Source organism: Natator depressus, chromosome 7 (genome assembly GCF_965152275.1).
Source record: "Natator depressus isolate rNatDep1 chromosome 7, rNatDep2.hap1, whole genome shotgun sequence".
Taxonomy (NCBI): domain Eukaryota; kingdom Metazoa; phylum Chordata; order Testudines; family Cheloniidae; genus Natator; species Natator depressus.
Window position 1 is genome coordinate 10,798,104 of NC_134240.1, and position 144,179 is coordinate 10,942,282.

At 43.7% G+C, this 144,179-nt stretch overlaps 1 protein-coding gene across 1 annotated transcript; it reads right to left on the reverse strand.

Annotated features, from left to right (window-relative positions):
• Window positions 1–39,958: 39,958 nt before the first annotated feature.
• On the reverse strand, window positions 39,959–105,768 carry RYBP (RING1 and YY1 binding protein). The gene is made up of 5 exons (XM_074957497.1): window positions 105,559–105,768; window positions 104,340–104,465; window positions 43,885–44,061; window positions 43,643–43,741; window positions 39,959–40,579 (listed from the first exon to the last, which is right to left on the reverse strand). The coding sequence occupies exons 1-5, from the start codon at window positions 105,588–105,590 to the stop codon at window positions 40,327–40,329; spliced, it is 687 nt and encodes a 228-aa protein (XP_074813598.1). The 5' UTR covers window positions 105,591–105,768; the 3' UTR covers window positions 39,959–40,326.
• Window positions 105,769–144,179: the final 38,411 nt, after the last annotated feature.

The window sequence follows — 144,179 nt, forward strand, 5'->3', positions numbered from 1 at the left end:
GAGCCGAGCCATGAGGAGCCCTGAACCCCAGCACCCCCATGGGCTGAAGCCAGGAATGGAGCTGTGGGGATGAAGCCCTGAGCCCTGGCACTGAAGCCCTGAACCCCAGTGCTTCCCCCAGGTCTAAAGTGGTGAGTCCTGGTGCTCCCGCAGGGCAGAAGCCCTGAGCCCCCCCGCCCAGAGCCCTGGCGCCTCAAGAGTCAGAAGCCCCAACTCCTCCTGGAGCCCTGACCCCCCTACCCTGTGGCTGCAGCCCCAACCCCCTGTGTGGCTGAACTCCATAACCTCTTCTTCAGAGTTACAGAACATTTCCATTTCTGAGGTGTCTGTAACTCTGCAGTTCTACTGTATTCTCAGAAGCAAACTAGGGAAATGCAGTTTAGATGAAATTACTATAAGGTGGGTACACAACTGGTTGAAAGTCTGTACTCAAACAGTAGTTATCAATGGGTTGCTGTCAAATTGGGAGGACCTTGTCTCGTGGGGGTCCCGCAGGGGTCAGTCTTGGGTCCAGAACTTTTCAGTATTTTCATTAAGGACTTGGATAATGGAGTGGAGAATATGGTTATAAAACTTGCAGATAATACCAAGCTGGGAGGGGTCGCAGACATTTTGGAGAACAGAATTAAAATTCAGAATGACCTTGACAAACTGAAGAACTAGTCTGAATTCAATCAGATGAAATTCAATAAAGGTAAGTGCAAAACACTTCACTTAGGAAGGAAAAATCAAATGCATAACTACAATATGGGGAATAACTGGCTACGCAGTATTACTGCTGAAAAGGATCTGGGGGTTATAATAAATCACAAAATGAATGTGAGTCAACAGTGTGCATGTAACACACGGGAGGTAACTGTCTTGCTCTACTCAGCACTGGTGAGGCCTCAGCTGGCATACTATGTCCAGTTCTGGGTGCCACACTTCAGGAAAGATGTGAACAAATTGGAGAGTCCAGAGGAGATCAACAAAAATTATGACCTGTGAGGGAAGGTTTAAAACCCTGGGCCTGTTTCGTCTTGAGAAAAAAAGACTTAGAAGGGACCTGATAACAGTCTTCAACTAAGTTATGGGCTGTTATAAAGAGGATGGTGATCAGTTTTTCTCTATGTCCACTGAAGGTAGGACAAGAAGAAATGGGATTAATTTGTAGCAAGGGAGATTTAGGTTTGATATTAGGAAAAACTTTCTAACTATAAGGGTGGTGAAGTTCTGGAACAGGCTTCCAAGGAAGGTTGTAGAATCCCCATCACTGGAGGTTTTTAAGAACAGGTTGGACAAACACCTGTGTCAGGGACGGTCTAGGTTTATTTGCTCCTGCCTCAGTGCAGGAGGCTGGATTTGCTGACTTTTCGAGGTCCCTACCAGCCCTACAACTCTGTGAATATTATTTATATTACAGCAGTGCCTGCAGGCCCCAGTTTAAGATCCGGGCCCCATTGTGCTAGGCACAGTAAAAGACAACCCTTTCCCCAAAGAGCTTACAGTGAGCTGTAGCTCACGAAAGCTTATGCTCTAATAAATTGGTTAGTCTCTAAGGTGCCACAAGTCCTCCTTTTCTTTTTAGTCTGAATACTGAAGACAGACAAAGCCTGGGAGGAAAAACAGAGGCACGGGCAGGGGAAGTGACTTGCCCAAGCGCACATGCTAGACAAGTGGCAGAGCTAGGACTAGAACCCAGGTCTCCTAGGCCAGTGGCATAGGCAGCTACAGGCCACGCTGCTTCCCATCAATCCCATTCTTTCACGCTTTTGTGGTGCTCACTTGTGTGTTGCAGGTCAGTGCAATCAGGCAGCTTCTCAGGTTCAAAGCTAGCCTCGGACCTTTGTTCTAGCACGCGAGTTTTTCACCTGGCGTCAGTGCCCTCTTTCACAGTGTTTCGTTTGCGATGCTGCAGTACAAATTGCCTGAGCGTGTCCATTATAATTTCCTGGTGGTTGTTCTTTTTAATGAGTTGTAAGCGGAGCTGTGAAAAACCTGCCTGTTCCAGTTCACACCGGCTTCTACAAGCTGTTTTTGGTCAGTTGCAGTTCATGTGGTTTTAGGCCCTTCACTTTACCTTTAAAGGCCAAATTCAAAGGACAAAAATAGAGGAAAAAGGTGGTTTGCTCTTTCCTGCTTCTTTGGATTCAGCACACCAGGTATCCCCTCTGCTAGCCCCCAAGCACCTCTGCATTCAGCTTCTCCTCACTCGGGGGATCCTGATCAGTGGCACCCAAGGAGCATTTGGGCCTAAGGCTGGCATAAAGCAGTACCTGGGGAATGGAAAAGCAGCTGCCAGACCTGAAGGATCCTGAAAGGCAGGAAATCCTAAGGAGCGAGTTGAGGATCTGTCTCATGTGGGAGAGAGGAGGACACATTTAATTTTGGAAAGGTCAGGATGGGATTCAGTGAGCAAACGGGACTGAGGTTCAAGCTGCTTCTCACATTCTTAATATTCAGGTTGTATAAGAAGCCCCTAATTCAGGACAACTCTATGGGATTGTATGCCTGCTAATACCGATTGACAGTTGTGTGTGTTAAAATCTCGAGCTCTTGGACTGCTGGGTCCCGATTCAGCCAATTAATTAAGCCTGCGCCTAACTAAGTATGCAAATATATTTATTGACGCCATCGGGACTGATCAGAGGTTTAAAATTAGGCCTGTACATAACTACCTTGCTGAATTGGGCCTGGAAGAGAGGAAGACAAGAGGATTCTGGGTACTGCACATGGGCTTGCTAACTAGATTATAGTCAGCAGGTGCCTGGGAAGTGGACGTAAGACTATATTCAGTATGCCCCAGGCACTCTATGTGAGCAAAATGCAATTGCTGAAAAAGTCAGCTGTGGACCAGGCTGAACACAATGGAGTCAAAGCCCAGGAAGACTGATTTGTCTGATCCACAAATGCTGGACCGGGAAGGAGGAATGAGGACTGGAAAGTCCTTGGAAATATGCCATCCAAAGCCAAGCAACACCATTTCCAGGAAAGCTGCTGCTCTTTCATCACGTGGCATATTGAATTGGAGACAAGAAAGCTTCAGCAAAAGAGGAACTGATGAGTCCCAAGGCTACCCCATGGCAAGGAGAATGTAGACGGACCCAATGGCAACGTTTCAGAAACAATCATCGAAGCACTAAAGCTTAGTCCCCAGTGGCTAAGTCCCATGGTGGACTGTAAGTCACTGAACACATGCAGCTCTCTGAAGCCAGGGCACACATGCACAGATAGTTTACAGGCGTGTCAGGATCATGTAACACTTACATTTTCAATCTATACTATTTATTATTACAATCATTCTGAAATTTCAAGCTTTAGGGCCAAACTCTGAACTCAGTTAGCTGGAGTTAGGGAGTTCCTAGCAGCACGTGCTCCAAAGATATGATGAAGTCTGGCAACACGGACCACATAGCAGTACATTCAACGGATGGCCTCTGGTATGCTCCAGTGCCTCTTTGCAGAGATGTTTTGCTCTTAGCATTTTTCAGTATTCCTTAAATGTTCCGCAAGATAGTCCTCGTCTTTCTCTTCTGAACACAGACTCTTGCAGTGCCTGGAACAAACAGGGGTGCACGTAACATTTTCACAAAGATGGGTTTCAGGGTAGCAGCCGTGTTAGTCTGTATTCGCAAAAAGAAAAGGAGGACTTGTGGCACCTTAGAGACTAACCAGTTTATTTGAGCATAAGCTTTCGGTGAGCTGTAACTCACGAAAGCTTATGCTCAGATAAATTGGCTAGTCTCTAAGGTGCCACAAGTATTCCTTTTCTTTTCACAAAGATGACGCTTCACAGACCAAAAATGGTTGACTTTGGCTGAAATCACATCCCAGCTCCCCTTGCCTTGACCCTGCAGCTGTCCTCTCTACAGTCTCTCCAACTCTTGAGGCTCTCAGGTACACAGCATGCTGTTGCCTGCCTTCCTACGCACACAAGGAAGCATGATCGAATAAGCCTGATCCCTGTTGTGTTTCCAGCCACAAAGCGCTAAGCACACTCTGTCTGTTTTAACTGACTCTAAGGGGACAGAAGCAAAGTCAAGCCTGCTTGAGAGAGCAGCGTGTGTGTGAGCCCCCACTAGAACAGCTCTGAGAGCAACACGGCTGCTGAAGCTGCCTGCAGGCAGGAGTCTCAGAAACTTGAAAGTGCGGCGCACAGAAAGCAAAGGCAAAATGGTTGCACAGCGACATAGGCCACAAACCTCAAGCAGCTCCATCAGATCCCTGTTGGTTTCAGGAGAGCATTAGAAATGGCGTTTGGTTCACATTCAGAACGGCCGGGGTGGACGGACATAGATTGAAATTGGACAAGGTTTCTGACACCACCAAAGTCTGGAAAAGTTGGCTTTGAATCCAGGCCTCAACGACTGGCCCCTGCCTCTAATTCTCCCCTCCCTGGCACCAGTTTTGCACTGGGCTAGCACCACTGACTTCTACAAAGTCACTCCTGATATACGCTGGTGGAAATGAGAGCAGAATCAACCCCTCCTAGGTGTGATTCTCTACCATCTTGCACCCTGTGCTGTCACTTCCTCTGGTGCAAAATGAGCGTGTGACGCTGCTAGTGATCTGGTAGAACTGTACACTCCTTTGTACTGGTGTAAACGACAAGACAAGGGGCAGGGCAAGGGAGCATTAGGCCTCTCTTCACTAACATGTGGCAAACCAAGGTGAGGCATGCTGACCCCTGCTATTTGAATCATTTTGTGCAGCTCTGTTAAAGAATAAAGACTGAAATTCTGTGCTGAGGTACAGCCAGGGGGCGGGGGCAAAGGTAGCTTTAAGAATTCCTCACCCCCTACCCCCTGGCATCCACCGTGCTTCACCTGTGGTGCCCTCTTGCACCAGGGCTTGGGCGGAGCACACACCCATAGGTTCACCTACGGCTGCTTCCTCTCCTATCTGCACCATGAGAATGCTTGCAGACTGTTTACAGCTCCTCTGCACCAGTACACCCTCCCTAAAGAGCCTGCTAAATTTGCATTTCTGCTGTAAGATACACTAGGGGACTTTCACAGCCTCGATGGGTGGATCCAGTTGCAAAACACAAAACATTTTAGAACACTTCTCTGTTTGGAGAGTGGAAGGTAAAAGTAAACAAGGAAACATCCAGCTGGTTAACCCCAGTGGTTCTTGCATTATTTCGACCGAGTGCTGAGACTTGGTCATTTGCTTTCATAATAGGCTGGCCTGTGTAATGAAAATCCCTAAAATAAACATGCCCATTTCATTACTTTTTGGTGTGTTTTTAAAGCCCTTATCCCTGCAGTTGTGTTTGCGGAGCTAAAAACAGGCAGCAGAGTCACACGGAAACCTCCGGCTGTGAGAATTCACATAAAAGATACGAGCGTGAGTCCTTGTTCCCTTGGAAATAACACTAGTAGTAATTCTTGAATGTGAGGGCGTAATGGCGAGAGCTAAAAATGGCCTATTGTTCTCTGAAACGCTCCAGGAATATCCAGGGACAGCATAAAAACGGGCTACAAAGAGAATAAACTGCTCTAGTTCTTCGTGCTGAGTGGTGCTTCGCAATTGTAGCAATGCCACATACATTATTCAAAACTCAGAGGCAGAGATCAGTACATTCCTGTTACACAGCGAGACAATCCTCCCCCTGCAGCCCTCTGGAAACCTGCTATAGGCCTGATTCTGGGAAGCAATTCATACATGTGGAAGACTTTCCCGACTGATCCAGCGATAGCCAATAATTACAGATAGTGGGAGAGGGCACTCCAGCTCTCTAGCACTGGTTGGTTGAAATTTTGCTTGAAGATTTGGATTAGGGATTAAAATTGGGCCTTGGATTGGATTAGAGATGGGCCTAACCCCAGTGGCAGATTACGGCATGGGCCCCCAAGGCCCATGCCCAGACGCCCTGGCCAATTTGGGGCCCCCAGAAAAATCTCTCCCCCCACACTGCGGCCCCAGGGCTGGAAGAGACACGGAGCTTCTCCAGTCTCAAGGCCACAGCAAGGGTGGGAGGCAGAAAGGAGTGAGCGGGGGCCAAGGCTGCCGGGGAAGGGACGGAACAGGGTGGTGCTGTGGGTGGAATGGGGGCAGGGCCCCAGGGAAGGGGCATAACAGGGCAGGGCCTTGGCCAGAACAAGGGCTGGGCCATGGGGAAAGGGGCAGAACAGAATGGGGCTGTGGGCCTGGCTACAGGCGGAAGGAGTGGAAAGGGGCCGGGTCGCAGGCAGAAGGGATAGGGCAGGGCCATGGCTCCATCTGGGGACCTCTCACTTGCTCCAGCCCAGGGCCCAAGAAGACCTTAACCTGTCTCTGCATGAACTCAAACCTTGTCTCCCCACACTCCCAATGTTTGGCTCTGAATACAGGTTTGGAACTTAGTTTTGCAGCCAGTGATGAATGGGAGAGTTGAACCAAAAACCTGGACCTGGAGAGTTTGGGGAAAGTTCAGCTCTGAATCTGAACTCTGTAGCTCAGGCCCACCCCTGGCAGGAAGCTGTTAGCCATATGATAACATAGCAGCTTTCACCCTTTTATTTAGCAATTCCTTTATACTTTAATTGTCATGACCTGAGCCTGTGAGGTTCTGAGTACCTCTTGCGAGATGCTTCGTATCCTCAACTTCCATTCAGTGGGCATGGTGGTCATTCCGCATCATATAAGGAAGCACATGGCAATTTACAGGATAAGAAACACCCAGGGGCTGAGATTTCCAAAGTGGTCTAGGGGATTCAGACGCACAGCTCCTTCACACTTCAACGGGAATCATGAGGCTAAATCGCAGCTTGGACAAACGCAGCCAACAGTTCTAAATTCGTTCATTCCTTTTGAAGTGGAATCTGTTTTCTTTCCACTCAAAGGTTTTCAATTTCTGCATTGTCAAGATGAATTATGTGCTGGCTCTTACAAATCCTTTCTAAAGGAACATCAGTATTTACTTTCTTTCCAAAAAGTTTATTGCTCTCTCTATAGATTTATTACATTAAAAACACCTCCACGAAAAGAACATTAAGGTTGCAAAGTCAAGCATTCAGAAGTTAGGAAATGCCAGAATTAAGGCGCTGTGGGGGGATGGAGCATGCTTAGTGAAGACAGAATCTTAAGAGAATTTAGTTGCCGAACTCTAACAAGTCTCTACTGAGCACTTGCAAAATGAGATTTTTCAGAGACTCATAACTAAGGCTCCATGTTTGTCGCGGAGGTCGCGGATGTCATGAATTCCATGACTTCCCTTACTTCCGCAGCATCTAGTATGGCTGGCCCTGGGGACAGCCACACTGGGTGCAGCTGGAGCAGCTCTTCAGCCAGTCGCTTGGATGGCCATGCAGCCAGCTGCACCAGCCATTGCTCTGGTGGCCCTGGGGACCACCTGAGCAGCACTCCTGGGGGTGGCGGGAGCAGATACAGCTCAGGAGCTCCCAGCAGTGATCCCGGGGTGGTTGGAGCAGCAACTGGTCCCAGGGCTCCCCCTGGCGGTGGCTGGAGTAGCAGTGGCCCCTCTGCTCTCCACCCTGCCAGCCACGGAAGCAGCCACTGGCTGCCCAGGGCTTCCCCCCACACCCCGCCAGCAGGCCCCCCGGGGCTCCGCTCCCACCGCAGCTGGAGCAGCAGTGAGCCCCCCCCCCCCCCGGGACTCACCCCCACAAATGGGGCCATAGGACCCCCGGGGCTCCCCCCCAACAGCTGGTGCCTCAGGCTCTCTTTCCCCACAGCACCCCCCGTTAAGATTCAATCAGGGATATTTATAGTATAAGTCCTGGACAAGTCACAGACTGTGACTTTTTTATTTTTGCCCGTGACCTGTCCATGACTTTTACTAAAAATACCCATGACTAACTCTTAGCCTTACTCATAACTAGGCTGTATTTGGGCAGATTCTCACAGGGAGGGCAAAAGACATACCCCCGACCACAGGGCAACACTCCTGCCAAATTTAAAGCCCTTAATCCAAAGCTTGGAGGCGCTAAAGCTTCTCGATGGAATGGTTGGAAGAATTTTTTTAACCTGGGCAAAACAAGGTCTTTTGCCCTAATCTTGCTTTCAGAAGCGATTGAATCATTTTAGCGGAAACTTCCCCCAAAACGTCAGCCTGAGGCAGATACCCCACCGGGGACATTTTAGCCCAGATAGTTAAGGTTGGGAAAATTATAAGCAACTGAAAACAAGGTGTTATAATGGAAAGTTATAGGACAGTGGAAAGTCCGGCAACTGTAACTAAATAGGCAATGCTACTGGCTCCACCTAAATAAGTAGTAGTTACTCTTCGCTCTGCTATAGTGCTTTACAGCAGTAGATCCTAAAGCACTTTACAGAGGAGGAACGTGAAGCACGGGGCAGTTAAGTGTGTTGCCCAAGGTCACCCACAGGCCAGTGGTAGAAACAGAGCCCAGGTCTCCTGTGTCCCAGCCTAGTGCACTATCCACGAGGCCACACTGCCTCCATATTTGCCCCCCAGCACATCCTCCTTTAACAAGCGGAGGGAGAAGAGAAGACGACTCCTTGATGGCCGCTAGTTATTTGACTGCGCTGTTCTCACAGCCCTAGGAAGCGCTTAGATGCTACAGTGATGAGCATGGAAAACCCTAAGAGACAGATGTATTAGCAGAATATTGCTGGTGGTATCCAGTGCTATTCTCTGGCTAACAGACTGCTGCTGTTCTCCAGCGCCTGCCTATTTAGAGCTGCAGAAGGAACTCCCATGCCACCCTCATTAGCAAATTGATTTTAAAATAACAACACTATTATCCCTTCCCTCGTCACCTATTAGCTACCTAATCCCACCCCCAGTGCTATTTCAAGTTGATCTCCTGATGATAATACAGGGGCAAGCATTTATGAGCCATCAGGCAAACACTACCGCCTGAGTTAGGTTTATGTTCATTGCATTGTATTTGTTTTGTGTATTTGATTTCTTTTCTCTTGGACACTATTTTCCCCGCTACATTGATGGTGTCTGTTGTAAATCCACCATGGCAATAACACCATACATATAAAAATCCTTTCGCCGTTGAGAGTGTAAAGAAGTCTGCTAGAGCTGGGCAGCGTTTTTCAAATTTGGGGAGATTCTGATGAAATTCCAACCACGTTTTTAAATAAAAAAAAGCAAAGAGAAAAGAAAAATGATGATCTTTTTCAGGAACGCCTGGCATTTTTTAACCAGCTGGAGAGCGGGTGACGTTTCGCAGATTCCGAAATTGCAAATTTCAAAATTGTAACTGTATAGAATGGATCCCACCCCACTTTTTAATACCAGCTCCGGAGCTCCTGGGGGGTAACTTCCATCTCTAACTTTCCTGTAAGGGATCCATTTTGTGATTATTCTTCCGCGGTCTCTGTTTCATGTTCTACAATTTGGGAACATTCTGTAGTTTAAGACAAAGGCTCAGATCCTGTGCTGAGCCGCTGAGAGAGACAGCACAGAACTCTCAGCTTGTGGGTGGCACAGGCCCAAGGCGACTTTAACCGTCTTTGTGCCCTCCCATACCTGAGCTGCTGTGAATATCAGCAGCCTCTCCTGGCCGTCCTAGGGACTGCAGTGCTGCTGGGAATCTCCATAGCCCCCAGTGTACCCCCTCTGCCCGGGCTCTCAAGAGGGTCCCCACTTACATCTGGCTTCCACTGATCTCGCTCCAGAGGAATCCACCCCTGCCTACATACAGGGCTTTGAGAGTCCCTTTACTCTGCTCCTGTCCATGAAAGGCCCAGAGTCGGGGGTTAGGATATCACCCAAAGACTTGGAAAAGGCCCAGCCTGATTCTGTACCCCAGGAAGCCAAGTGGAATTATTTCCATTAGCGTCAATGAGAGCAGGACTGGACCTGAGTTTGTATTATGAGTCAGCCCTCCCCTTTCCTGTAATGAATGTAGGGTGCTCCACTGCCCCATGGAGAGGGGATACGGCTCAGGATTGTTCCAGGCATTGCAGCCACTTCTCCCAATCTCTATATCAATCAGTGTGTCCTGTTTCTAGGGTTGCCAACCCTCCAGGGTTGCCCTGGAGTCTCCAGGAATTAAAAATTAATCTTTCATTAAAGATAATGTTGTGATGAAACCTCCAGGAATACGTCCAACCTAAATTGGCAAACCTGCCAGTTTCATGTATTTTGATTTCGTTTCTTTTGGTTACTGACCTTTTATTGCTCATGGCTTTTAGTGTAAGTCCTCAATGGCTGGATAAAAAATATGCACAAATCTTACCTTCTCATTATATCTGTTGGTGTTGCCACTGCTGGGCATATTCTGGGGTCCTGCTGCTGCTACTGGAGATAATTTTGCCTGAATAACAACTTTCTTCCTGCCCCACGTTTTCTGCAGGATCCTGAGACTGCAGCAATCAATCTGATGTAATGAGAGTCATAACAGAGAGTGCAAAACCCTGCTGCCGATTTCACTGCAAGAAGTGAAAGGGGAGTTTGAGCTGCAAGGGAAAAACCCAAGGAGTGAAAGAGAAAGGGCTGGAAAGAGCAAAAATATCAAAACAGTACAGAAAAATAAAAAGGGTCTGAGAGTCAAGGGGCTTTGTTCTGTATCATTTGTATTGATATAGAGCATACAGGCCACTCCCCCATTGTGTGAGACACTGTACAAACACAGAACAAAGAGCCAGTCCCTGCCCAAAGTCCTCACAGACGAGGGCTATCTCTGCCCTGCACAGGGGTGTGAGTAGCAGCGCACTCCAAAGTGCTGCACTGTTAGTCCCTTGTGTGGATGCTGTGTGCACCAACTAAAAGATTCCTAGTTTGCATTAATGGGATCCTGTTTGAAGAGGACTTCGTTAATGCGAACTGGGAACCTTTTAGCTCGCGCCCGCAGCATCCACACGGGAGAGATACAGCGCCGCACTTTGCTGGGCACCGCTATTCACGTCCCCGGATGGCAGGGTGGTGTAACTGACCAAGTGATTAAATGCTTCTGAGCGGAGTTGCAGCAGATCAAACTGGGAGGGACTCCAATGAAGCAAATGGGGCTACATTAGTGTAAAAGAGGGGTCAGTGAGATCAGAATCAGATCCAAGTTGTGCATGTTCACCATAAAAACACCTCAAAGTTGCCTAGTTTGGGGGGTTTTGTTGTTGGTTGGTTGTTTTTTTTAAATACACCCTCACTCAAAAGGTTCGCAAACTTTTCAAATAAACTTGAGTCTTGTGGTCTTGCATTAAAATCATGTGGAGTTTGTGGTTCCTGTGCAAAACCAGTCTCCCAGCCAACTACCTTCAAACCCAATGCTCAATGTGAGATTGCAGTGGAGGGGGTATAGTTAGAAGCCCAGAGGAAATATTCACATGGACCCCTGCAGGGCATATTGGCTGAGTGTTGTACAGCTCTGCCTTGTAGTAGGTTTAAGTAATGGTATCTTTTAAACTTGGCACCTGTCTGATGACCCTCCTTGAATAGTGTTATCATGTTTGAAAACACTTCGCTTCACTGATGGCTGTTCTGCTTTGATCAGTGTAGAACTTCCCCTAGTTTGACATGTTTCTGGGGCTTGCAGCTTTGCTTCAGAATTTCACCCATTTTAGTCTTCAGCAGATAACAGCTAGATAAGGCTCAGCAAGGGGGGATGGATGAGATGGCCTCTTGAGGTCCCTTCCAGCCCTACATTTCTATGATTCTATAATTGAGGCTTGGTCTATGCACATGAGCAGGGTAGCAAGAATCCCAGGTACACTCCTATGAAAGCTACCTGGACCTTGGGTCTGGATACATGCGGGTAAGGGGATGTTGCATGCCCCCTTCGTCCTTTGACCAAGTTGAGTAAGACCTTGGTTCTGCTCTCTTTACTCATTGGCTCAAGGGGTGTAGTAATTTTGCTGGTATAGGCCAGCAACAAATTGCTACTCCTCCTGCTGGAGCAAGGAGAAGGAGAGAGTAAGAATTGAAATTCTAGGGCTTCTCCTTGTGTTATGCAACATGCACGACGCTGTGCTCAGGGAGTGTCTCTAAAGGTGCAGCCTAACCCACAGTGAGCTTGAATTTCATATCCATCCATTGAAGAAATGCATCCACTGCTCTAGCAACATGCCTGCGTAACCCACACACATGGAACTTGGAGGGAGGAGCCCAAGTTGCAGGAGGGAAGAGTTTGGAGGAGGTATCACGAAGCCAATCTGTTTGCACCTGGCTGGAACGCGAGCTGTAATTACAACACCTCTGTAAGTAGGTCACATAATAAAGAGCACATTTCGTTTTAGAAGCCTGGAGTGCTCTCCTGCTATTACCCAGGGCATGGTACATGAAACAACTGCAGGCTCCGGCAGCACCGCTGACTGAGCCATTAAAAATCTGGTCGACGGAGCAGCAGGGCTGGTAGGCTCCCTGCCTGCCCTGGCTCCGCGCGGCTCCCGGAAGCAGCCAACATGTCCCTGCAGCCCCTAGGCGCAGGGGTGGCCAGGGAGGCTTCGCGTGCTGTCTATGCAGCGAGCGCCAGCTCCACAGCTCCCATTGGCCAGGAACCACAGCCAATGGGAGCTGCAGGGCGGCGCCTGCGGGTGAGGGCAGTGCGCAGAGCCCCCAGACCACCCCTGAACCTAGGGGCCGCAGGGACATGCTGGCCACTTCCAGGAGCCGCCTGAGGTAAGCGTTGCCCAGAGCCCGTGCCCCTCACCCCCTTCCGCAACCCCCTGCCCCAGCCCTGAGCCCCCTCCCTCAGCCAAACTGCCTCCTGGAGCCCACACCCCTCACCTCCTCCCACGCCCCAACCCCCTGCCCCAGCTCCCTCCTGCACCCAAACTCCCTCCTGGAGCCTGTACCCCTCACCCCCTCCTGCACCGCAACCCCATACCCCAGCCCTGAGCCCATCCTGCACTCCAAACCCCTCGGCCCCTGGTGGCTGTGGCATGTTTGTGATGGGCTTTGGCTCACAAGCAATTCCCTTCAATAAACACTTTCCATGCAAGCCGGGATCTGACAATGGAGAACTATATGGCCACTTGGTATTGCTGCCACCCTACCATCATCCTCTCGTGTAAATTCCATATACCCTGGATAAGGTAGACATGCTACTTCTTCTGGCCAAAGGATCTTCTTTCTCTTCCCCCATGCCTTCTCCCCTTTCCTATTGTTCCCTTTCCCCTCATCCACCCTCTTTTTCCTTCCTTTTTACCAAGAAATAGTGCAGGGGCCAACAGGGGCACAGGATGGAGAGATATGATAAAGAAGGGAGGACTGTAGACTCTCAGGAGCAGGGATCATCTTTGTGTTCAGTGTTTGTACAGCACCTAGCACAATGGTATGAGGTCCATGACTGTGCTATGTGCCACTAGGTGCTATGGTAACACAAGTCAATAATAAATAATAAGAGCAACATGCCATGTGGTGGGAACAAGTCATGGGCAGTATTGTGGCTGGAGCTTACATGAGTACCAGCATCTGTTCTACTCCTATTTGACCTGTGGGAAAGTTCAGTGGGTTTATAACTCTGTATGTCAGTGGTTGGGGTTTATTTTGGAAGCATAAGGGTAAATTTCTGAATGCTCCTTGATCCCCATGCGTACTCCAGTGTGATTCAAGACCCGTTCTAATCAACCTATGTACTGGGGCAGGAGGACAGACTGCTACAAGACTAACCAATAAGAATTTTATAGCCAGGCTCTTCACCAACATCTGAAATACTGTTTGTCTGAGAGCACAGATTTTGCTAAAATTATCGGCTTTGGCTAGCACTCCAGCCCTTTTCCATGGGCTGGGGCTTGTCTGTCTCTTGCTTCGCCAGATGCCTTTATGAGGCTTTGTTATGGATGACCAGAAACTGAATTAGGTCGCATCCAGAGAGACAGAGCCATGTTGCTGGGCAATTGTGCCTGGCTGAAAGAAACTGACAGTCATACAGAGAAACTGATTTGTACAGGGTGCAGTCACAAGGCTGTAGCTCACGAAAGCTTATGCTCAAATAGATTGGTTAGTCTCTAAGGTGCCACTAGTACTCCTTTTCTTTTTGCTAATTCTGAATGTGACCTGTATATATTTGTGTATGTTTTAACTGACAGTGAGCTGAGCCTTGAAGGTCAAGGCTTGTTAGGTGCTTCGGAGCTAACTAAAGAATAGGCTGCTTAAATAGGAGTTGCACAGAAAACAGAGCAGAAAGCAGGCCATTCAGTTAGAATCATAGAAGATTAGGGTTAAAAGAGACCTCAGGTGGTCATCTAGTCCAACCCCCTGCTCAAAGCAGGACCAACCCCAACTAAATCATCTCAGCCAGGGCTTTATCAAACCGGGCCTTAAAAACCTCTACGGATGGAGATTCCACCACCTCCCTAGGTAACCCATTCCAGTGCCTCACCACCCTCCTAGTGAAATTGTTTTTCCTAATATCCAACCTAGACCTCCCCCACTGCAACCTGAGACCATTGCTTCTTGTTCTGCCATCTGCCACCACTGAGAACAGCCTAGCTCCATCCTCTTTGGAACCCCCCTCCAGGTAGTTGAAGGCTGCTCTCAAATCCCCCCTCACTCTTCTCTTCTGCAGACTAAATAACCTCAGTTCCCCCAGCCTTTCCTCATAAGTCTCCCCTAATCATTTTCATTGCCCTCCGCTGGACTCTCTCCAATTTGTCCACATCCTTTCTGTAGTGGGGGGCCCAAAACTGGACACAATACTCCAGATGAGGCCTCACCAGTGTCGAATAGAGGGGAACGATCACGTCCCTCAATCTGCTGGCAATGCTCCTACTAATACAGCCCAATATGCCGTTGGCCTTCTTGGCAACAAGGGCGCACTACTGACTCATATCCAGCTTCTCGTCCACTGTAATCCCTGGGTCCTTTTCAGTGTGTTTGGGTCACTCTCTGGGACGTAGAGCAGGTTCCTCCATAGCAAAACTGCAGTCGGGATGTATGGAGAAATAAGTTATGAAGCAAAACAGAGTGGGTTGTGAGTTCAGCAAGGTTCTGAATCCAATCCTACTCCAATGTTAAAAAGCACATTTCCATCTTCAGTGTGACATGAACTGCTTTTACCCCAGAGAAAGTGCCCCCCTTTCCCCCATCAAGGTGTTCTTATTGAACAGAATCGTTGTTTCTATCTAATACAGGCTGTGAGCTGGTATGAATTTCTGACATACCTGTCTTCAAAATGGCAGGATAGTCTCAATGTTGGAACATCCGTTCAGCAACCAGGGAGCAGGATTTTTTCCAGGCCGCCCCGTTAGCTGCTGGTGGCATCCTGTTGGCTGCTGCTGCAGGTTAATTCCTGCTGATGCACTGGGGCAGGAGTGGCTCATTAAACTCCACCCTGAATGCAAGGTTTGCTGCTGGGGCAGTGAGTTACGGGGGAAGGAGCTCAATCAGCCAAAGCTAAGAAGAGTTACACTGGTTCATGGTGTGTTTATTTTGGAATTACCTTTTTGGAATTACCTATTAGTTTGTCAATAAAAACTAGACCCCCAGGAAGAGGGACTTTTGGACTCTGTGTAATAGAGCTCATCAGGAATTTTCCAACACAACCTTTTTATTGTCTGAAAATGCTGATTCATCAAAACTGAAACGGTTTGCCTGAATGGGTCAGTTTCAGTTGATCTCCCAATTTGAAAATTTGGGGGGGGGGGAGAACAGTTTCAAACTTATCAAAAAAATCCCATTTGCACATGTTTTGAAGTGAAACGTGCTTTCCAGTCTGAAACGCTCCTTCATTTCAAAATGGTAGTTTATTTACACTAAAAATATTTCAAAAATAAAAACACCACGATGAAAACAAAATATTGCAAAATTACCTACATGAAATATTTTACTTGCCCCAATTCAATTTTTTTTTAAATGATCAGTTCATGAAAGTTTTCAAAATTTTTACTTTTTGTCCTTATTCAGAGGCTCTCATTTGCAGCTTTTATCTGGAGCTGGCAGGGACTACACCAGCGTCCACTCCTGATTCCCTCTGCTAGAGGGTACAAAAAAGAAGGAAAAGAAGAGAGCTCTTCCAGTAGTGTCAGCTAGTTTGTAATCAGCAATGTCCAAAGGAATCTGAAACCTGTTAAGTTCCTCTCCAAGAAGCCAGTGAGCTGAAAGGAAGACACTGACTAGAATGAACAACTCTGAAGGCTGGTGATAGGGACACAGTGCAGTAAAACCCTCCTTTAGGACCAGATTCAACACGGTCCTAAGCATGTGCCTAACTTCAAAGTGTGCAATGGTTCCACTGGTTTCAATGAAAATCCTGGATCATTTCATGGCACTGTGCAAATTACAGCTGTTATTTGAGTGACTTTCTAGTGGTTCAGTGGAAAAGATGCAGGGTTCACTAAGGCCCTGAATGATTCAGCAAGTTACTTAAGCACTTGCCTAACTTTGTGCAGGAGAGCCATGCCAGGAAGTCACTTTGTCATGCTCCTGATTTACATACACACCAGGGCAATGCATGCACTCTAGCCAGGGGCATGTGAAGGAGGAGTGTCCTTTAGATCAATTGAGACTGTGCTGGTTACAGTGACATCAACTGCAAGTCCCAAGTCACTTCATTACAATACATTTGTGAGTCTCTAAGGTGCCACAAGTACGCCTCCTTTTTGTGTGTGCACATAATAGCGGTGTGAGTACCCCCCACCAAAGGGGGGGGGGGATTTTCCTGGGTTTGCAAACGTAAGCTACATCGCCTGAGATTTTTGTAGCTGCTTTAATTTCCTCTCTAAGAATCTAAAACTCCTCCCTTTAACAAGCTAGCGCCCCCGCTAGCAAACCAGGGGCACCAGCTCATTCAGCGCTGATAGTATTTTGGTGCTCTGCAGCACATTGCTTTTCACTGCAAACCACAGCCCCTGAACGGCCCGGGGCCACAGCCTCTGACTAAGGCTGTATTGTTTGCTGCGGAGCAGCCTCTTGGCTCATAACAGCAGTCAGCGCCTTATCAGCTAGCACATTAATCTTAATTAACAGATCGACAGCTGCAGTGCCTCCCTCCAGCTCCCCAGAGCATTCACAAGCTCGGCCCGTGCACAGTGCTGTACGGCGGCTCAGATATCACCATTGTTTCCACTACAGGGAGGGCCAAATTCTGCTCTTGGCACAAATGTGGAGTCACTTCACTGACTTCAGCACTTCGATACTATCCCATGACAGGAGCGTTGTAAATACCTGACTGGCACCAGGGGGATTGCACGCAGAATCCAGGCCCCAGCTCATGTCCCCTCATGGTAAAGCCCAGGGGAGTAGGGCCCAGCAGCAAGAACATTCTGTGAGGTGCCTGCAGTGAAGTTTCCACAAAATTCTCCTGTTCAGGAGGTGGGTTTGACCCATTCTCCCACCCCGGCAAGATGCAGTAGATCTGGGCCCCATACTTCATGGATCACCCAAGGTCTGCCAGCAGCCCGTGTCTCCTGCATATAGCCCTCAGACCTTTGCTTTGGCTGCAAAGTTCTTCACCCTTCTCCCGGCCTCCCTGCGAATCATGGCTTCAAGCCCAGGCTTCCTTGGCCAGTTTCCGCTCCCAAGAAAGGTGGGGGAGGTCCCTGGATGGCCCAGAGATGTAGAATTGGCAATACAGCCTGGAGCTCTACTACCTAGTATCATTGGTTGCTGAGGGGATTCATGCACCTGGACCTACTTGCAGTCCACTCCTCATGCACAGGGTGCTGGTTCCAGACAGGGAGCTCTACAAGGTCAAGGGAAGATGGGAGGGTCCATGCCACAGAGGCTGCTGACCCTCCTCCCCTGCTCCATGAGGGAGGGGTGAGATCCGCATGTCGGGGAGACCCTCTAAGCCAGAGATTCTCAAACTGTGGGTCAGGACCCCAAAGTGCCTGGCTGACTTGGGCTTGTTGGGGCCCCAGACCGAGACCCACTGCCCAGGGCTGAAGCAGAAGCCTGAGAGCTTCAGCCCTGGGCAGAAGGGCTCAGGTTACAGGCCGCCTGCCAGGGGCTGGAGCCTTTGGGCTTTGGCCCCCTCGCCTTGGGCAGCAGGATTTGGGTGGGCTCAGGCTTCGGTCCCCCCTCCTGGGTTGTAATTTTTGTTGTCAGAAGAACAATGAAGTTCTCAGCGAAACAATTCCCCTTCCCTGCATTCTATACAATGGTAGCTCAGTAGAGGCTTACACCTGATTGGTCAGTTGCTCTTGTGATCAAGGTGGTTACCTGTTGGGTATTTTAAGTAACTGTCCATTTCCCCTTCTCCTCACATTACTCCTGGTTCAGGTTAAGAGTCTGTCACGGGTATTTTTATTAAAAGTCAGGGACGGGTCGTGGGCAATAAACAAAAATTCACAGAAGCCCACGACCTGTCCCTGACTTTTACTAAAAATAACCTGGGGTGAGGTGACAAACAGAGCTCTGCTGGGGCTTGCAGCTGCTCCAGCCCTGGTACTGCTCCTGTGGCCGGGCTGACTGCTGCTGCATCAGCCCCAGGGGGCTCACCCAACCTGGCGGACCAGGGCTAGCCATTGGTCAGCTGTTCGGTCAACGCCCCCTCCCCCCGACCACTGCTCTGGTGGCCCCAGGGCTGGCTGCTGGTCAGCTGCTCCGGCAGCTGCTGAGAGCTGCCCCAGAAGAAATCACAGAGGTCCTGGCAGGGCTGGGGGGGGGAAGGAATTAAAAAAAAAAAATCACAGAATCCATGACCTCTGTGACAGAATCATATTCTTACTAATGGTCCCTGATTCAGACAAACATTGATGGCCGGATTTATATTGCCGAACTCTGTCTTAGCACCCCTTCCTTTGCAAGCACTTTGGGCTTGGTTGATAGATTGTGAATTCTCCCAACTCTTCCAAGAACAGTTGGGAGAATTCACAATATACCAGCCAACAGCAGCCCCAAACGTGATGCTCTGTCCCCTGCCCACTGCTTTCAACTCCCTGTTATTACAGCCTTTCCCTTTGGCAGCAGAATGCAGGGCTGAGCTACTAGGAGACAAAAGAATATTGGAAGAGTCTGACACATTTCACTCTAGCTGGTCTCATTGCTTTACAGTAGTTTGCTCTAGTTTCAATATTGTTCCAAAACAATAAATAGTTAATCGGAGTCTGCTACACCAAAGAGGTAATAGATGCTATGAATAATAGCATGTTACAACAACGTGGGCTGCTAGGTCAAAACTTCCACTTGGCTAGAACTTGGTATATAAAGACTTAGCTAGGGAAGCCATTTCCTACTTTGTCTATTCCCAAACTCATGCTGGTTTTTCACTGAAAAGAATAGAAATTCAAGAGTTTGAGACCATTTTTATAACTTAAAATGGCAAGAATTTGTGTTACAGGTAAATTGATAATATGATAAAGTTGAGGCCAAAATTTTCAAAAACAGGAGCCTAATTCTACATCCACAGCAATTAGATTCCTAAATAAGTGTCCTGATTTTCAAAAGTAAATGTCAGTGGAAGCGACTGGGAGCTCAGTAGTTCTGAAAATAGACCACGGAGCCATGCTTTAGACATCTACTTCTTAGTCTAAATGTTTTTCCAACTTAGGAAAAAAGAAATGTAGCTGAAATACTGAGGCTTTAAATAGGAGTTGCTGCCCATGTGCAGTAGCTCTTGTCATTAAAAAGATCATAAAGGTTTTTACTATGCTGACTTAGGGAGTATGTTAAGCATCTAACTTGCCTTGACAGACCATAAAGGAACTTTTGTGACCTATTGGGCCAATGATGTGCGAGGAAGTGTTTACACCATAGTCTATAGCTGGGATGTATTATCAGTGTTAGTATGTTTTGTACCAAAATAATGCTTCAGCCTGACAGATGGAGCTGCTAGGCTCTGATGTGTAAATAATGCGTATATTCAACATAAAAATTTGGATCAACCAACCTGCTTAATTGCTCTGTAGATTGTATTTATTCAGAAGTACCCAGGATGGTATATTAACATTAGTACACATAACTGGATGTATTTAGCCGATTGTCTTTTATGATCTTTTGAGTCACAAATATGGCTTTATAAAAGATCCTGAAAAGCTCACAGAAGGAAGCCCATTATATCAATTCTCACACAGGGATAGGAGTCAGGAAATCTAAGTTCCAGTCCCAGCTCTGATACTGGTGTGTGTGATCTCAGGAAAGTCACTTAACTTCTGTAGGCCAGGTTTTGATCTCATTTACATCAGCATAAATCTGGAGTAACTCTGCAAAATCAGATTCTGCTCTCATTTACATCAGTGTTAGTCTGGAATGACTTTAGTGAAGTCATGGAGTTACTTGAGATTTACAGTGGTGGAACTGAGCACTAAAGTGGAATCTTAGTTTTCCATCAGTACCTAGGAAAAATGGCAATGCTGCTCACCCACCTTTATAATGCATGTGACGCAGCCTTCATGGCTAGATGGCCTAGTGGCTAGGTTGTTGGTTAGTCACCAAAGGGAGCGGTAGGGGAACTTGAGTCCTCCTTCTCCACCAGGTCCCAGGGCCATGTGTAGTTCAACCTCTAAGCAGAGGGTTGGGTCTCCCTCCCAGCAGCAGATGGACAGGGAACAGGGAGCTGGGGGGCAGGGTCAACAGTGGTTTCTCTGGGCTACTTCCTACAAGTCTTTTTAGTTTGGGGCATGGACCCACAGTCCAGCTGCCCTGCAGTTGAGGCTTATCCACAGGCTCCCTTTGGCAGGGGAAGGCTTACTTGCTTTCTGTGGCCACACTGGCTGTCAGATCACTGGTCCATCCCTTTGGGCGGGCAGGCAAACAGAGAGCTCCTACCTCTTCACCAGTCAGCCCCCAACTGAGCCAGCCTCCCTTCTTTTCTTCCCCCTCCAGGCCTGGCATTGGCTGCAGGTACAGCGGGGCGGGGCTAGCTAAGCCCACAGGTTTTCTTTAACCCCTGCTCTGCCAGGCAGCAGTTTCTCTGCTCCTTCATAATGCACTTTGAGCTCTACGGATGTGTAGTGTGTAGCTCAGTGTGTCACACAGAAGCACAGACACGTGAACGATTTAATCCTGCATTCCAGTGAAATCCAAATAGATGGCTCGCAGATAGAAAATTTGGCAGGTGTCTTTATAAATTGAAGCAGTAGCCCCAATCCCATCTCTTTAATCGTCTGACTAAAAGTGCTCAGGAATTCATATCCCCAGTGAAAAGAAATTCCCTCAGCAGCAATCTTTGAATGCCTTGCTGAGACTGCCTAGATGGGCACCAACTGGGGGGGGGGGGGAGGGATTGTAACCAGGACACCGATTTACTAAGAACTGGACTTAATTGACAGTTTATTTCACTTTGTCCTGGTTTCCAGTCCCACCCACCCACCCAAACCTGTCCGAGCAAGGGAACATCTTCATAACCCATCACCAGTCTCTGGCACCAGCCAGTCCCCCTTTTAGTGATGAAAAACAAACATATACCAAACCCCGCCCCAAAGATTTCTCTTGGAGACATTGACATGCCAAATTTTCTCTTTCATGGGGCCAAATTCTGCCCACCATGAGGGCAGAATGCACAAAATGAATATTTTCCCTATTATCCTCAACTGCAGATGATTGGGATAGGGCAGTGCTGGGCAGGACATAACCTGTTAGCTGTGTGCCTATTGTCTCCTCTCGGAACAAATCGGTTGAGTGAGGGTAGCGCTCCGGAGCTGGGCACCTGTGGGAGGCAGAAGCAGACTGACAATCAAACACGGCAGAAGTTTCTCTCCAAAGTGACAGTGTGGGCTGAAAAGAGGAGACCAAAGCATTTCAAGTGCTAGGGGTTGAAGGGCTCTTTCAGATGTATGCTCACTGCCATCTCTTTCCATCTGGATAAACCTTCTGAAATGTTTCCCAGCCGAGGAGCAGCCCTGTGTAGACCGTGAGGCTCTAGGAGTGTGCCACAAGTTCCACCTCTGGTTTTTACATTCTTAGAAAGGTCCTGTCCCTTCGGTGAAGCTGCTGGCTAGAGACGCCCCCCAGACTCCTCTCCGTGTGTGCACTCAACCCCGCCTAACAGAGATCCTCCAGAGCACTGCCCCACTTTAATAGATCCATCCACACAGTATTATTTCATGACGCTGGTTTCCTTTGCCTGCCTTCTTCCCCAGCATTAGCCCCACGCTTTGCCCCTGGGGATGCAGCCACAAATCGAATAGGGGCTGCTGAACACGTGGAATGGTTTCTTTGGCAACGATAGTAAAAGCTCGCTGCAATTTTCTTGCTCTCACTCACATGACTTTAGCTGCCCAGGTAATGGGGACTGTGGAAGCAAAGAAACTGTAAGCATCTGGTTTACATTACGGCTGCTGATAGGAATCAGCCACACACTCCAGCCTGCCTGCTGCATATTTATTCATTTGTTTGGCGTCTGATTGATTGATGGAGTCCCTGTCGCCCAGGCAAGCCTGGCACAATAATTCACTCACTCTCATGCTGTAACAAAGCAGGGTGCTTTTGCCCTGCTCAGCACTAGGCTGGAGGAGTCAATGGCGATGTAGTGCACCCTAGGGCAAGCATTAGGGTCCTGATCCTGCAGTCTAATCCGTGTGCGCGGAGCCCTGCGCCTGTGCTGAAGGCCCTTGGGCAGCAGGGTTTCCTGTGCGGATCCAATCGTAGGTTAAGGGCCTTAGTTTCCTTCTGTCCCCTGCAACTTAATAGCTCAAATGACGCCAGAGAAGAGACGCACCAGCCCCTCCCCCGTACAACGTGTGTCGTATGTTACTGCCTCTGCCCCATGCCCTCTGACTCTTCAGGCAGGTGCAACGTGTGACTGGAGCACCCACTCCTGCTGCTGCCTCAGCCCATTCAGCCCCAGCCACTCTCACTCTCACGCCAGTGGGGCCCGGGCCTCCCCTCAGGTGGGCTCTCCCGTGGGAGTGGAAGGGCTGCTCAGGGCTTGGTGAGTTTTCCCCAGTGGCAGAGGAGGCAGGAAGGGGAAACACAGGACTCAGGGATACCTGGTGCCTGCTAAATGGAAGGGATCGAGACCTGCGAGGTGCCTGCCTGAATGAGGCATCTCTGGGCACGCAATACCCCTGGACAGCTGCGGGAATGAGCCGGAGGCACAAGTCAAAAATTGCCCCTGCCCCGCCCCCGGAATACATCCCAGTTTGTTTCAAGGCCCAGCTTGGTTTGGTTTCCTTGTTACGTTTGCACTGGGGGCCTGTGTGTGTATTTCCTGTATGTGCCGGAGGAAGGTGAATGTCTCTGCCCCCTTGGAGGTTTCTCTGCTCTGATGCTTACCCAGTGCTTGCCAATGGCCAGGCCGCTGTTTAGGACACTCATGCTGTTACCTTGTGTGCCCACCTCTGGTTGTTGCACCCACCTGCAGTCCAGTACTTCAACTGTTGCTCTTTGGCGGGGGCAGGGCAGTGTACCCCACCTAGCACAATGGGGCCTACCTCCCTGCTTTAGCCAGGCCTCTAGTCTCTGCCACAGGTCAAATAATATTGGGGCTATAACCCCATTTATAACACCAGCAACATTGTTTTACTTATTCAGTGCACAGAATCCCAGGGCTTACAGGCATAAGGCCCTGACGGTGTAAAATGTGCGATTGCCCTGATGGTACCTGGTGGAGCAGCCCTAAGATCAATCCTTGCTGTCAGTGTCACGACGACACCAGGCCCTTAACACCTGGGCTTGGCTGTTTCGCTATGGATGAGAAAGCCCGGAGATGTTGGCTCATTACTAGCTGGCTTGGGGATCAGCAGCATCCATCAGTATGACATTAGAACAAGCTGCAGCAGGGAGCCAGGGTCAACATAGCAGTAATTAGACTATCCCCTGCTGTTTGCTTCCATGCTTGTGGGTTTAAGACAGACTATTAATGTGCCTTAATCATTGTATTATTTTTAGGGGCTTTTTAAATGAGAGCAATGTAAAAAGGATACAGGGATGTTGGAGCTTTTTTATAGGCTCCCAAGAAGCACAATTATTAGGGTGCAAGAAGGAAATTTGTAGGGAAATCATACTTGGCTAGCTCCTTTCTCCAGCATTTTAGAACGTTTGTTTTGTTCAGGGACCTTGGTTTTTAGGCAATTCTTTGTTAGCAACACTACTAGGAAGGAGAAGGAGGATGGCCCAGTGGTCAGGGGCTAACCAGGGACTCGGCCGACCTGGATTCAATTGCATGCCAGGCCCAGAGACTGGCTATAGGACCTCTGGTAAATAATAGAGTGAAATCCTGGCCGCACGGACAAGCCAGGATTTTACCCAATTCCCCTTTCTGTGCCTCAGTTCCCCATCTGTAAAATGGGGATGAAAGTACTTCCTGGCCTTGTGGGAGTGTTGTGAGGAGAAATACATTAAAGATTGTGAGGTGCTTGGATGCTATGCTAGCAGGTGCCACGTAAGTATCTAAAAGTAGATAGAGCGTGGGGCTATTTGCTAGAGCTTGAGTTTCATACGTTTCTTTCCCTTTCGCCTTTGTACTACTAATTGTATTGAACAATGTTAAGCTCTGCTATTCACTGGGCTGCTTCCCACATGGAAATAGCCTATAGAGTTTAAGAGGGATAAAAACAATAGCGTTCTGCTGAATGCTGCTTCCCGCATGGAAATGTCGTAGCAAGGTTAATAGGAAAAAAAAACAGTAGCCTTCTTTGGAAATGTAAGAGGGTTCTTCTAAAGTTACCCTAATCACGTTGGGCCAGAGGCTGAGATCTTTACTCTCACTGAGTTCTCTGAGGAGCCCCATTGATTTCAGTGGACTTGCTTGTGGAATAAAGTACGATTTAATAATAACAAAGAAAGCAGAATATGGTCCTTATAGAACTTCAGAGGCTTAAGTCCTTGGTTGGGGGGAGGGGATTTAGCCATCATATATAATTTGATTTCTAATTCATATTCTTAGTCTAAATTGTATAGGACGGTGCAGTAGAATGGTTATGTTCCATTCAACTCTAGAGGACTTTTGCCATATGAACTCTTATTTGGATTTGAACAAGAGGTTAATAAAGAGACTTTACAGTTTTTGCTGGATTAAACCCCATTGCTAATGAGAAGGCCTGAAGCTAAAGGAACACCGGTGGTTTAAAAAAAAAATTTTTTTAGTTAATAGCCCAGTATCCCTTGTTCCATGAACGTGTAGCTGCCAAGCTCGGTTCAGGCAGTCTGTTAGGAGGTGTTTGAAAATACTGAATGGTGTCTCTTGCACTGATCTGAGTCACTCACGGCGAGTTTGTGGGTAAGAAAGGGTTTGGGGAGCGTGGCGATGGCTTCTGTTGAATGTGGCAATTCGACACTCATGCGTCCCTGGTTTGAAAGCATTTTGCTCCTCTGATCAGTGCACTAGTGTCGTACATTGGCTCTTGTTGCTCTTGTGTGGGTAGCACCAGGGCACTTGTGCATGCTGTGACTGCACAATAGCGTGGGTTTCCCTGAAGCCTCGCCATGGGAGCAGTAATACGATGAGCACAATTATTTGCAGCAGCTTTCATCTACTAGCTTTACTGGGCATAAATACACTGGAAGTGGTGTCAAAGGGATACCATTCTAAGTGACCCACAAGATACGAATCATTCCCGCTGATTCACATATACCATGGGAGACAGTGCTTGAGACTGGCCAAGATCCATTTGGCCAAACAAGCTCTTCTGCCCCCTCCAGGATCCCGCTCCTCAGTCTACAAGCCCACAGCCAAAATCTCTGGATCCTACACACACACACACACACACACACACACACACACGCATGCGACCTTTCTCGCTTTAACCGTGTCTTCTTCAGCTCAGAAGCTAAAGACGGGGGTCACATCTCCCCACTTCTTCCAGCTCTCTAGCTCAGTGGGTGCCCAAACTTTTCCTCTCGCACCCCCTTACCAGTAATGGAACGTGTCCACCCTCCCAGAGGCCAGGAGTGGAGCTGCAACTGTGGCTGGGACCGGAGCAGAGCTGGGGGGCAGGGTGGGGTTGGATAGTGCTCCCTCCCTGCCTACTGTGGGGGCTGGCCTGGGTCCAACCACCTCCCCCCTGGACATTCCTCCATGCCCCCCTGAACGGGGGTGCCGCACAGTTTAGGGGCCAGTGGTCTAGCTGGAAGCCAAAAAAAAAATCGGTGGAATAATATGATATAAACCCAGTGATCCTAGTTAACTTGCCCTTGCTCATTAAAAGCAGGTTGTGCCAAAGCCCTGTGAGAGCTGCTGCGGGAATCATCCCGGTGACCTACGTCTACCTGCTCACGGTGCTGCTATTCTTGATGACATCAGTGGGTATTAAAGGTGCTGTTTCTCTCTTAGGACTCGGCTCCTCGTTACTAGCAGGCAGAAAAGCCCCTGATTGATGCCTGCTTAGCTTCTGTTTCAGAGTCCGCATGAGAGGGCAATGTGCCACTGGCAGTCGAGATCAATGAATTGTTGCCCAGCTGGGAGCATTTGGAATTTCTGAGAGTGAGCTGGAAAGAGATGGGGAGTTAGGACTGTCCTTTTATGAATGTCCTTTTATTCTACAGAATGTCATTGGCTGCTGGAGATGGTGAAACACCCCAGGCAGCATATGCTGGTTTTAAAGGATTTCATAGCCGTACTTGAGCTGGGTTTGTCAGACCTGGTACTGCTGGAGAGCTGCATTTTACATTGGCATAGGCAAGACAGACCATTACAATAGACTGGACAGTAATAGAGAGCCAGAGCATTGAGTGGCTCGACAGAATCTCCCTTAGTCAATGTCAGGGCTAGGGAGATTCTAGCCAGAGGACACTTCCCTCCAGGCTCCACCTCTCTCAAGTTGTGGTCATTAAAGACCACAGCACTTGTGACACAAAGTGTTGTTAAACCCCATGTCATCCCATAGTTTCAATAGAATGTATGGTATTTGCTTCGTTTGCTTGCGACGGAGAGCAATGCAGTGAGATTAAATTCAGTTTCTTTTGCCCTCCTCCAGCGTTTTCAGTGTGCCACAGATCTCTGTACTGACAACACAAAACTACAGAGTAGCTGTTGTTGGGACAGAAGCTGGAAGTTTTGGGAGCTGGGTTTGTAAATTCTGGACAGCTGGGATTTTAGTGTGGGAGGCAATCTGCAGTTGTAGAGTAAGCACTGTTATGCTGGAAGGTGTTAATGTCTGCCATCAATCACAGACCTGCTTAAAGCTAATGGGTGTGCTAATCACCTTTCATTCAGGCTAAATGGAAGGCGCAATTAGGCCCCCTTTACATAGTGAAAACTGAAAACCATAGAAGCCACCACCCGAGGCAGTGGGAGTATGGCAACCTGAGAGCAAGATCTAACTCTGGTAGAGACAGAGGGGTTTCTCTGGGACTGATTGAAATCAAAGGGGCTAAGGGATAGTTTTGCGACCTGTGTGTGTGCAAGAGGTAGAAAGCCAGAACTATCTAGTAGACAGCAAGAGAAGTAGTCATGAGTATGGCCCTGGGAGGAAGCAGGGGGATGATGCTTGTTGGGCACGGGACTGGCAAGAAAGGGAGGCTTGGAAATTGTGAGCAAGGAAACTGCCTGGTACTGTTTGTTCCTTTTGTGTCCAGGGAACACAGGACATTGTGTACATGCTTTGTAAATAAATAGAAATACCTTGCTTGGATCATCAGTTCCTCCTCCTAACAACCAACCAATCAAGGCCCTGCACACTGGCTAACAACTCGGGCCCAAAGGGGCAAAAGTACAGCAGCTGAATGTCTCTGCTAAAGCAGTCAGCTGTGAATCATTAACAATGGTGACATTTACCTTATCATTTTAGGTTTCATAGTTGTAAAGAGACAGGCTGGCTCAGTGGTTGGGGCACTAGCCTAGGATTTGAGAGAGCTGCGCTCACTTCCCTGTGAGACCCTGGGCATTCAGCTGAGGTCTTGTCTTCACTGTAGCATGAGCTGGAACTAGAGTGTTGCTATAATGGTCGAGGTGCCGGCGGCCAGACCAGGAGTCTAGTCTCAACCCCTCCCTTTGTTACCAAGCCATATCAGCAGACAAGCACCAAGCTGGGCCAGGTTTGAAGGCAGGAGTCAGGAGCAAGATGGGGCGAAAGACGAGATCTGTAACAGGAGCCAGCTGTTCTGCGGTGTTGCTCAGACAATTTCTTGGTTTGAATAGTTGATGTGGACCGATCAGGTGGCCGCAGGGTTCTGTCACTCTGGCCTCTCCAGGCGGTACTTCCTGCAGTGCCTAACCCACCACTAATTCTTGATGCTCCTTTGCCTAGCTCCCCCGTGGCAATGTGGAGGCATCGATCATCCACAACCCCACAACTGCAGGTTCTAGCCCTGTGGATCCTTAGTTGTCCCTAACCTGACTCCCATCCACACACAAAAATCTCTATTTTGGGTTTATAAATTCTGGACAGCTGGGATTTTAGTGTGGGAGGCTTTAAACTCCAGCTACTTGCCCCCTTACGGGAGAGGAGGTGTTGACGCTTGAGCAGTAGTGATGCAGCTCCAGCTAGCACCGCCCATCAGCTGCAAACCCAATCACTCTGTGCAGCTGGAGCATTGCTTCGCAGTGTTGTCAAGTGGAGTGATACTAGTTAACGTTTGCAGCGAAGACAAGTCCTCGGTGCTTCAGTTCCCCATCTGTAAAATGGGATGAGTAAATACTACTTCACTACCCCACAGAATGCTGTTCATTTTCCAGGTGATTATGGCAACTGAGGGCTAGACACAAAATCTTATTAAAAGAATGGCCTATTTTCTCTGGCTGGGAACGTATTCCTCCTCTGCAGAGTGGCTGATCACAAGGAGGGCATGTGTGCACACGCCCTGCTAAAGAGAACACTTGCCAGTTGGAAGGTCTAAAAAAAATGCAGCACTTCCATTTTTGTCTGGTAGGCCCAGGGGCTGGCATAAAGGAGGGGAACATTGGAGGACATGCTCCCTTCTCAGTTCTCTCCTGTTCAGATTGTTTTCATGTTGCTGTTCTCTGATTTTCCTTGGCAGGGTAAATACAGCACAGGGACAGGTCTGCTCAAGTTGCTCTCATTAGCCAACCTGCCCCCCCCCCCCCCCACACACACACACAGTCCCACGTGCTTCCCCCAGGCAAGCTGGAAGCAAACCAGAGCCCTGCAGCAGGACTGGGATCCCACAGGTCCCAGAGGACCCGCTGCCATAATAGCGGGAGCAGAATTAAAGAGGAGTCCTGCACAGGGCTCTAAAGCAAACCCCAATTGTGGGCTACAGGGCTATGGCTGAATTGCCTGCCTGTGTTGCCCCTGCAAGTGACGGTCAGGATTGCCCTGTGGATTCATGGAAGTCTGGCTGCTTTCACACTGCAGCCTCCAAGCGAGAAGCTATAATGCTTCCCTGGGAAGCCGAGCGAAGGTGGCTGCAGGCAACAGACTCCTCAGTTCTGAGTCAGAGCTGCCAGTCATCACACAACACCCAAACCTAGCACCTTCACAGAGCAGCCTCCCCTCCCGCCCACTGCCTCTGATTTGTCTCAGCCACCCCCCCCCATGTCATCACATTTCATGATCATTTGCAGTCATGCAGGTTTCCCATCAGTCATTTTTCTCCTTCCTATTGTATTACAGTGACTCCCAATTAGCTCCTTGTCACAGACTGTCACACACCCATCAAGCTCAACACTGCAGTAACAATTAAACCCCTCTGGGTTTGCCAGCACAGCGCAGCACTTATCCCTACATCCAGACCATGGTTTTAACTCCAGCCCTGGTTTTACGTCACTAAGTTCACACCAGCAACATTTCTATTGAATAGCTGGGAAGCAATTGGAACAGCTAATTACACAACCAGCCCGACTGTCTCCTGATAGGGAGAACATACCCTGCAGCAAACACATCAGTGCACGTTGCTATGAGGATATTCGCAAAAAGAAAAGGAGTACTTGGGGCACCTTAGAGACTAACCAATTTATTTGAGCATAAACTTTCCTGAGCTACAGCTCACTTCATCGGATGCATCCGATGAAGTGAGCTGTAGCTCAGGAAAGCTTATGCTCAAATAAATTGGTTAGTCTCTAAGGTGCCACAAATACTCTTTTCTTTTTGCGAATACAGACTAACACGGCTGTTACTCTGAAACCTATAAGGATATAGTTTGGCTCACTGAGGGTTTTTTCCCCTATCTGCTATATTCTGCCCATCAGCGCCCAAGCACCTACAATCCCCTCAAACCCTTTGCGGCAAAGTCCAGACTCACAACAGGAAGATTTCAAAGGCCTTGCACATTCTCCTTGGTGGAAATCAAGGGCAGGAGCATCTGGATTAAGGATACAAACTGCTTTTTTGCAGTGTTGTAGAAGCTGTGATGGTCCCAGGATATGAGAAACACAGGGTGGGTGAGTTAATATTTTATTGGACCAACTGCTGTTGGTGGACGGATCAAGCTTTCAAGCTACGCAGAGTTCTTCAGAGATTGGACGCACTGTGGTGGCCACCACCGCCTCCCCTGATGCCAATTTGATGCAAGAAGATTGCAACAAACAGCTTCGGGCTTTGTTAACAAACAGTCATCAGCTTCAGACATTCCCCCCAACCCCCAGCTGTGCGCACACACAACCGCTCCCAGCTTCCTGACACACTGCTGGGTGTCCCACAAGGATCTGCAGTCAGGGACATTGGCATGGCTCAACATGGCTCCCAGGAAGATGGCATCTACATCTGATCTACATCCCTCTGGCTGTAGGGCATCTTTCCCCAGACGGTCTCTGATCCTCCTCCAACTGGCGCTCAGCCCAGAAGCACATTGTTGTTGCTTAGCAAATAATGGGTGGGATTTTCAAAAATGCCCAAGGGAGATGGACACGCCAACTCTGTCAAACACTTGAAAATCCCACCCATGTAACTGGCTTAGCAGACACTAAAGCAGCCCTGGAAATCAGTTGCTGTCTGCCTCCAGTGCAACGCCAAAAAGGAAGAGCTGCTGAAGGACAAAGTGATCTAGCAAGCAATGAGAAGGAGATCTGGGGGTTGATAGCCAGCACGGCTAAAGCACTCAGAGCCAGGCTGGGGGCCATTTTTGGTGTGGTTGTCCGAGCATATGCTGATTTGCCTCCTAGCTTCTATCGTAGTGGAGCAGGGCCCCAGCAGCGCACATGAGCACAGGGGCTGTCGGTATCCTCACACTCCGGCTTACAGCTGCAGGGCAAGGCTGGTGTGCTAGGTTATATAAAGCTGTGTGTTTTGAGGAATGAAACAGCAGCAGCCCCATTTATTTACAGGCAATGAGGTGGCGGTGGAGTGTTACGATGGCAGCTGAGCAGCGAAGGTGTACAGAAAAGCAGCGTAACTCCATTCATGTTGCATTATTCAACTCGTCTCGAATACAGCAGAGTAAAACGACAAATGGCGGGGGGAGGGGAGCTTGTTCTGCTTTTGAACTGCTGGGCTACACATTTCACCCGCTAAAAAACTGGTGGCGGATGGTAGGATTTATATTTGGTGTGGCTGTGAATTAGCCCTGGATGTGGTCAATGGAAAAATACCATTTCTTCAAAACTGGAAACTTTGTCCAGTGATCTCTACGTTGAACTTCCCAGAGAAGATCAGTCAGCAGCCATGAATTCTAACTATTGCAGATATGAGGGCAGATCTTTGGCCTTCCTGAACCTGGAAAGGTTACATTTAGCTACCAGAGTCCATATCTACTGCCACTTACAGAAAGTCAAGATCTCTCCTGTTAGAAAAGTCTACTCTCTTTATGTTTCAAGATACCCCTATGCTAGAGAAATCAGTTTAATGTAATGGGTTGCTAAAGTTGTTTTATTATTTTATATAAACTATTGGGAGCCTCTCTGAGAACTAACTTAAGAAGCAAGTGGGCTGAATCTTATGGCTCCAATTCAGTGATAACAGGCTAAGCTTTATGCAGAATAGTTGGGATTCTTATCCATAGTGATACGTTGCCAATTCTTACTAGAGCGAAGATGAGCCAGCAGAGGTGGGTGAGCAGACATTAGATAGAGAAATTTGGAAGTCGCATCTTTCTGTATTTACCCTGTTGCTGAGGATGTCTTTGCAGCCCTGAGCCTGTTTCCATTTTAAATCCTAGATTTTTAACTTGCAGGGGAAAGGTGTAATTAAAATAGTACAATGGCTCTACCGATTCTGTACTGCTCTGGGCTTTACATTTAAAAACAGCGAGTTGCACACGACGTGCAGGGTAATACAAACCACATGTCTGAATGCCGCATTCTTCAGGCAGACAATCTGAAGCAAGCCGTACAGCAGAAAGCCCCATAAACAGCAGATGAAAGGCACAGTGTGGCACCAGGCAAACAACTGTTTTGATGCATTATCGGTCCCTCCTCTTCTGCTGTGTGCAACATGCTGTCCCTCTGCAGCGTGCTGGAGCTCTGTTTGATTGCACACATGCTCCACCCCCCCGGGCCATTCTAAAATTCACTCTTTGTTTCCCTGCTAGCTTTCTCCAACGCTCTCCAACAGCCTTTCAGGCCCTTTAGATTTCTGGCCAGCTCTAGTAGCTCTAACCAATGAATACATCCTAAAAGCTTTTGATGTGCAATTTTCAAATGTGTATTACACCGGATATTTCAAAGCATTTAAGTGAACTGTCAGGTTACACGCTTGAAACATTTCTGACTCACCTGCTGGCAAGAGGAAATGGAGAGCAGCAGCTCCAAGGAATCCAGGACATGGAGTTTCACAGCATGACACTTTCGAGCACTTCAGGTATAATTTTTTGTTTTGAAAATGAAAACACTTATGAGCAAACAGGAAACAAGCATGCTGGAACACCCTTTCAGACACATCAGGTGCAGCATTGCCAATACCAAATGGTTTTAAAAAAATCATAAATCAGGCCCCAAAAAGAGATTTTCTAAAATATAAAATTTGGGGATTTTGACTTCTTGGTTTCTTATCCTTTAGGGGGGTACTTATGCATCCAATGAAGTGGGCTGTAGCTCACAAAGTGCCACAAGTCCTCCTTTTCTTTTTGGGGGTACTTAGGTTACATTTAAAGGCTACCCTCTGCAAGAGGGCTAGAAACTTTTTTTTTTTTTTTTTTTTTAAAGGAAACTTGAGAGTCTCAGCACCAGGAGGAGCTGGGACCTTAAACAAAGGAGTAGATATTATGAGACTTGTGATAACATCATGAGTTGGCAAGACTGAAGCTACCATATTTTCCAGTTGAAGCCAAAGAGCAAAGCAAAGAAATAAAACTTCATCGATATTGCTCTTCACTGCTCTTCATTTTCTTGCTTGGCTGTGACAGCATTGTTGGGACTTAGAACCTAAGTGCTTATTTAAAAAAAAATCATTTTGGAATTTCTTATGTGTTGTTGCTGGTTTGCACACACACACACACACACACACACACACACACACCTTTCCTTTTGTGAGTGTACTACTTAGGGCAAACTGTCTCGCTGATCTCTCTGTATTAGATGTAATGGTAACAGGATAGCAGGTTTCAAAGGATGCATCGATGTTAGATTCAATTCATCCCTGGAGAGTGATTTCTTATAAATACAAAGCAAACATCACAAGGTTAGGGAGAGTAATAGATCTGTATTATTTGGCTTAACAATTATAGAAGTAAAAATAGGATTAGCAATTATATAACTATTATAGAAGGAAGCCACCAATACACAAGAAACACAAGGAAAACATTGTAAATATTTCCTAGGCCTTATAACAACTAAGCACAGCAACACAAACAGACTTGAAGTCTCAGAGATCACAGTATCTTTCCTCAGGTGTGTCCTTCTGATCATCTTTCTTTTCCACAAGTAGTTGCCAGGAGTTATTTGTGCAACCTGAGCTGCAAATCCTCCTTTCCTTGCTGCTTAAATGGAAACCCAGGCTCTTTCCACACAATCCTGCCACCAGCCTCAAGAGTTGGATAACTCCTGCTGGGCTCAATGCCATATCACAGAAGAACTCTAACCAGTTATAACCAAGTTAGAGACCACTCTTCCAGGCTAGGACGCCAGATCTCTAGGTGAGACAGCAATGTCATCATAAGGTTCCTGAGCACATGGCTACCACACAAAACCCCATTCCGAGACCAAATACACAAATGTCAGACTACTTATTTAGAACTTTAGCTGGTCACCATTAACATAATGAGCATTTCAGCAAATTGCCCAAGAAGTGACTCCTTCCAAAGTGTACAAGTTGGGACTCCCGGAAATGGGCCTGATTTTCCAGAAAGTGTGAGCACCCATCCTCTGAAAGATCAAGCCCCTTCAAGGTGTTTTCAAATTGGGCATGTAAAAACAGAGGCACCCAGCCTCACTAATCACTTCTGAAAGCCTTGACATTGCACTGAAGGAGGCTAAGAATAATGGATGGAGTTAAAGCATTGGAGTTACCCAAGGGATCACTCCAGACCAACATTTAGCACATAGCAAGCACTGCCAGTCAGTGACAGACATGTTTGTACAGAGATTGAGAGTGGACAGTGCTGAGCTTATTGGCATGGAAACAAGCCCAAAGCCACCAAGAAGAGAATTGCACATTCAAAGCAAAATTAAACGAGCAGCACATCATCCTGCTGCAAGCTGTTCTTGCATTAAGTGGAACAGAAGTATTTTCTAATTAGACTGCACGGCGCTGTTTGGGTTCACATACCTCAACCAAAGATATCTCCACAGTGGTTCCAAAGAGGCTGCTCTCTCTGCTTGCTTTGCACATGAGTATTAAAGAAACTGGAGTTATTTTGTCAGCCTTGCAAGGATGGATGGGAAGCAGCTACAATCCTAATGACAAAAGCAGCAGCCATTTCTTCTCTGATGTAACAGTGTCTCCATGGGATTCTGAAGGGTTTGCCTACACTCTGGATCTAACACAAATCCTGTCTTCTGGTGTTTTTCTGATTTGACATGGTACTCAGTGGTCTGTAATCCAACACTTTGCTACAGCTGGGGCAGAAACTGCCATTCGTCACATCTGTCATCTCTTTTGTAGACAATTTTCAGCTTGAGCCCTAGAAACTCCAATTGTGATTCACTGCAATAAAAGTGATGCTAGACACATGTAATTAATCACTATGAGGGTGTCCATCTAGTATTAAAATAGAGTAATCCTGCTGTGGATTTCTAACACTCTTACCCAGTCTTCAGGGGTATCTTTCTGTGTTAATTATTCTTTTAGTTTCTTTATTACTTTTGTGTTCATATTTAATTAGTAAGGCAAGTTCTTTTACAGCAAATGCCACCCTCACACTCTTATTCACTGTGTTATTATAAAGCTAGATCAGGATCCCTACTCATTTTTGTGTCAGATAAAGACTATTAGTTGGAGCAGCTGATAATGGGGCTCCATATCCCTGGACTGAAATTCATATGGCCTTGTGTCTTTCAAAGGATTGATTGCATGGATCTTTCAAACTGATTGTAATCTAGCCCTTGGTAACAAAAATTTTCTTGTATCTTATTAATGTGAAGTTATGGAATATTAGAGCACAGGCAACAGTTTCAAAACATGGCTCTTGGCTGTTTGGCCTGCGTGCCCAAACTAACCTAGTGAGTTCATGGTTCTGCAATGGATGTTGAAAGTGACACCACGAACTAAGAGACTTCTACTAATTCTTATTACAGCTGGCGCCTCTTTGATGCGTCTGTCCCTATTCTTCTCTACAAAGTCAGTAAAGAAAAGCTTTAAAATTAGCTGACATACAAGCTGATGAGTTTTATCACCTTTATTTTGTATAATGAAATAGCAGGATACTATTTTATAACCATGACCAATATACACTTTAAACTTAGTGACATTTTAAGACAGAAGTTGAACAGCTGCTATGAACTAGATTCCCGCATGCAAGTACATCTGGCTTGTGCCTTGTTCCCTACAAGTAGCAGGTTAAAAACGCTAATTTAATGGATCTTTCAAGCTGTGTACATTTCTTAATAAAAGTGATTCTATTACTGCAATCCTCACTTTCTCCTTTCTATCACTCTTATCAAAGCTGGCCTGAGGCCCCAATCCTGCAAATGATTACGCTGACTCTGAGGTCTGCCTGCCCAGTTGCTTGATGGGTCAGGGCCTTAGACTTTCAGTTCTTTGAGGCAAGGCCTGTTTCTTTACTTTTTTCTGTGATGCACCACGCAATGCTTCTGGGCTCTCTAAAACTACCTTCCCTGTTGCTACGTATTTTTGGCACCAATTCTTTTGAAACATTTCCAAGTGTGATAAGTATTTAAACAGTTTGCATCTATAGTGAGGTGTTTTTTTAAGCAACTTCTAGTGACATTAGTTATAAGACACAGAAGAATCAACTCCTTTTAATTTGATAACTTATACAGTTCTATTGAATTACTCAATCACTTAAAAAAAACCCAGAACCGGAAGGAGTTCAGTATTTCATACCACCTTGTTTCCTAGACAGTGGAAGCACATACTACTTGTAAAATAGCAGTATTTTACAATGCAAAAATATATCTAGATTTCCAATTAAAGTCTTATAAAATGTTACTCTTAAGAGTTTGGTAGCTCAAGATAACCCAGGGGCTCTCACTAAAATTCTTTGCACTAAACTTCACCATAGCTGCAGAAATGGGGGAGGGAGGGGAAATTGTCTATTTCTGTTATTTGCAAAGCAATATAACCCAAATTCTGCAAACACATCTGCAACTTTGCTCATGCGATTAGCCTCAGTGAACAATATGGTATTACTTACGTGCATGAAGTTCACCACGTGCATTAAGTGTTTGCAGGATTGGAGTACAGCAACTGTGTTTCCCATATATAATAATTCTGTACATTCTGCAGAAAAGCAGCTACAATACTACAAGCTCTTCACCTTGTCTTAATACTGGCATCTCCCAAAAAAGAGAGCTTTCAGATTTAATTAAATTTTACTATTTTATTTGTGAAAAAAACTACAAGCAGAATTCATAAATAGACATTTCTATTTAAAGCAGGAAAATGATAAAGTGGCTTCTAATAACAGTCGTGCACATGCCAGTAACAGGAATATATTAACATCTTTTATTTGCTAGACAAAGAGCAGTGTCCAATATAAATTTCCCGAAAACATTTAAGACCTGTGAATTTCTGACCAGTTCACAAAACCACCATTGACACTTTAGCATGAAGATCAAAACAAACCTAACAGGACTGTCAGCTCTAAAGACTTTACAGAGCGGAGAAACTTTCAAAAGCGTTATACAAGCTGTCTTTCTGGGCAAATGAAAAATATAGCTCGTATAATACATTAACATAAAAATCCACAAGATAAGATTATGTTTTGACATACTTAAACAAGCATTCTATATTTGTCTCCAACAAACAAAGCTAAGGAAATAATGTAACCATCTTTACACAGTAAATTAAGGTTACAAGTCATACACAAGAACAGAACTGCTTGCGCATTAAAAACTGTTCAGCTCCATTGTCATACTCTAAATGTTGGCTCTTAAAACCATTTTTCGGTTACATACAAGCAAAGGTTATTATATAGTCAGCAATTAATAAATTTTCAATAATTTAAGTTTATTGTAGCTTAAAAAAGTAGACTGAGAATGATCTTAATAAGGCAGGTGAAAATATCTCAGTGGAAATAAACTCACAGAAGCTACTGCCAAATTTTAAATCTGTCCAATTTGAAATGACCAAAGTGTTTTGATTAAAATAAATAGTCTGTGTTAAAATTATTTTACTTTTTCTTTTGCATGACTATGTCAAACTGAGCAAGTCAGGCAAGCTGTGTTTGTGTGTAAAAGTTAAAACTTGCAAACATAACACTGTGCTTTTCTTACCTGCTTTCTGTGCCACTGAATACCAAGCATTTCTGGTCTTTCCTTTACACTAGTGTCTAATTTTTTTTAAACATGCTCCCTAATGATAGCAGGGTAAACTGAAAATGCAGAAAGTGAAGGGAATTCCATTTCCAGATACATGCCTTAGGGGTGTTATCAATTTCAGAAATTAAGTGTAAAAGTAAACACTATCCTTCAAATCCACAACACAACAGTTAAAAATGTGGCCCGGTTAGGTTCAAATGCTTAGCTAGCAATTTCTACTAAATGCAGAGTTTCAGTTCTCTTGTACCAAAGCAATTTTCCACTCCATCCTTACAAGCAGCTAATTTATCAAGGAGGCACACCCAAAATAAACCACCACCAAAGAAGATTTCAGTGACTGAATCAGTAGCCTCTGAGTAGCTCGTTGCTGTGTGTTAAAGCTTTTTCAAATAATCTATGGGTCCATTCATTTAACATGAAGTAATTTTCTGGTACATACAATGCTTTCTTGCACAAAGTACGACAGCCAACAAAGCGCACAAGCACGTGCATAACTTTAAGCATCAGTGTGGCCCCACTGAAGTCAGTGGGACTAGGCTCCTGCTTACATGCTTTGCTGGCTTAGGCCAAATGCATTTAAGCTGACTGATTATGGTTCATTTATAAAGCAGTGCAAAATATACAAGTTCAGGGGCATCTTCAGAAAATCTCTCTTTAAAAAAATTATTCCAATACATCTCAGTAAAATAAATAAATATGGCTGACCAGTTTACCCTCCCTGAGACCCTTAAAGGAACAGTAAAACTTGAAAAGGAATGTCTTTGCAATGTTCCACTAATGTTAAAATGTGGATTGAGAAATTCATAGTATTAAAACTATGTATAACATATTGATGCTCATAGGTAGCATCTGATTTCCTTTGGTTTTTCAATAAATACTTTAAAAATGCGGTTTTAAAAAGGTAAATATAGCTTATATTCCAGATATAAAACAGAATTAAAAGGGGGTGCCCATGTTAACGTGTTCAGAATAAAACTGCAGCTGTAAAGACACTGCTTTGTACCGTACACATGCAAGCAGAGCTGGTAACGGATTAATTAAGCACAGAATAATTTTATCATCATTTTGAAAGGAACCTACATGTCTGCTACTCAAAACCAAGCTGATTTCAAAATAGAATTTTATTCAGTTGCCTCCACAGACAGAAATTATTTTTACCAAGCAACTAATTCACAATGTAAGAAGCTGGCACCAAGTTCCCGAGAAGTGGCCCTCTTTCCAAGTAGAACACCCAAAAGATATCCTGTTGATGTTGAATAAAGTTACAGACTCTGTGTCTGAAATTACTGCAAAGCACTCTGGGCCACATAATTAAGGATAAAAAGACAAACAGAACTTGAATCTTAAAAAAACGTTTGTTTCACCTCTTCAGATTACTATTTTAGCAGGACAATGCACATAAGGTAAACTGTAAAGCAATGCTAATAGACCAGGAACGAAGTTTATAGTCTGAAAAGATACAGAGCAAGAATGAAAGAGACATGGACCATCAACGTGAGCAGCACTTGTTGCTGACCTGCCAGCATGAAAGATTTTTCTCAACTGTAGCTTCCACAGCAGAATATCTAGAAGTGTCCAAACATTAAAAAGCCTATATATGTCATCATTGGATGATATGCTGTTCAGAAATTGCTCTTGGAATACAAACCCAACTCAATTAAACCCAAAAATACTCCCCACAACAGAATGGAAAGAGACAGAAATGAAAAGGTTTGACCAAGAAAGAACCAAACCACATCAGATGTGAACATGTAATGGTTTGGTTCATCAGCTCCAAAAAGCTTCCAGCCTTAGGGTTCTCTTCTGCCTTGAATTCTAAAGCAAACAGCCACTCCACAGAGATTTAATGTCACCTCAGTCATTGATGCAGGTCTGGAAAATGGATGGAATTAATCAAAATTACAGAATACCACATTTTTGTGTGATTGGCTATGAAAGAAATAACCATGTCAACAAGTAAACAAAATATACATTAATGCATGGCATTCTGAAACCAGCTTAGTTACTTTTGAATAAGCATGCTCCAATTGGACACAGACTTGTGATTTGTCATTCTGAGTTATTCTATTGGGAATGCAGGCTATCTGGAGGAGTCTTCCCATTATAGATCACAATGTATAATAAAAACTATTTGTCCAGTACTGTTTAGCCAAAAGTTGAGGGGGGGGGGGAACGGGGGAGAGGGGAAGAGAGAGAAAATCAGGTCTCATCTGGGTTTAAACCTTCTGGAATATACTTTTCATCTAAGCCTGGTTCCATTTCAGTATCAGCACTTTCACAAAAGGGGACTGTCCCAGATCTTTAACTGTTCAATATTTTTGTTTCACTTCACAGTGTTTCAAGCACCAGCGTTTCCATGTATTGGTTTCAAATAACCCTTTATATATATTTATTTATATATATATTTATATATAATTTATATCAAAACTGATAGTACACAGTATAACTGGAAGAAAGAACGAACTGAACTTAAAGGATATGCTGAAGGAGGATGGAGTTTGTGAATGCAATAAATAAAGTCCCCTTCCCCTCCCCCCACACACTCCAAAAAACCAAAAAAAGTTGTAATGTTCATGGAAAATTGTGCACAGCAGATATTATAAAAAAGTAGATTCAGGAGCACATCCAATTATAAATGATTGTTAGGAAAATTATATAAAACAATGGAATACATAAAAGTGTCAAGAGTAATTGTCAGGGTGCGAAATTCCTTGGTGGCCAGATGCCCATGACAAGCAGAAATTATCCTGGCTGCATCAGTAAGAGAGTGATGTCCAAGAAAGTGTGTGTTCAAGCACAGAAGAGGCTCTCCAGGACTGAAGCCCCATGGGCAGGTGGAGTGTTTGAATTTCATACCCTGATTCATAGTTTTCCACAACTCCATGTGCAATTTTCAGAAAGATTCATCGTTAACTGCTGACATGTCGCCCTTCGGCGTGGAGGAACGGGACGAGCCTTTGTCTGTGCTCTCAGAGCCAGAGCTGCTCTGATTCTGCTGTTCTGATCCTGCACTGGAGGTCACTGTAGATGAAGATGTGGAAGAGGAGCGAGTCTTTTCTTTAAAGTCTGTGATAATTACTGTGACGTTCCCCACTGTGACTGCCAGCTGCTGTGCAGTACTTCGGTCCACATTTTTCAGTCTGGGCCTAAAGAACAGGTGAGGAAAAAAAGGGAAAAAGTTTATTAGGAACCATATTTCAGAAACAAACTTTCTACTAAGTGATATGTTCTGAGCTCTCTTGGACAGATCAGATTAGTTTGGAAGTGAGCTCTGGTACCAGCCCTATGGGACAAAAGATGAAAGAATTCTGTTATCTGAATACTCCATCTTGTCACATCACGTGCCCTGATGTTCTGAGACAAGGCTGTGACTTTGCAATACAAAACTACATGAAAGCATTTGAACATGGACGTTCATTCCCATGTGGGGAACACTGTGCTGCAAATAACTCAGGCACTGGGACAACTTGGCTTCTCCTTCTCAACTTTGAGTTTATACAAATCAGAGGCCCAATCAATCCAAGTATAAAATTGTTCAAAATGCTCCCTCCAGAAGGCTGTTGTAAGTAAAACCCAGGACATTTCTCACAGTGTTAGCTTTTCTCTGTCACAAGACAAAACAAAGCGAACACATTGGTTTTTATAGCTCAGGATTATATCAGTAATTTGTTTCTGCGCTTTCATGCAATTAGTAACCCAGCTAATAAAGGACTGTGCTCTGCACAGAGGCTGACATCCATGTGTTTGCAGGATTTGGTCCAAAATTCTGATACAAATACAATGCAATGAGTTTATTTAAGGGCAAACTTCTGCTGGCGTGTACTATTGCTGGCCGTGTGAGACAGTCCTTTAGCTGTTGGCGGATGCCACGTCTGCTCCAGTGACTACCTGTGATTTACAGTCAACTCTTTTCCCTTCCCACCGTGGGTCAGACTGATGCAGCAGAACTTTCCCCACTAGGGAAATTAGAGGGGCGTTCTCCAGACATCAGGTAGAACTAGCTCGCTAGCGCTAGAAATTGCCTTTTTCATGGAGATAGGAGACAGACAGGTTTTTCTTCAAGACCAGGCCCCAGTTTCCCAACTGAGCAGAAAATAACCCTCTCCTCTACATTTGGGTCATATTGGATTAACTCAAAATAGTGAGAAAAGAGGAAGTGGATCCGATTTTATATTTTCAATGCCTCTCCGCTGGTGTCGAGAATTGGTAGACGATCATCCCAGTGCTACCCCGTTCAAGTTTATCCTATAAAATCACTGAAATAGATGTAGGTTCTACACTAGGATTATCTAAAGTGGTGGGAAATGGTGATGATAAATAGTTTCAAAAGGAAAATAAACGATATTCTTGTGAATTTAAACCTTCAATTAAGTGTGCTGTAAATTTCTCACTCTAAAAAACTGTGTTTGTAGGTAACCTAGAAAGAAAATTGCATCAAATTTAACAGGAAAAACCTTAATATTTTAATCATATTTAAATATTAAATTATAACTATGTTGGGATAACAACCTGACACTGAATAACTTTATTTTCTTTTTAATACTGCCCCTCCACTTAGTCACTAGATTTTTCAAACCCGTAGGTGCTGTCAGTAAGTTCTAATGCGAAGCCACACATACACGTAAGTATGTATATATTCATTTACACACCCAAGAGGTTGCGATTTGAACATGTAACCACAGACTTAGATGAAATGATTAACGTCACCTGGCATGTGGGTGATGCTAAAGGCCAACTAGCTCAGCATATCTGGGCAATTTTGTCAGTTTTCAGACTTAGCAGGCAAAGGCCACCCTATACTGATAGATCCTTTGTATCTACAGTAAATATTCCAGGAAGTAGGTTTGTTTATTTTTCTCCCCCAAGTCCCCATTTCCTTTAGGAAACCCAGTTCTTCCTGTAACTTTACAGACTCGTTTGTTTCCTCTTGTATTCAGAAACAGCTAAAAATCCTGGCCCGGATTTTGTCTCTGGGATCCTGGTGCAGATCTTTCTGCCAGTGCCCTTCTCTGCTATTGAGTACACCTCTCTGCTGTCACTTGACAGGAGCTGGAACAATGACAGGTGCACTGAGCAGACTGCTCCCTCTCAATGATCTGCTTAACATGGCCCCAAGCCACATTAACTTCTGTCCAGAATAACTCCATGCTACCAAACCACTTCAGGGGATTCCTGAACAGCTGCAGCTGGGAGATACCCTGTCACCATGACTCCACTGGAACATGCTGACAAGAAAATAGGGGAGAACTGCGGGAGTCTGATAGGTGGTAACAGCCGTGGCTTCCCATCCACCCTGATGTTTGGGACTAACCCCCCTGCTCATTCTTCAAGGTCTGGGAGGGCTTAACAAATCTGATTGAAGCTCAAAAGGGAGTTTAAAGGCACTCTCCTCCCCTTGGCACTTTCACACACCCTTGGCACTTTCACACAGGTAGTCAAACTGTGGGGTCAAATTCTGCTTGTTGCCTCCATGACTTCAAGGCGTAAAGACAACCACAATTTGGGCTTGCTACATTGGAGAAATAAGGAGCAATAGCTTTTATTTTAAAAGAAACCTGTAATGTCAGCACAGCTGAGGATAGGACTTAACTCTAACACACAGGCAAAAGCCAATCTGAAATATCAGCTTGAATCAACTGTTTCATCCTTGGACAAAAATAAAGTTCGTAAATGCCTGAATTGTTTAATGAGACCTTTCATGTGGTCCCCTAAGAACACAATCAAAAGACAATTTTTCTCATAACTGCAGTGGTAGCATTGGAGGCATGGGTACAGGCAAATATAATATATCCACTCCTTACACTGTTATTGGGTCTAAATGGAGAGAAGGTAAGAAGAAATTGACAGGTGACCTCCTTTGACTAGATTAATATCTATTTTCTACACAGCAGTTTAACTGCCTAAAAGTAACAAACCACCACAACTGACACAATAGCTTTATCAGAAGGCGAAGGACTGAGTGTCCAGTGAGTCAACTGCTTCCACTATTTGAAGCTGCTGTTTTCCACGTAATCATTCAGATGCACAGGCACAGAGTAAGCTTATACTACTGATGTTCATGCCTTACCAATTCTGTGGATAAATCAGAGTCTTCTGTCTCTCGGGCAGTCAACCCAATTAAAAAACCCACTAGTTTGGACCCTTCAGTTCAATTCTCAGATGTCAAGATCTAACTAAATGAACATCAATTGATTCTATATTAAACTTACCTTGAAGTGTGATTTGAGTCGCTGGTCTTTGTTGTAGTATTCCCAGACTGTATACTGTTTGCTTCACTAGGAGGATCTTTTACAATATCTGACTTTGGTCTGTAAAAGTAGGAAAAATTTATTATTATAGGTTTTCTTGCTGATTAATGTGCACTATTGCTTGGCAAGACAACCAATCACTGATAAAGCTTAAATAGCGAATAACTAACTGTACACCTAACTAGTGTCCCCCTGAAACTTACTTAGTCTTTTTACTGGTGTTCTTCTTCGTAACACTTGGACTGATTTCTTTTTCTTTGTCAGGCTTTTCTTTGTCTTGTTTTTCCACTTTCTCTTTCTTCTCCTTTTTAGGTGGTGGGGGTGTGGCATATTGCTGGGCAACTTGTTGGGCAACCAGCTGAGAGTTTATTCTAGGTTTTCTATAAAGAGAAAAAAATAAGACCCACAATCAATGATTTAATAAAGGACATGTCATTTCAAATGTAGCAGAAGCACCATTAAGATCCGTTTAATTGTTTATGGAAGGATATTTGACTTTCAGGTACAGAGTATATTTCCTTACTTAGTATCACGTATTACCAGCTACCAGCGAGTATGAAATTTTCAAACTAAAATTTGATAGCCCTATAAACTGGAATTTCATTGGTACTAATCCACAGTCCAGGAACCCTTCTCAATATTTCTAACAAATATAATGCTCTTTTTCCACATGCTTCACAAATTTACACTCTTTTAAATCTTTCAGAATTACATGGACAGACAGCTTTCAAACATCTAGACTTAAAGTGCGATCTCATTTTATTAAAAAGACATTGGTAATATGTTAAATACAGAAAAACAAAATTAGTAAGGTGTCATTCACATTTAGATTTTCAGAATAAGTTCTAGTTCCCTGAAGCAGTGGACTTGGCCTCGACAACAGATAAAGAGCAACAGAAGGTTTACTGATAAAGAGCAACTAAGACTTACTGTGTCCCACCAAAGGCTCAGATTGTAATTCATGGCAAACAACAAAACAAATGGGACATTCACTGTACCACTAAGTGTCACGTCTGTCTGTGCCAATCTCCAACTAGCACTCACTCCCAACACAACTGTTTACAAACTCCAAATAGTATTCAGTAATCTTTACAATGTATATTCATTTAGACAAAAAGGACAACAAAAACTGAAGGATGCTCTTTCTGGAATATTATATCCTCAGTCAAAGACCCTAGTGAGCTGACTTGCTGTAACTGAGATCAAGAAGTCTAAAATGGTCTACTGCTGTCCAGGTGAGGGTCAAAAAAGACAACTTGAGGTGAAATGGCTGGTTTCTGCTGTGACTAAAGGCTAGTAGGTTTGGGTTTTTGAGGGAGATAATGTGATTAAGGGGGCAGGCAGTGTGCAGGCAAAAATAAAAAAGAGAAAAGGTTACATTACAGAGGGGAAATGGGAAGAGAAGAGGTAAACAAATTACTCTGTCTTTTTAGCCAGATTTTTATTTCAAATGTTTCAAGCAGAAATCTAACCCACCAGATAGTTAACAATTCTGTGCTGAGTGCTCTCAGTAGAAATTCATACACTCATCCCTTCTATAATCCTCATTCCTGCCTTCATCTCCTCTCACCTTGACAACTGTGTATTTTCCTTCTCTCTAGCCTCTCCAAAGCCCAGCATGTGCAAACTGCTGACTTCCTTCTCATGTGTTCAAAGCAGCACTAACACATCCTCCCTATTGTCAAACAACTCCACTGGCTCCCTATTTTTTATTTCAAGTTCAAGTTCAAAATTATTCTGGTTTACAAAACGTCTCTATGAATGTTTCCTAGCACAAAAATTTTCAAAAGCGTCTAAATGGATCAGGATCCTCACTCTCACTAAAAATCAATGGAACTCAGGCTCCCAAATCACTCAAGGACTTTTGAAAATTTTACCAGATATGCTCTGTGGACTTAGCTGCCTCTCTATTTCCCTTACCTAGCACCACCCTTTGCTCACTCTCTGCAAACTCCTTGGACTGTAGAGAGAGCATTCACCTCTGCAGCTCTAGCCATTCCTAACAGCCTCCTTCACACTGCCCATCTCTTTAAATAGCTGTTTGCTACCTTGTTTTTACCTCTTCATTTCTCTCTCCTGGTCCTAATGTTTAACTCTGGATATACGGAGACAATGCTTCTATAAATATTATATAAAATTAAAGTTGTAGTGTACACACATATTGTATTAACACATTTTCAATTAATTTTTTTAAAGCAGATTTAAATATAGCGTAAACTCATGCAGCATGGATCTGTAGTTCTGATAGATTAAATCAAAAACAAAAATACTACAAACTACAAAATAACTCCTCTCAAGAATTAAATCAGCCAGTTTATCTTGGCACACAAAGTTCCCATTTCATAAAAGATCCAAAGATAGCACAAAGTGTTCTGCAAGGAACCAGAGAGACAAACATAATCAATGCATTCTTTGCTACACATACACATTTTTACATAGGTCAGTCCAGTTGTGTAACCACCACTCTTGTATGCCTTTACAAAGGACTCCATAAATTACTGCACCTCAGCACTAAATGAAAAATTTAGAAAGGGTCAGTTAACGTTAGTCCCAACGTTAAAATAAATAAATGAATACAAATCTAAACATTCCCTAGTTTTACAAGAAAAAAATCAATTAAAATATTTGCTGAACACAACTTTTGGGGATTCAGACATTTCCCAAGTACTATGCTAGAGCAGAACTGGATATTGAAACTTGCTAGAAATTAAAAGTGAAATTGACTAGTCTGTTTTTGCTGTATGTAAGGGAGATGAAACAGCAAAAGTGGGTAAAAGATACATTTTAAAGATTCTTTCATTTTTTTAGCAGCAATGCAATTGCATCAGTGCTACCAGTTGTGTAGTGTAGACTCATCACAGGCTTTAAAAAATAAAATAAAATAAAAAACCCTATGATGCTATGGTTAGATAACAGAGTGTTAAAATTGTGCCCAATACACCATTAACAGGACTCCTACATCTAAACTGGTGCTGAAAAACAGATCTGCCTAGTTAGTGCACAGAAGGTCTCTGGTTTCACGTAGTCACATAAGACCACTGCTAGGAGGCCGTGTGTCTGAAATAGTGTGAAAACAATTCTACATAGCACTATCCTATACTTCACTAGTTTGGGATCTGCTTTCTTATACACACATGCAATATAGGAGCAATTTTTCACTTTTTTTGGTCATGTGTCAGTATTTTTGTCTTTCTAAAACTATTGATGGAGTTCGTAAGCCCAATAAAAGTTAGGGCTCTGTGACAAGATCAAAATTAACCTCTTTCTCTGTGCAAGTTAGCAATATGTAAAATCACCACTGGAGATCACCAAATTCGGCACCATTGATTAGCTAGCAAGCTCTTCAGAATGACAGTTCTGTGGCCCTGTTAGATCTTACCAAGTAGTAAAAACAAGGCAGCTAAAGATACGTACTGTAAATAGATAGTAGTTGCTTTTCCAGACTAAGAAGTCTGCTGTATAAACTTATTTTAACAGAAGGAAGCACTAAACTAAGAACTGCCTGTGACATTTCTGTTCTTATAACACCAAAATTTAGATGAGAGAGCTTGTTTAAAACCTGCTTAGTGGTTTCATGTTTTTTTAAATGAAGGTGAACGATACTATTTGTTGATAGAAATGTAACATTTAAATCTACAGATGCCCCATAAAAACAATGGAAGTGTCCCAAAAAGTTTCTGCCACCACTATGTGAAGGCATATGTAACGAAAAACTTCTCTTGATATCAACAGAAGGGATTTTGCTGGCAGTTGTTTTGTGGGTCCAAAGCTGCTTCCATGAAGACCATATCTGTACTGCAACCATGGTTCTGTTTGTACAAGGCTTTAGCTTTATTACAACATACTATTGTGGTCCAGTCTGCACAACAAATTGGAATAATATTTGTAACCAAGTTATGAAACACCCCATGCTGCATTTAGATTCTTCAACACAGTTAGAGCCCAATACTGTTTATAATGTGGTTTGCTTACACTTCTCAAGTGTGTGCATACAGAGGGCCTCACTAAACAGTCAAACTGAAAAATGTATCCTAGAAAGCTTTTTTGGTACAATTATTGCTCATATGGCCTGTAGTATGTCCAAGGCCCAAGGTATGAACAATTCTAAATACCATTACATCATCAACAGCCTACTTATCTTATCAAGAATATTCCTCTGGGGGGATTTAAGGGTAAGAGACTATCTACTGATTTTTTTAATGGAATACTGGGGACAGTTTTGCATTCTTGCATTTTAAATAAGGATTCTACAGCTGTGACTGCGTAACAACTAGTGGATATAAACATGACAAACAGAGCAGTTGGGTTATGCAGTAGAAGGAAGATTTTACCTGATTAATGAATCCATTCTCACAAAAGTCTTGCTTAAATAGCAGAGATTGTGAAATGCAACCTTTTAAAGGTTAAATAATTTAAAGAATTTTGCAACTTTTACAATTTTTCATGTCATCAGCTTGTACTATTGGACCAAAAAAATGGATGTTCACACATTGCTTCATCTTCACATCCGTTCTCCAAAATGGATCACACAATAAAGTAGGAGTTAACAAATCCTTGGAGAGCACAGGCTGTCCCACTGCACGACTGACCTCACTGCTGAAGCTGCCTTTCCAGCAGTGACTGGAAGTTCTAGTTACTTGCTGCTTACATAACTAGTTAAATCAGAAACTCTTACAATCATTTGTGCTTATGCATTTTGTCTGAAGATCATATTAGGAAACTCACACTAAGAATCTCATATAAGGCTTTCTATTTAGTAGCACTTTGATCTGCTCTTCATAATGTTAGCCAAGTGTGGAGCTTGCTCCAACTTCAATGACTGGGGAGCTTGCATATCAGTATATTGTTTATAAACCCTCCTTCCACATTCTTTGCTGAGGAGTTAAAGAGTGCAGCACTGTATAGTTAAAAATATAACTTCTTTCTGTAGCTCACGAAAGCTTATGCTCAAATAAATTTGTTAGTCTCTAAGGTGCTACAAGTACTCCTTTTCTTTTTGCGGATACAGACTAACACAGCTGCTACTCTGAAAACTAAAACTTGAAAATCACATCTATCTCTGGAAACAGTCAAAGGTAACCTCCAGAAGAAAGATCACAGAAAATAAAGAGGATTTTTCAAAATTTCTCATGCTTTGACAGCATTAGTCTATAAGGTGCCACAGGACTCTTTGCCGCTTTTACAGATCCAGACTAACACGGCTACCCCTCTGATGCTTGACAGCACTGTATGTATAGTCAGTTTTACTGTCTCAGGGATGGTCAGTGACATAACTCTCATGCATAGTTCCAGCAAGTTCATGTACACGTTCTTCCCTACTCCATGCAAAAGTTAGTAGCAGCAGCCACGAAGAGGTAGTAAGCAGGAGAGTGCACAAATAAAGGGGAATTGGGAGAGTGGGGGCAGAAAAGGGATGGATCTGAGCACATTTGATAGCGTTGCTCCTTTTAAACCCTTCCAAATATTTTTGTTTTTAATTCAGGACATGCTATTTTTAAAAAGACGCTAGGTTAAAAAACAGTCTATTTAAATAATTAAAAAAGAAATCCAAAATTATAGTGTCCCTTTAAACCAAACTAGGGGCTTGTCTACATGAACATTTATTTAGTTCAGGGCAAGCTCAAGTGTGAATCTAACCCGCAGTCTGTGTAGACCTTACTGATGTGCACTAAAAGTTCCTTAGTGCACTTTAATCTACTTGCATTTCAAAAGTGGCATAGAATAAAGTGCACTAATGAATTTTCAGTGCATATCAGCAGGATCCACATGGACAGTTAGTGTATGGTAGGCTAGTGTGGGATAGATTCGTACCTCACTCTGAACTAAATGTTCACGTAGACAAGGCCTCAGTAAACATTTAGTCTTCTACTTCAAATTTCTATCAAACTTGGGAAAAAAGTAAACCATGCCTGGGTGAGTTATGGGGACCCCAAGTCCCTGAAAATCAAAGAAAAAAACCCCACAATTTTAGGATATAGTTTACAAAACTGTCATAATCAAACTATACTGGGTAGAAGAACTTTGGATGGAGAAAAGCCAAGCAAGCAAGCACGCACCTACCACAATGCATTTTTAACCACAGGGCATGATGCAGAAGTAATGCTTTTGCTGTGTCCAGATGTGTAAGTTGCTTGCCTGGCCTCTGGACCATACTCTCTCTCTCTCAAACAGGAGATCTTTTCCACAGAGAACTCAATTTTTTAAGAGTTAATAACGCCTCTCAACATAAAAATGCTTGGTACCCTTTGGCTGTGTGTCCACATATAGCATCCTTCATCTCAACTATTTTTCAAAACATCCCATTATTTTCCTGAGATATGGGAACCTTTTTTCTATATTTCTGTATTTTATAGCTTAGGTTTTTCTGATTTTAGAGTAGAGCAGGACTTGTAACAAGACCTCACTATAACAATCTCATGAGTCCTTCACCGACCATGGCTACAAGCATTACTTTGCTTTCCTGAAAGGCAGAAGTAAGACCAAGTCAGTATATTCAGGGGGATACAATTCCTGTTCATATTTTAAAATGAAAAGGAGATGATGGTGACCTGAAGCCTCGTTTCCACTTGGAATACAATGAATTAACCTGCTCAGGCATCTGTTCCAGAGTTCTGAGTCACTGAAGTATAGAAGGATCTCTCTGTGCTAGTTTAACACCACACTGAACTTGAGTATTTCTGGCCACAATTTTGCTCTCATCTGCCATTTTATGACTGGAGATCTGCAAAAAACAGACTACTGCTTTAAACAAAAATATCCCATTTTTAAAACTATTTAGCATGAGAGCAGAGTGACCTGAGCAGAAATTTGTCTCCAACATACACTTGTTGCAAGAAAAAAAAAAATTACCTCGAAAATTAAGATTAACTGCTTTGTGCCCAAATCCTGCTGAGACAGAAAGGAAATTGAACTTTAATGCACTTCAAATACCAAGATCCTGTTTGGGTGCCAAAACCAAAACACAAGGCAGTCTGCACTCTAAGCCTTCTGTCCAACGGAGGTGCTCAAGGAAACGGCTTAACTGTCACTGTATGGCATTTTAGTGTCTTTTACTCAGGCCTGATCTATACTAAAAAGTTACCCAGCTATGGTCGCTCAGAGGTGTGAAAAATCCACATCCCGAGGGACATAGTTAAGCCGACCTAACCCCTAGGGGTAGACAGTGTTGGGTTGATAAAAGAATTCTTCCATTCACTTAGCTACTGCCTCTCGGGGACATGTATTACAAATGCAGCTGGGAGCTGCAGCACTGCTGGCTGTGCCGCTGAAGCACTGCAAGTGTAGACAAGCCCTCAGACAAGCTTCTCACTTGCATCAATGAATGTATGAAAAGACTGCATGAACTAGCGAGAATGTAAGATTAACCAGCACTGTACATGAGCCAGAGTTAGTTAATGAATCGCAATATCCCCCTGAAAAACAGAAGTGACATTTCAGGAATTCATGAAGCTACATTCACAAAAAACTGCCACACGTTAAATATGGTAAAAAGAAAAGGAGTACTTGTGGCACCTTAGAGACTAACAAATTTATTTGAGCATAAGCCTTTGTGAGCTACAGCTCACTTCATCGGATGCGTCCGATGAAGTGAGCTGTAGCTCACGAAAGCTCACAAAAGCTTATGCTCAAATAAATTTGTTAGTCTCTAAGGTGCCACAAGTACTCCTTTTCTTTTTGCGAATACAGACTAACACGGCTGCTACTCTGAAACCTGTCATTAAATATGGTGGTAACTATAATGTCCTACCTGTTTCTGCAACCTAATCGGAGTCCTCCCAAAGTACCCAAGCGAGTTGCAGAGGATTTTCCCCTCGGCAGTGGTGAGCTTAGTTGTTTGGTTAGTTCTCATGTTGTCACTTGGACAACACAGAGGCCAGCAAATATGTTATGTGCCTCCATGATGTTCTGTCCTGTGCCAAATCTGGTGTGTTATGGGGTGGGATGCCTATGAGGAACAGCTGTCTGTTGGCACTGTCCAGTCATCCTGTTTTAGGATTCCAAGGGTGTCTTTTCCATCCTGCTTTCACTGGATCCAAGTTGAAGATGATTCTTGCAGAAAAGCTGGTAGACATTTGGAGCAGATGACCATACTCTTTAGAGAGCACTGGGTGACCATTTGAGAGAGTGCGAGGCGTTTAGTTAGGAAGTGGATCTCTTCCACTGAACTTTAATACGTGCTGAGAGCTAGTGCAATTTGGTCACTCACAGAAGGCTTAACAGTAAATGTCACGTGACTGAATTCTGAATCCTATGTGTAGGCTTGGAAGGATTAGATTTTTATTGGTAAATATTGATAAACATCAACTTGACCACATATACACAAACCATTAAGAAATATTTCCATTGATAATAATCAAAATTTACAGAGTAGGAACAATGCTGCTTGAGAATTTCTTAGAGTTTGATTTAAGGCTATTTACTTTGTATATTTTTACATATAGGATGCTGACAGTTTGTGTTTTAACAGTTATAAAGCTTAACTTTTTGCATATCAACATCTGTCATTAAATAATGATTGTCTAGCCCCTCATTATTTCCTGCAACTGTGAAAATTTAAATCAATAGACATTGAAAAAAAGCTTTAAAATAAACATCATCTGTCAAAATACTAAAAAAATAAAAATTTAATTCTGCAAAGCTTACCTATGGGACAGACACCAGCAACAGATTAGCCCAGTTTTTCTGGATGTGACTTTTTACAAAAAATATTATTTCAAGTAGCTGGCAGTGAGAAATCATTGGCCAATATGGGTTCTAATTTGTAGTCACTGTTTAGTGGTTTTCAGACCAGGATCGCTGAGATGTCATAGACCAGACCAAAAACAAAAAAGTGAGGGCCAAGTTTTACTAATGTTAAAACAACTGAGTAAAATCCAAAGGATATATTCACACAACAGCCTGCCAGTCAATATCATTCCAAAGAATCTGGATCCCTGGGTCACATCATCATTCCAATGGATCTGGCCAGAGTCTGGATTCCAGGGTCACATGTGAACTGGTATTTGCTACATGTCAGCAGCTGGCTTTGCTTGTCAAGTATGTTTTACAGGTGTCTGATGTTAGTGAGACGAGTGATTGGAAATGAAGGCAAAGTATTATATGACAATACTTCCAGCTATGGAGAGAGTTAATGTGTCAGGGACATTCTCCTCAGCCTAGCTAGCCACACTTAGATCCTTGATTCATGTGGACTTGGAGCAAGGCAAATATAACGCCCAGAGCGGCAGCAAGCAGACACAAATCCAGGTCTTATGCTAGGCAAAAGCCTTAGTTAAGAAGTTTCTCCTGAGGTAGGAACAATGATTAGCGGACTCCGGCCCAGAGGAAAAGGAGGAGTAAAGGAGGAGGGTTTTATTTCTGGGATCATTTAGGCCAATGGGAACGAGAAGGTAACAAATATGCTAGGCTAGCGAAGGAAACCGATCTGGAGACGGACAGGAAATATGTTCCTGCCAGGAATAAAAGGGAGGCTGCTGTTACACTTTCACCCTTCAGCTGAACAGACCCTTCAGACTGAGAGTAACTCAATAATGAGAGTTCAAACTGCCGAAGCAGGAAGGTTACACAATGCAAAAGCACGAAGTGGTTCAAACAGAGAGGCTGATGCATGCAGACGCTACTTTGTGTCGTGAAGCCTCACTTTCATCTTTACGAATGATCACAAAGAGGTACGCTACAAGTACGAGCCTTCCTACGTTTTGACAGTCTGCACCTCTCCCCTTTGCATCGCCTTGATGCCATGATTATTTCTGAGATATGAGAGGAGATTCAGGTGGTGCGCAGTTAGGCAAGGCAGTCACTTCTTTCCCAATCAGGATTTTTTGCCATCTCTGTAGGAGAACGCACCTGCACATGGCTTTATAACTAGGAACTCATTGCAGACACCCCAGATTTCTGCATTAAAAATATAAACCTTAAAATGACAAGCAAATTTCAGAACACCTTCAAGTTCTTTAATATTACCAACATATTAGTAGTGAAAGACCAAATTCTGACTCAAGCGTCTAAAAGAGTTTAAATTTTTTCAGGTCAAATGCTGAGATCTTAGTCATTCCTTACTTGGCCTACTTATTTAAGTGACAGTTTTCCTGGGTAAGGACTTAGCTATCAAATTTGATCCTGATGTGACTAATAACATACAAGATAATCTTCCGCTTTCAGAAGCAAGTAAATTAGAGAAATAATTTATAATAATTATAATATATAATATATTATAATAATATAATAATAATAATAACCTACCTTTGTCCTCTAAGACAAGTCACAAAACCAAACCAAATCAATCTATGTTTTGAAAATTATCACTGGAGAGCAGTAAAATATTCCAATTAAAATTAGTTTGGCAGTCTCTGGGAAGCTGTAGTTCATGTCACAAAAGCAGATATTTGCAGAATAAAATACAATTAGTAATCTTTGTCGGAATACAACATTGAGGCATGAACTGACAGGCTGAAATACATTCACCTCTCCAGAAAGGAAAGTAGTTTTGGCACCTAGGTCTTACAGATTGAAATTTTTATTACCAAAAATGATGCCCAATCACTGCAATAGTTAAGTTTCACATATTGATAGATTCTAAGGCCAGAAAGGATCCTTATGATTATCTAGTCTGACCTCCTGTTTGGCCATACAATTTCTTCAAAGTAATTCTTAGAGCATATCTTTTAGAAAAGCATCCAATCTTGATTTAAAAATTAGGAGGTGGAGAAACTACCGTAAATTGTTCAAATGGTTAATTACTCTCACTGTTAAAAATTGTGTGCGCATGCCTGATGTACGCTTACCAAAACAACTGTTGTACGCCCAACTCACCAAAGGAAAAAGGAAACAGGGACGCCAAAAGAAACGCTTTAAAGACACCCTCAAGGTATACACCAAGAGATGTGGCATCGACACCACACACTGGGAGACAGCAGCCCAGGCGAAGACTTGTCAGAGAGGGAACGTCCACTTTTGAGGAAAATTGCCTTGCCCTGGTCGCAGAAAAACGCCAGAAAAGAAAGGAAAGACAACTGTCACGTAGCAATCGCATCCCAGCCCTATCTTCCAACATCACCTCTATCAACAAGCCTGGGGCTTAAGGATCGGACTCCTCAGTCACCAAAGGACCCATGAAAAATAAAACCTGTGAAAGAGATCATCCTCATCCTTGAGGGATTGCTGATGACTCTCATTGTTAAAAATGTACCCCTTACTTCCAGTCTGAATTTGTCTAGCCATTGGATCCTTTATACCTTTCTCTGATACAGTGAACAGCCCATTATTAAGTATTTGTTCCCCATGTAGGTACATACAGAATAATCAAGTCAACCCTAAATATTTTCCTTGTTAACCTAGACACATTGACATCTTTAATAATCTATCACTGTAAGGAATGTTTTCTAATCCTTTAATCATTCTCATGGCTCTTCCCTGACCCCCTCCAATTTACAAACATCCTTCTTGAACCATGGGCAGCAGAACTGGACCCAATATTCCAGCAGTGGTCACACCAACTCCAAATACAGAGTTAAGGAGTTTGGGTTTGGTTTGATTTTAGTGACATAGTGGCACAAGATCCCTCAGCAGGGGTCTCATGGCACATGTCTCTAATTTCCAAGAGTGGTAACTGATCCACATTCTTGGGACTCTGATAAATCTCTGTAGATACCTTACACACATTTCCTTCCTTTTCTCCAACAAAATGTTTCCCTGCCAAACTACCATCTCTCCTTTGGAATCAGGTCCAGGATACTAAAATCCATTAGTTCTGCCCTTTTATTCACAACTACTGTTAATGCAAAATTAATCAGAATAATAGCCAGCAGCCAAATTAATCGAAATAATAGCCATACTCTTGGTGCAAGTTATTTACTGGGAAATAAAGTGGAATTATGTAGCAAAATCACTTTCATCACACGGTACAGAATATTTTCTGTGTGCTCCTGTATTCTGTACTTGCTCAAGAGTCCTTGACCCTTTCTCTAGGATTTGAAAGGCATAAGCCATCTACCTCCTGAAGACAGAGAAGATTCTACCATGGAGGAGTCAATCAATGGCCTGCTTAACATGGAAGCACAGAAAGTCTTAGAGGACTCATGCAATTCCCAGGAGTATGGATCTAATTATAACTGCTTTTACCTTTGCACCATGTTATCACAGGAGTGGAAGTAGCATCAATTGGTATTTTACAAAGTCAAAAACCTCATGGCAACATGAAGTACTGATGATTTGAATAATTTCACACACAGTGGTGCAATATGTCAATCTCTGAGTGGGGTCTCACCATTTCTTCGAAGAAAGTAAATATGTCTCATATGCAATGCAGCATGAAGTGTAAGTACACAAATAGTTTAAGAATCCTCAAGTGTTCAACTGCACAAAGAAAAAGAGTCCAAAGCAGTTTTTGAGAGTTGTTTATAAAACAATCTGTTCCAAGATCATAATACAATAAGGAGCACTCTTTTGAGATAGATGCACTGCAAGAAGAGAGTGGACAGTAACCCTTCAAAACATTACTTCAAATAGCAAGTTCTATTTTCTCAAAACCTTGGTTTTTTCAAATCTAAAAAAAAAGAGAAAAGCTTTAGAAGATGTTAAGCCACGTATGTGGTGGCTGAATCAAAGTATTCATGCTTTTTACACATTTTACAAAATTCATTTGTGAGTTCACTGTCATTTTCAGAGATCAGAAAGAGTGTAGACTAATCGACAAACTCTCCTTGTATAAACTGCACAACATTAATGACTTCAGTGGAAGTTGCTCAGATGTATCTGAGGGGAGATTTTAGTCCCAAGTGTATAGGCTAAGCAATACACCAAAAGGACAAGGCAACTGGGTGACTACAGAGCACTAAAAGATAATACAGAACACACCCCAACAGGAACAGAAAGAGCATGAGTGATTAAATAAAAGCACACAAAACATTACTTCAAGAAAATCCAAAATCTTCTGAAGTATTGTTTCAATTGCGATTAGCCAAAAGTAAAACAAAAACTAATATGAATGACTTTTACTCTTAGATGACAAGTAACCAGAAACAGTTAATCAATCTAAGTAACCCAAGAGTCTGATAAATATGATCAGAAACAGTATAGACTTCTCAAGTGAAGAAATATATTGTGCATCAGTTTTCAGAGACACCTCCAAGGCCCTGTCTACATTACAGTAATAACCAAGACATAGAATCTGGCTCAAGCACAGTTAGGGTGACCAGACAGCAATGTGAAAAATCAGGACAGGGGATGGGGGGGTAATAGGAGCCAATATAAGAAAAAGACCCCAAAAATTGGGACTGTCCCTATAAAATCAGGACATCTAGTCACCCAAAGCACAGTTCCGCTTTGTAGTGTAGATGGGAACCATAACAATGTTCCATAATTGGACTTAACAGTTGTGGTCCCACCCATACTTCAGTTTTGAACGAAACAAGACCACGGGACAGCTTTCTTGTAGCCAGTTGACAAATTATAACCACAGTGTAAATGGGGCTTTAATTGTTCTTTATACTATCAGTATGGAGCAATTATCTTTTCTAAGTGGGAAAAAATGTGAATTGATATTAATGTAAGATGCAGTATATAAGGAAATACAAGAAAGTTATCTCAAGAAAGCATCATATAAGATTAAGTATCACTGATAACATTTTCTAAATTTAACAAAATGTGAAAGAGGAAAATCGTCATCCATTTGACAAAAAGCTAAGATATGCAACTTTGCTCCTCAAACAACCCCCCCCTACAAACTTAAGTATATTTAAACATACACAAACTATTGAAAGGTTTCAATACACCACTTACTGATTGGAACTTTTAACTCTTTGCTGCCAACTAAGTTGGAACACCTGATTTTGTGAAATCAACTCCCCTGGCCTCAATTTTTTTTATGTTGTCTCATCCGTTCCTTTTAGTAAGTTATAAAATCACCATGTTCACAGTTACAGGTACACACCAAGCTGTATCAATGGATCAACTGACGCGCTTATTTAATAAAACTTTTAACTTGACAGAATTCAGAAGAAATAGTTTACAACCAAAATATGCATTACAGGGGGAAACAACTTGGGAGCGAGCCTATCAGGAGATATAAGGATATACAAGAAGTTACATTAATATACTCACTAAAAATCCTAACTCTGCTCCATGAGGAATATTACCTAAAAAGAAGTCACTTTCCAAATCTAAGAGTTCCTTCTGATTTTGACATAGAACATTAGACTACAGTAGAGATACTGCATGTGATGTAATTAAAGACCGTAGGAATTTTTCTGCATGGAGGTCAAAGCTTCAGCTTTAAGGAAGTAATAGTTATCTCTTAAGTGCTTGGTTCCTGAAAACTGTATGCTGCAGGACTGGATGAAAATCTGTACTACAGGAGGAATTCTTGAGAAACTGAGTGAAATCTGCTCATGAGAATTTTTAAACCTTTGCACAGTTTGAGGCCACCTAACAATGTTTCTAAGTAGTTAAGGAATAATTTATACTAGGTACCAGAAAATATTAAAATAGGAGTTAAATCCCAAACTGGCTGCAGAGTAATTAAAGGAGAAAACTATAAAAAATCCCAAAAAACTGATTTTCAATTGATCTCAAGCCTGGGATCTGGAACGGTTACAATCGAAACCTTGAGTCTTAAAACATCCAAATTTAAGCTACAGGTTTTTCTTCAGAAGTAGCTTTCTCCTACAAAGAAGCTGCTGAAGAAACGTTAATTTCTTTTCCTTATACTGCGAACTGGAGAGATCCACAATGAATACTGCATATTCAGACAGCTCATTTTGAAAGTACTGTATATTTATTGAAAGGTTCAGTATACATCCAGAGCCTCTAAAAAATGTGGGCACAATAAATCAAGAATTTAATGTCAGAAGGGGGCATTTTCTAAGGCCTGCCTGGTCCCTCTCTCTTCCCCAGATCTAGCACAGGCTGCCTTTGAGAGTGAGACCAACAACCTGACCTCCCCCTTTCCATATGGAGGCCCTACGTCAGTGAGGAAGAGCCTACGTCAGTGAGGAAGAGCCAGAAGGAGGCCGATCTAAGCCCACATTCCCTGGTGCTCCCTCTCCTCTCAGCAGCAACTCCAGAAAAGACCAGGCAGAAAGACTAGGGTCTCCCAGGCTCCTCCCCATGATCATCTTCACAGCCTGGTAGACCCTGGGTGCCACAGGAATCATTCAGTTTTGAAATCTTAGCTCTGGATTCTATATTTAATTCCCTGATCTGTGTCTCCCTTACCCACCAAAACTCCTTGGATACCCAACCTCCTTCTCCATGTTCACCCACCTTTCTCAGTCCTTTCCTTCCCTTTTACAAAATACACCAGCTTTTAATTCCCAGGCTACGGAGCGACCATTTTCAAGAGTGCGTGCAGGAGTGGGTCTTCAGTTTTCAAACAGGTATCCCCACCTGGGATGACAAAGTTGATTTAGAAAGGAGGAGGGTATTTGGAACTTCATTCCTATTGAAGAATTTTATGCTGCTGCCCATCACCCTAGTATGAGCATCTTTCTTATAAAATCAATAGTGAAGTCCCTACTAGACTTCACAGAGTCTCTGTCTCTCCTCCATTTTAGGGGTAAAAAACCTGCTTTTTTCCTCATAAGAGGATTTTTAAAATGAGGACTGTAGGAGAACGATTATGAAGGGCAAGGTTTCATTTCTCTATTTAAATCACTGTAGCATAGATATTAGGGAAGGAAGCATCTGCTGATAATGGGCTAACCATGTTCTGCCTATTTATTTATAATTAGCGTACTATCTGAGTGCCCTTAGGAATCCAGGACACCATCATGCCACCAGGGATCCACATTTGTTTTATTTAAGGCTTATAACTAAGGATGCGAGTTTGTGATGGTGGTCACGGATTCCATGACTTTCCATGACCTCCGTGACTTCTGCAGTGTGACCTGTCCATGACTTTTACTAAAAATACCCATGACTAAAACACAGCCTTACTTATAACCACAATATCGAAGTTATCAGGATTAAGGCTCTATATTTTGTAACAGTGTGGCTTTCATGACCAATGGTTATGGTCTTTCACATTTTATGAAATAATCTAAAAGTCATAGTCTTTGTCATCCTACTTAGTGAACTTACTACTGAGCAAGATTCCATGATTAATTTACAAATCTGTCTCTATGTGGTCTCCTTCCAGTATAGTAAAATTTCATGTTTTTATACCTTTTAAAAATGTTACACAACATTGTTGTTTGCAGTGTAGCCGCGCTGGTCTCAGGGTATTAGAAAGAGAAGGTGGGTGAGGTAATATCTTTTATTGGACCAACTCCTGTTGGGAGAAAACACAAGTTTTTGAGCTATACAGAGTTCTTTGAGTCTGAGAAAGATATTACCTGTCCAACCTTGTTTCTCTTATACAACACTGTAGTTTTTATCATATTAAAGAATGAGTACTTGACTTCTTACAATTTCTATCAAAACAGCTTATTAGAATATTGTGACATGACTTTCCTTTAAAACTAAAATTATTACCAGATAATACCATGAAGATTCAGATATTTTGCAATGACAAACAACCAGCCTAAAACTGTGATACCAAATCAAAACCATGTACACAAACTTCCCATAATTGGTAGCACAGGCACTTTAACAAGTCTAAATATAAAAGCAAAGCAGAACAATTAAGTAAGAGCCAAATCAAACAAACAACATCTTACACAGTCCTCAGTAAGCTGCCAAACTGAGGCTCTGGTAGACTGTCAATCAGAATGAGTTTCAAAGTTCAGGCCCTGTACTGAGAAAGCCCAAGTGCCAGTCCTGGAAAGTTAGACACCAGGGTCAACAGTGAGAGCATCCCAGTTGATTTTATCTTTATGGCATAACTAATGTGAGGCACTCAATTAGGGTATATGCGTAACTTAACATGCTACAGCAGCAAAGCTGTAGCACTGCAGCAGTAAATCCACTTCACCGAGATGCGGTAACTAGAATCCTTCCATTGACCTATCTATACTCTGTGTGTGTGAGAGAGTGTGAGTGTGTGTGTGTGAGAGAGAGGTTTTCAGCATAGACCAGGAGGATCTACTAAATTCAATACAACTACACACACCTAAGTTAAGCACATGAATACATCTTTTCAGCCTCAGGGCCTTAAATAGTTGGGTCCCACAGCATTCACTGCTAACCTTTAAATGCAAACAGGGAGTCTTTAAGGGTAGCACTAACAGAAGGACGTTACAGTAATCCTGGCTGGAGGTAACAAAGACATGGATGCCATTGTGAGGCTTGCATTAAAGTAGTACGGTCATAACCTCTTGGTAGTCACAGATGGAAAAAGGCATTATACACCACCGCTACTTCCTGAGAATCTATGAGCAGTGATGGATCCCAACAGGATCCAGGGGCTATGAATCATGTTGGTGAACAGCAGGCAATTCCTATATGGAGTATATTCCAGATGCAAATACTAAATTAAGAGAAGGATTAAATCAAGCAAGACATATCAGACATGCCTCTGGAGAGACTGCTCCCAACCAAATCAGTCAGTCTGTTCATTTGAGATGGTCTGCAAACCAAAAGAAAAAACTTTCAAAAACCTGAATCTCTATCCTCAAAGGAATAAACCTGCTATGGTACATATCCAAAATGAAAGGAGTCTGTTTTCCCATTTTGAGCAAGAAATGACAACAGACCAACAAAGGTTAAACCAGATGAGGCAAGTTGTAAACTGTTAGTTAAAATGAGCCTTTTTCTTGTGTCTGTGATTTTAATAAACTCATTCTGCAGTGCTGGCTTCTGGCCTGTGGCGCTGGGCCTGGATTCCTGTTCCAGGTATTGCGACCTGGAACCAAGGGCTGCAGCGCTGCTCAGGTTTGGCCCTGCCACTCCTCCATAATGACAGGAGTTGCCGCTGCAGGGCAGGCTCATTTTCCAGCCCCTCCCAGAGTCTCCCACCTCTGGGTCAGGACTTTACATCTCCCCACCCCGCATAGCTCCACCACTTTAAATGGCACTCCCAGGACATTACACATCACTTTCCCTTATACAGTGACTTTTACTAACTTGACCATGATTTTGATGAATTCGAAGACAAATCTGCCCTCCTAAATCATTACTGAAAGTCATATGGAGTTTTCACTGTGCTTACCTTCTATACATTCTTACACATAATTTTCTTCAGAAGTCCTTTCATCAATGTGAATAAAATTCACAATACTGCACACTGCCTTACCTGTATTGGAATGAGAGCTTCAATTATTCTCATAGGGCAAGAGCAAAAGGCACTGCAAAGTCTGTTTTCAGAATAGCATGGTTTAAAGCTAGGAGCAGGCCAATTTTCTTCCATTCATGAAATATTTCACACAGCAGCTCAATGTGGTTAGAAACAACAGTAAACCAATAGTTATTCTCCATCGCTGTTCTATGCCAGTACATAATGGGGGGGGGAGATTTCTGCTTTTCAAAAAATAAAACCATGATTAAAAAAAAAGGGGGGGGGGGGAGAGACCAAGGATCACCTCAGCTATCTCACATATTGAAATTACAACTTCCCACGTCTACATCAGGATTTTAAAATAGGAGCCATCATGTTTTTAAAATGGCAACACCCAGCACTTTTTCCTGGTCAAGCCCTCAGAGGGACTGACAACTCAATAGCATTAGAGAGATGGGCACTGCAGATCACACAGAGAATACAGAAGAACCTCAGAGATATGAACACCAGAGTTATGAACTGACATGGGTGTAATCTGGGAGGGGGCACTACCCAACCAAGCAGAGGCGGGGGGGGGGGGGGGGCGGCGGGCACACAGGGCTGAGTCACTGCCTCCACCCTCGATTTTTGCGAGCACTGAGCTGCTCATGGTTTGCTCTACTCGGCCTGCTGGGGAAGGAGGAATCTGTTGTTCCCACACTGCACCTCTGCACCCCTTGGCATGTTACCAGCTCACCCGGGTGGGGAGCATAGGGAGTGGGATGGAGCCTCTTCTGCTGGGTGAGGGAGGGTGGCTGCTCCAGCTCACTGCCTGTGCACCTGGACACCGCCTCCTAGTGCCAGTCATCCTCCCCTTCTGTGTGTGCTGGACACCTTGCATGGTCACCATCCTATCTCCTGTACAATGCTGAATGCCAGCGGTAGGACAGGGCAAGGGAGGTGGGGTGGGACAGTGGAAATGGGAGAAGGAGAGTGGGGTAGTGGGTTAGGGTTAGCATTTTTCTTCTGCACAGTAAGTTTCAAAGCTGTATTAAGTCAATGTTCAGTTGTGATCTTTTGAAAGAACCATAATGTTTTGTTCAGAGTTCTGAACAACCTCCATTCCCGAGTTGTTTGTAACTCTGAGGCTCTGCTGCTTCCAAATGTAATCTCCAGTTGCTAACAAAAGTGCTGTGGGGAAGCCCAAGTTACAGTTCAACAACTGCAGGGAGAAGCATCCACCTTCTTTGCCATGCCTAGTGTCTTGGCTGAATTCCAATTTGAGCAATTGAACTATATTCTGCCTATCTATAGCTCATCCTCCCCCTGCAGTTGCAATTCTATCCAACAGTCTTCGCTTCCTGTCCTAAGCAGTTGTGTAGGGAGTTGCTTATGCGCTTAGATAGACTTCTCTGTGACCAGTTCAGTAACTCCTGTATACCAAGTTTGTAAAGTACGGCAATCTTTCGGAATGAGGCTATATACATACAGTGTAAGATTTCATAAGAACATCAAAACAGCCATACTGGGTCAGACCAATGGTCCATCTAGCCCAATACCCAGTCTTCTGACAGTAGCCAATGCCAGGTGCTTCAGAGGGAATGAATAGAATAGGTGATATATCAACGGATCCATCCCCTATAAACCAATCCCAGTGTCTGGCAAACAGAGACTAGGGGCATTTCAGAGCAAGGTTTTGCATCTCTGCCCATCCTGGCTAATAGCCGTTGATGGACCTATCTTCCATGAACTTATCTAGTTCTTTTTTTGAACTCCGTTATAGTCTTGGCTTTCACAACATCCTCTGGCAAAGAGTTCCATAAGTTGACTGTGAATTCTGTGAAGAAATACTTCCTTTTGTTTGTTTTAAACCTGCTGTCTATTAATTTCATTTGGTGACCCCTAGTTCCTGAATTATGAGGAGTAAATAACATTTCCTTATTTACTTTCTCTACACGAGTCATGATTTTATAGATCTTTAGCATATCCCCTCTTAGTCGTTTCTTTTCCAAGCTGAAAAGTCCCAGTCTTATTCTTATTATTTCACAGTTAACTTACACTTCCTCCAGTTAATTAAGTACATCTACTACAGGACAGAAATAATAGTACAAATTAGCACATTCTATTTCCACTAGGATACTGATGAGCATAAAGTGTAAGAAATCAGTAAGAAGAAATTGGTACACTATACAAAAATTACACAGGTCTTGAGGAGGGAGGGAGGGAGGAAGGGAGGGAGGGAGTGTTTAAAAAATTTAAAATTAGGGCATCGGAAAACAGCACAAATATATCCATCCTCTTCTTAATGAAGAAAGACTGAACGCACAAGTCTTTCACCTCTTAAAAGAAAACCAAAGATACAGAAGAGATCTGAAACCCCTGGTGTTGTCATTATAAAAAACTCTTCATGTCATTAAAAATGCAGTCTTCATATCAAAACTACTGTGGTTCACACACTACATGAAAACTAAAAGAAAAGACACGTCGTAGTTTATAATCAAATAGGATATCCGTTTTCCAGAAGTGTTACCTACATTTTTTTCTGCTGTTTTAAGCAAATAGAAATGCGCTATCCAGGTTAGGACATGAACAGAGTTAAACAGGAATTCAGAAACTAACTACGTAGGTAACAAGGAAAGAAACACCTTCCTTATGTGGCTCCCAAATCTGCAACGTACGGTAATTTACAGACTATATTAATTCCCTGTTGCAATGTCCTCCAAACATCCAACGGGTCATGCAATTAAGGAAAGTTCTGTTTCGGCAAGAAAAAAAATCTTTACAGAGTTTTTTTTTTTCCATGTAACAAGTGTTCCTATATTAATTCCAATGATTAGTCCCATGTCAAAGCATTAGTCTTGAGAATTTAAAGGAATTGAAAATACTGTTGACTAGAACTTCTATAATTGTATCTAAAGGAAGAAAAGTTCTCTTACAACTCACACAAGTCTTACAAGTGCAAACATACATGTTCCACACCCAAGACTTTTGGGAAAGATCAGGAATAAGAAAACTGGCTCCAATGTAAACCCCAAAAATGACGCCTGAACTGAAATATATATAAATAAATAAAAGGGCTATTTTAGATTTCTCATATGAAAAACACGATAGAAAATGAAACCACCTCCAGAATTAAAATATTGAACCACTATCGTTTTATTAAGCACACAACATTCTTTTAGAAACAACTGGTATTTTAAGAAACTTTTGTGTCACAACTACAGCATTACTTACATATCTCTGTAGTAAAGATAGTAATGTAAAAAGAGCCTCCACTTTGCTCATAATGCACGGAAATAACTGCACAACTGCAATCTTTGCACAGGCTCAGATTCATGAGGCAGCACAGGAACATTCCACAGAAACGTTTAAGGATAAAAAAGAATTATTTGGTTCTTGTATAAATATGTTTTACATGAGTGGATTTGTCAATGTTAAGCCATATGTCAGGAATCATTTACCATTCTGCAGGAGCTAACTGATATGCCACCTGCACACTCATCATGTTCAACTAACCCTCTGAGTGACATTCAAACTGAGGAGGGAGGAGAAGAGACAAGAATACAAGACATCAAAAATGGTTCTGAAACTCTCTGCCACTGTCTTCAACTCAATAATGTAATCAATAAGCTACTGTTTGGGCTATAAATCTAGTACTGAAACTCCAAATTGGTACTTTGCATAAGAACAGGGGAAACATTAGGATGAGGTTTCTTGGGTTATTTTCACTTTTGTTTAAGCCTTCCAATTAAGTAAATGGTGAGAATTATTTAAGCCCCCCCCCCCCGCTCCCACCAATCACAGCATTTACCGCAGGCTCAAAATTTATGATGCCTTTCAAAAATCACTATGAAAATGTACTAGCCTGGACACAAATTTCACTTGCCTGCTATTGCCAGAATGATGCAAAACTCATGAGATTTTACTTGCCTGTTTAAGAAAAAAAGTTGCTCGTCAGCAGAATTCAGCAAGGCTGTGATAGAATGAGGAGCTACCAGCAACTGGGAAGACCATAATCAAATGTTCAGATTTACAATACAAATAGGTAATAGATTTATTTTAAATATTTCCTCAAATTTATGACTGTTTGTTAAGCTAAGTGAACCTTCTGAATCAAGAATCAGAACATACTAATTATAGCAGTGTGCATTCCACAATATGGAGTACAAATGGGTTCAAACCCAAGCTAGACTTATTACGCAGGTTTCACGGAAGTTTGCAGAACTACTGCTAATGGCTAGCACCATATGTCATTGTTTTAACTCAGACTCAGAACTGAGAAGTACAGATGGGATCTATTACAACATCAACCATATCTGAAGTAGAGTAATATTTGAATTAACACGATTTACACAAATACTTTAAAACAACTTCTAATATGTCTCAGACTGACTTCTCAAGTTTAAAAATTGTCAAGGTTATATCACACCTTAATTTATCTTGACAGTTGTTCCCATCTGGAAGCATTTGTTGCAAGCATTTCAGCCACTTCAAACAAGAAGGTTCAAGCTAATTTAAAATGCTTCAACTCAGTGTTTCTCCAGCCTAGCCTTGGAAGGGGACAGATTGTATCCCTTTTGGAGGTAGAGGAGCCCCATACTTATTCAGGGAGAGGAGAATATGCCAAAGAGGGATGGGAAAAGCTGCATGTTCTCATGTTTATCTCCTACTGCAAATGTGCTCCCCAGGCTTCGGGTATAGTGGTGGATGGCTGCTTGAAAGCTGCCTGGCTTCCCTCCATGATCCCACAGCTGTCCCTATTACAGTGGGTTGCTGAAGAATTTCACATGTAAGCCGCAGGCTCTGACAGCAGCAGCCTGCCAAACTTTTTTCTGCTCCCACAGCGCTCATCTCAGTCATTAGAGCACATGCAGCCCAGCCATGAATGAATGGTACCAAGTCCCAACTACAAACAGCATGTGGCTGTCTGCTGAAGGAAAAGGAAGGAGGAAGAGAAACAGAAACAGGGGGAAAAGATGGCAACACAATCCTCCAGAGAAAAAAAGGAAAAAACAGGACAGGAAAAAGAAAAAGGTCAGGGGAGAGAGAGACTATTGAGAGAAAAAGGATAAACGCTGATAACTGCGCCAGAGCACAGTGAGAAGGGACGCTGGGAATGGCAAACATCTTGCCCAAGAGTTGCTATAACAAAACAATATGTTCTTCCCTAGACTCCCCATCATAAATGTTTCCAATTTTAAGTCCTTATTTCCATAGCCTGTATTAATCATGTCACAAAACAAAATCAGTATTTTTTTAAAAAGTTTTAGAAGTATGGTCCTGGGTTACTCATATCAAAATATGTATGACATACAAGTTTCAGTGTTCTAACATATTAAGTAGTTCTGTTGTGATCCCTGAGAACTACTCCTACCCCAAAAAAGATGTGAAGACAATTTAACAGGATATAATCTATAAAACCAACAGATAAGCAATAAGGCATGACAACCATGCCCGGATAAATATAACAAATGTTGGATGGGATTCTAAAGGAGTTACAATGATCCCTTCAAAATTACTTTATCAAGGTTACTAGGTTCACAATTTGACATTTTTGATAACATATATACTTTCCAGATATGCATCACTTTTATTACTAAATTTAGGGATGGATTCAAATTATGAAATGTGGTGAATTTATTGCCATAGAGAATGAAATCTTTTTGATCAACGAAGTCAAGTACAGCATTAACTCAAACTTCCCCACATACTTCCCTAGCCATGCGCCTCAACCCTGATTCAAGGGACCACTTTTTAAATTCTCCCCATACCCACATTCTTGAAGTCAATGCTGTCAGTTGGGTCTGAAACAGCTTTTGAATCTGCCAGTGGTGGTCCCTGGCAGGAAAATCAACTAGCTGTTCCACCCAGGCCAGTCACTCTCGGGAGAGCCATGGTTAAAGTTACAGATAACAGTAGAACTTCAGAGTTACGAACTGACTGGTCAACCACACCCCTCATTTGGAACTGGAATTATGCACTCAGAGAGAGACCAAAAAAAGCAAACACTGTACAGTATAGTACTGTGTTAAACATGAACTACTCATAAAATAAAGGGAAGTTTAAAAAAGATTTGACAAAGAAAGAAAACTGTTTCTGTGCTTGTTTTATTTAAGTTAAGATGGTTAAAAGCAGCATTTTCCTTCTGCATAGTAAAGACTTTTGAAAGAACAATCATAATGTTTTGTTCAGAGTTATGAACATTTCAGAATTACAAACAACCTCAAGTCCCAAGGTGTTCATAACTCTGAGGTTCTACTATAAACATACCTTTGGATAAGCATGGATATTTCAAATATTTACATTTCTGCTTCCAATGTCATTATGTCACTACAAATATACCTGCTTCAAGTAATGGGTAGGTCTTGCCTAAAGTGACTGAGAAAGGAGCATGGAGATTGATTTGTGCTGTAATACTACATGGCAAGCTGGGATACACTGGCAGATCCCAGTAAAGTTTTACACTCACAACATATTGGGACACCTTACACATATAGATAAGCAAAGGAGCACTGCCTTCACCCTATCATTCATTGTTAAGCACTACATTCATCATAAACAGGTAAAACTGGAAAGTTTACCTGTTCAAAAACAGATACACCAAACAATGTTTTCCTATTACACTTCCTACATTTCTTAGGATTCCATTTGAAAACCAAGTAAGAATCCAGTTATAAAAGACATGTTTTCTCCAGCCACTTCAGATGCTAAAAGTTTTACTCAAATGAAGGGCATTTTGACTTTAGAGCAAGTGAAAATCTATTTAAGAGAGGATCAACGATAGATTTCACTTGATATGAAAACAAAGCTTCAGTCCTTCAAGTAACAGTAATTTTATAAACAAAGTTCCAGTTTATAGGACAAAGGCAATTTATGTCACATATTTCTGGCACAATTTGTAAGGAAATTTGGTTTGTCAATGGTTATGTTATTTTAAGAGGAAAATTTACCACTCAAGGTGTCAGTTTGCTTCTTTCAAAAATGAAATGTGAGATTAAGAATTCCTGTAAATACCTTTATCAGCAGAAGACAGGGTGGATAAAAGTCAATAGTTTAAAAAAAAATTTAAAACAGATTTTTATTAAAAACTGATTTTTTTGATAAAATGCTTTTTGAGGAAAAAACCTACCTATCTAAAGATAGTTTTAATTAAGATACATTATAGCTCAAAGATATCATCATGGAATAGGGATTATAAACTCTAACTCTATAGTATGAGACAATATATTCATGTAATGTTTAAGAAAAGTTTTGTAAATCAGTTCCAATAGTTCATGGATTAGGGACCCCACCTTAGGGGCTTCTGTATAGATTACTTAGGTTAATCTTTCTATCTACCCAATGGGATTCAGTGCTCACTCTAGAAGATACCATCAGAGATGCTCAGTTTTGCAGTTCTCAAACTGTGGATTTGTGTCTCCAGAGATGATATGCTTGTTAACAGCAAAAATGTTTTTAATTAGTTCATTAATTAACTAATACATAGAGGTGAGAAACAACAGACCTCAACCCTATTGTCCTCAGCAAATTTGTGTACACAGAGTCAATCCCTTACCTCTCTCTAAAAGTGCAACGAACAGAAGATTGTTGGGGGTGGAATAGATCTGGACAAGAAGTCTGGAGATAAATGTGAGAAGGGAGGGACAGGCAGTAGAAACAAAAGTGAAACTCTGAACAGCATATTCCAGAAGCCTTGAGGTCTTTCTGAGTGTAGCCTTCATTGATTTGAGATCTACCATACCATTCTCTCACTAGAAGGGAAAACCTATAATGGCAGCAGGTTGCAAGAGAGACCCAATTTGGGACTAAGAACCATTCAAGAAATATATGTTTGCAGATGATGTTTTAAACAAAGTCACACCAGTGGACTTGTGGAAGTCACTTAAGCACTTGGATTCAGAGACTGCTGAAGTGATAATCTCACTTTTAAACAGCAGTAGCTTCTTCTGCTGGTGTAGAAAGAATATTTTCTTCCTTTGGACTAATTAATTCCAAACTGAGAAATCATTTGGGCCCTGAAAAAACAGGAAAGCTTGTTTTTCTTTTCCAGATTATGAACAAACAGGAAAATGAAGGTGAAGATGACTGAGTTAGCTGCAGAAGTCAATATTTTAAATTTCTCATGTTGACCTGGCTGACATAGTTGATTTAATTTTTTTTTTAATATTTCATTTAACTATTTTAGTTAAAACAATTTTAAAAACTTGAATGTTTAACTAAATTCAAAAATTCATATTGTTTTGTTAAAATATTGTGTGTTTGCTGTTGAAGAAAAAAAATCCAGAACACATAACGTTGTTGTTTTAGTTAAATAAAACAATTTAAATGTCTTTCTGGTGATGTTCTCCTCCTAATACAGCATGGCAAGAAAATCCTCCAAATATTAATGATTAACCTGTTAAATTGGAGATAGTTTGCCTCCCAATGACTTCATAAATATCTGCTTCAATTACCTTTGGTAAATGAAACAACCAAAGAATCATTCATTTTCTGATATAGCTGTAAAACTAATCTGAAAAGTTTTCAAAATAAAATCACTTAAAAAATGTATAGTGTGTACCTTCTAAAAATCATCTATCGCTGAGTTGTGAAGAATATGTATTAAGGTTATAACAACCAACAAGAATGCACTTTTATGTAGAAATCTATGATTAAATCAAGTCTTCCTAACTAGTGATTTAAAACAAATCCACCCTGGCAGAGAACAATGCATAACATACCTGTATGTATCCTCTATTTTCAAATTTGCACCAACACATTTAAGTACTATCAATATAGGTGCTGCTAGAACAGCTATTAAAAATACAGGACACTGTGTATCCCTGCTTGCTAATTTTATTCTTAATGGGCTTGAGGATGTGGCCCAATGTTTGCTGAAAGTTTACAGGGAGCTTCAGAACGCATTGCTATGCTCAGTTGAAAACCTTCCTCTTCCTCTCCTCCTGTCCTTTTACTTCATAAACAATCAATTCCTCACTTACGGAGTCCTAATCCTAATTGTCCACATGTACCAAACAAACTGTCCAATAATGAAAAACAACTTTCTTCATAATTATAAATTATAAACAAAATTAGCACCACAAAGAACAATCCTACACAATAGAAAGCCAGGAATAATTAATTTAAGTAGCAGCATTTTGGAGCACTTTCAGAAGTCACCTCCTGACCTATATTCAAGGTATTTGTCCACAATGCAAAATTATCATTTTTAGGAAAAACTGCTTGCTTAAAGTGAGCCTAAGTAGTATAACGTTAATTCCATTGTATTTGTCCAGCAGACTGAATATTTACATATTTTACTTGTCACCACTGCTTTGCCACTATTATAACATGCCAAATATTTTAAATACATTTATGTGCCATATGTATAACATCTTTTAATCTCTTTCATTCTGGTGCATGCACTAAAGAAGAGTGGAAGCCAGCAAATTTCAGATTGAAGGTTTGTTTTCTTTTTAATTCTAAAAGCACATTTCTGGTGCAACATTCTGAAGTGGATAGTCTTGTTGAGAACTAACAGTTAAACTATGAACTTGTGCCAGCTGTAAATCACTCCAACCATCCTGGCACCATCATTTAAAGTCATTTTCCATTTAAAGAGTCTCACATCAATGCCAGTATAGCCTTTCATTACCCATCCCACTTAATACCCGCAATCTCTCCACAGATCACTTGTTCAGTCTCCACTGACCAAGGAGTATACAGAGACTGTGTGTGGATTATTGGGATTCCTAATGCTTTTTTCCCCTGCTGGCTAAATGCTGAACACTTGGCAGTGTGCCTGACCCACAACACGTATGGACTTGTCAGCCCAATACAATGTGTCATCTGGAAAGTCTCAGATTGAAGTAGAACTAAACAACGCCTGATTAGCAACAGCCTCAGGCTTCCAAAACTTCCAACTATTAAAGTTTCAAATTGTGGTCCAAAAAGATAGGGGCGTGAATATTTGGGTTTTTTCTCCCCCTTGTTTTATGGGGTGAGGGGTGGATGAATAGATTGTGATAAGAACAAAATTGAGCCTTATATTGCTATAACAAAGCATGCAAACACAAATAAACAAATGGAAGTTGAATGCAGTATATTTCCTTTTCAACAGCAAAAAGCATTCAGAATTTGGAAGTAAGAATTCTGTTTTGAAATTACTTTGTATGTAACTCATCTTCTTAATTGTATAATTATAGAAAAGGTTCAATGGAATGATCTCAAAAGTGAATTCTGACTGAAATGGTTATCACTAACAGCATTAACATGTAGCTATTTAAAAAAGTTCTTATACCATCTCTTGACTGGGGACTGAAGGAGGAGATGGAAATCAGACACAAAAATTCTGAGTATAGACATGGTCCTTGCCATTAAGAGTTTACAACTGAAAAGAACAACCATACTGGATCAGATCAATGGTCCATTTAGCCCATTATCCTGCCTTCTGACAGCGGCCAGTGCCAGACGCTTCAGAAGGAATGAAGAGAACAGGACAATTCCGAATGATCCATCCCATCCATCCAGTCCCAGGTTCTGGCAGTCAGAGGTTTAGGGACACCCAGAGCACAGGTTTACATCCCTGACCATCTTGGTTAGTAGCCATTGGTGGACCTATCCTCCACAAATTAATCTAATTCTTTTTTTAACCCAGTTATAGTTTTGGTTTTCACAACATCCCCTGACAATGAGTTCCACACGTTAACTGTGTGTTTTGTGAAGAAGTGCATCCTTTTGTTTTAAGCCTGCTGCGTATTAATTTCATTAGGTGACCCCCTGATTCTTGTGTTATGTGACGGGGTGAATATTCACTTTCTCCACACCTTTCATGATTTTATGAACCTCTATCATATCCCCTTCTTTGTGATCTCTTTTCTAAACTGAACCATCCACGTCTTTTTACTCTCTCTTCATATGGAAGCTGCTTCATACCTCCTTACTCACTTTTGTTGCCCTTCTCTGTACCTTTTCCAATCCCAATATAATTTTTTTTGAGATGGGGTGACCAGAACTGCACAATATTCAATGTGCGGGCATACAATGGATCGATACAGTACCATTATGATATTTTCTGTCTTATTATCTGTCCTGGACTTAATGATTCCTAATGGTCTGTTATCTATTTTGACTGCCACTGCATATTGAACAGATATTTTCAGAGAACTATACATGAGGACTCCAAGATCTCTTTTCTTGAGTGGTAACAGCTTATTTAGAGCCCACAAATTTGTACGTATAGTTGGGATTAAGTTTTCCAATGTGCATTACTTTGCATTTATCAACCTACATGAGGGGCAGAGGAAAGGGATGCATCATACAGACAATATGATCGGACTGCTGGTAGACAGATGTGATGTAAACAGGCATTACCAAAGTAAGGGGATAAATAATGAAACTTGCTTAAATTTGAGTGCTTTGTACATGAATGACATATTGAAAGTTCAGAAACAACTGAACAAATGAAATACTGTATTTGGAAATAAAACAACATATGCTAAAAAGCCCAAACACAGCACATGGAAGTCCCCTCAGAAATAACTCAGACATAGGCAGATATATAAAGCAGGATTTTTTAGTTTGCAATGACTGGCAAACAGATCACAGATTAATGAATTTTGTGAATTAGCGCAAAAGCAAAGAAACATAATAAAAAAAATCTGAAACTCCATCACAAAATACACTTTATTTTGACAAGCATAGTATAGTTCTCAGTTTTTTTTCTTATTAGCAAATCTACTATAATATATTTCATAAAGGTAATACAATACCTTATCATAGCACAGCCATATTAAGTCTTTGCTGAGAAGCGGTGAGTGACCACCAGCTTGGATTGGTCTGGGGTTTTTATGGCTATTTTAAGTGCTTATATGACACCCCCCCTTTCCCCCCCATGGCCAGGGTATCAGAGTGTCTCACAACCTATTAGCATATGTATCCTCAACATCCCTGTGAGGTAGGAAAATACTATTATCTTCATTTTACAGATGGGGAACTGAGGAACAAAGAGACTAAATGACTTACCTGAATTTCACATAAGATTTTGTGCAACAAGGAATTAAACTCAGGTTTTCCTGAGTCTCTGGCTAGTGCCCTAACAACTAGACCATCCTTCATCAGGTTGGAACAATTACTGCTGTCTGCAGCTTAACAAAAATGAGTGAGTGAGATTCTAACCTACTTATGTTGCTTCCTATATTAATTGCTTCCTGGGATTGGATAGCCAATCACTTATTTTTTACTAACTTCCTGGGGCTTGTGATGGTCTAGAAACAAGTTCTTGCTGTATTATTTATTAATGAATCACATTGGATCTGATCCAGTGACCTACTGAGCATCTCCCAAGAGGTACTGCATGCCCTAGCTCGTAGTAACATCAGGTAGATTGGGGAGTGATTAGCAATTTACATGTCTCTTCCTAGTTTCAGGATAAACATACAAATTCATAAAGTAAATACACTGAAAAGACTAGAAAAACATTTTCTCACTAACTTCTCAGTTTTAGTGATCTGGGTGCCCTTTTTAACAATAGCAGATACAAACTTGTCAGACAAATGTGGTTTTCATGTTAGTGGCACCCCTTTAAGTAAATTAGTAATTATTGCCCAATTTTCAAGTACAATTGGAAAGTTTACTTTCCATATGAGTCTCCTCCAGAGAAAAACAGTCTGCAAGTGATATAGCTACACAAGCAAAATGCCTGGAAACGAACAATATTATGGCACAAATGAAAGTTCAAATGCTTCTTTCTGTTCATCATTCCTGGTTAAAAAAACAACTCATTTTCAAACAACTGCTTTACCTATTTAGTTTTAAACACACTCTATGTAGAAGCAAAGTTTTACTTTGTTTCTGTTTATTCCATAGTTTCCCTGTTTATTCAGCCTCTTTCCTCCTCTGTAGCAGTAAGAAGCCATGCTGCTAGCTGAAGCACAGGGCAGATGGCTTTATCCAAAAACAAGTAGTACTCTCAATGGATTCATAATTCCATATCATTGGGCTTACTTCACACAAGACTCTTTAAAACTCAGGCAGCTACTTCCTTTTTACCATGTACACAGGTTCAAATGGTTTTTAAGGAGAAGAGGGCAAATTATTTCAATTCAAAATGTGCTATTATGCAAACTAAAAAGAAATTTTTTTTTACAGCTTCTGTATATTTTTGTTCCCCTGACACACACAGCGCTTAGTCTGAATTTTGTCTTGTACCTATAGAATTTAAACTTTAAATACTAGTTAGGAAGTTGAATCTGCATTCAAGACTTAAAGCAGGAAAAGAATTCTAAGTATTGCAAAACCTTACACCATTGGCAAACATTTTCCCAGAGATCCTTTATTCGCTCTCATATGAACTAAATGTCGGGTATGAATTGTATTTCTTCAGATATTGAAAAGTATACCTCAGTGATGTGTTGTGTGTGCTTAGTAAGACCCTGATCCTGCACACACTTACCCGTATACTTAACTTGATTCATGAGTAGGTCTTCAGACGGGCTACTCATATTTAAACAATTGTGTGTTCACAGGGTCGGGCTTACATTGAGAGTAAGGTCAAAACCAGCTAGCTAGAGCCAAAACAGTTAGTGTAAATTTGTCCGTATGTAGTTTGGCTAATGCGCATTGCTCCTAATATGCAACATCATTGCTGTTCTAATGCTGTAGCCTTTCCGTGCACAGATGACCATTATTGTAGAACAGCGTTGAGTGCATCCCCTCCGGTGTCAGGCCTTGTGGCTTTACCCATCCTAGGGCAGAATTCCACAGTTTTCCACTCTTAGATTGAGCCCTGAGATACAGTACCTTGTGTATCAGCCATGCTTACCCTGCAGATCCAATTCAGCTCAGCACCTGCGATTCTTCCCTTTGGGAATCTGTGAGCAGTGATAGATACAGTAACTAGACCACTTTTAAAACCAAATGATTGTTTATTTTAAAAGTAGGAACAAACCCACACCTATCCTACCTAAAGCCCAGGCATTCTGCGTTGAAGATGTAGGCAGGCCTATCTTCTTCAGATATCCCCCGCTAGTGTCTGTGTGTCAGTTTGGTTCTACTGAACAACTTCACTCTCTTGAGAGAGTTCCTTTTAACCCAGCAAAAGTTCCTTTGAACTTGCAAGCTCTCTCGTGTTGACCCTGCTTGTCAAAACCAGTTCTGTAAATGGGCTGGAACTAGGTGGTAGAATCTTCAAAAATAACAATTTGGGCATTATCTCTTAATAACCTGCAAGTTTTTACTGAGGGATGGCGTATCTTGAACCATTGTTTCCCTTTCTGCTTGTTTTTCCTGACAACCCCCTATTACTAAACTAACATTCACACAGTAAATGTCACAATAACCATGTCATCATGCTGTGCTCAAATTATTTCAGAGAAGCTTCAATTCCATTACAAGCTGAATTAGTTGCAGTTCAAACTCATGTCCTCCTCTGGCCGAAGACAGAACTAACACATGGCGGTTCTAAAAAAAGGATTAGGGCTAGTCTACACTGGCAACGCTAAAGCGCTCTCCCAGCGCTCTAAAAAACCCACCTCAACGAGGGGCGCAGCAGGGCTCCCAACGCTGGGGCACTGTTTACACTGGCGCTTGACAGCACTGCAACTTGCTGCACTCAGGGACGTGTTTTTTCACACCCCTGAGCGAGAAAGTTGCAGCACTGTTAATTACCAGTGTAGACAAGCCCTCAGTGAGGTAACAGTGCATCGGAGGGACAGAGGTAACTTGAAATCTAGTCAATTTTAAAAGAATTAGTTAAAGTAGTTTTCATGTTACACCTATCAGAGTCCCCCATGGTGATTTTTGTGATTTTACCATCACATGTTCCGCATTCTTGGATGCCTCTCTCTCCCTAATTTGTGAGTCTTTCATGCAGCAGCAGCAGAGTACAGCGGACTATATACAAATGCTGTCAAAATCCACAATAAAGTAGCCTAAATCTTGGGTGTTACTCAGAATAAGTGGTGGTGGGGGGGGGGTGGAAATTGTCAGATAGGTGTGTAATTTAAAGGCAATTTCAAATGACTGGTATGCATTTTCATGAAATATCTGAGAGTTAAAATAGTACACTTACAGCAAGAACAAACATTAGAGATCACCTCAATAATACTGTAATTAACTCCACACTGCAACTGAAGTCTGCCCACATGGAGCTCATTGCATGATCAGCACCTAAGTCTTTCACAAAGCCACTGTTATCCACCACTTCATAAATAACAAGCATCACACTATGTTCCCAGTTTTAAGAATTTATTCATGTTTGTCCTATGTTTGCCTCCCAGATATGAGAAGACATACACCCTAATTAATGCCTCCCTGAGTAAGGAAAACAGGTTTTAAATAATCAGTATACTTCACGAGACAGACCGGAACATCTAATATTCATAGACTCTTCCATTCATTCCCTAGAAGTATTTCACTCAAAATGACACATACCCAAAGGACTATTAGTTGATTACTACTATCATGTATTAATGATAGTTGAAAACTTTGCTACAAACTTCAAAACTTTGGATCATTTATTCTCTTTTAGCTCATTCCAGTAAGAGAGTTATTCCTATTACCATGGTGTTGGGTTCTTTCAGATCTTAAAGGAACAATGTGCCAAATTCCTCAGCATGATTAAACTATTTTAACCCTGTATCTATACACTCCAATAGACTAAAAAGATACAAAAACAATTCTGCTAACTGGGAAGTGATTGCTCAGCAATGATTTACAAACCATATGGAAGTTAACCTGTAAGTATGTTTTAGATAAAGACTAGAGATTTTTCTATCGAAGATGGAGACCTTTGCTATCAAAGCAGCATTCAGAAATTTGAGAATGTGTATATTCAGAAGATATTTCTAAGTCAATTAAAATGGTTTCCACACAAATCTTTTCCAAAAAACCACTTAACATTATGTATGTTCTCCATTCTAAAATTTTAAGCTCTGATTTTTAGCTCTCATTATGTCCTAATTATGACACAATCCAACTGCTTAGGCAGGCCCCAATTTTAATTGGGGATTTTAAGAAAGTGAATAAAGAATGTGGTGTCAAGTTCAGGGCAATTGTACCAGTATTTCCCCACAGCGGTTCAGCAACGGCACCTAGTCTCTGGCTTCCAGCTCCTCAGCTGTTGCCTCTCTTGGGTGGAGGCACATCTCACTCCCTTCTGACCAGGATATGTCCATGCTGAGTAGTTCCCTGCCTTCACTGTGTTATTCCCAGCAAAGACAGTCTGCCTAAACAAACCAACTTGCTTTCTCTTCAGAGACTGATTAATTGCTACAGATATAAATCATCACACAGTTCTTTCTAAGCAAGCCTATTTTATTCTTAAGATAAAAAGCACTATAGAGAAAACATTAAAAACAATAAAAGAAGAGCAGTCTTTAAACACTCTATCCTAGGGTTTTTCGTGTGGTTACAAATTCACAACAGCTTCAGCTCAGAACAGGCACCCACTCATTAGGCCAAAACTCCCCCATCCTTCCCTAAGGATTGAGGCCCTCTGTGGACCAGAGGATCTATGAAGTGTGTGTGGGGATGAGGGATACGGGGATTCAGGAAGAAGGTCCTGAGTCTCAGGCTATTTATCCCCGAGTCTTTTCTTTTGTTGATCTCTAGAGAATCCCATCTGAACTACTATATGCAAACCTCCCCATTGATAGGTGGGAGGGGGGGCTTCAAAGGGTTGACAACTGGAAGAACTACATTAGCACATAGCCCCTCCTCTTTGAGAAACTCCCTTAATCTTAAAAATTCGCATTGTTTCAAAAGGTCCTTTGAAAATCCTTACAATCCCTTCAAGAGATTGCATTAAATCCTGGCTTCTTGTTAAAGAAATTCCATATAATCTCACAACAGTGCATAAATATTTGCATTTTAATACAATGAACTCCAAAGACGTTAAAACTAATTCAAAAGGTTTAACTTAATTCAATAAAGTTCATTCAGAATATTGTTAGTTTGTCACATGTGACTTCAAGTGCTTGATTTAACTCCTACTTCAGTCTTTCCCTTGACTTTAATGAGAGCTGGATGGACCCCTGTATCCCCATGTTTTATTTTGTTACTCAGGACCTGATGCTCAGACATAAACAATGCTGGGGGCATTAAAAATACTTGGGTTACAAAAACCCTGGAGCACATGCTTTAAAGTTGGAATATAAATTGACAGAGGAATGTTCCATCTTTTAGTTCCGCTGAAGTCTGGATCCACTTTGAGTGGATGTACTTGTACTGATAAGTGATTCTAGGTTCTTGTTAATATTTCTTGTTTTATATCACATTTCATTTCTAATCTCTGTTGTGAACACATAAAAGGACAGTAATACATTTCCTTACATGGGAAAACGAAAGGGGAAAACCCTGATTTTTCTAAACGCTTGTGATAGATATTGGTAATATTAAGTAATCTGTACACAAACTAACAGCCCTTTGGGTACATGTCATTTTGAGTGAAGTACTTCCAAAAACGAATGGAAGGACAGAAGAGTCCATGAATATCAGGCGTGCCTGTCTGCTTCATGAAGTGAGTCAATTATTTAAAACAGTAATACAATTCTTTTCCTTACTCAGGGAAGCACAGATTAGGGTGTGTGTCTTATCTATGTGGGAGGCAAAGTATAAAATGCTCTCAAGTGGCAGCAAAATGTAGGAGGGAAAATAAATCACCCCTGGGAAGTACTAGTTGTGACAAGAAATATCTTCACTTTAATCCTTTTTTATTCTGGAAACAAAAAATCTTTTACTCTTAACCACACAACATGCAACAAATCCTCCTAATACATCTGTTTCCTAACAACCAGAATTTAGATGTGCATCCAATTTTCAGTTTAACTTTATAGAGGTATTATCAGTTTAATTTTATTCTAAGTAGTGGCCCCATGTATTGCTGTGGATTATCCATCACCGTCTCCTGAAAAGCTCTCCAGACTCTACTGGCAGAGCAAAGCTGATGATCAACAGCTGCCACCTCAACTGCTGAGTTCAGCCAACAAGCTACTTGTGAATTCAACAGCCAGAACAAATTTTATTGATCACTTTTAGTGCTCTCTCTTTTACCAGAGAATATACAAGCATGGTGAGGTTCTTGCTAAAATACTCAAGCAGGAAAGCACAAAGGGGACAAGTGGCTTGGAGAGTCCTTTTTTGATGCTTGAAATGGTCTTTAATAAGTATTCCATTTTTGCCATCAATCTCATAAAAACCAGAAGACTGAGATTATTCATCATTTTGAAAAGAATAAAGATGGGATCCACGCTAGTTTAAGAAAATAATTTAATTCCTAAAATAAGTAATCAAAACAAATTTTATATATATACACATACACACATTTTTAATTTAATAAAAAGATAAGAAAATATATATTGAGCATTTAGTAGGAGTATGTTAAATTTTCCACTCTAAATACCATCTTTCCCCTCACTTGTTTCTCAGAGTGCAGGATACAGAGTGGGAAATTGAATTGTTCATGAAAAGGGGTGGAAGCTCATCTAAGAGTTGATACCACACACTGTTCTGTGTCACTCCTATTGCAAATCAAGAACTACCTTCATTAAAGCCCTTCCCCATTCAACTTTTTCCACCTGCAGAAGTTAACTTTAATGTCAGTGACAGTCGCTGCCTGACTTTTTTTAATCTATTTAACATTTTTATATCAAATCAATTACACGTTGTAAACCCTACAGTAGATAGACAGTGATAATTCCCATAACAAAGATTATACATCATTTCAAATAACTGAGATCCTATCAAAAAATCTAAAATAAACAACCTTCCCCCCAAAGATTTTCAAAGTCTGCAGTCAATAAGTGGTGGTTTCAGAAGTTTGTAAAACTTGGGTGGCACCCCAAGGTCAGCCCATATTTTTGTGTTTAGGGTTTGTACTTCAGGTTCAATAATAAAGACCATACCTATTAATTACTTGTACTATAGCAGTACCCAAAGATGCCAGCCATAATCAGTGCTATGCTGTGTTAAGTGCTTTATCAACAAATAGAATATACAGTCCTTGCCAAGAAGAGCTTCCAGTCTGAAGGACTGTCTACACAGGACATTCAGAAAAGTTAAGGTGAATCAAATAAAGGTATGAAGTCAGTTCACATAGATTAAAGACATTTAAAAATTTCTTCAATCAAGATCACAGAGCACTAAATAATGGAAGCGGGATGCTGATGTGATGTCTGACATCCTAGCCAACACTGGGGAACTACAGAGCTAAAACAATGAGTAAGACTAAGATTTACCCATGGTTATTTTTAGTAAAAGTCATGAATAGGTCAGGGGAAATAAACAAAAATTCATGGCCTGCGACCTGTCCATGACTTCTACCATAAATAACCCAACTAAATCTTAGCTCCTCCTGGAGCTGCCCCGGGTGAGGAGAGGCCCGCTGCTGCTTCAGACAGAGGGGGAGAGGGGCCGCCCTCCGGACTGCTGCTGCTTGGGCAGCTCCAGGGCCAGCAGCTCCCTGGTGCGGCTGTGGAAGTCACAGAGGTCCCAGAAAAAGTCACAGAATCCCGGACTTCCGTGACAGACTCGCAGCCTCAACCATGAGCTAAAAACAATCAGGGACTGTTACATAATCGTATCATCTGTGCATCAAGCACAGCTGGGGAAGACACGTTCCGTGCACTTACCAGAGGGTTATACATTTCCTCTAGAGAAGAAGAACTTTGTCTTTACCATCCAAGGCGCATAGCAGTTTGAATCCTAGACAAGCCCCCACTTATGGACGCACAGGGGGACATGCAACACACACTGAACAGTGGATTACACTAGTTTGCCTGAAGCCATAGCACCGAAAAAAGCTGTATAAGTTTCTCAAGTTAGTTCTTTTCAAAAGTAGCAATTCCTTTTCTAGTGATCCTCCACTTGGAAAATTTTGAAATCTAAACAAACCAAGTATCAGCTGCAATATTAATACCCACCTTTAAAATAGAGACATTGGGCTTGTATGCCAGCACAAACCTTCCTTTAGTTGACTACAGAAGACGACTCTTTAGAAGATGATGTTCAGAGGCATTCAAGCAGCTGTTTAACCTCATTCAATTACTTCTCCTCCCTCCCCTCAGAACTACAGCAGCATCTGATAATTTTGATTGACCATCACCTTTATATGCTTAGAACATTGATACAACAATAATCTTGGAGAACACAAACGAATGGCATTCACCCACTTGGTTTGATGCCTATTAAGAGTTCAGACCTGAGAACGATACAGAATGGTTAGCACTACCTACCAAAAGCTTGGTGTCTATGAAGTTTATGGTCTTTCCACATATTAGAGATTGCCAAATGGTGGCAATTTCTTTGCTAATTTTGATAACCAATTCAGCATCTCTGAAGGAAGTAACTGTTCACAAGGTAGACAAAATGTTGATCAAGTTTTATTAATGCTCAATTAAAGAAAGGTGTTCAACAATACAGGCAACACAAGTAGCAGCAGGAAAAAGTAGCTCATATTGTAAGGAACTGAAGGGTTTACTTAGGGTTAATCCCGTACGCTGGGCAGAAGCCACACACCCCTCTCCCTTGCTGGGCATGCTCCATCTGGAGCAGCAGCATAAAAGGGAGCAGCCCAGCTCAGTCAGGGTTGACCCCCAAGGACAGAAGACACATGTTGCAGGGCTCATCCTCCCACCTGCAATCTGCCAGAGCCCCAGATTGTGGAGGCCAGCCATGCCGAGACCCAGGCAGGTACCCAGCTACCTGCAAATGCCTGAGAGACGTCGGAACCGTCGGGAGCTTCATAGGCCAAAGACCCCGAAGACCTGTGGACCATGCCCCTGGAAGAAAGGGTAGGAAGCAGCCCTCGGGAACTAGCCATTGGTCCAGTTGTAGAACCGAACAATAAATCGGCAGGTTTCAGTTGGATCCCCACTGACCCAGTGGTGAATATACTCACCACTGATAGGGCCCTGGGCTGGGACTGGTGGAGTAAGTAGAGATCAGGTCCCCCTGCCCCGGCCACTAGCCCCCTCTGGTCTCAGGTTACACAGCCCTGCTAAAGAGGGCAGCTGTACTGACTCCGGCCACTAAGCCACATAGCCTTGTAAAGGAGGTCAACTGTATTGACTCTGGCCATTAGGACATGCAGCCCCACTGAAAAGGGCAGTCATATTGACTCTGGACACTAGGCCATACTGCTACGAAGCTACGGGTGGTCAGTTGGGCTCAGCTGCGGGACTGTAACACCCTTTCCCCCACCCCAAAGGGGGACGGGGTGTATTTGCCCTGCGACAATGGGTTTTAACACATAAGAGTTACACACAACTTTGAGACAATTTCCTTTAAGAGGTGAGCAGCTTTTCAAACTGTATTCTATTTTCCTGTGCTTGTTCATGATGCTGAAGGTTTGGTATATCCCATACTAATAACTAGTTCATACTATTTTTCAAAGTCATTTACAGTGAGACAGATTCATAAACCGTTACCAGTCCTCCATTTATCCAGAATGCATGGGTTGCTCCCTCTTTCTCTTTACAGAGGTACACAGACCAAGGGTATTTCTTTTTTCTATCTTTAAAAGTATTAAATAGCAGCCCTAATTTTGCCATTCAAATGTGCCTGAAAAAATTCTCTGCTGATGGAATTCAGAGCAGAAGATGAGAGCGAAGTGCTGTGCTAGTGTACTGAGGCCATGTCTACACTACAGAGTTAAGTTACACCCACAATCATAAACCGCTGTAATTACATCGCTTGTGCATGTTCACACAATGCTCCTTGTGTCAGTAGAGCACATCCACAGCTGGTGCACTAGTGCTGACCGAGAGCAGTGCACCGCGGGTAGCTATCCCACTAAACAAATCACCACCTTCTCCCTCTCCCCACAGACCCCAAAAGATACGGCAACTCCAGTGTATTCCATCAACAGATGTTTGCTGAGGAAAGCTGGCATGGTCAGCTAGGAAGATGCAATGTGAGCTGTCCACACTGAGCAAACAAGAAGTAGAATTTCAAAAATTCCCAGGGCTTTAAAGGGGGAGGGGCACATGCCTCTGTACCTGGCTGCAGGGCAGCGGAGTAAAAACTGCTTATCAGAGCAGTCATGATGGGCATTGTGGAACATGTCCTGGAGGACACTTAAGTGACATAAGCAAGCAGCGTCTACACTGGCACTACATGGCTCTAACTTTGTCGGAAAAAGCTCTATGCCACTCGTCGAGATTGTTTTATTATGTCGGTGTAGCAGAAGAGTAAAATCAGCGCGAGGAGCATTGTGTGTACACCTCCACTCTTTTGTCAACAAAATCTGACTTTGGTCAACAAACCTGTGTAGTGTAGACAAAGCCTGTGTGAGACTTTCACTCTCCTCTTTGTCCTCAAAGGCCCAGGCGACAGCAGACAAGGATGAATCCAGCTATACAGCAGACAAAGAATGCAGGTGAAGTGTATAGAAATTGGGAGCTGCTGTGGAAAAAAAGGCAACTGGCCATATAGAGCCAAAGGGGAAGCAGAGAGCCTGAAGAGTCCCACAGCAGCAGACACCCTCAGTCATATGTCCTATAGGTTACAGGGAGCCTGCAATCTAGAGGCAAGAGGCAGAGGAAGGAATTTGCTCCTGAGAGCAGAGCCAATGCAGGGGATGAAAGGGTTGCTCCCTACTCCTGCTATGAGCAGGGGTTTGGACTAGATGACCCCCTGAGGTCCCTTCCAACCCTGATATTCTATGATTCTACTCAAGCTCTCTGATCTCTCATGACTCAGGAAAAGGAGGCAGATAACTCCACTTGGTTGCCTATTCTCCTATGACTCCTGGACACCAGCTTCCCAAACTATCATCAGTCCATTCCCTCTTGCATAATTCACATCACAACCCAGTCCCAAAACTAGCTGAGCTCTTTAGGGAGAAGCACTCTTGCCAACATCCCAGCACAGTAGCTAGTTCAGCATGTGCTGTCTCTTGTCAGCTCCCTGCCCCAGACAGAAGGAGCTCTCCAACAATAAAGTAGAGGCAGGATTGGACAAATCCTAAATATAATCTGATATTAAACTACAAGCCAGCTACAAACAAAACATCAGACTAGGTTTTAATTTTTTTTAATTTTTTAATGTTTTAATAACGTATCGGTGAAAACGAAGTGAGGCCAACTTTTAGATTATGGTAGTGCCACTAATGACAATTGGTTTGCTAACATGGCAATGATAACCTTCAGGGAGAAAGCGACCTCACAGCCAATAAGAGTAACAGAAAAATGTTTGGGACCCTTCTGCATCTTACTTAACATAAGCACTAGGAGTCTGAATTGAGTTAGCGGCTTCCAAGAAAAGGATCTGATGTGTCAGGCTGTGCGCGTTGTACCTTCTCCCTATCCTCCTTTCTCTTTCATCCACTCTGCCAGCATGCTTCTTCCCTTGCAAACGCCAACACAATTCTATATGCATTATTTATTGGTTCTGCTAAGTCATGCAGTGGGATAATTATTTAAATAATTGCAGTGATACTTTGCAATGATTGTATTAGATGTTATGTGCTCTATTATTCTCCCCGATTTTCTTGGGACTGCTTTTGATGCATGGTTTGAGCACAGAAAATGTATTTTTTCCTCATCATATTAAAAAAATGTAAACTTTAAAAACCTCTGTTTAGGAGTAGAGTGTTAGAAGTGAATTTTAAAAAGAGGATACCAATATGAAAGATGGTATTTTTAATAAAGCCAAAATTAATGCATTATTTAGATTTTCACATCTACCAATAACCACTGAACACGAGCTGGTTTTGCAAAACATCTAATGAAATGTTAGGAAAGTTATTAAATTCTTCTTTGTGATTTACAGGGCTTCATGTAGCATAACACTGAAATATGTTAAAGGTGAGATATCTACAGAATTTCTATTGATTAGCAAAGAATAAATTAAATCAAGGCATATATCCTTGCTTTAACAGCACAATATATATTTTACTGGGACAAATACTCAGTTGACAACAATAAGCGCTCTTCTAATCAACAAGTACTTTCAGTCTCATCCAAGAACTTAACGTGATGTAAGTTACATTCTAAAACAGCCCAATTAGACACTTAAAAATGGATTTTTTAATTAAATTTTAAAAATTATGTTTCCTTTCCCCAAGAATACTCTTTCCTGCTACATAGTGATGAGATGACGTGGACCTAGCAAAAAAAATTAGTGTTTTCCATTAGAAGTTTTATGGATCACACTACATGAATTTAAAAACAAAAACACAACCCAGAAGATCAAATTTAGTAAGGGTACACTGATATCCCGCTTTGCCCCAAGCCAGAAATTTTTCTGTACAGGAACATCATTGCTGCACACACTGCTTCTCAGTTGACCAGGCAGGGGCAGTAGCATGGAACTCACAGACTTCTATTCTATTCTGTCCCACTCTCATGATTGCCCAGGCATGATTCTCTGCAGCTGGGAGTCACTGTCTATGCCTACGATTAAGGCTAAGATTTTGTCATGGATATTTTTGGGAAAGTCACAGACAAGTCACGGGCAATAATGAAAAATTCATGGAAGCCCCTAACCTGTCCCTGACTTTTACTAAAACTGTTCATGACAAAATGGGGAGCCTGGACATCTGCCGTGGGCTGGGAGCTCCAGGGGCCCCCACCACCCATGGGGGCTTGGAGCTACAGGGTCCCACTCCTACTGTGGCTTCCAGCTGCAGGGTCCCCCCTGCCACCAGGGTGGCGGGGAGCAGGTGGGGGCTCCCCACTGCATCCCCCATGCCGCCCACAGTGGCAGGGAGCTCAGGGGATGCCCTGTGCCACCTGCAGTGGCGGGAAACTCTAGGCGTGCCTTGTGCCACCTGCTGGCGCAGTGGCAGGGAGTCTGCCTGCCGTGGCTGGGAGCTGCAGATGGCTCCCAACGCCTGGGGTTGCGGGGATAACCCGCAGCTACCTGCCTCCGCAGGCGGCAAGGGACCCTGCAGCTCCCAGCCAGTGCTGGCTGAAGTCATGGAGGTCTTTGGAAGTCACAGATTCTAGGACATCTGACCTCCGTGACTAAGTCACAGCCTGCCTTACTTATGACCAAAGGGTATTTGAAGTATAATGGTCAGACAGGCAGTTCACAGATATAGAAAAACTACTTATTTCTTTTATATTTTTCATTTGGTAATCTCCTGTGGACTCAGATCAAAACTCTTGAACTTAAATACTTAGCCTGATTTTCAGAGATGCCATGAATCTGCAACTTCAACTGAAGTCAATGGAATGCCTAAATAAAGATATCAGTTCTTCAGTTAAGACACCCAAACCTAAATATTTTGGTCACAGTGTACAGCAATAAGAAATCTGTTTGGGGGCATTTTTAAGTACTCTAGTTCTTTAATTTGCAGAAACCATGTAGAAAAAGCTTTCAAATATATTAAGAGTGCCATGCTTTGTTTGAAATTTTACTTTTGGCTAATCTGGTTGAGCCTCTGTCTGGATAATGTACTGTTCCTTACCAGTGTGCGTGTCAAGTAACTGTGCAGAAAGTTATCTAACAGAACCTCAGGATTAAGGCCATATTTCAGACTCTGGTCTTGCAAACTGGACCATAAGGATGTACTCTTACACTCACTCAGAACTCCACTGATGCTAAGGCACCTTAGAGGTACAGGGGTCTGCCTGCATGAAACAGCTTACAGAATCAGAGCTGATGTGTCTAAGGTTTTTTGGCAATTTAAAAGGAATGAAGTGTGGCTTCCCCCATCTATTTCCAGATGTGATTTTATTATTTGTATTTGTAAGTAATGATCCTTAACTGTTCCCAGTATAACATACTGTAGTACCATCTTTAAGCAAGTGTATTACTCACTCCACTTTCCAAGACATAAAACATACAACCCTCCATCTACCAATCATATACCTATTTAAAAGTAAGTGTGAAACAGTACAATAATATATAATACAAATTATTCTGAATTTTAACTCCTGTAACATGTTGGAGAAATTTCACTGCAGTCCATACAACAGCAAAATTCTAGTGGATAAATCCAACTTGCACTTTAAACTATTAGCCATGCCACACCAAGAATAATTTAGTAGGTGATCATCCCCAGTCCTCTTGCAGCCCAGGTGACGTCCCAGTCACTTTAAAGGCGTATTTGCATAGGTTGGGGAATGGAAGGTCCAAAAGTTGCTTCTAAGTCTAAGCCTACTTGCATTTATTTCGGATGGGGGGCAGGGGGAAGGAGAGGGGGAGACTGAGGATCTCAAAGCACTTTACAAACATTAAACAAACCACACATCAGCCATTTGTGGCTTGTTTTGCAGATGGATAAACTGAAGCACAAAAGAAGTTAAGCAATTGATTATGTCAAAGCAATTTAATAGAACATCCAGAAATGTCCTTTCTTGACTCCTACTTTCATGCTCTTAGCTCTGACCATTCCCTCTCTTGAGCCTCCCAAGCTGTAGCGCATAACATTAAGACCACGCAACTAATCCAACTAATACTCTTGTTAAACTCCCCTATCTTCTTTTGCCAGTGTTTATACTGCGGGAAAGGGAGAACAGGGGAGGAAGAAAGAGGGGGAGGGAAGCACACACACACACAAAATCAGACATCTTTGGACACTTAGCCTTCTCACACATGCAAAATTTTCAGCCCTTGTCTCTTTAGGCAGGACCTCCCTAAGACATCAAGATACTTTGGAAACAAAACTCCTCCCCTTGGTCTGCTCCTCATTGAGGCAGCTGGATTTACCTTTACACTAATCCCCAATGAATGATATCCAGTAGAATATACCCAAAATATATAGTAAGTTTCTGATATCTTGTAATGGTAAAAGGTGCAAGAGGTTTCTGATAAACAAAATTTGAAAATAAAATAAAACTAAAACAAAAACAAAGTTTAAACAAATAAATGCAGTATCATGAGTCAATAACTCAGGCTCACATCTTACAAAGCTTTCTAGTATGCTTTATTACAGGAAATGATGAACCTGACAGTAAATAGTTTGGGTGATAAGCTGAGTCCACCAAGAAAACTACTCCATCTCTAACCCACCATGATTGAAACGGAGTTCTGTCAGGCTCCATTATAATAGCAGTTCTTTGACCTAGAAGGCTGGATTTAATCATCTGCTGTCTGCCCCCATTTTTTCTTTGAAGAACGTTTTGTCACTCCATGAAAAATGCATTGGCCATTGGCCAACAGGAAGCTTTTCCTCAGCAAAGTGAAACTAACAAGAATCAGATCAGTTTCACAACCACTCAAAATAAGGGCTAGGACATGTCAATTTCACTCTGATATTTGAAGTTGTTCATAGAACAATATAAAAGTGTGGGTGACTTGGTTTTCTTTGGTGGGGCGGAAGAAGGTGGGGCTGACAGGGAGAGAAAGGCGAATGAGTGGCAAACTTCCCCAAGAACACTTTTTTTGCAACCAGTCAAAGTTGTAAAGGTTGGGCTGACAGGACAGAGACTCCCTCTCAAAAGTCAACAGGAAGTTTCAAAATAAAAGATATATCCCTTCTTTGTATTTATCTGGCAGCTGCAAGTCAAAATTACTATGAAAGATGAGCCCTAGACGGGGGTGTCTTGGAAACTGCACTCTTGGGAAAACATCCAATCTCAACCAACCAACATCCCCATCCCCTCCCGCTCCACACAGGGTTCAAAGCAGCCAAAGGGACGCACTAGGCCTCTCACCTCTGTGTTGCCCCACACCTTGCTGTGATGCTCCCTTTCTTTGATTCCTAGCTCAAGCTAATAAGAGTCTGGTTTTCAAGCCCTGATCTTAATCGTTTATAGAAAAGGCACCAAAAATAAGTTAATTAAGTTGTTTTTCTGATGTTCCAGTATTTAAACTGTCCGTAAAAAATAAACAGATAACCTGTGTCCACCACATTCTTGAAACTGATATTATTTGTCCCAACAGGAAAATGTACACTTAATTTGTGCTGTCCTTTATTACATCCAACACCCCAAGTTAAGCTATTTGTAATTAATTTGCCAGTAAAAATCTCCCCCTTTGGAAAACGTTGCTTATAAACAACTCTGGGTTTATAAAGAAAAAAACTGAATATTCAAAAGCTTTAAATAAGCAATTTACATTATATGTTTTTGGGTGGGGGAGGGTTGGGATGGAGAGAAGTTTTTAAATGATATGACCCTATTCAACAACCCTATTCCACTTCTTTTCTCTGTTTCAGTTTCCACCAAACTGAGTATACTCAGTTTAAAGATAATTCCTTACTGTACTAGATTACTTGAGTAACATGTCCACAATTCTTAGTGACACAATAAAGCTTTATGGGGACTCAGCTGTTCCCCGATACAGGTGTTTACAATTTTATTATAACTTTACTATATAAGCAGAATGCATAATGTTTCATTGAAACATTAAATACAACTTATTGACAAGCCGTTAGCTACAGTCACGTATTTTAAAGAGACAAATTACTCCTGCTTTATTTTTTATGTTTATAGTAATACCAGGCCAAAAATTCTAAAACTGCTAATACTTGAAATAAAATTTTGAAAGTATTTTTAAAAATAGCCTTCCTCCTTCCTCTGATATAAAACTGTGACTGGAATCCTCAAATTTATTCCTAAATTAAGTGTATAAAAGCAATTTAAAAACTACATATCACATGTCACAAACAAAGGAAGGTTTGCAACTTTTGGACTTAAGCATTTGTTAGAAATATTTGTTTGTGACATAGTCTTGCCTCTACTAAAGAGCATTTCAATAAGGCTCATTAAATATGTTATTAAACTGAGCAACACACCCACTCTTACTATATTTAAAAAATGAAAATAGGAAAAAAACCCATTTTTCCAAAGTACCTAGAACAACATATAATAGAAGCAAAGGGATAGCAAAGTTTCTACACTATATTAACATCACAGAGGAGCAGCCCTCCCCACCACAGCTAATGCCATGCTCCATCCTAGAGGAGACAAATATCTGCACTAGCTGATGGCCCTGTGATGGAGTCAATCGTCCATCAATGTATTGCCTCTTCTGTTGAACTCTCAGGAAGAGAAAGTGTTCAGTGCTGCTTCAGAAAAAATCAGTGCAAGCATTTTCAAAATCAGAATGCCAAATACAGCAGCTCAAATAATTAGATCCAAATATTTGAACAGAATCTCAGAACACAGCTTCAAGAGCTTGAGCATACGTGAATGCACTGTTCAACTAAGAATAAATAAAGTTATATGCCCTCACATGCTTCTGGATTTTACACAGCTACAAACAGGGAGTAAAACCCTTTGTACATAAATTAATCTATATAGAATTACATTCAGCCTTCACATCTGATCTCAACTAATTAGCAAATGGTAAACTGGGGATAATTAAGAAAAGACTAGTTGATCGCCTGACATTTTTAAACTGTTTTTTTCACATAGGCTCAGAATGCATTGGATATTACATTACCTTGATGGCCACTAAAGATGGGACTGAGAGGGAAATATAAAAGTACGAGAATTTATATTACTTTACTATTAACCACATATAGAACATTTTTATATTCAGGTAGGCCTCCACCCTACACTCATTAAAGTCATTGCAAATTTTGTCATGGGTTTAAACAGGAGCAAGATTAGACCTCTAGTCTGTCTTCAACATACATCAGTTGATGGTCTCAATTTCCAAACCTGCAGAACTTTTGTAAAATAATTCAAACGAACTAATCCTGGTCCATCTACATCTCCTAACCAAATCTGTTAGAATGAATAATGGTTAAGTTACTCTGCCTGTTATGTCTGAATATTTTATGTAACATCTCCCAATATAGGTCAACTCCAGATAAATGAAGCCACCAACTTAGTTCAGAAAATAAACAGTATTTCAGATTCCACTCAGTCACACGTTTACCCACTATAAAAAGACGACAGTTTTATCATAGGCAAGACAATTCACGTCATTCAGCACTTCTGCGTGTTACAAAGAAATCTATCATAACTCTTAAATACTGATGAATACAGCCCTGCTTGTTGAAAGACGCACAAGTCTAAGGATTTATTCACTGTTTGTCCTTAGGTAGAATGCAAACTACCTAACGTTCATAACAAGAAATAGAGCATGCTTTGAAGAAAAGATAGTCTAAAAGGATACCATGGGCTTTAAAGCAGCTAAAACCTGTGTACATATTTGAACCCAAGTTGTAAAAAGGATTCTTGGGGATTTCAATAATTTCAAATTAAGCATGGCAGTAAAGGAGATAAAGAAAATACATTGCTACATTTACCTAAAAGTGGAGGCTTCCCATCAAAACACCATAAATTATAAACTTTGATCAGATACACAAAAATCTATATTCATATCGGTCAGAAATGTGATCAGCTCAAAAATTTAAAAAATCCTGCGCTTCTATTGCAATTTCAAGCTTGGAGTCTCAAAAGTGCATTACAAATATTAAGCCTCAACACCCTTGTAATGCAGAGCGTTATCACCATTGTACAGAGGCAAAGGTAGGAAGGAAGACTAGGGCCAGGTCTACATTACAGACCTATCTCAGTATAACTATGTCGCTTGGGGGTGCGAAAGATCCACAACCCTGAGCGATGCAGTTACACCATCTACTCAGGTGGTTAAATCAGTGCTATGTCAGGAGGAGAGCTTCTTCGGTAGGTGGATTAACTATGCCGACAGGAGAAGCTATCCCACTGGTATAGGACCGTCTTCACTGAAGTGCTACAGCAGCGTGGCTGCACCGGTGCAGCTGCAGAGCTATAGTGCTTTATGTGAAGACGAGCCCTAGCAGAGTCAGGGCTCAAATCCAGGTCATCTCCTAAGTACCACAAGTTCCTTGCTTTAACTGTAGATATATCTTTCATCTCATTTCATCTAGCAACAACCATTTGTAAAAAGAATGCTGACCAGGGACACACCAGGCCCACTTCTACTTTCAGGCCTTGTCTACACTACAGAGTTTTGTTGACGCAAGTTAAACCGACAATCAAAAAACAGTATAATTACACCACTTATACGTAGTCACACTACACTCCTTCTGTCGGTGGAGCACGTCTACTCTTGGTGCTCTACCACTGACAGTGAGAGCAGCGCACTGTGGGTAGCTATCCCACTGTGTTGCCTGCCACCTTCTGCAGCTAGGAGTTGTGGGAAGGCAGAGTGGATCGCAGTGCATCATCGGTGTAGGCTCAACATGCCATGATGTAGTTCTTTCTGTCCCAACATTCTATGGTTTTCCAACTACGTTTCACAGTATTTTTTAATGGCCCCTGTTTACTGTGCGCTCGCCATCACTGTCTGAAAAGATGGATCCACACAGCTCTCTACTGTTGTGGTCACAGTTACGAACATGTCTCAGATGGTCACGAGTTCCCATAAGTTCCCAATCTGAACAGGAATTAGAGTTGCCTGACCTGCTGTATGCCATGGGAAAAAAACACCACCAGATTACTTTTGGCATTCACGGAGCAACTGAACACAGTGGACCATTGCTTTTGGGCTCAGGAAACAAGCACTGAGCGGTGGGATCACATCGTTATGCAGGTTTGGAATGACAAGCAGTGGCTGCAGGATTTTCAGATGCAGAAAGCCACCTCCCTAGAACTTTGTGCAGATCTAGCCCCAGGACTGCGGTGCAAAGACACCAAAATCAGAGATCTCCTAGCAGTGGAGAAGCGTGTGGCTATCGCTGTGTGGAACCAGGCAACTCTAGACTGCAACCGGTCAGTCACGAATCAGTTTGGAGTCGGGAAATCGAGCGTTGGGGCTGCGGTAAGGCAAGTGTGCAGGGCATCCTGCTATGAGGGACAGTGACTCTGGGCAATGTGCGTGAAATAGAGGATGGCTTTGCGGCAGTAAGATTCCCTCACTGCAAAGCTGCGACAGATGGCACACATATCCCAGTTTTGGCTCCAGACCATCTTGCAATGAAGTATGGCAACAGAAAGGGCTAATTCTCTATGGTACTGCAGGCGCTGGTGGATCACCGGGGTCATTTCACCTATATCAACGCAGGGTGGTCCAGGACGATGCATGATGCACACATCTTCAGGAACACTGACCTGTACAGAAAGCTCCAAGCAGGGACTTTCTTTCCAGATTAGAAGATTCCAGTGGAGGATGTTGAAATGCCCATAGTGATCCTGGGAGACCCCGAGTACCCCTTACTCCCATGGCTCATGAAGCTTTACATGGGAAACTTGAAGCGCTCCTTGCTGCTGTCCAACAATAGGCTGAGCAGGTGCAGAATGCTAGTGGACCATGCCTTTGGAAGATTAAAAGCACGCTGGCGCTGCCTTTATGGCAGGTTAAATCTAAATGAGGAAAACATTCCCATCGTCATAGCAGCCTGCTGCATGCTCCATAATATTTGTGAGGCTCAGGGTGAAAAGCTTCCCCTGGTGTGGACCATGGAGGCTGATTGCCTGACCGCTGAATTTGAGCAGCCAGACACCAGGGCTATTAGGGGGGCACAATTTGAATCAGGGAGGCTTTGAAGCAACATTTTTATAATGACCACCAGTAATGTATCTTTCTATACAGTACTCTGCCATGCTTTAACAACTTGCCACCTTGCATGAAAATTGTGAGGATTCCTGACCGGGATTTATAGTCAGAAAATGATCAAACTAATACTATGTATTACTACCAACAGAAATCACCATGTGTAGAAGACAAAGACTGGTTATATTTCAGAGCTTGTTTTTATTAAATAACAACTAACACCACACACACAAGGTTTGATGGGAAGGAAGATAACAGTGAGGGGCAGTGTAGGCTCTCATAGCTATGTGCAAGTCCAGCTATCATTTTGGAAGCTGTCCGAAGGGGTGAAGTGAATGGAGTACTAAGATGAGCCAGAAAGTTGCAAGGAATGTGTAGGAGGAGTTTGGGAAGGGCATGGAAAGCAGTTCTGTATTGGCTCCGAGGGGGAAAGGGGGGGTGCACGCATGTGTTATCATTGGAGCATGATTAGCGACTTCAACATCTCTGTTTGTTCCTCCATCACTTTTATCATCCACTCCCAGCCCTTTACAATATGCTTCTCTCTCCTTTCTGTCCTGCCTTTCCTCCATGCATTACTCTTTTTTCGGCCTCTGAGGATTTGAACACCTCTTGGAACACAGCCTCCTTGCACCGCTTTGATCACTTCCTTATCGGGCAGCGGCATTCTGCCGGTGTGGCCTTCACAGGAACCCCCTACACCAGGGGTTCTCAAACTGTGGGTCAGGACCCCATTTTAATGGGGTCACCAGGGCTGGTGTTAGACTTGCTGGGGCCTGGGGCCAAAGCCCTTCAGCTCTGAGTGGCTTCAGCTCTGGGTGGTGGGGCTTAGGTTACAAGCCCCCCTCCTAGGGCTGAAGCCCTTGGGCTTTGGGCCCCCCACCCCGGGCGATGGGGCTCAGGCTTTGGCTCTCCCTGCCAAGGCAGCTGGGCTCGGATTTCCCCCGCCCTGGGGCAGTGGGGCTCAGGTGGGCTCAGGCTTTGATCCCCCACCCTGGGGTCGTGTAGTAATTTTTGTTATCAAAAGGGGGGTCACGATGCAAAGAAGTTTGAGAACCCCTGCCTTACACATCTGCAGAAGCACAAGAAACAATACACAGAAGCATGGTTGTTAGTTCACGCACAGCATTGAATCATTATAGTAAAATACACATCTTTTTACATACAAATCACTTTCTCACTGTCCCTCTGCAAGCACACATGTCTGCGAATGCCCTAAACATGGTGAGTTCGGCCCGGGTACAAGTTGGCATTTAAGATGGGGCAAAGGGTCTAGGTGTTTTCTTTAAGGTCATAAGTGCAGGCGACTCGGGACAATATTGTAAATTCTGCCACCTTTTTCCACAGGCAGGGATCACTGAAGCCGATATCTCACTCCTGAGAATAAGCAAGGATGCAAGGGTGCATCTCCCGCACGCTTGCAGCTTCAGACCCTATGCTGCTTGCCTGTGTACTGCTTTGGTCTCTACACAAGTGATTGCCAAGTGGCGCAGGAACAACAGGGGAAGGAACAAAGCAGCTCTGCCAAGGAACCTTCGGCAGAGGATTGGCGAGTACCTCCAGGAAAGTTTCCTACAGATCTCTCTGGATGAGTCCCATGAAATCTCAGTGTGTGTTAACACACTGCTGTTCCGCCACACTGCTTAGTTGCGCAAAGGAATGCGGAGCACACTCAAACACAGCTAGTCTTGTACATTTCTGTCCCTTCACCCACTTCAAGAATATAAAGGACAGTTCTCTCTCTCATAATCGAGCAGCATCAACTCAAAAAGATCACTTACCAGGGCTCTCCTCTCCTGCATCATGCGTGCCAGAGACAGACAGCTGGGACTAGGCTAGACCCTCCAGAGTGGAAAAGAGGTCCTGATTCACCGTGCCACCAGATGACCCTGCCATGTACTCCACATCGTCCTCTAACTTGACCTCTTCATCCATGAATTTGTCCTCGGGGTTAGGTCCAAGGTCCACTACCTCCAGCCTCACCAAAGTATCCACAGGGCTCTTTGCAGTGGAAGTGGAGTTGCCACAGAGGATGGCATCCAATTCCTTATCAAAGCAGCAGGTCTTCGGCGCAGCACGAGAGCAATGGTTGGCCTCCCTTGCCATCCAGTATGCCTGCCTCAGCTCCTTTATCTTTTCACAGCACTGCTGCATGTCCTGTTCATAGCCCGTACCCAACAAGCCATGAGAAGCCTGTCCGTAGATGTCAAAGTTCCTATGGCTGGAGTGAAGCTGGGACTGCATAGCCTCCTCTCCTCACAGTGCCAGCAAATCCAACAACTCAGGTGTGCTTCAGACGGAATAGTGTTTGCTATGTGGAGCCGCCATGATCAGCTGGGAAGATGCTACGTGAGCTCTCCATGCCGAGCAAACAGGAAGTGAAATTTCAAAAATCCGTGGGCCTTTAAAGGGGGAGGGGCAAATGCCTGTGTACCTAGCTGTAGGCCACGGGAGTTCAAACTGCTGATCAGAGCGGCCAGAATGGGCACTGTTGGACCCCTCCTGGAGGCCATTTTACAGCAACATAACCAAGCGCGGTGTCCACGCTGACACTTATGGATATATCTTTGCCGCAAAAAACTATGTCTCGTCAAGGTGGTTTTATTTTGTCGGCAAAGCAGGAGAGTTTTGTTGGCAAAAGGAGCATTGTAGTGTGTACACTGCCTCAGAAACACAGGCAAAACCTCCCATGACAAAAGGGAAATGCCCCACGGTACAGTAGGAGTTGTACCCAGGTATTTAACCAATTCTATCATGTTTGTGTCAGTTTTGATTTCTCTGGTTGGAGCAAAATTTATCTGAATTTTCTGAAGATACCATTCCTGACTCCAAAGTGAAAACAAGGAAAAATAGACCCACTTTCTCAGTCCTTAACTGAACGTTGGGAATATCAGAATTCTAATGCAAACTGATGTGGTTGACAAGCTTATTAGTATGTCAATATCCAGAACGTGCTTCTAATTTGCACCTGTTTTATGGAAGGGCTGATGCTGTGTTTAGGAAATAAACTGAAAGGACTGGCTGTGCTTATAGATGCAGTAAAGATGTGTGAGTAGAGCACTGTTTGTTTGTTTACAGAAATATTTTGTTTGCACAAAGGGTTGACAGATGTAGTAAGCACATACAGCCATAGAGTGGACTTAGGCAGACGAGATAAGCCAAAAATTTCACAATTTTCTCCCTCCTCTGGGATACTGAAGATTTGCTTAGCATAATATATGAAGAATAGTAAATAGATGTTTCTGTGATTTTGCTGAGTGCTCAATAGAAACCAAAAAGAAAAGGAGTACTTGTGGCACCTTAGAGACTAACCAATTTATTTGAGCATGAGATCAAGCAGCAATAAGTACAAGTTGTCCCTATCTGTCTGTCTAAAATATGCATACCTAAAATAAAATTTAAAAATCCACACAAGTCCTTTTGTAAAAGTGCTTCCATCCAGGAAAGCCCAAATTCTTTACTGTACCTTAGGAAGGGGAACAGCAGGACAAAGACAAATACTATGCTATACCTAGAACTGCTACAAAAAGTAGTTGTATGCATAGCCTGGGTAAATTTTGTTCGAGGTCAAAAGCTGCTCATTACAGAAGCACTGCACACCTGCCAAGTGACCTACATTGTGGAATGGAAACCTACTGACCTACAGAACTAGCTGAATGCCCACAAAGTAGGTCATTGGGGTTCCTCTCTTTAAAAGGAGTGTGTAATCATTGTGAAAGTGACATGACTGACTACATATATGTAGAGACAAATGTATGTGTTTCATGCAGAGGAGCAAATAACCAAATGAGAACAGTTAGGTCTTCACTATGAAATTAACTCAAGTGTTCGGCACTACGGTCTAAGCACCCAGGTTAGCCTAACCTGGGTATAAGCAGCCACACTGAAAAGCTATACCCATTACCAGGTCCTCACTTATGCCGTACTCAGCTGTGTGTGTGTGTGTGTGTGTCACTATGGCACATCCCAGGATTCTTTGTGCTGCAATATGTTGAGCCGCTCTATGATGCTTTCCTACTGAATTGTAGAAGAACTTTTCTGTCCTTCTGGACACACAGGGTGGAATTGTGGGAAGGCACTGGAGGACTATCAGCATGAGTATCAAGTATGAGCCCAAGTTAATTCTGCAGAAAAGACATGCTCGAAGGAGGTGACAGGATCTGGCAGTTTCCTAACTACTTGGTATAGTGTACACTTGCTGCCTATTTCAGGTCCACGTGCGACTGGGTCCCAGTAATTTAAAGGGCCCACATAAGAGATCTTTCAGGGTGCACTGCATAGAAGCCAATCTCATATCTACTCAGCTTTCCAGTTTTTTGACCAGCCCATAGGAAAGTGAAACAATCAAGTCAGTTTAAGAAAAGCATGCACGGAAAGGGACTTTGCCTTCCTCTGTCTTCACGTAGTTCCAACACAAGACTCTATAGAGACACAGAGGGAGCTGGTGTCCAGCTGATGCAGGGCCTGTTTACAAGGAGAGAGGAAAGATAGATTTTTTTTTTTTTTTTTTGGCATGCTTTGGTTTCAGTACCTCGGCTTGAGAGACAAACCAAGATGAAGGGGGGCCATCTGGCGCTGGAGTAACAGGCTATATCTGTGTATATCTGGCGCTGGAGTAGCAGGCTCAATGCCAGGGGCAGGGGCTCACCCATGGGAGCCTCTAAGGTCTTGTTTTCACTAGGAATAAAGTTAGGTCTTTTACACCTTAAGCTTCCCCCTAGCGTTTACCTCATCCTGCTAACACATGAAACAGCCTGCTGTGTCCAAAATAGAATTTTACCATGTCAGCTAACATAGAAAAAAAACCTCAACATTTTCCCAGTGGAAATGTACCCCAAAAGCTCTATTTATTTTGTTTGAATAAGGTGTTCAGAAATGGGAGGAGAGGAGTAGAGAATGGAGGTAGAAAATAAACATCTCTGCCAGTCAGATGGCACCTACTGTATTAATCACCTGTAGCATTTCAGATGCCCAAGGCTGGGAGCTAAAAACATCCAGGGAGGGGATGTGGGGTGTCTCCTGGCATGCTTATTTGAATGTCAATACCCAGGACACACTTCCTGTTCAGAGTTTTAGCTCTGGGAAAAAACCTGAGCGGTTCAGGCCATGTTTGTGAACATCCAACATTTTCTGCCTCACAATGTCAGATTTGTGGAAGGTTCTTCCTATTTTTAGCTCCCCAATCACACTGGGTTTGCCAACTCCATTGTGGTTGGGGAGCTAAAAATAGGAAGAATCTTTTTACAGGGGTACAGCTGTAGCATATTAAGAGTATAGAAATATACTTATGTTGAAAAATCAAATGAATTTTAATACATGTGAAAGACACTTAACTTAGAGCTAAATGAAAGCAGCTTGCTTCTAACTACATCATGACTACAGAGTGAAACAAAAATCTTCAGGAAAGGATGGCCCAGCAATTAAGTCAAAAGAATGGGACAACAATTAGAGTGTAGCCCCTAATTCCCAGAACAGAACTGGGCTACCTAGCAACTATTACGATGAGCTCAAGACTGAATAAAAAGAGCCACACAGTGATGCATATTTATACTGGATAGAGCAATTTAGATTTTTGTCCCAAACTACAGATTATTAATTTTGTATCAAATGCTTTTATGTATGATCCATAACCAGTTATTTCCAAATAAGGATGTAATGGAAGCATTGTAAATCTGTGTTTCATAAATATACTACACTGAAATGAGAGATAAGATCAAGATTCTAATACCAGACACGTATTACCCTAAGTACAACAAAGATATCCAATCAGATCTCCAAGTGCATACCTGTGTCTACAAATACTAGTGATAAGAACCACAGAAATGCCTATTCATAAACACACATACCCTCTTCAGGATATTTATGGAGCAAATTGTTGCTCTTTTATTCAAAAGTCACTTACTCTCTAGAAGAAGATGGCAAATTGCTGCTCTCACATTTTTCAGTGTACAGAGAAGACTCCAATCACTGCAACTTGATAGGAAAAGCCCTGCTTTGGGAACAGAGAAGCAAAGAAGGAGCCTATCCTAAAGGGTTAAGCTAGGAAAGTTATCACCCTCCCACATTTTCCCCAGTCACCTGAGCAGGAAAATCCCAGAGAATGATCAATATTGTTGTTAAATACCACTTTTCTAGGAGTACCAGCAGCAGTGTGAAACGAATTATGAACAGGGGCAGGATTCTCAGGTATGATCACTCAGCTGGGAGAGGAAATGCCCAGGAGATGGGGGGTGTGTGTGTGTGAGAATGCAACATGTGCAAACCTCAAAATAGAAACAAAGGGAGAGGACTGCCAGTACCTTTAAGAGAACTAGTTGGAAACAAAATGGACTAAACTCTGCCCTCAAATAAACAACTCGTATTAATATCAACAGGGGCAAAATTTGGCCCTAAAATGTCCAGATTAAATATTCCTTCTATATTTTGAAGTAGTATTGGGTACTGGAAGGGTAGTGTGTGTTGAGCAAATCTCCCCAATAGCAGAAGTTTTAATTCAGGCCCTAATCTCTTTTTAGCTAACAGGTAGCTATACTAGCACAAACCTCTTAGTAGATGCAAGTAGACTTGCCCCAATGCAACTTTCCCTGGTTTGAAACCAAGATAAGCCATGTTATCTACCATAAGTCACTTTTTACACATGTGCACCACATCTACACTAGCAGTTCACATTGATGTGGCTATACCAGTATAAAAACCCCAGTGTAGGCAAAGCCTCAGCCTACTTGGCTTGATGTTACTATTGTTCAGTCAAGTCAGCTTTGAAGTTTTCACCTTACTGAAATGAATGTTGGATTGTATGTAATTTGCACCTTTGTTTCTTTTACCGTTTATCGGAAAATTCCTTAGAACACTCAATACTAGATACATTTATTAAAGTAGAGGGAGATAAAATTTAGAAGTTAAAAAGTGAGAAGATAACTTGTGAAAGTAAATGGTTGCATATTATGACAACTCTAGAATTTACATCAATGTTATGTGTTTAAACCAAGCATAACATTTATGAATTCTCCTGGGCTGAACGTGGCCCCACACATTTTAAAAATATTATTTTGTAACTTAAATATTTACAGGGGGTCCACTGAAAAACACTGTTCCGGTACAGATTAATAATTAATAGTCTATCTTGGTTCTTCCTGTTCATTAGCAAATTCGTAAGTCACTGTATTTGTACGTAAAATTCCCTTTTTAGGCTCCTAGGGAAGGGACATTAAATCAGAGAATAAGTGAAACTTCTCACTGAAGCCAGTCACCCCTCCCACACAGCAGACAAGGATTATATCAAGTCTGTAAAAATGTACACAATCAAAGTTAAAGTCTAAACTAGTTCACAAATCAGAAAACATTAATCTGCCAAAATAAATTCTACAGCAAATCACTGACTTCACTGTGGGTTTTTTTTTTTTTTTTTTTAAAAGTCACTTTGGATTCAAGTAAATCTGTTGAAACTGGGAACATTTTAACTGCACACAGTTAAAGATGAAAGACATTTGCTTCTCTTCATGTCTTTGAAAAATATTATGAATTTGTCCAAATTACTTTTAAATATAAAGCAAAATACTTCAAACTTTAGTGAAACTCACTAGCTTTAAGTATGGCTAAATGACATCAATTTGTCAAATTATATCTTAAGTTGCTGATCCAATATCTCAGGTTAACCACAGTTTTATCTGGATAAAATTTATATAAAATCACTCAAACAGATTTCGTCATCAAACAAAAGTATTCTGAGTAATAAATCGTCAGCCATAAACCACTACACTTCCTTAGTCACTTATGAAAAAACTCTGAAGAGTTTCCCAGCTATTGACTTATACGTCACATACAGTAACACTCAAAGCCAAACCACAATAAAGAACTCTGACCTCTGAGGTCTTCTACATAGGCACACAAACAGAAGTGCACTCACAATAGTCAGTGACTACTACTTTCAGTTGAGTACTCGTAAATGACACTAAAGCAAAACTGTATGATTTTTAATGGAGTATCCTGTACCATACATACTTTCAAATTCTACAACATAAATCAAACAGCGGCACACAAAAACTTAATGCACTCAAATGCACACAAACTTAATATATTCTAAATTAAAATAAGCTGTCCAGAAAAAGTGCTAATGGGAAAATGCTTTATGATGTTCCAGACCCAATGATCACATTTGCAAATTATGTAGCATTTCTTAACCTAAAGTTGTCTCCTACAAAACAATTTTTCATTCTTAACTGGAAGAGTAATTGTTCTGGCTGAACAAACATTTTCAAATGTATCATTTTCAAAAAAGTTTTATATGGATTTTCATTTCTCAGAAAGTACTGTGGTCAAATTGAAAAGATCTCATAAGATACACCAAGTTAGTCCATGCACCACCCACACTTGGATTCCTAGTCTCATTTAGACTCCCATCCTGCAAGCACTTATACACATGCTCAACTTTATGACCATGATTACATTCACTGATTTCAATAGGACTACTCGTAGGAGTAAAGTCAGGCCTTAACCCTCCAGATGGATCCATTAAAATATCCCACAAAAGCCCACAGCACTTTGCCCAGACTCAGAGATCCACCTGAAGAAGTTAAATTGCAGGACTGGAGAGTAATAGAACAAAACTTAAAGATTTAGGTCCACATTCAAATGGCTTTATATTCTTCATATTATCATATCTAAATTAATGATACGCCAATGATCAGACAATTTATCTCAACACTTTTCAGTACACACACTTTAATCAACATGCAATATAATTAAAATATGCTAGTTACCTAGTGGAGTGCTACAATACTACACATAGCTGTCATGGTCATGTCACCCACAGGCTCAATGGCCCAAAAGCTTGGTCCAAATTATAAAAGAAAAGCTTAGCACTTATAAAAAGGCACTTTTATTTTGTTCAAAGCACTGTACAAACTAATTGAATACATTTTTAGTCTCCTTTGTCAATCAACTCAAAACACCAGAAGTCTTCAAGCAACAGTCTGCTCACGAAAATGTCTCTCAGCATGCAAAGAGCTTTACTTAAAACACTGTCTTAAACTTTGAAAAAAATAAGAATATAATCTTTCCTTAATAGAAAGAGACAAAAATATGAACTCTTCAAATTTAGGAATGTACTTGTACAAAATATAAAAACATTAAAATGAGTCAAAGGCATCTGAAAGATCTGCAAACAAAAAAGCAGTTCCATGTTCATAGCCTAGCCCAGGGGTTGGCAACCTTTCAGAAGTGGTGCACCGAGTCTTCATTTATTCACTCTAATTTAAGGTTTCATGTGCCAGTAATACATTTTACAGTTTTTAGGAGGTCTCTTTCTATAAGACTATAATATATAACTAAACTATTGCTATATGTAAAGTAAATAAGGTTTTTAAAATGTTTAAGAAGCTTCATTTAAAATTAAATTAAAATGCAGAGCCCCCTGGACTGGTGACCAGGACCCTGGCAGTGTGAGTGCCACTGAAAATCAGCATGCGTGCCGCCTTTGGCACGCGTGCCATAGGTTGCCTACCCCTGGCCTAGTCCTAACTCTCACTGTCAAGAGTAACTTTCTAAACCCAAGGGGGGGGAGGGGGAGAAGAATCATGTGTACTCATTTAACTAGAGTATGACAGTCTCACTGTCTTGCAAAAACTTCCATCATGCAGAAAGAACCAACAGTTAAAGATTTCAGAAAGCCACGACTTCCACATTAAATTTCTGTGGAAAACCAACTAATTTCAAATGACAATAGAATTCAAAGATCAACAAGACGAGAGGAATAAAAAAAAGTTGTTTCTGTGGCATCTTTAGTTTCAGCTATTTCTCTTCACTTCCCTTATCCCCCAAAAGGCATAACAAATATTTCCAACAGAACAAAAATTGTTTCCCCAAATGACAGAGAGAAATGTCTATCCAAATCAGAATTGAAAGGGTTTAAAAAAAAATGAGTCTTTTTATCATCATCAAATGGAACACACAGAAAAAAACATCAGGTCACTACCATGCCTACAAAACAGTTGTGTCCAAGGTATACTTAAGCATTGAAACAGAATTTAAAACAACATACAGTATTAAGAGGAGAACAGGGGAGATTATTTCCTCTAAAGGAAATAAAATACTGAACGCACTTCAAGGTAGCAGGTAAAATCAACAAGACAGAATAATTATGGATTAAAGAAATATTTTAACGTATATGTATACCTTGTGGAGGTGCCTTTCCTGACATCGCAGATGCTGCATTTGAAGGCTTCAGCACTGTTCCTAAAGGTGCAGACACTACAATCCCAAAAGCCTTCATCTGCTGCAGGTTTTGCTTGCCTTTTTGGCCTTGAGGAGAGAGTGTGCGTGTGCGTATGTGTGTATGGGGAGGAGGAAAAAAGGAGGAGGAGGAAGAGAGGAGGAGAAAAAGAAAAACACACACATTAGAAACCATATTATCAAGCAGTGAAATCCAGTGCATTCTGTAATTCTCAACTTGCATCGCCAGACTCCGTTTCTCTTCCTTGCCTAAAGAGTCATCAAATATCTGCTATTGGGGGCGAAAGGGGGGGCACTATTATAAAGCAGTAATCCCACACCCCACACACTTTGCTTTATCCTAGCCTTCGCCCCCCCCCCCCCCACACACACACACACTACACACCCTGCATTAGCTAACCACCACCCCACACACACCCTGGAAGGAAAGAAACTGGGGGGGGGGGGCGTTTCCCCTCAATCTTTAAACCCAGACAATCGATTTTCACACAAACAACAACGGTTACCCAGTGAACCTGGGAGGGCGAGACTTGGGCAGGGGAGGGGAGAGACAAGAGGAGCCCGTCTCCCCCCTCACCCTCCTTTTTTGGAGAGGGGTGGGTGGTGAAGACTTGAAAAGCTGGGAGGCGTGTTCCCCCCCACCCCCATGTCTGTCTGTCTCCTCCACCTTGTTAAATCTCCCTTTGTCTGGGAGAAGTGAGGAGCGGAGGAGAGTGTGTTTGTGTGAGGGAGAGGAGCCGCCATAGCTGCTCTCACACCAGCTTAGCCCTGGCACCAGCAGCAAGGAGACACAAGCCCGTCTCCCTCCTCCTCTTGCCCTCACACGCTCCCTCCATCTTAGGAGCCTCGCGGCTGGCGAGCAGCCCCCTCGCGCACCGCGGAGAAGCTGGAGTTGCTGTACCTGGCTGGAGGGGCGCAAACAGCCCCCCCCCCGCTGCCTCCATCTTAGGAGCCCCCCCCACTCTTCCCCCCTCCGCCCCAGCCACACAAGGGCCTAGGCGCCCCCAGCACCCAGACAAGAGGGGAGCTGCCCGCTGAGGGAGGCCCCACAGTCCTCCCCTACCCCGGCCGGCCACCCTCCCTCCATCTTAGGAGCCTCTCCGCCGACCCGCCCCCGGGGCTTCCCCTGGCTGGACCCCCCGGGAGCCCGCTCGTTCCGTACCTGGTCGGGCTCTTCTTGTCGCCCATGGTCATGGATCGGGGCCCCCCTGCCCTGCGCGCGAAGGGAGAGGAGACGGGTCGGGGCGGACTCGGTCCAGCGGGCTCCGGCTGCTCCTCAGCCGCCGCCGACGCTCCAGCCGCTGCCAGGCTCCGCTCCAGACTAGCAGCGCAGCCCGGCTCCCTCCCTCCCACCGACCGCACGGCGACAGCGGGCGGAGCTCGCCGCCCGGCCCGGCCAATCCGGGCCGCCCGGCCTTGGGCTCCGCCGGGGAGGGGAGAAGGGACGGGAATGCGCCCCCCCCCCACCCCCAGCTCCCCGCTCTCCACCCGCAGGGCGGCGGGGCCCCAGCCGGCAGCCCGCGGAGGGGGGGAATGTGCCACCCACCCCCCCCCGAACCACCCACCGGCGGGGGAGAGGGGAACGTGCTCCCCAGCCACAGGGCAACGTGCCCCCCGAGGGGAATGTAGCCCCCCCCGGGGAACGTGTCCCCCCCCCACAACCAGCCACCCACTGGGGAGAGAGGAACCTGCCTCCCCTCCCGGGGAACGTGTCCCCCCCCCACAACCAGCCACCCACTGGGGAGAGAGGAACCTGCCTCCCCTCCCGGGGAACGTGTCTCCCCCCCCCCCCAACCAGCCACCCACTGGGGAGAGAGGAACCTGCCTCCCCTCCCGGGGAACGTGTCTCTCCCCCCCCCCCCACAACCAGCCACCCACTGGGGAGAGAGGAACCTGCCTCCCCTCCCGGGGAACGTGTCTCCCCCACCCACAACCAGCCACCAACTGGGGAGAGAGGAACCTGCCTCCCCTCCCGGGGAACGTGTCTCCCCCACCCACAACCAGCCACCAACTGGGGAGAGAGGAACCTGCCTCCCCTCCTGGGGAACGTGTCCCCCCCATAACCAGCCACCCACTGGGGAGAGAGGAACCTGCCCCCCCCCGTGGGGAACGTGTCCGTCCCCCCCCCCATAACCAGCCACCCACTGGGGAGAGAGGAACCTGCCTCCCCTCCCGGGAACGTGTCCCCCCACCCCCAACCAGCCACCCACTGGGGAGAGAGGAACCTGCCCCCCCCCCGTGGGGAACGTGCCCCCGCACAGCCAGCCACCCACTGGGGAGAGAGAAACCTGCCTCCCCTCCCGGGGAATGTGTCCGTCCCCCCCATAACCAGCCACCCACTGGGGAGAGAGGAACCTGCCTCCCCTCCTGGGGAACGTGTCGTCCCCCCATAACCAGCCACCCACTGGGGAGAGAGGAACCTGCCTCCCCTCCCGGGGAACGTGTCCCCCCCATAACCAGCCCCCCCCTGTGGGGAACGTGTCCCCCCCCCCATAACCAGCCACCCACTGGGGAGAGAGGAACCTGCCTCCCCTCCTGGGGAACGTGTCGTCCCCCCATAACCAGCCACCCACTGGGGAGAGAGGAACCTTCCTCCCCTCCCGGGGAACGTGTCCCCCCCATAACCAGCCACCCACTGGGGAAAGAGGAACCTGCCCCCCCCGTGGGGAACATGTCCCCCCCCCCATAACCAGCCACCCACTGGGGAGAGAGGAACCTGCCTCCCCTCCTGGGGAACGTGTCGTCCCCCCCCCAACCAGCCACACACTGGGGAGAGAGGAACCTGCCTCCCCCCACAACCAGCCACCCACAGGGGAGAGGGGAACCTGCCTCCCCTCAGCCACCCGCAGGGAGAGGGGAACATGTCCCCCAAGGGAACATGCCCCCAAAACCACCCACCCACTGGGAAGAGAGAAACCTGCCCCCCAGCTACCCTGCAAGGGAATGTGCCCCCCCCAGCCACCCACCCACAGGGGAGAGAGGAACATGTTCCCCCAGCCACAACCAGCCAGTCACCCACAGGGGAGGGAGGAACGTGCCCCCCACAACCAGCCACCCACCCGAAAGGGAAAGGGGAACGTAGGCAGCCAACAACCCACCCACCCGCTCCAATCAGGGGAGAGGGGAATGTGCCCCCCGCCCCAGCCAGCTGCCCACGCATAGGAGAGAGGGGAATGTTCCCCACAGCCAGCCCTGACCTCCCCAAAGGTGGGCCCAGGTAACCCAGGAGAGGGAAAGGGAGAAAGGGAGCTCCTGAGACCAGGTACAGAACAATATGCTAAACCAACCAACGGGGAAGGCACAGCCTGAGCCCAGGGAAGAGGGTGCTCTTGAAAGACAGCACAGTGGGGTCTGTACCCACCCAAAGCAGGGTAGAGCCACCCCATGGGAATGGTGGGGTGGGGGACAGCAAGGCGGCTTGTTTCTAGCTGTAACACAGTGGCCTGCCCCTTTAAGGAGCCAGGATGCCTGGGACCAGCCAGGCCTGTTCTCTATAAAGGACAGAGAGGTTAGTTGGCAGCAGTTCCAGAAGGTGAGGGGCTCTGCAGTAGGCCCTGAAGCAAGGGGGTTGACAGGAAGGGTGTGTCTTCTTTTTTGCAACTGCTGTGTTGTAATGGTTTTGCCTAAGTTTTATGTTGAAAACTAAGCCCTGGGGCAGGGCCCTGAAAGTCTCAGGTGCTGCTCTGAGTCCTTCCTAGGCTGGGAGACAGGCCAGCAGCCTATGCCATCCAACAGCCCTAGGAGAAGAGACCTGTGAATGTGCCCCATCCAGTTCTGCTATCAGGGGCACAAAACAGCCCGGGGGATGGCCTCCCCCACTGAACCCAAAGAAATTTTACCGCCCAGGGCCGGGAGGATAGAGGCTTCCTGAGCGAGAGTAAGGTCACAACCCCTCTCCATCCAATGCAACCAGAGGGGACCCCAGTGAGCCCAAGGGAGAGTGAAGCACTGTTTCCCCTAAAAGCCCTCCTCCCCACCCAACTAGGAGTCCAGCCAAGTGGAGAGAGAGTATGGGGAGAAGGCAAGGGGCACTGTGTCCATATCCAACCCACGCAGAAAACCAAGAGCTAGCCCTGGGAAAAGGCAGATGGGAGTCCTGATCAAGGAACAGAGGATATCTACTCCCATTCCTTCCCTATAGGGACCAGTGATGGGAGATCTTGGGAGAGGGCATTGAGAAAAGACCAGCATCACCCTCAGTCAGCCCAGTGAAAAGGGGACTTGTGCACCATGGCAGTGGGAGATGTGCTCACCCTCCCATCCACCAAAAGGAGGGCTCAGTGAGAGCGGGGGAGAGAGGGAGGTACCCACACAAAGGATGATGCAATAAGCCCCAGGGCAAGGGAAGGAGAGTCTACTCCCATGGGAGCAAAGTTTAGTATCTCAGAGTCAAGGGACATTAAGAGGAAAGCCGAGCAGGTATATCCCCATTCCCCTGCCGCACATTCGCTCAGACCCTGCAAAGGGCAGCATAGCCAGCTCGGGGGAAAGACGGGGCCGTTCTCTGTCCTCACACACATATGCAACCTCATGGACTTCAATGGAATTTGCCCTGATGTAATGGAGTGTGGAATTTAGCCTGGAAAGAGAAGCAAGAGTGTAGGGAGTGCCTTCGGAGAGACATCCATACTTGAGCCCCAAATCTCCACTTCCCCCTCTTCCTTCTCTCTATTGCTCTTTGTGGTGAATCATAGACCCACACAGATACTTGACTATTGCCTTTATGGCATATTTGTAATTTCTTAGCTTTTCAAAAGTGACATTCACATTTGTTCATGATTGACTCATGAACCATTTGACATTCTTTAAAAACAAAAAGGGAATAGAGAGTAGCATATTCAGCACAAGCTGTGCATCCTCTCCCCTTCTCCTAACGCACAAGCAAAGGGCAGTGCAAAGGGGTGCATCTATAGTGGTATTAGCCACAACCATATTTCTGCACCAATGTAGTTGCATAGTGGAAGCTGTGTAGTGTACACAGGCATTTTTATCACGTTACCAGGGTTAGATGATGCACTGGCAAAAATGTGTGTCTACATTAACAGCCTCCACTGCTGGAAAATTACGGCTGCCAAATTTGCTAGTGCAGACAAGATCGCAAGATGCAACATAATCTAGAGGGCCAGGTCTACTCTTAAAATTTAGAATGACCTAGCCACATCATTCAGGGGTGTGAAAAATTCACATCCCTGAGCAACTTAGTTAAGCTGACCTAACCAGGTAGATTGACAGAAGAATTATTCCATCACCCTAGCTATCACCGCTCAGAGAAGTGGATTAATTATAGCAATGGAAAATCCCCTTCTGTTGATGTAGGACACAGCTACACTATAACGCTACAGCGACACAATGGCAGTGCCACGCCTGTGCCACTATACGGCCTGTAGTATTAGCCTAGGAGAGTTTAAGTGGCACGCACTGAGCCATACCCAGCAATCCAAAGGGAAAAAGATCAGTCAGCAAGAAGGCAGGGCTTGGGGGTGGCAAAGGAAGGCAGGGCTGGAGAAGTTAGCTGGTGACAATGCACCCCAAAAATGGGAGTTGTTTCATGATTTAAAAAACAAACCCTTGTAAATAATGACTTAAGGTAGCATATGCTTGTATCGGGAAAAGGCGAGAGTGTGGCTGTGCTTTGTACTTTAAAGCCTCAGTGACATAGGCTTATCCATACGTGGTGAAAGTCCTGCCCACGTGCCCATTCAAAGTCAAGCCCTGGGTATAATTTAACAGATTCAGATTGTATTTTTATGGAGCAGCAGGCCTCTCAGTAGTCAAAGGTTGCAGCCCAGTTCCATGCCTAGACCTTTCCATACATGAAAACTTCACAACCTAAACCCTTTGCCCACAGGGATGGCAAGAGAAACTCAGAACACCACAATATCCTACCTACCTTTAACACAAAGCAGAATTACCAATCCAAGGGGTTCAAAAACCATGAGTCAGGCCCCTAAAAATCATGATAATTTTAAAAAATAATAAATGTTGGGTTCTTTTTATTTGGCTTTTGAGACTTTAGGCATTATGTTTTCAAGTTTTTTCCACAACCCTTAGGGATAGAAAATTACTTTAAAAAAAGAATGAAAGGTAGGATTCTCAGGTAACCACATGACTCCAGGAGCTGTGGCTTTAAAGAAAAACACCAGATATGAGATTTGTGATAAAATCAGTGGAGTTAGCAACACTGAAAAGTTCCATGTTATCTGGACCCACCATAACTTCAAATTAAGATTCCTGTTTGTCCAGCCTGTGTAGTAGCAGTGATCTGCACAGTAATTGCAACTGATTGACAGACTGCTACCACTCCTCCTTGTTTCCAGCTGCACAATTACAGTTAAAGAGGCTAACAATACACTAGGGAATTTCCAAAAATTGCTTTCTTGTACTTTATACAGATCACCAATTCCCTCTTCATCCAGCCCCAAGGACTGAGACAATAGGATGCTCACATCCCTACCAGAACAAAGTTAAGGTTATGTGGATATATGTGAGAAATGTCACCTTATTTCCTGTTTTCCTAATATTTGCTGTTTGCTCTATATCATAGCTGTAATGTTCTTGTGTGGGATTTATGTTAGAACAGTAACTGTAACATTCAGTAAGGACATGATGAGGTTGTCTTTACATACAGTACTACAGCGGTGCAATTGCACCAGTGCAACTGTGCCATTGTAGCACCTTAGTGAAGACACTACTATGCCAACAGGAGAGCTTCTCCCATTGGCATAGTTAATCCATCTCCCGCAGAGGCGGTGGCTATGTTGGTAGGAGAAGCTCTCCTGTCAACATAGCGCTCTCTACATGGCGGGGTTAGACCAGTAGAACTATGTCGCTCAGGGGTGTGGATTTTTCACACCCTTGAGCACCAGAGTTATACCGGTATAGGTCTGTAGTGTAGACCTGGCCAGTAACCGCAATGGCCCAGATCCCCAAAGATATAGAGGCCTGATCTACACTAAAAAGTTAGGTTGACCCAGCTACGTCATTCAGAGCTCTGCAAAATCCACACTGAATGACGTAGTAAGGCGACCTAACCCTCGGTGTGGTCAGCACTAGGTCGATGGAAGAATTCTGTCAACCTAGCTACCACCTTTCAGGGAGGTGGATTACCAACACTGATGGGAAGGGTTCTGTACTGTCTACACTAAAGTACTATGCAGCGCAGCTGAGGCTCTGCCTCTGTGCTGCTGTAGCATCTCAAGTGTAGACAAACTCTTAGACACCTAACTTCCATTGATTTCAGTGGATCTGAGCCAAGGTTTGACTGCAACGAGAACACTATCATACCAAAGATTTTGTGTGTGTGACTGAGTACTTTGAGGAACATCAATGGATAATCAGAAAGGAATACACGAAATTGAAAAGCTTCAGAACTTTGATTTAATAGTTGATCGGAGCAGAATTTGACTCTCACATTCTGAAATACCAGAAAAATCTCATGTTTGCTTGAGGTTTTTGCTAAAGATTTAACTCAGAGTGCCTGTACTGTACTAAAGGACAGTCTCTATAAACAAAGAATAAGTTATTGTTGAGAGGTACTAAGGAGCCATGACACATCATAGGAAGCAATTTATCTTCTCTAAAAGTTAATTTTTTTCTTAGCGAAAATTGGTTTCTTTCTAAAACCTACAACATCCGTTATGTAAATTGCCCTGGAAACCTTCCTTCTTAGCAAATAATGTTTTCATAGTCACATGTTGAAAGCTTGGCAACCTAACCATAGTGTGACTTCATTTAATCATGTATATACAACAGGAGGTAATTATTCCCAGTTTATTAAATGCTCTTCAAGTGGCAATTAGTAGATTCTAGCTTCCTAGACTGGATGGAAAGGCTGCAATGGTTCACTGAGAAGCAGCATAGTCTAGTGGTTGTGCTATAAGAAAAGGAGTACTTGTGGCGCCTTAGAGACTAACAAATTTATTTGAGCATAAGCTTTCATGAGCTACAGCTCACTTCATCGGATGCATTCAGTGGAAAATACAGTGGGGAGTTACTCTTCAGCAGGAAGCCTGATGTTGCCACATCTTACAGGACACTATTTCCTGCTGACCCACACAGACCCTCTAACACAGAGAGAGACAGGAACCAGTTGCAGAGAGTAAGTCTGTAACTATAGTCAGCATTAGTGCAGTATTTACTTCATAAATTGTTTAAATTAGTTTAATAAAAAGTTGTCCTAAAGCCTGCCTCCGAGTTCACTGAAATGCAGCAGGGGCTAGAGCAGAAGACTGAGCATGAGGAGACCTGTATTGTCGTCCAGGTTCTGTTATTAACTCACTATGGGCCCTTGGACAAGTCACTTAGCATCTGTTTATTAACTTCAGCACTACTGATGTTAAGAGCTAAAGTGGTAGATTGCTTCGCTCATATGTGAAATCTATGGCACCCATTTCAAAACTAAACAATCCCAGTTAGATCTAGGGTGGCTTTGCCAGCAGTCACCGACAAACCCTAAAATTTGGGACACACCCACTCTGAATTTCTAACCTGTAGTTCTGTTGTGTAATTAAAGTGGCACATTAGGAACAGCTCTGAGATCGAACAGTTGCAGCACTCCACCGTCTTACTATCATTTCTTTGAAAGACTCCTCAGTAGCTTGTTCTCCCTCCCCCCTGGATATGTCTTTTTAGCCCTCTTCCCCCACTAGCCAGGTTGACACTTCCCTATTGCATGCATCCAGGGCCTCTCTGGGCACAACTGCAGTTGTTATTGTTAAATTTGTGCCATTCAAATTAAGCTAGCCACTCCATTGGCTGCTCCCTTCCTAGTGACCTTAACTCTTTTTGATTTCCTGGTCCACCCCCGTGCCTGGCTGCATGTCCAAATCAGTGTCCACTAAATAGTTGTACACTATGCCAGATCTTTGTATTCCTGGTAGTTAATAAAGCACTGATTTGGTCATTTCTTGGGGTGAAGGGGGGAGAAAGTGCTACTAAATATAGATAAATGCATGCAAATCATAAATTACCATCTTAATCTGGGCAGATCCAACAGTTTGCAGTTAGTACTGATCCATCTTTTTTCTGTGGTAATCACTGGATGAAGAACCTAGAAACCCAGGTGATTAGAAATGCCAAATGGGCAGATAGCTTTAACAAATGATAACCACTTTCTCTGCACTTTTGTTCACAAAGGTCATGTTGACCATGTGAGAGAGGAATGCTAGCAAGGGCATCTCCTCCCAACCCCCCTATATATAAGAATCCTCCCTAGAGAAATCTAAGCAACACACCTAACTCTGTCTTCCCAATCCCTCTCCCTGCAGCCACTTAACTCCTGATTGAATGATCTCTCATCCCCAGTAGCATGCAGCTGCTCTGGCTTCTTTGCTTCAGCTGAGAAAGTGGGATACAGTCCAAGTCTACTGTCCAGGCCTCTCCATGGAGCAGCTGGCAAGGGATGCTCTGTGAGTGTACCAACAACTTGCATCCTCCAACTCAGCACCCAGTTAATTGCTTCTGCAATGTGGGTGGATTTCTCCAACCCAGGGAGCAGAGATCCTGAGATTATTTTCCTGCACCTAGTCTGTCAGTATAAACTGTTTTAATAATAAACTGGTGTGAAACACAAGGAGCCAAAGTCAGTATTTGTGTATAGGGGTTGATGCCAAATGTAAATATTAACTCGAGCTTAATAGCCACCAATGTGATAAATATGCATTTTTAAAATTTTATGTCAAATATGTGTAACTTGTGAGAAGAGATTTGTTGTGCACAGCAGCCTAATTCCTAACCACTTGTATATGGCTGTTTTTATTTGTGTGTTTATTGGTGGTGGGTTTATTTTAGTAAAGGATTTGGGAACAAACTCAGGACTTGGGGCTCTGTATTAAGGTATGTCTATACTACAGCAGAGACAAGGTGGGTGAGGTAATCTCTTTTTTTTTTGAACCAACTTCTATTGGTGAGAAAGACAAGCTTTTGAGCTACCCAGAGCTCTTTCTCACATCTGGGAAAGGTACTCAGTGTCACAGCTAAATACAAGGTTGAATAGATAGAATATAGGCTAACTACTTATGCTAAACTAAGAGACCATTCAAAGTGAAGTGGCCCGTTAGCATCCGTGTAATCATAGGACAAAAAAAGGGGGACAGGGGTCAGTGGGTTACAGACTGTTGTAATAAGCCATAAATCCAGTGTCTTTATTAAGAATAGGATTTTTAGTGTCTAGCAAAGTTATGAATTTAAGCTCCCAGGCTTGTCTTTTGAAAGTGCTATGCAGGTTTCCATTGAGGATGAGGACTGATAGGTCAGATATGGAGTGATTGCTTTGTGAAAAGTGTTCACTCACAGGTGATACAGTGTTTTTGTCTTTTATCATTTTCCTGTGAGAGTTCATTTGAGATTGTAGTGATTGTCTGGTTTCATCCATTTAGTTGTTATTGGGACATTTATTGCATTCGATAAGGTACACCATATGTTGTGATAGGCATGTGTAGGACCCATGGATCTTCAAAGTTGTGTTGTGGAGGGTGTTGATCATTGTAGTAGTGAAGATATATCTGCAGGTTTTGCATCTGTCAGTCTGGTGCCACTTTGAGTTGCTGTGTCCTTGTCTGTGGGAAGCCTGCTTCTGATGATGAGCTTGGAGAGATTGGGGGCTGTTTGAAGGCAGGAAGATTTCTTTCAGGATGATGAGCAGGTTCTCTCGGGGTATTTGGGTGGCCCATTACATAATGAGATCTCCTTCTCAGGGGAAGGCAGTTTTGAGTGTGTTAAGGTGCACACTCTGGACTTCCTCTTTGGAGCATATCCTATGGTGTCTGAGTGCCTGGCTTTACATAACAGACTTCTTGGTGAGTTTTGGGGGTTACTTTCAAGATCGCTGGGTCCTACACATGTCTATCACAACATATGGAGTACCTCATCCAGTGCACTAAATAACCCCAGCCACGCCTCTAGAAAAAAAGGGGATGGTCTGGTAACAGCCTGTGGACCTCACACAGACCAACATCATATGCTGTAGCCTGTGATCACTCCCTTGGCCGGGACCGTGAGGAAGACATGCTCAGAAGCCTGAAAGTCTCCACTTCAAGAGAAAATACCAGAACAGAAAGTATGTGTTAAATTTGTCCAACTGACCTCACCATCTTTTATGGTCACATACTCTTAAAAAAATAGCCCTACAGCACACTGGCTGTCAGGGGTTGATTTCAATGGGAGCTAGACACACGAGCCCAAATCCTCAAAGATATTCATGAGTCTAAGGCTGTGTCTACACAGGCAATTGAACCCCCTCCCACAAAAGACAAAAGTTTTGCCCCGACAAGTGCTAGTGTGAAGAGCACGTTGTCAGCAGGAGCGCTCTCCTGCCAACAACCGAAATGCCACTCATTGTGGGTGGAAGTTTTTTGTCAGCAGGAGAGCGAATGTACAGCAGCTACACTGCATGACTTTTAGCGGCACAGCTGTGGCAACACAGCCGTGTCTCTAAAAGCTGTGTAGTGTAGACAAAGCCTAACTCCCATTGAGATCAATGCCTAAATACCTTTGGAGGATCTGGCAGGGTTGCCAACTTTCTGATTGCAGAAAACCAAACACCCTTGCCCCGCGGCCCCACCCCTGCTCACTCCATCCCCCCCTCCCTCCATCACTCACTCTCCCCCACCCTCACTCACTCGCTCATTTTCACTGGACTGGGGCAGGGGCAGGGTGACCAGACAGCAAGTGTGAAAAATTGGGACGGAGGTAGGAGGGTAATAGGAGCCTATATAAGAAAAAGACCCAAAACTCGGGACTGTCCCTATAAATTTGGGGCATCTGGTCACCCTAGGCAGGGCTTTGAGGTGCGGGAGGGGGTATGTGCTCTGGGATGGGGCCGGGAATGAGGGATTTGAGATGCGGGAAGAGGCTCAGGGCTGGGGTCAGGGGCTGGGGATTGGAATGCGGGAGAGTGAGGGCTCCCGCTAGGGGTGCGGGCTCTGGTGTGGGTCTGGGGATGAGGAGTTTGGGTTGCAGGAGTGGGCTCTGGGCTGGGGGTTGGGGTGCGGGGAAAGGGGTGAGGGATCCAGCTGGCAGTGCGGGATCTGGGGTGGGGCCGGGGATGAGGGGTTTGAGATGCAGGACGGGGCTCAGGGCTGGGGTAGGGAGCCTGAAGAAACTGTAGTGACAATCACAAAGAACCCTTGAGGAGAGAAGCAGGAAATAGTTGAGGATGCATTAACAGAAACCATGGCAGTTTGTGAGGAGGGCATTGTCAGAGGAGGGAAGAGGAGTTAAAGAAATTAAAAACAGAGACAGTTATAATATAAAACCAGGGAGTAAGTGGCAAAGAAAGAAGACCAGACTGAGAAATTCACCATGAATGACAAAAGTGCTCCTGAGTCTCTCTAACTAGTAGGAAGGGCTGTAGTTTTGAATTGCTCTCTCTGGCCCCTCTTTTGTCCAAGGCCTCTTCCACACGTACAGTGCTTCAGCGGCCCCGCATCACCGTAGCGCTTTAATGTTACGACACTAATGAGAGAGCTTCTCCCATCGGCATAGTTAATCCACCTCCAGGATAGGTGGTAGCATGGATTTTTCACACCCCTCAGTGATGTAGTTATACTGATGTAAGTTTGTAGTGTAGAAGACCTGGCCTAAATATTGTTATACTCAGAAGTAGTGGTGACTGCGTTGATCAAAAACCTCACAGAGATTGGGTGTGAACACATAATTCAGTTAACATAACTGTCAGGATGAGTTAATCGGAAGCCCCTCACCTAAGACAAAAGCAGGTTGTGAACCTGCCCAGACCGTGGAGTGAGTGCGGGATGTTGCTGAGCTATCTGTATGTGTACAGTGGAGCTGGAACATTTTTAATAATAGGGGTGCTGAAAGCTAGCCCCCTTACCCCTGTCCACACACCCATCCCCTCCAGAGCTGAGGCCGGGAGAAAAGCCCCAGGTGCTGGGCGGCAGCAGAGCCCCGGGCATGTGGGGTGGCAGCCGGGACCCTGGGCACAGGGCTAGCAGGAGGGAGCTCGGGGGTGCACCCCCAACACCTCAAGTTCCCATGTCTATGTGTGTGTAGGGAGAACACACAGAAATCGAGAATAGACAGAACAGAGGGAGGCAGAGGCAAAAGGCCACACCATTAATTTGGGCTTGAATAGGGACTGGGAGTGGCTGGCTCATTACAGAAGCAGCTTTGCCTCTCCTGGAATTGACACCTCCTCATCTATTGTTGGGGGTGGACTACATCCATCCTGATTGAATTGGCCCTGTCAACACTGTTTCTCCACTTGTGAGGTAACTCCCTTCTCTTCATGTGCCAGTATATTTATGTCTGCATCTGTAACTTTCACTCCATGCATCTGAAGAAGTGAGGATTTTACCCATGAAAGCTTATGCTCAAATAAATCTGTTAGTCTTTAAGGTGCCACCGGACTCTTTGTTGTTTTTGTGGATAGAGACTAACACGGCTACCCCCTGATACTGAAAAGCTAGACAGAACTTGGGTCTGTTGGCTAAAGAGACTTGGGGCTATAAGTTAAGAAACTCATCCTTTTGTTCTTGGTTCCTCCTACAAAGCAGGACTTTGTACTTCCTTGTAAATAAACAAGATTGCATCAAACAAAATACCAGACTCCATCAATTTCTGCTCCCAAATGGAACATCGCCTGGGCCCTGAACTTTGACTAGCCACTCAAATCAGAAAGGGGGCAACAATATATGTTATTTTATAACCCTAGCCTTCTTTTCCCTCACTGAATACATTTCTCTGACTTAGTCCTAGTGAATGGGATTCAGGGGATGCTACGACTGATAGGCATTTGCAATTTATGTGCCAAGGCACAGGGATTTAGAGGGCAGGGGAGAGAGAGGGACCTCATGGTGATATGTGCCTAGTTACAAATGCAGTTTGCACATTGAAATGCCCAGCAGGTTTTGGCTTGTTTTTAAATTCCGTTTCTTAATTTGTTGTCTTCCAGAAAAACAAAATAGTTTTTGCGGTATAAATCTGAAGAAGTGCTTTTTTACCCACAAAATCTTATGCCCAAATAAATCTGTTAGTCTTTAAGGTGCCACCGGCCTCCTTGTTGTTAAAATAGTTTTTAATAATCTATTTCTAGATTATCTTTCATGATTCTTTAGGAACAATAAATAAAATAGCTAATTAGCACCAAACTAGCAAATGATCAAATCTCTGCCATCAATAACTTAAATTAATGAGCCAAAAAATTTCTGTCAGAAACATCCTACAGCAAGCACAACACAGTGTAAAAGGGATCTGAAAGAGGAGGTGTAACATGCAAGCCTGTCAGTGCCATGAATCTACAAACAGTGTCTACATGCCCTTAAACTGCCAACCACTGACAGAGAATGGAGTGGAAAAAAAAATCTGGATAGGTAAAAAGATGCATGAAATGCGTTGTGTGGCAGAGTCAAATATAAATCTCACCTGAGTAGAACTGAAGAGAAAACCAGCTGAAAGCAGAGACACTGGTAAAGCATCCTGCTTGCTGTATTCTGCAGCGGCTGATGTCCGTGCAATTTAAATCTCTAATCCCTTGCCTACTGTCAAGGTTCCTTCCCCACTCTGAACTGTAGGGTACAGATATGGGGACCTGCATGAAAGACCCCCTAAGCTTATTCTTTCCAGCTTAGGTTAAAACTTCCCCAAAGTAAAAACTTTTACCTTTTGTCCTTGAACCTTTATGCTGCCACCACCGAAGTGTCTAACAAAAATAACAGGGGAAGTGCCCACTTGGAAACATCTCCCCCTGCAAAATATCCCCCCAAGCACTACACCCCCTTTCCTGGGGAAGGCTTGATAAAAATCCTCACCAATTTGCATAGGTGAACACAGACCCAAACCCTTGGATCTTAAGAACAAGGAAAAAGCAATCAGGTTCTGAAAAGAAGAATTTTAATTAAAGAAAAAGTAAAAGAATCACCTCTATAAAATCAGGATGGCAAATACCTTACAGGGTAATCAGATTCAAACATAGAGAATCCCTCTAGGCAAAACCTTAAGTTACAAAAAGACACAAAAACAGGAATATACATCCCATTCAGCACAACTTATTTTATCAGCCATTTAAACAAAACATAATCTAATGCATATCTAACTAGATTGCTTACTAACTCTTTACAGGAGTTCTGACCTGCATTCCTGCTCTGGTCCCAGCAAAAGCATCACACAGACAGACAAGACCCTTTGTTTTCCCACCCCCGCCCCGCTCCAGATTTGAAAGTATCTTGTCTCCTCATTGGTCATTTTGGTCAGGTGCCAGCGAGGTTCTCTTAGTTTCTTAACCCTTTACAGGTGAAAGGGTTTTTCCTCTGGCCAGGAAGGATTTAAAGGTGGTTAGCCTTCCCTTTATATTTATGACACCTACCAGAGAGGTTTTTTGCAACAGTACAATCTGGATGTCACTAGCATATGAATAGGCATCTTGGGACCGCTCTGGGGAGCATAGGTCAAAGTTTAGTGATGTATGTAGTTGTCTTTCTAATGGGTCTTATTGATTATTATCCATAAAACAACCAACGGCTCAGAATCTTCCCTCTCTTGCCAGACACTGGCAACCCACAAAAAAGCACCTTTGTCTACCAGCTCTAAACAATTCAAGCTTGCAATATGAAAAGACAGTAAGGCACTGAAGAGATTACCACAACAGGATAAGTGGAAAATGATAAATAGATCTGTGCAACATCTGCATAACAATGATACCTAGCAGCAAAATGCTGGAAAACAATAAATATCATATGAAAACACTGAAAAGCAGGGGAGCATGATGGAGCCCTCGGGGACCCAACATTGCAGTTCAACCAGCTGAGCAAAATATGGTTAGTGGAAACAAATTGACAGCACTAGTGCAGACAGAACTGAATCCACACTAGCTCAGTCTCTTGTATTTCAGCAAGGGTTCTGAAGTATTCCAACGAAACCTCCAGGCTCACAGTACAAAATGCTGCTCACAGTTTGGTGTGCTAGTGACACGGAGCCAATCCTGTAGTCAGGATTTCAATGGGATCAGTAAGGATGTTTTCAGGATGGAGTAATTGTTTGCAGGACTGTCTGGGCTAATAAATGCTAATCTAGAATCTACAGCCTTGGCTACAGACTTGTGGTGGCATGAACAGCAAATCCCCTTTTATAGCACAATCAGACAATACCAATGATGTGGCCTTCTTATCAGAGGTCAAATCCTGCTTGTTCTATTCTTATCAGCAGTGGCACTGAAGCCAGCAGGATTTGGCCTCAACTTTCTAACCAAAGAAAAGGAGGACTTGTGGCACCTTAGGGACTAACAAATTTATTTGAGCATAAGCTTTCGTGAGCTACAGCCTAATCACATCAGCCACACCATCAGAGGCTCATTCACCTGCAGATCTACCAATGTGATATATGCCATCATGTGCCAGCAATGCCCCTCTGCCATGTACATTGGTCAAACTGGACAGTCTCTACGTAAAAGAATAAATGGACACAAATCAGACGTCAAGAATTATAACATTCAAAAACCAGTCGGAGAACGCTTCAATCTCTCTGGTCACTCGATTACAGACCTAAAAGTGGCAATACTTCAACAAAAAAACTTCAAAAACAGACTCCAACAAGAGACTGCTGAATTGGAATTAATTTGCAAACTGGATACAATTAACTTAGGCTTGAATAGAGACTGGGAGTGGATGGGTCATTACACAAAGTAAAACATATTTCCCCACTGTTCCTCAGACGTTCTTGTCAACTGCTGGAAATGGCCCACCTTGATTGCCACTACAAAAGGTTCCCCCCCTGCCTCCCCACTCTCCTGCTGGTAATAGCTCACCTTAAGTGATCACTCTGGTTACAGTGTGTATGGGTAACACCCATTGTTTCATGTTCTCTATGTATATAAATCTCTGCACTGTATTTTCCACTGAATGCATCCGATGAAGTGGGCTGTAGCTCACGAAAGCTTATGCTCAAATAAACTTATTAGTCTCTAAGGTGCCACAAGTACTCCTTTTCTTTTTGCAAATACAGACTAACACGGCTGCTACTCTGAAACTTTCTAACCGAGAGCCAGAAACCACCTTGAAAATGGAGATCAGACTAAAGGGGGAATCTATCTTTGCAAAGGTCTGTGTCATAGAGCGCTGGCGTTCAGATTTAGTTTGGAAAAGCAACCAAAATGACGATGCTTATTTGAACTATCAAAACTTCCTGTGTGTGCAAGCTTGAGCTTGTGGGGACTGATATGCTCACAAGATTTCTAGCTATGACCAGGAGTGGAAGTGAAAAAGCCTTATCCATGGGTTTCAGAATCTTACTAAAAGATTCTTACATTAGTGTGCAGTTCTAGAAAAGGTCTGTGGTGGAAATAGGGGTCTGGCTTTCTTGGAACTAGTTTGCGCATTGCCAGACCCAGTCAACACTAGCGTCCTGTGACTAATAGGCACATGAAGCAATCCCCTGAAAAAGTAGTATCAGGTCGTAGCCAAAGCAATGTCTGTACATGAGCATAAAACCAAACTGCAAAGAGTTGTTTTGACTATTGTATGTATTTTTGCAAATTTTAGAGGGCTTTAAATTTTAAAGTTAAGGCAGGGAGGGCAGTGTAATTCAGCAGGGGCAGGGATAAATAGGAACTGGCTGGATCCTACCACTGTTCATTTGCATTTAACACCTTGCACTTGAATTCTTATAACCTGCCCTGGTATTGCCAACGCTCATGATTTTATCATCAGTCTCACAATATTTGGTGTTCTTTAAGCCCCAGCTCTTGGAATCTTATTACTAGGTGAGAATCTGAGCTATGGTTGCCAACTGTCTGGGATTGTCCTGGAGTCTCCAGGAATTAAAGATGAATCTTTAATTAATGATTATGTCATGTGATGAAACATCCAGGAATATGTCCAACCAAAATTGGTAACCCTAATTTAAAAAAAAAAAAAAAGTTTCTAGCCCTCATGGCTGCAGAGCTTGAAAACGTGAACCCAAGCTCAAAAACCAAATGGCAAATAAAAAGAACTCAGACTTTTTTTAAAAAAAAATCTAATAATTTAAGCCAAACTCACGATTTTTGAATGCTTGGAGCTGGCACTACTGCTGTCCTTAATATTTCTGTTGGAGAGTTGGCAACCCTATTAAGTTCCATTTCAATGGCACAATCTTTCAGGCTGAAGAAAGTTGAGCCTTAATAATTGGCCCAAGGAGCTGCTGCTGTGTAACATAAGACATCTCCCTCTAACCAAAGGCTGAGGCTATGTCTACATTACAAGCGCTACTGCAGCTATGCCAATGTAGCACAATAGCATGAATCTGTCCTGCATCGTCAGAAGGGGTTTTCCCATCGATGTAGGTCATCCACCTCCCTGAGTGGTGGTAGCTAGTCTGAGGGAAGTATTCTTCCATCGACCTAATCCCATCTACATTGGGGGTAGGTTGGCCTAACTACACTGCTCAGGGGTGTGAACTGTAAGCGTAGACCAGGTCTAATGCCCGTCCCCTGCAGTACATTCAGTCCGTGCTGCCTGGAAGCAATAGCAATGGAAGAATGTTCCTGCAGGAGCCCCACGCATGGAACTCCTATTGACTTTAATGGGAGTGCCCCAGGCAGGGCTCTGAAAATCGAAAGTGAAGCTTCTCCTGGCACTAGAATTTGAGCACATGATCTTTGCAGATAAGGTTTCTGCTGCCCCAGAGGAATGGAGGCACTCCACTGCTGCATCAGAAACAATAGGGCTTGTCTACATGGGGACACTCAGGAAAATTAATCCAAATTAACTTTAGTGCATTCATTAAACCTCTGTGTGGATGCTCTTATTCAGAATCAAATGGCCTCAGTTCAACGTAGCACTTCAGTGAAGACACAACCTACGCTGATGATCAATGGGAGAATTTTCCCATTGACCCAGGACTGCCTACACCAGGGGTTAAGTTGGTTTAACTGTGTAGCTGAAGGGTGTGGATTTTTCACACCCCTGATCAATGCAGTTATACTGACCTAATTTCCTAGTGTAGACCTGGTCTTCAGTTCCAAAGTAGCCTTACATTGATTTAGCTATTTTTTTTGTGGAGGTGTTTTTTTTAATAGCGCTGGGTGAGCTCTCTCCCAGCGCTATGGCGTGACTACACAAGCCACTTTAAAATAGCTACCAGCGCTGGTGCACTGTCTGTTGCATAGAATGATGCAGAGATTTCAAATCTTTGTTACAGGTGCTGTGAACCCATCTTGCTCTGGGACATAGTAAAAGCGCAGCCTTGGGAAAGGACAGCTGGCTGGGCTCTGTACACCTGCCATCATTAATATCAGTAGCATTTGAAATGAATGCAGCTGGACAGGACTTAATGTTTTCAATGAGTCATTTTTTCCCTGACCCCCTTCCCTAGCATGCGGATCCTCAGCCGGTATGAGTGGATGTAGCTCCATAATGTTTGATTTACACCATTTGCCATTTATGCTAGCTGAGGCTCTGGCCCACTGTTTCTGAGTCCCATTCCAAAGGGGGATGGGTGTGTTTTTAAATTAACTTAAACATTTTTAGTAGTAAACTCTTTTTAAAAAGAAAGCTCCAAGCCAAAGAACATTTGCCAAGTTTCAGCTCAATATGAATTTTCATGACGGAGTAATAAACACCTCAATATGGAGGTTTAAAATGGAAACGCTGGGAGAACTTTCCTCCCAGCAGCCCCCCAAAAAACAAAACAAAAGTATTTTTTACAGAGGAAAATCATCAAGTAAGCCTAGGGGTTGTTTTACAACCCTTTGGTTAAAAAAAAAAAAAGAAAAAAGAAGAAGAGAAAAGGTAATATACAAAACACCATGACATTCACCTGTTGACTGTGGTCCTGATCCTGCAGGTGGTCCCTGGCAGGAACAAGGATTTTGCCTTCTGTGAACTACAACCAGGCTCCACAGTGTTTTAAAACCTGTTCCTATGGCCAGCTCCATCGATTCTGTGGCAGGTAATGCTATTTCTGGGGTGTAATACCTAACTTCCTCTAGCACAATAACAATTACTGTGTACCACAACAGTGATCAGTGGAGGCACTGGAACCAAATGGCCTGTGAGTTAAAAGAGATGGCTGGTGGCAAAGCATTCCCCATGAGTGGCCCTCAGCTGTGGAATCAATTCACCACTTTGATCTGAATAGCCCAGCTTTGTTGGCCTTCAAGGCATATTGGGGCAGGGCTTCTCTATTTATCCAGGCCTTTGAAGAGGGTGGGGTTTGATGGGGACTCAGATTTGTGTGGGAGGTGGGGAATTCCTTGGTGGTCAAATTTTATTGTCTGTTGTGGGGACGGCTGCTAGTTTGTTTGGGTTTGAAACTCATGTCAAAGGCACCGTAGAGTCCCAAATAGGTACCTTTTAAAATCTGTCTATCCAGGGCATGGTAACTGCCTGCCTCATATCCTGAAGGGATAACTATCTCTGCTGAGCCATCCACAGTGATTCCACGGCCCTGGGATCACAGCACCACCATGACAACAGAGACAGAGGTGGCCAACATGCACGGGCTGAGAATAACCTAAGAGTCATGGAGTCCGGCAGCAATCATGAGGCAGAAAAGAAAGACGATTAATGGACAGAGTGCAGTACCTTTTCCAAAACCCCGAGAGACAAAAGAGTTCCTGAAAATTCTTTACTTTAGACTTTACTTCTATTCATTTTCTTGGGTGGACAGAAGTTTTCCTTAAACATGCACATTGGGTTCACAAATCCCATCCCCATTTTCAAACACAAATTACAGAGAGGATAATTTTGAAAATGCTAGAACATCACAGCACTTACTGCCTGCCACCAGCCCTGCTCAGGCTGGGCCCTGGTCTACACTATGGGGTTAGGTCGAATTTTGCCGCTTTAGGTCGATTTTAAAATGAATTCATCTACACAACCAACCCCGTTGCGTCGACCTAAAGGGCTCTTAAAATTGACTTCTGTGATCCTCCCCGGCGACGGGAGTAGTGCTAAAATCGACCTTGCTGGGTTGAATTTGGGGTAGTACAGAAGCAATTTGATTGTATTGGCCTCCGGTAGCTATCCCAGAGTGCATCACTGTGACTGCTCTGGACAGCACTTTAAATCTGATGCACTAGCCAGGTACACAGGAAAAGCCCCGTGAAATTTTGAATTTCATTTCCTGTTTGGTCAGCGTGGCGAGCTCAGCAGCACAGGTGACCATGCAGTCCCCCCAGAATCGCAAACGAGCTCCAGCATGGACCGAAAGGGAAACACTGGATCTGATTGCTGTATGGGGAGAAGAACCTGTGCAGGCCAAACTCGGATCAAAAAGAAGAAATGCTGATATATGTGCCAAAATCGCACAGGGCATGGTGGAGAGAGGCTACAACAGGGACACGCAGCAGTGCCGCGTGAAAGTTAAGGAGCTCAGGCAAGCCTACCAAAGACAAAGGAGGCAAACGGTCGTTCTGGGTCAGAGCCCCTTACATGCCGCTTCTATGATCAGCTGTACGGCATTCTAGGGGGGGACCCTACCACTACCCCACACTGTCCATGGACACCGGCAAGGGGGGAGTCTCACGCAACAGGGAGGAGGATTTGTGGAGGAGGAAGAGGAGGAGAATGCACAGCAGGCGAGCGGTGAATCCGTTCTCCCCGGCAGCCGGGAGCTTTTCATCACCCTGGACCCAATTTCCTCCGAAGGCAGGATCCCCAACCCTGAAGCCGGAGAAGGCAGCTCTGGTGAGTGCACATTTGTAACTACAGTACAGGGTTTAAAAGCAGTAGTGTTTAATGTTTGATTTGCCCTGAAGACTTGGGATGCATTCGCGGCCAGTACAGCTACTGGAAAGTCTGTTAACCTGTCCTCCAGGGACACCTCCATGAAGCTCTCCTGGAGGTACCCTGAAAGCCTTTGCAGAAGGTTTCTGGGGAGGGCTGCCTTATTTCATCCTCCACAGTAGGACACTTTACCACACCAAGCCAGTAGCAAGTAGTCTGGAATCATTGCAGTACAAAGCATGGCAGCGAATGGTCCTGGGTTTTGGTCGCATTCAAGCAACATTCGGTCTATATCTTTCTGTGTTAGCCTCAGGAGAGTGATATCATTCATGGTCACCTGGTTGAAATAGGGGAATTTTTGTAAGGGAACAGTAAAAGGACCCCATTCATGCTGGGCTGTTTGCACTTGGCTAGAAAGGATCATCCCGGAGAATAGCCACGCGGCAGGGGGAGGGGTGAAGGGATCATCCCAGAGAATAGCCACGCAGTGGGGTGGGGGGAGGTGTGTGCTGCACATCCACCCGAAAACCGCAGCCCCTCCTTTTAAATGCCAAACCCAACTGGCATTGCTTGCTCTGGGAAAGGAGGGTGCTGCAGTTTGAAACCATTCCCACATGTTATGAAGGCGTAAGAAGCCAACCCCGTGTACCCTTTGGCTTACCATGGCTGCCTGGAAACCAAATTCTGTTGCCCAGCTCTGTGTGATGTGTCACCATACCGACAGGTGCTCAATATAAAAGGCAAAATGCGACCTTGTACCTAAAGCACATGTGCTGTCTGCTGTGAATTGCTTGTTTCACTGTTGAAGAGTCTCCCTTTTGTTCTCAGAAATGTATCATCTTAAATTTAACTCTCCCTTTTTTACCACCCCCCCCCCCCGCAGGTGCAAATGTTTCTATGCTCCCCCTATCATCTCCGTCCCTGAGGTTATCACAGATTAGAAGACGGAAAAAAAAGCACTCACAATGACATTTCCGGAGCACTCCACTGACTTAATGCGCTTAGTGGGGACATACACAATCGTCTGTATAAAATCGATTTCTAAAGATCAACTTTTATAAAATCGACCTAATTTCGTAGTGTAGACATACCCTGGGAATGACTCCAGCTGTGATCGGGAGAGCAGGGGCCCCTGGCCTGGTACTCCCTGCTGCAAGCAATTGGAAATGGCAGGCATAGAGATGGGTGGAAAGTGGGAGGACTAAAAGCCCCGCTGCTGTAGGTCTTAATCCCCGGCTGGGGGCACAGGAAGGAGTAAAACACTCCACAGAAAGGGGTGAACTAGCTGGGGGAGCAGGAGAGGAAGTCTGACTCTGAGTCATAATCCCGTCTCTGGTCTGCTTCTGGGGTGGTGCAGCTACACACAACTCTTCCACACAGCTGACTGGATAGTCACAATCAGACAATAATACTTTCCTCTTTAGAAGAGGAATCTACTTTGGGAGCTGAAGCCATGATTTAGTTAAACTTGTCCAGACAAAGAAGTTAGTGGATTTTTTCTCTAGGCTATGAGTAAAATGTTTCCTTAGGATCAATTCAAACATAACAGATTGCAGCATTCAGAGCTAAAATTAATCTTATGCCAAGAGGATGAATTAAAAACTAACAGGTTGCAACATTCAGAGCTAACAATTAATCTGGTGCTGAGAGCCTCCCTTTCTACTTTCCAACTGGCCACCTTGCTTTCATTCAAAGAGAGCCTGAGTGGAAATGTGTTTCCAGGTGGTTTTGGTTAAAGCAGCGAAGAGCAATGAATTCTGTCACTGTCTGGTTTCAATCATGGAATAAGGTGGAGGGTTAGCCAAAAGAGAGCGAACTGGCCTAATTAGCAATAGCAATTCCACTAATTAGTAATTAGATTAATTACCTAATTAACTGAGATTGTTGTTAGACAAAGGCAGGTAGAGCCTCAGAGGTGATAAGAAAGATACCCGGTCAAGGTTACTTCCTGATTTATATTGATTTCTGTAACAGTTCAACAAGTCCCCGGGTCTCCATATATATTTACCTTGGTCGTCGTCCTCCAGAATGCTTGTTACATTATTAAAAATGTAATTAAAAAGGAATTCCCACCTCAAATTTATCTCCATTAAATCACCTTGTGCCAATGAACATCCAGAATCCAGGCTCAAGAAGAATACAACAGAGGGTTGGCCTGGACAGGCTACATGGCAATATTTCCTGTGCTAACACGTGCAAACACTTGTAGATAGTAACACGGCACATCCCCTGAGCCTTCTGTGGGCATTCAGAATTCCACTCCCCTGCATCCCACACTGAGTTCCTTGTGCCACCCCAACTCCCTTTGTCTTCAGTGGGAGGCTGGAGTGCACAAGCATGTACCGATTATTCACGTGATGGGATGGGCATAGCCATTCAGGATAAATGTAAAGAAGTGGCTGAAACAATAGCAGCAGCACCCAAGACACAAGCACATGAAAAAGCTTGAGTAGAAGTTGAACCATGTGGCTCAAGGGGTTTGAAAGGCAGTGGCTAGGGCTTGGATTGGTGGAGCAGTTTTTGTCTCTGTGTGAGTCACACGAAGTGCAAGGAGCAGGACATAACGAGAGAGAGAGAGACAGAACAGAGCCCTCCCCCATCTACTGTCCCATCACTGGCCATTGGAGATATTTGCTGCCAGCAGATGCAGAGCAGCTACATGCCATTGTAGGCAGTTGCATCATACCATCCCCTCCATAAACTTATCAAGCTCAGTCTTGAAGGCAGTTAGGTGTGTTGCCTAACCACTGCTCCCCTTGGAAGGCTGCTCCAGAACTTCACTCTGCTGATGGTTAGAAACCTTTGCCTAGTTTTCAAGCCTAAATTTGTTGACAGGCAGTTTATATCCATTTGTTCTTGTGTCCACATTGGCGCTTAACTTAAATAACTCCTCTCCCTCCCTGGTATTTATCCCTCTGATGTATTTATAGAAAACAATCGTATCTCCCCTCAGCCTTCTTTTGGTTAGGCTAAACAAGCCAAGCTCTTTGAGTCTCCTCTCATAAGGTAGGTTTTCTATTCCTCAGATCATCCTAGTAGCCCTTTGCTGCATCTGTTGCAGTTTAAATTCATCTTTCTTACACAAGGGAGACCAGAATTGCACATGGTATTCCAGATGAAGTCTCACCAGTGCCTTGTATAATGGCACTAATGCTTCCCTGTCTCTACTGGAAATACCTCACCTGATGCATCCTTGGACTGCCTTTTTCATGGCCACATCACATCTAGCAACTTATAGTCATTCTGTGATCAACCAATACACCCAGGCCTTTCTCCTCCTCTGTCACTTCCAACGGATAAGTCCCCAGCTTATAGCAAAAATTCTTGTTGTTAGTCCCTAAATACATGACCTTGCACTTTGCACTATTAAATTTCATCCCATTTTTATTACGCCAGTTTACAAGGACCTCCAGATTTTCTTGTATGATATTCTGGCCCTCTTCTATATTGGTAATACCTCCTAACTTTGTTATCCACAAATATTATTCACACATTCCCACTTTTTGTGCCAAAATGTTAACTAAGATTGGTCCCAAGACCGATCCCTCAGGAAGTCCACTAGTAACCTCCCTCCAGCCTGACAGTTCACCTTTCTGTTTGACCCCTTGTCATCTCCCCTTCAACCAGTTCCTTATCCATTTTCAGTTCTCACATTAATCCCCAACTTCTTCAGTTTAACTAATAATTTCTCATGTGGAACTGTATCAAATGCTTTACTGAAATCCAGGCAGATAACATCTGCATTTCCTTTGTCTGAAAAATCAGTGATCTTCTCAAAGGAGGAGATCAGGTTGGCCTGGCACAATCAATCTTTTGTAAACCATGATGTAGTTTATCCCAATTACCATTCACCTCTATCGCCTTAACTTCTTTCTCTTTCAACATTTGTTCCAAGACCTTGCATAAAACTGAGGTCAAACTAACAGGCCTGTAATTTCCCAGATCAGTTTTTTTCCCTTTCTTAAATATAGGTACAGTACTATATTAGTATTTCTCCAGTCACAGGGTACGACTCCCGAGTTTACAGATTAATTAAAAATCCTTGCTACTGGGCTTGCAATTTCATGCACCAGTTCCTTTAATATTCTTGGATGGAGATTATCTGGGCCCCCCAATTTAGTCCCATTAAGCTGTTTGTGTTTGATTTCCACTTTGGATGTGGTAATTTCTACCTCCATATCCTCCTTCCTATTAGCCACCCTGCCACTAACCCTAAGCAATTTGTTAGCCTCATTAAAAACTGAGGCTAAGAATTTGTTTAGGTTTTGGGCCGTGCCTAGATCATCTTTAATCTCCACCCCATCCTCAGCGCTTAGTGGTCCCACTTCTTCTTCTTTCCTTATTTTCTTCTTATTTATATGGCTATAGAAACTTTTACTATTGGTTTTAATTCCCTTTGCAAGGTCCAACTCTGCTTGGCTTTTAGCTGTTCTCCCTACACTTTCTGACCTCCAGGAGGTAGCTTTCCTCACTGATCCTTCTCATCTTCCATTCCTTGTAGGCTTTCTGCTTTCTCTTAATCCCCTCTTTGAGATGTTTGCTCATTCTGTTTAGTCTGCAAGCCTTCCCTGTGAATATTTTCCCCTTGCCTGGGATGCAGGCATCAGATAGTTTCTCCAGAAAAATGTTGCCCACAAGCCCAATACTGAGGCATTAGTGAATTAGAAGAGAGCACGTCACCTATGGAAACATTTCTTGCAGCATCTCTGCTTTCCTTAGACATCTGCAGTGTAAGCACTAACCAAGCCCAACCCTGATTAGCCTACATCTGTGAGACAGAATGAGATCACAGCGTGACGTGGTATGGCCACAGATCACAGCTAACAGGAAGATTTTATACACTGGTGCAGAAACCAGAGGTCCTGATTCTGTTTTCACATGGTTCAATGGGTTTGCCTGAATAAAGGCTGAGTAAGAATCTCAGGATTCAGGCCATTTACTTCAAGTTGCTGAAGGTTGATCAGCTAATAGAGAGCAGCTAATCTGCCTGTTATGCTTGGTGCTCCCAGGCCCAGGTGGCATCTATTTCATTTTGAGGGCTCAGAACCAAGCAGCATTTCCTAGCTCAGCATCTCAGTTTGAACCCCCATGGACGGTAAATCACAGAATGGAGCACAGGCCATGTGTTGACACTCCGGAGTAGAAATATCAATTTTTCACACCATAGTGGGGTTTGATAAGTGTAGAGAATTAGTGTGGTGACATGATTTTATAAAGGCCTGGTTGAGATTAATGATTTTCCATCCAGTTACTCTAGATAGCTGGATTCCTAGTGATCAGCAGTTAATTAAGATACTATTCAAACTACAAAGGAAGGTGATGGACAATAGCAGAAAATAAAAACTGGCAACATAGAAAGAAAGTAATGTCAGGGACTAGCTGACTTCTAAGACTGAACCCACATTTATGGGCAGTGTAAATATTTAGGCCTTATCTGAATGCTCCACCTATCTCTGATGTGTCAAAGAAAGTACGGCAGCTACATGAGTAGCTACATATACCAGATATCAAAGAAGAATTGATAGACTAAGGCCATGTCTGCACTACCACTTATTTCAGCAAAACTTCTGTTGCTCAGGGGTGCGAAAAACCACACCCCTAAGCAACATAAGTTTTGCTAGCGTAAGTGGTAGTGTGCACAGCGCTATGCCGGCAGGTGAGCTTCTCCCGCCGACATAGCTACTGCCGCTCGTGGAGGTGGTTTTATGATGTCAACAGGAGAGCTCTCTCCTGTCGGCATAGAGCAGCTACATGAGAGAGCTTACAGCAGTGCGGCTGCATCGGTATAGCTGTGCCACTATAAGCTCTCTAGTGTAGACATGGCCTTATATCATTATAGACATGAATGCAGGATTGATATGTCTGAGACAGCTTCATTGCACAGGACTAAAATGAAGAGTAAGTGTGCAATAGAGCTATATCCACCAGTCTAGAGCTATCGCTTTTTCACACCATATAATATAACTGGGGCAGAAAGGTGTTTCTAAAGTTTCTAAAGTAAAGATTAAATTCTTGTGTTTTCTTTAGTGTATGTAAAGAACTCTTTCACCTTTCTTTTCCTGCTAAGAGAGCCCATATTTACTGAATCCTACTTGGTACTGTTATCTCCTACATATAGATGGTCTATAAGAAAAGGTCTCAAACTGGCATCTGCAGAAATTCATGGAGACTTCATTGGGATGGTCCATAAAGTGTCTGAGTGGTTGCTCTTGTAAATTTGCAAATTTACATCTCCATTTGATAGGAGGTCCACGAATATCTCTGCCATCCAGTGTAAAGAGAGGTGAATATCAACTATCTTTGTTCAAAACCCATCCTGTGCAACATCCTCAAAGAAGATAGCTTTTTCTCAGTCATCAATAGTAGGTAGAGAGAGTTCACGATAGAGTCTGATGCCAGTAAAGTCCTTTTTATGGCTCATGAGGAGATGTTCAGATTTCTCATTCTAGCATCATCTGTCTCATTCAAGTCTACCTGGCAGAAGAGAACATGTCTAATTTAATGCTTTCTTTGTACAGGTTCTGCTGGAAGAGGTTCCTTTCTTGGTGTAAGAACTCAGTCAGTGCCTCTTGATGTTCCACAGAGTCCTTCAACTCACGGTCCAAGGCAGAAGTTCTTTTACAGAAATGTGGCACTCCTGAACGGTTGCGTTAAACAAAAGTGGGCCTCTTAAAATGTTCTTTCTTTCAAGCATATATGGGAGTGCCCATCAGACACACACAGATACCCTCATTTAATGCCCTATTCATCCTCCAGCAGACACAGGAAATCCCTCTGTACCACCCAACCAACTGTAGGCTAGTGGAGGGGAAGTAAGAGGAGACAGCAGCTGTTGCCATGTCAAGATATAGAATAAGTGCACAAAGAAACAGAAACCAGCCCATTCAAGTTCCTGCTGTCGGTCCTTTACCCTGTTCCTCCTCCTTCGCCCTCTCGCTCTTAACACTGTGATTCGGAAGATTTTGTGCTCTGTAGCTATGACTGTCAGCACCAAGGGGAAGAAGGGAGAGAAGCACAATGAGTTTACGGAGCACGAGGCATATACACCTTCCATACAAGATCTGCATCTGTCTTATCTATCCCCAGCTGCTCTAAATCAAGGAAAACAACACAGAGGTGCTTCTAATTCTTCCCACTCTTCCTGTCCAGTTAATAGGCAGCTTTTTGTTACCCACAGCAGAGGACAGTAGTAGTGGTGTGGCCGACAAGGGTAGGGATGAGGCCCGTGGCCTTGTGTGAGACTGGTCTGCAGAGCTTCCATAAAGATAAAAGCCACATGGCAAGATAATGTAAACACTGTATGTTCACAGCAGATTTTCTCCAACCCTACAGTCCCTTCTCATGTTCCCAGAGGTTGGTAAAACAGCGTAGAGCGAGTATGGTTTGCTGCTCTCTTTGCTCCCTCTTTCCTCTGATACTACGGGTGGCAGTGCTCAGATACTACAGTGATAAGTGCAGTATAAGACCCTAGAAATCCCATCCAGCTTTCTAGTCCTTTATTCAATCCTGCACTCCTTTTCCCAACAGCACCAGTGAGAGTGGGGGTATGGCATACCCACCTCCCTCCCAGTCCCGCTGCTGGACAGTACTGCAATTATAAGCACTTTCTAGACTATGGAATAAATACATACACCACAATGGGCCAAACTCATCCCAGGTGTCCTTCCATCGATGTAAATTGAAGGGGCACCTGGGATGAATTTGGCCCATTATGCAGCGTGTAAATCATATTACTCAGAAACCTGACACATTTCCCAAAGCGCAGGCTGGAGAATTCTCCCACCACCTTGCAGGCCTCCAAACCTCATTTCCAGCATGCCAGAGGTACTTTTATTCATTAATCATATTTGCTTAATAACCTCGTTGTATCTCTTCTGTGCAGGAAACTGACAGGGTCACATAAGGTAATTGTAAGATGTCTCTTCTGGTGAAAAGAAGTGTTAGATGTACTGTCATTTTCTGCTGATGCATATGGTATAGATCCTTATTAATTTATTTTCCCAGCCTCACCCAGGAAGTTACTGTGAGATGCATAAAGATGTTCAAATGCTAGGTACCTATTCTGACAATACTTCAGTTTAAACCTTGCAGTAAAGTTTATGATGGTGAATTTATAACGTTCTGGCTTCCACTTGCTGGTTGATTGAGAATGCTGAGCTGTAATGCGTTTATTGCGGATAATCACTGGTGATGTCAAGGAAAAGATTGCAGAGAGAGAATAGATTCAATCTGTTCATTAGCTCATTGTACTAATTTCCCTCATTAAAAGTTTTGGTAACTATAATCCATAAAACCGTCTATCCCCATAAGGATGCATAGAACCTAAGGCCCCGATTCTGCTGCCATTGAAATCAGTGGGAATTTGCCATTGCGGGCAGGATCCGGCCCTCTATGGTCTTTTCCATCTCCTAATTCTGTGATCCTGTGTTAACGTACATGAAATTGCATGGACGTTAATTGTGGAGTGTGCTTGTTTCTCTCTCTTAGGTGAGTAAAAACCTGCCTGAACCCCTAGGGTATGTACCCTGCATGGCTCTCTACAAGCAGCGCTTCCCCCATCTACACAGATGTTTTTAGCAGTGTAGTCTTCCACTGCTGGAACCTTTCCCTGCCCCATTGAAAGGCTTCAGCAGTGGGGAAAGGCTCTGGCAGGGGCAGGCAGCGGGGAAAGGTTCTGGCCACACCGCATTGCCTTCCCCCTGTCCAAGCCTTTCACTGCCATGTATAGCTACACACTGCAGTGTTTAAGCAGCTTCTACTCTCTCTGTCCCATATACATTGTTTCCTCTTGTGCTCCTTAAAGCTCCTGAGATAAGCACTTGTATTATTACAGCATGGGGTCTCACTGCATAGCTGAAGTTCTGGATCTTCCCTTTGCTTGTTCTGGTTGAAAATCAGGCTTTTTAAATATCCTGCAATTAGTTCACTGAAAGTCTTTAACTGGCACAGAATTCTCTGCTGCCTGCAAGTGTTTATCAACCCACGTTTTTCTTGCCCTCCAATACATCCATTTCCCAACAGCCTCACATGAACATCCGTCCCCGAGCAATAGAAAATTATGTTCCTCCTGGAATTCCAAATGTCGTGGCTTGGGTTTTTTTGTTTTTGTTTTTTGCAGAGCGGTGAAGAATGACAATCTGGGTAAAAGAATAATTTTCAACAGCATTTGCCAAACAAAGTGTGAAGGAGACTTCATTCCTCATTGTTCACTTAGTACCAACCACCAGACAAACTGTTTAGTTATGTCACAAAAATGGTGATGGTTTAGGCATTTTATGGGAAATAGGAAGTGCTATAGCTAGGTTCTAATCTATGTAGGTTCCTATATTGTGCTCATCACCATAACACTTGAGTGCCTAAAGACAAATCTGAGTATGCCTGCCTCTTAAAACACAGACTGGGTCAGATTCTGCTCTCACTTTTAACCCTGTAAATCTAGACACTCTCCTCTATCCCTTCAGTCTAGGTAGTATTAAGGCACAGCTCAGCTTGGTATGTAAAGGGCCAATCCAACTCCCAATGACTTCAGTGGGCACTAGATCAGTGAGAACACCATGTAGGCCTCGTCTATGCTAGAAGATGAGATTGGCATAACTACATAATTCAGGGGTGTGAAAAATCCACACCCCTAAGTGGCATAGTTAAGAGGCCCTAAATCCCTGTGCAGACAGCGCTAAAATGGAAAAATTCTTCTGTCAGCCTAGCTACTGCCTCTTGGGGAGGTGGATTACTTACACCGCTGAGAGACTCCCTCCCATTGGCATGTATAGTGTCTACATAGAAGTGCTCCAGTAACCGCTATAGCATTTTAAGTGTAGACAACCTTTTAGTATTTCTGTATTGCTTTACATGCTCAAAATGCTGTGAAAACTACTTGCTAATCTTCACAACAATCCTGTGAGGTGTAGGTTAAGTTACATTATCACCATTTTAACAGATGGAGAGATTGAGACAGGTGTCAAGTGACTTGCTCCGGAGAGCTGGGATCACAACAACTCAACCAACCTTTGCTAATTCCTCCAGAGCACCACAGTCCCATCCCAATGCAATGCAGAAATGATGCTGGAGGAACTGCACTGTCTATTCATCCCCTACTGAAAACCATCAGAATTTGCATGTATATTGGGTGGTGGATTTTGATCACTTTTCTGTCTGAATTACAGTATCAGGATTCCCAATCCTGTAGCTGCAAGGTGAAAACAGTTAAAACAGAATGAAAAAATAAGGATTTAGGATAATTAACTAAAATGCTGTAAAAAAGCTAAAGAAACAACTGCAAGTGCAAAGTAGGCACCATCCATACAGAGATCACTGAGAAAAGCTTTTACTGCTGAGAGAAGCTATACACCGAACAAGGGTGGTTTTGGAAGAGCCACAAAATCCTTTAACACCGTTTGAAAGTTACCTGTATTTTTTAAAAGTGAATTTAATGTGGAGTAACTTGGAATCCAGTTAGGTCTTTGAATACAAGGTTATTTTAAAGAAAGTAAACTGTCTAATCGTTACTGTATGTTCACTGTCCAAGTTTAACTAAACATTAGGGTAATATTTTATACAGCCTGCTCAACAGTTCACTAACTAGATATTTTGCCTTGGTTCTTAGAGAGAAAAATACACTCATTTATTTCTCTGAAATAGCATATTATGATGGATGCAACTGCCAAGCTATAGCTAATGGATGTAACATGATGGAAAACGTCATTATTTAGGGGTGAAAAATTATTCTTAAAGAATCCATTGTCTGTGGTGGACCTGTACTTCTTGAGCCTGAATCCTATAACATATTTCAGCTAAGGATTTCGGTGTGAACATTCCCAATTAGTGCATCAGCAAAACCCTGTCAAACCATCATTTGCTGAAGGGGAATAGCGTGTGTACAGGATTTTAAAAGGGCTCTAAAGAAAAGTCATTCAAACATTCCTACCTCATAAGGAGGACTGCAGAGCCATAAATTATATAGCACTGTGGAAGCCTCTCAGTAAGATCAAACCTCTGTCTAAATGAAGTTCAGCCAAGCAACAAAAAGCAAAGAGGAAAAAGAGCATGGCCTAGTGGACAGAGCCCATGACTGGGCCCCAGCAGCTCCAGGGGGTTAATTCCAGCTCTGACACTGTTTGGACCTTAGACTAACCCTGTGGCTCAGTTTGTCCTTCTGGACAAGTTCACTAATCCTTGTACACCTGCCTCACATTGGGCTTGGGACCAGATTCCATGCTGTGCTTCTCTGAAGGCACAGCCCAGGGGATGGGAGGGAAGAGGCGGCTTGAAATCACTTTTGTCCCTCCTAGATTTGGGTTCACTCTAGCCTCTACTTAAATTAGAGCAGCCCCAACGGCTGCTCTAACAGACTGTAGCTTCCCCCTGCTGCCTACAGACTGCAGTAGATTTGGCAATTGCCAGAGCACAGAGTGCTTCAGCCACTCCCCTTCCCACCACTGGTCCGGCCACCAGGTCACCCCATTGAATCCAATGGGGTGATCTGGTCTGCCCTTGGGACCTTCTTATGCCGAGGTCGCCCTGGGAATGGTGATGGGCAGCACACAACCAGCCCTCTGTTGCCTCTGCAGTGGGAGACGTGATGGGCCACTGCAACCCTGTGCCCCTCTGGAGTGCCTGGCCCAGGATCTGTAAAGCCCCATGGTGATGAAACGAGCCCGGAAGGGCTCAGCATCAGGATTACACTTCACTCAGGTGGATGGAAAATCTCCTGCTCACAGGAACGGGAGCTGGGTCAGGCCCTTTGCTGGTGCTTCTGAGCCAATACAATGGAGAGGTGGGTGCACTTTCCATGCGGGCACAGAGGTGCCCAAACAGACAGTCCATACAGTGTACAAAATGCACCCAGATTGGAAGGTTCGCCTCACCTTTTAACCCCTCATGGTCAGTGGGTCTTTTGCCTGAATAAAGCATGCAGAATAGGGCCCTTCTTCCCAATGGAGTAAAATGTCTCTGAACGGTTAGAATACGTCTACACTGCAATGTAAGCCCAGGGTTAGTGTGACTCGAGTCAGCTGACCCATGTTAGGGAACCCTGGGCTTGAGCATCTACATTGTGTGTTAACCCTTCTTTTACCCATGCTCGAAATTAGGGCTCTGGTGTCCACACTGCAGTGCGCAGTCCCGAGGCAAAGTAGCCATATCCCAGAATCCCTAGTGTCTCCCTCCACTCCCCAAAAATGTGGCTGCTCTGTCCCTGGGGCTGTGGTGCACTGTGGGAAAACTTTACTGCTCACCCTGCACGTTACAGGAAGTTGGAAGCAGCTCGCTTTGCAAAAGGTTTGATCCATTCGCTCTCCATTGCAAACCCAGGAGGCGCTCTGACAGCGTGCTTGCAGATCCATGATCAGAAGAGAATGGGTTAACGCTGACCTGAGCTGCTGCCATTCATGAAGAGGGAGGGTGGCTTCTGTTTTCAATAGAGTGGATTGCAGATTGTCGGGACAGAGAGGACTAAGGAAGTTGTGCCATGGAATTGTGGGATACTTCCAGCTGGCTCCCAGGACCCAAGTCTAGCTCCCAGGACCCAACTCTAGTGGGGCTACGTCTATACTGCAAAGCAACGGGGCTCGGACCCTTGGCTTAACTCAAGATATGACCCTCCATCCCTGCAGGGTCCTGGGACTCTGGGTTAGCGCAACCATGGGCGCCAACTCTGGGGGTACTCCAGGGCTGGAGCACCCGCCAGAAAAAAAGGGTGGGTGCTGAGCACCCACTCGCAGCCCCTCCCCCAATCAGTTCCTCCATCTCCCCCAGGGCCTCCTGCCCACCGGCGTCCCCGCCAATCAGCGCTTCCCGTCCCTCCAAGCGCCTCCCACCTGCTGCTGGAAGGAGGAGGAGAAGCGAGGGTGGGGCACTCAGGGGAGGGGGCAGAACGGGGCTGGAGCAGGGGCTGGAAGAGGTGAGACCAGGGCAGAATGGGGTGGGAAGAGACAAGGTGGGGCCTTGAGGGAGGGGGTGCAGTGGAAGTGGGGTCTGGGGCAGAATGGGGGTCCTGGATGAGCATGTACAGCCCAACCTGCCGCTGTTTCGCTGATGTTGTTATTCGAGCGAGGTAGATCAAAGCTAGCTCAGGTATGTCTACCCATGCTGCAGTCACACCTCAGACTGCAGCGTAGACATTCACAGCAAACCTGATCCAAAGACCAGTGAAGTCAGTTAAAACACTCCCATTGACTTCAGTGCGCTCTGGGTCTTTTAAACATCTCGTAGTGTTCAAGCACACCCCCACCAACGCACAGCAAACGTTAGGAAACGGGGCCTACCGTAGGGAAGTGATGCATGCCCATACCCCAGCCACAAAAAGATGGGTCTAGGTGAGAGCGTGAAGTGCTTATTGTCAATTGGGAACACTGCTATCTGTTCCTCCAGCAAAGACACTAATATAAACATTAGCAGGCTAGATCACATCAACCTTGCGCAGGCTACTGTGCTGCCATACAGGTCTTGCTTGACAAATGTTTCTTACTTTCAGTGAACGCTTCTGCTGCATATCAAAGAGGCACTAAACTTGCCTGTCCCCATACAGGTTTTTTGGTTTTTTTGACCATTTCTACTGTGCTAGAATAAACTATTTTGCTGGTTTAGCCCTGAGTTCTGCCCTTATATACATATGACAAACTCCCCCTGACTTCAGTGGAAGTCACATTGCTGTATTTGAAAGCAGGAGAGGGCAGATTTCTCAATGCCCAGCACTCACAACCGGGGCCAGATTTTCACAAGGGCTCTCTTGAAAATGTGACTGCTTATTCTGGCGCCCAAAAGGGAGCAGCGCTCTTTGGAGAAACTGCCCCCAAGTGTAAGCACGGAGCCCTCCGCTCCTGACAATTTCTGGCAATAGCGACTTGGATGCCGTCAGAGTAACCACAGGATTTTACAAAGCCGTGCTAAAGAAACTGGATTGGGGAGGGGATGTTCTCAATTTCCAAACAAACTGTGGTTCTCGCTAGCATTGTCATCAGCTCGCAGGATGCTTGTGTTACCAGCTGTTAGGATTTTATTGCAAATCTAACAACATTTGACTTTGTTAAAAGCCCCAGCTCTTGGATTCATGTGATTAGGTGAGACTCTGAACTTTCATTTAAACAAGAAGTAAGTTTCTAGACCCCATGGAGGAAGAGGAAAGCTTAATTTCCTGACCAAGTGGATCTTAAAGAGTCAGAGCCCAGCAGGCAAATAGAATGAGCCTCGAAGTTTGTTTGTTTTTTGTTTGTTTTTTAAATCTCATGATTTTGGAGGCTGACTCCTGATGCTAAATGCTTGGGGTTGGCATTCCCCACAGCACACATGCATAGTCACCTGGCACTGCCTCGCTTGGTTGCCGTGAGCAGCGATTGTCTTCCTTTTGAGTCTCGTCCAGCACCAAGCCCATCCACAGTGCTTAACAAATATAGCAGCAATAGTTAACTAAACACACAAGCATTAATACAAGCAGGCGACGAGTCACTCTCTCTGTGGCTAGACTCACTGCCGAGTGCTCAAATTCAGCTATGGAATTGCAGGTGGCTACAGGTGGTCAAGCGATAGATAGATCTTACCATGCCATCTCATTCTTTAAAATGAAGCCTCATCTTGCTGCAGAACAGCTGGACAGTTCCTTTTTAGTTCTGGTAGCCAGCATGGCTTATTGCCACAAGCAGAGGGCTCCTGGAAAGCACCTGGGTGGATAAAGCATAGGTGTAAGTTAAGGAACACCCCCACCCCTATAGAGGCCCCTTACTAAGCATCATTCTGCTACTTTGTTCCGCCTGCCCCAGCTCCAGCAGCTCCGTCTTCAGCACATTATACATTCCCATTGTTCCCCACTGCATCATATCAGGCCCCCATGTGCAGAGCTTAATGCACTTTCTTCCAGAGCACAGCTCTTGCTTTCAGTCTTTTCACTGCCTGCCTGACAAAGCGCCTAGCTATGCACAGTCAGCATCGGGGGAGGTGGCAAGTGGGGTGGGAGATGTTTCAGATTCCTGCTACTCCTGGCTCCAGTTTGCTTGGCTGCAGAATCCTTACAAGCAGAACTCAGCAGGAAGCTAGTAAGGACACAACTGTTTAGTTCAGAGACCTGAATTAATATCCCAGGCTACAAATGCTAGAGGGCCAGATTCATCCCTCGGGTAAGTGCACTGAAGTCAAAGGATTTACTGGAGGGATGAATCTGGCCCATTGGGGCTCAAGATAGCCTCCACGTGGGCACAGTACCACAGAGGCTGCTATATCGGTTTGGTCTGCTTATTCGCTCATCTCTAGTGCTATCTGGGGTGAGTTTGGGGGTCTAACCGCTGATCATTCGGTCAGGCCTGGAAACAGCCTCCAGTGGGAACTTTCAGTCACAAGTGAATGGGGCATAGCGACCTTCATCTCCTGCCCATTACCAGCCCCTTCAGACAAGTAGTGGAGAATGCATGCATAGAAAAGATGAGGGTTACCCTAATACAGTGGTTCTCACTGGTGACCCCTTTCACACAGTAAACCTCTGAGGGCGACCCGCCCTAATAAATTTAAAACTTTTTTTTTTTTAATGTTTAACACTATTATAAATGCTGGAGGCGAAGCAGGGTTTGGGGGCGGAAGCTGACAGCTCACGACCCGCCCAGGAATAACTTCACAACCCCCTGAGGGGTCACGGCCCTCCGTTTGAGAACCCCTCCCCTAATACATCCATTCAAGATTTCAGCCCATGATGTTCTGCACCCACTACACATCGGCTACTGGTTCTGGCCAAAGGGAAAACTCTCACCTAGTTCAACAAGAAACACGAACTGCAGCAGTGAAACGGATCATCACACCCACATGAGAGGCCCTTTCCTGACACAAGCTGAAATTATTTAAGCAGCGATTAAACTAGTTTTTGTCTCCACTAGGGGCGTCCATCAGTGTAACTAGACCACTTTAGGATCACTTTAGTTCAACTGGGGCAATTTTTCTAATACAGACGAGCACTTGAGTTTGTAGAGAGCCTGAAACAATAGCTCGGAGTGGTGTTAACTGCTTCTGTCCATCTGTGTGGGAGGATGCGGGAGAGGGAGAGAAGAGGGTGGGAGGAAGGTGTTAACTCAGATGCCTGAAGCTGATTGAAGTGTCACCCTTGTAAGCGTTTTGACTGCTGATCAAAGTGTGGAAGAAAGGAGAGAGACAAGGAAAAGCTGTATAATCCACTGTGAGTGACATTTTAGCGTCTCAGGTGGCTGGAGCTTGTTCATGGAAGAATGCTGCACGCTAAGTTCAGTGTGCAGACTCATTGGGTGGCGAAGGATACAAGTCATTTGACATCCCTTTCCTCAGGGCTTGCTTCATTTCCAAGAACAAAGCTCAGAACCAAATCAACTTGAACCACCCAAGGCCTTCCAAGCTTCAGCCAGCTGGGAGAAGAGCGGCCGTGACCCTTTCCCGCTGGTAGCGTCTCCTTTCCTTTTATAACCCATCCACGTGAGTCATGTGACAGACAGGCACCTCTTACATGCCCAATCATGGTTACATCATCACAAGTCCCCTGATATTTTTAGCCCCTCGTTTGCCCCCTGCCTAGGCATAAATGTTGCTCACGGCCCACAGGTGTATTTCGCTCCTGGGAGGCAGCCTACCCTTATTAAACAGTGGCGCTTGCTCCCGTTCAGGTGGGAAAGGAGTTGAATGAATTGAAAAGAGCACCGCACGCCCAATTCCGATGTATGTTGTAAATGGTGTGTGGGCAATTTTTAATAAAGCAGATTTTTCATGTGGAACCAAGAGGCTTAATTGAAGGATGTGAGGGAGCTGGAATGTAATTGCTGCTAATCACTCTGCACCCAGAAACCTGCTGCAAAAGGCTTTTGTGTGTGTGTGTGTGTGTGTGTGTTAAAAGCACACTTTTCTCTATTTCTATTTGCGGGGGGGGGGAGGAATGCTCCAAGGCAATGGGCCGATTTGTAAGGTGTCAAAAGATGGGTCTCAGGTAGGGTGCAGAGGGGAAGGAGAAGAGAAGCTTCATCACCTTAGATCCTGCACTGCAAAAGTGATTCTGCCGCTGTGGGTAAAGCCTCGGGCAGGATTCTCCTGGAAAAGTGCCCACCTTCTCGCCCTGCCCAGTCGGTGGCCCTTAAAGTAGCCAGCCACTGAAGCAGCTGCTATGTCTGTGGCTGCAGGCAGCAACATGCCAGCCCCGAGCTTTTCTCCTGTACTCCTGGGGTTCTCAGCTTATTTTTCTGGCAGTGGGGCAGTGCTCTGGCTGGTTTGGGGAAGCTAGAAGCCCCTCAGCATGAGTGCTCCAGCCTTCCCTGCGCCTCTCCTTGGGCTTGTTATCAAGTGCTGCTGAAAAAAAAAAAAAAAAAAGAGCATTCCTGCCCCGGTCCCTTGCAGAATAGTAAGTGCGGGAGTGGAGCTGTCTATTGCGGGTGCGGAGGTGAAGGGTCAGGCCTCCAAAGAGCCTAAAGCAAAGCTGCTCCAGAGAGAATCCTGCGCTGCTGTCTGGAAGGCAGAGATGGGGCAGGCAAAGGAAGCGTGCAGTAGCGGCAGGCTGACATCAAGCCGAAGAAATCCATAGCAAGTACAGCAACCCCAGCCCCTCTATCAGAGAAAAGAGGATGGAGCTGAGCAAACTGCCTGCCAGCAGCAGAATAAGTAAAGCAGGAGAAAACGAGCAGCGGGCCAGGTTCTCTGCTCAGCCAAGTTTCTGATTGGCGCAGCAGAGGGAGGAGGGGGAAGACTACATGAATCCCTGAGTCTCAGGGTGGCTGTGCACCAGCCCTGGCCCTGATTACAGCAGCTTAGGCAATGCTAACCTGTGCCAGCTGGCAACAGTCCCTGAGGGACTGGATGTCAGCTGGGGAGAGCCAGAGTGCAGCATGCCCCAGCCACTCTCTCTGTGACAGCACAGCAGGGAGAGGAGGCAGATGAATGGGGAACACGAGCTCGGTGCCAGCAGAGAGCTGCTCAGAGCTGGGGGGGGTGGGGGGAATACTCAGCTGGGCAGATCCAGCTGCTTTCCAGCCCGGTTGTGCTGCCAGAGTGATCGGAAGGCAACAGAAAATCTGGCCTGCTGTATTCAATGGGTAATGTGAACAGTGCCATGTCTGGTGCTGTACAGACAATGAACGACGATCAGCTCATCGGAAATTGGGCGAATGGGCGAATCCCTGTCATTGGAGAGACAGCA

Excerpts from the sequence above, each read along its gene's own strand:
- RYBP (XM_074957497.1), bottom strand. The coding sequence starts at position 105,590 with ATGACCATGGGCGACAAGAAGAGCCCGACCAG. Across the intron at positions 44,062-104,339 it reads AGGAAAGGCACCTCCACAAG|AAAACCTAGAATAAACTCTC; the intron begins GTATACATATAC and ends TTCTCTTTATAG. Across the intron at positions 43,742-43,884 it reads AACACCAGTAAAAAGACTAA|ACCAAAGTCAGATATTGTAA; the intron begins GTAAGTTTCAGG and ends CTACTTTTACAG.